Here is a 144,179-nt window from a genome sequence, read left to right on the forward strand (position 1 = left end):
TAGACTGGTTTTAAGGAGGGCCTGTGGCCATAGCGTGTGGCGAAGTACTGGCAAAAGGAGAGCTTAAAACCAACAAAAATGTTGTGGTGCTTGCAGCCATGGCACAATTCTCTTTAAACAAAACCACTAGATTTTTTTTTAATGAAAGTTGGCAGCTAAAGGGCCAGAAAACAGTACTAAAAGTGGCTGCTACAGCAAATGAGAGAGCCCAGGAGTAAGGCTGGGAGTCTATCACAGAAGTCATGGATTTCCTCTGGGACCTCATTGACTTCTGCAGCAGCTGGTGTGGCTGATCTCCGAGCAACCCAAGTAACTAGTCTCGGGGCTAGCTGTACCGGCTGCTGCTTGGGTGGCACCGGCGGCAGCTGCACTGGCTGCTGCTTTGGTGGCCATGGGGGCTGCCCAAGCAGCAGCCAGTGTGGCTGGCCCCAGGGGGTGGCCTTGGAGCAGCAGTGGCCCCGGGGGCAGTCTGAAGGTCATCAGAGCAGCACTTTCCCCAGGGGCCTTGGAGCAGGGGGTGGCCGGGGACGGTCAGCTCCTGCTGCTGGAGCAGGAGCCAGCTGTTGGCCCCCGGGAACTCCCAGTGAAGCAATACCCTGGGGCCCCAGGAGCAGCGAAGATTTAGTCACAGGTGCAGAATTCATGTCACCCACAGATTTCTTTGCTTTCCTGCAGAAAAATGACTTTCTGACAGGGAAGCAAAGGAAAGCTGCAAGATCTGTCACACACCACTCCCTAGCTGTGCAGGAACAACGTTTCAGGCACCCAGAGCAGCTGGCGGAGAGGTAAATTACCGCAGGGCTGGGGTTACCCCAGCCAGTGCCTCCTACCCTCAGCCAGGATCAGCTGCTAGCCCTGGCTGGGCTGGAGGCTGGAGAGGATGAGACTTCCTCTTCCCATGCAAGGAGTGACTGGGGCTGTGTCAGACCCACACCCAGAAACATGCCCCAGCTGCAGGAAGCTCAGCATCCTCTCCTGCTTCCTGCCCCCATTGCTCCTCAGCTGTGGGGGGAGCAGGGGTCACTGTATGGGGAGTTGCTCCCCCATTTGCCCAACCCCCATGCATCCAGACCTCCCATACTCAGACACCCCCGCCAAGCCTCACCCCACACACTGAGAACCCCCCTAGCCCTCCATATCCAAACCACACCCCATTGAATCTCAACCTCTGCATCTGGAGCCCCCTACATCCAGACCCCCACCCTGATGAGCCCTGCCCCCTATAGCACCCTGAGCCCCCACATCCAGACCCCCAACTAGCGGCACCCAGGCCCCCAATTAGTGGCACTTGCCCAGCACCCAGAACCCTTGCTGAGCCCCAACCACTTTCAACTGGAAGTCCCTGTAGAGTCCCATTGCCCTGCACCTGGAACCCCTAACGAGCCTCTGTGCATCCAGATCCTCCCCCAAACCTAGACCTCCCACTGAGCTGCCTGCACCCACATTGTCCCACATAGAATCCTCTCACCCCACATAGAACTACCACCAGTTAGAGGATTCTATCAACAGCATATTAATGGCTATAGAAAACTAATAATTTACTCTCAATTTGTTCAAAATAGTTGTATTCCTCCGGAAACAGAGGTACTGTAGGCACATCAGTTTACTGTATGTTACCTAATTAGGGAAGAAAAAGAGGCATAAATCAGATGCACACAATATGTATAAATACATTAGAGGGGAAAAGAGAGACTTACAGAACGAATGGCTGCTATGCAGTCAATAGCAGGCGTACAGAACTACAAAGAATGTTGCTGCATTCCTCTTCCATTTCTTCAGCATGATGCTTCATCTTTCTGTAGAGTACTGTAAAATAGAAACTTAAAGGAACACTGCAAGTTAAATCGCACTTCTAAATATTTACTTAAGTTTACTACAACTGAAAGAGCTTAGAGGAAAAATATTTTTCTCTATTATATTGTAGAACCAGTTCCACATTTTCCCCCTACGTAGTCAATTTCCTCTTAGTGTGGGTCTTTCACATAGCAAAGAGAACAAAAAACATGTAAAAAAAATCAAACAGGTCTTTGTAAAGTCTTAACTGGCAAGGGGTCTTGGAGGTAGGTGTGCTATCTGAAACTAATTTTAAATTTATTTTACAATAATTGAGATTTTAGGTAAAATTTTCAAAAGCACCTAAGTCCCATTTTCAAATGTAACATAGGTACTTAACTAGTATTGTCAATGGGGCTTAGGCTCCTAACTCACTTAAGTGCTTTTGAAAATTGTACCCTTTATGCTGATTGTCCCTTTGAACACATAACCTGATTTAAGAGGTTAGTGCATTAGAGTTGTATCTATTTGACATAGCTATTTCTTTATTAGGAATCAATAACTCTGCATTATATGTTGATTCATACCTTTGGATGCACTGTTTTTTTTTTGTACCATTGTTCCTTTCTGATGTATTCATTTAGAAGAGCTCTCGTATATTTCAGTGTGTGTAATATAACTAAGGGTATGGAAAATTTCTAAAGAGTTTTCACTGCTCCATACAGAGCTGGTCCAATACAAAAAGTGATTTGAGAATATTTTTATCTGCAAAGTTTGACAAATTCATTTGGCTACCGGTCTTTGAATCCGTCATGAGCATCCAGATAACAATCTCTTTTTCATGAAATTTTAGCTTGAATGATAACTCATCTATAAATGTGTTCCACAAGAATGTTGTTCCATATTCTCTGTTCACTGTTTGCTATTCTTCATTATAAAGTCTATCATTCACTCAGAGCAGAAATAGTATGTGACTCAGACAACCAATCACACACTACAAATGCTAAATAACCAATACTGAATGGTCAATTTGAAGAGTCTGAACAATCCATAGACTGAAAATTTTATTTGACCTTGACAAATAACCAATAGATCTACAGAATTCATGATGAATTTGCAAATATGTGAACAGAAAAAATGGGCTAAGTTCCTCAGATAACTTATTCACAATGAATAACTCAATTAGCTCCAGTATTGTGATAATCAGTATAAACTATCATACAGTGTGAAGGAACTTCTAATTGTTTTTATGGTATGGCTGAGGGAGTGAGAGAATATTCTCTACATAGTCCTAATTGTATTCAAGTTATGTATGAACACTTGAAAAGAATAGAGAGAAGAGATTAACTATGACTAATATGCTGAAACAGAGGAAAAGAAAATTGAGGATGAATATCTGGAAAGTATTCCTAACAGTGAGTTCTATTAAACTGCTGAAGATTTTCCCCATCACTTACAAGGGGTGGAAGTGTCGTCACTTACATGGCTTAACATTAGACTGGACTAATAGCTCTTCCATTGCAAGGAACAAAGCTGCACTGGTAGAAGGGATCTGTCCAGATAGGTCATTATCAGTCTTGAAATGTTGGAAAATCTGAAAATATAATCTCCCACCCTCTTGACCAAATATTGTGCATGTGTGTCCTTTCTGATTACTTTTTCTATACCAGCAGCAGTTTGTTTAGCTAACTGGCAATATTAGTGTTGTTGCATTCATAAAGATTAAAGGTTAGAAGTGCTGCAGTATTCCATGTGAAGATGAAGATTTTAAATGCTAGAGCTATTAAAAGAAACAGCTCCTTATAGCTTTGTGATACAAGATTAGTTGTTCATGTAGCTGTTACCCTGTATGTTTTATTAATAGCTGTTCACCACCATAACACTGTGTATAGATAAAAAGCTCCTCCTTCAACTAATATTTTACCAGAAGAAAGGGATGAGATCATATTGGGAAATTCTAAATACTGTAGCATGACAGAAGCATTTGGGATTATTCTACAGAGCAGTAACAAAATTATCATTGAAAACAACAATGTAACTCTTTGAAAAGAGTGTTTCATCAGAGGTTAACTGTATTGACAGCTTCTGTGATTCAACTAGCATTTTTCTATGAGATAAAGCCCTCTTAAAATTTTCAGATATTGCCTGATTGCCACTAGAAAAATGGTTGTCAATAAATAGGCTCATTTTCTAAGTCTGAGTGGCAATTTTCCCATTACTCTACCATATGGATAAAGTACTTGCTGTCTTGTATTGTGCTGGCTGTAAGAAAGCAGAATTTGGACCAAGATTAATGAAATCACCAAAATATTTGTCTTAGTGGACATTTTATTGACATCTCTAAATGAGCCTGCCAGAGCCTCTTTTCCAAAATCATGAGTTTTTGGCCATATTCATAACTCCAGGGTTGACAGTAGCTCTAAGGACTGGGTTGATCAGGCTGGGGCTCAAAGCAGAGATTAAGCCATAACTGGATGAGGCACTACCCACTCCTGAAAGAGTGGTGGTGACTTTGGAAATGAGCTGGGGCCTTCCTGTAGATCACACAAACTGTGGCGGGTGCCACTCACCTCTACTCTCCCTCCCCCCCCAAAGGGTAGGAACAGCATTCTGAATTGGCCAGTGTCTAAGGCTGATTTAAAACTGCATGGTCAAGGGGAATGTGACCATATCATTAAAATAAAGTATCACATACGTTTGAGATGGGTAATTGACACAGTTTAATTACTGCCCAGTGCTCTGAATGTCAAAGTGAAGAAATACAATGAATTTCAGGTAAACTCTGGGAATAACATTGATGTTCTTAAGGTTACTCTTTATATCTCTAAAGTCTGATTAGCTGTCTGGTCTGGATGATTGTGCAGACTCAAGCCCATTAACTAATGCCCAAGGGAGATAGAGGGGATAAGACCTGGTATGGTCTTTCAATTCCCCGATTGACCCTGACTGGCAGTGTTAAACTTATTAGGGGTTGTCACTGAGCCTAGAGAACCAGAAGATCGACCCTATGCCAAGTGGAAGAGTTTCTGAGCAGAGAGGGTGGCATATATGTGCGTGCATGTCTATGCGCGTGTGTGTGCATGCATATCTATGTATGTTTGTATATTTTGTTACTCATATATTCCATTAGTATGAATATGTAAAATATTTGAATATAGATTCTACACAAATGCAAGTGCAAAGAGGACTTGCATATTGCATCCAGCAGGAGCTGGTGATATGCATACAGAAACAATCTGATACAGTACACTGTGTATGGAATACAGCTCACATGGCTAAGTAACATTGTGAGGTCAATTCTGATCATATTCCAGTAGGGAAGAGAAATCCATATTGAAGTGGGAATGCTCACAAAGCATGACTGACCGAAATATTTGAAATAAGAGTCCTTAAAAAGAAACCCACTGTTTGACAGTTCATATTAGCCACATCTATGACTATAATGTTCTCATCTCTGTTTTGCATAAATATCTGTTTTGAAAGGATTTCATGCTTCTCTTGACATAATTTCACATGCAGATTGGTGACATGCAATATGGAACCTTTAATATGCCATTCCAAAGCAGACCATAATAAAAAATGGCAGGAGATTGTCAGAAAGGAAAACAAATGTTGTATAATAAGGTGTTTTATACCTCATAGAAATGGGTGTGTGGCATACAAAAAGTCAATCTAACGAGTTCTACCTTTTTTTTTTTTTTTTTTTAGTCTCTGTTTATATTGCCAGACCTGGCTCTTAGCAGCATAAAAGCACCTGTGTGGTGGTAGGCTGCTGAGGCACACTCAGGGCTGGCCCACAACATTTTGGCACCTGAGGCGGGGAGCTCAAATGACGCCCGCATGCCCCCTCGCTTGGGCCAAAACTTTGAAAGGTCTCAATTCTGCCTTCTTCCTGTTCTACTGCTCTCATGGTACTGCTCTGCTATCTACCTCAATAAAGGAGAACTAACAACTTAAAATGCCTTATTCAAAATTTTTAAGTAACACTTAACTTTCAAACGCCTGAACAGCAAATGTAACTTTTCTTGTCTGCATACTAAACACTGGCGTTTTTATCTGTTTGAATAATCAAAGTGGTGCTTTCCATGCCTTCTTGGTTGCAAAGATTTGAACTGCTTCCTGAAGGTTCACAGTCTGGGCCAGCTCATGCTCTATTGAGATGGTTGCAAGGCTGACCAGCCTCTCCTATGTCATTGTGGAGCATAGATGTGTTTTTATTAACTTCAGCTTGGAGAAGCTGCATTCTCCACTGGCAACTGTTACAGGAAGTGTTGGAAGTATGTGCAGAGCAACAAAAGCATTTGGAAAGAGGGTGGTCATCTTATTTGTGCACATATATTCCAGAACAGCCTTTGGAGTTGATCCTGCTGAAATGTATCTTAAAAGGCTTTTCAGTTCATCACCTAAATCACTCGCATCAATATTGCGTGTCATCATATGTCAACACTGTCTCTAGTGCTCAGCATTGCTGGTGTAGGTCGTCTTCAGGTATAGTGAGGAGTTCTGGAATATCATACAACATCCCAAATATACTGCTGTGTTCCTTGAGCTGCATGAAAGTTCAACTGACTGTATTACACAATCTAGCACCTAATTAAATAATTCAACTTTGAATTGTTGTTTGGGGTCTCTTATGGGATTATCCCATGCCTCGTAATCAAAATGTCGTCTTCTTCTTTGGTGACTCTTGTATTCTTGAATGGGTGGGAAAATAGCTTAAGTGAGAAGTTCCTCTGCCAACTTCTGTGCACTCTTCAGAATGTTTTGAAATCCTTCATCTGACCAGTAAGACTGTAGGCATGACTTTCCTTTGTCCAGTTGTTCCATTGCGCCAGATATATCAAGGTCAACACCTTGGAGTCTCTTACAACATTTATTTCAAACAGTATGTCATGCCACAGCACTAAGCCACACATATATTTGAAGTTATGGATGTTTCTGGTGATTCCATTTCCCTCTGCCACTGGTCTCCCACAAACAGTTCCTGTCATAGCATTGTCCTCCATAATGGCAACTGTGGCATCATCTATCTTCCCAATTTGGTGTTTGATAGGCTTTATCACCTCCACTCGACTTTCCCATCATGTGGCACTCAGTGGTTTCAGTGTCAGAGAGGATGTTCTCAGACATTGCTTCAAAATTTGCCATTGATGAGTTGATGCAGAGAAAAATATAGATGCTTTGAATTACATTAAAAAAATTTCAGCAGCCTCACTAGAAGCTGATGCTGCATCACTGACCACCAAATTTAATGAATGAGAACTACATGGGACAAAAAAAGCTCGAGAGTTTAACTCTCAGATCTGTGTCTTCACTCCTCTGTTCTTTCCTCTCATGTTGGCACTATTATCATAGCCCTGACCTCTGTCAGCTATCGCAATTCCCGTATCTTCCAGCTTTTTAAGAAGCACATTTGTCATACCAGCTCCTGTAGTATCATCAATGTCAATAAATTCTAGAAAATGCTCTCTGACAGTCACCATTGCAGGGACATTTTCACTAGGTTCTGTTTTAATGGTGCATTTTGTAACAAGTCATTTGTTCCATTTGGCTGATGTCAGGTGTGCAGTCCAGAATATCTTGCTGACTTCAGATCTGCCACAATCTTCTGTTTGACTTTTGTTGCCAGTAACTGTATGATCTCACTTTGAATTGTTTTTTCCAAGGTAGTGGTGTGTGTACGTTTCCTGGGTGATTCTTCTTAGATGTTCCTGGAGTACAGCATCAAACTCCGCCATCAGCTCCACAATTTTAAGGAAGTTTCCATTGTTTGGCACATACAGCTGATCTGAAGTGCCACACAGTGCTAGGTTTTGTGTAGCAAGCACTCTCACAATGGCAATGAGCCTTTTCAGAACATTTTGCCAGTAAAGAGACTCTGATGCAATCTTCTCTCGATGCTGATCATCTATGTGGCCTTTAACCTTAGTCTCATCTCAAGCTCTTTCCATCTATGGAATGCTCTCTGGTGATTTGCTGCCTTCTCATGGCATGCCAGATTTCTAGCCAGATTTTCAGTCCTTTATTCCTGTAGAACCCAATGTGGTTGGAACATTGGTCTGGAAGAGTTTGCAACAAAAACAGTATGCAGCATTCTGGGTTTTTGAGTACATAAACCATGGCCTCTCCATTTTGTCACCATTGGGGATTTCATGCCAGTAATGTGTTGGATGGAAACTTCTATTTTCATTGTCTTTGGGGAACATGAAGTTTTTCCACTTGCTGTGGCCCATGCAGTACAAGGAAGTCCCTCAGGCTACTATTCAAGTGGGTCCACATCCTGGATCATCTAGACTTAAGGAACTAAACTCAGCCGCAGCTGTTACTTGTGCCTCCACCACGCTCTTCTCTGAACTACACTTTTCTTCAGGAATATGCATGGTTACATCCATTTGAGATGGGGATATGGATGCTGCAGTAGCTGCCAGGTCACCTGCACTTTAACTGGAAGATCAGGCATCTCCTCACCACTTACAACCTCACTGGGGCCAGAAGACTCACCGTGAACATTTGTGTCTATGTATCTCAGGAGAGCTCCTTCCTGCTTAGATAGAAAAGCTTCCTTTGCTTGCTTGCTTTTTCTGAATGCTACCTTGGAGGGGTGTTTTTTTGTTTTTGTTCCCCCCCCCACTCATGACTGGTGTTCTGTGCCAGCTATAGTGGCTCTCAACACTCAATTGAAGGGGACAAATAAGCAGGCAGGTAGCAGGGCCTGAGTGAGGGAAGATATCAGAGTTTTAAGCGCCTAACTGGCTCCTACTACTTCAGTTGACTGCCTGTTCTTCTCAAGTATCAAGGGGTAGCAGAGTTAATCTGGATCTGTAAAAGCAGCAAAGCGTCCCGTGGCACCTTATAGACTAACAGACGTATTGGAGCATGAGCTTTCGTGAGTGGTTGCATCCGAAGAAGTGGGTATTCACCCATGAAAGCTCATTCTCCAATACGTCTATTAGTCTATAAGGTGCCACAGGACTCTTTGCTGTTTGTTCTCCTCAAGTGGGTTCAGGGAAGCAGCACGAAACAGGAAGCTCCCTGAGGAGCTGTTGTTAATCAGTCCGGACTCCTGGGGGGTGCTAGAGAGGTACATAAGAGGCTCCTCCTCCTCCTCTCTCTCCCTGCAGCTCCTGCTGCTTTCTGTTATTCCCTCTCACCTTTTCTCCTGCCTGCTTGTTATGTCTCTTGTGCCCTCCTTCCTCCAGCAGAGCACTCGGCTATCTCTGTGCATCTAGAGCAGAGAGAATACATATGCACCAGCAGCAAACACAATTTTCTACAGTCTGGGTCCTAGTGGCGCCCCCCCACACAGTCTGGTACCTGAGGCAGCCACCTCAGTTCGTCTCATGGTAAGGCCAGCCCTGGGCACACTTCTGATGTTTTGGAAAGACAGGAGACCAAAGGTCGTCTGTCTCTCACTAGATTAATAGATTCTGAGGCCTGAAGGGACCACCCCCTGTATAGCACAGGCTATAGAACTTCCCCAAAATAATTCTTAGAGCAGATGTTTTAGAAAAAAATCAAATTGTCAGTGATGGAGAATCCACCAGGACCCTTGGTTAATTGAACCTATTGTTAATTACTTTCATCGTTAAAAATGTAAGCCTTATTTCCAGTTTGTCTAGCTTCACTTCCATCTGATCATGTAATATCCTCTGCTAGATTGAAGAGCCCATAACACTGGTCTACAATTTTTGAGAAGTCGTCTGCTTCAGAGATAAAATGTGCTATGTATTTTGATGTGCTGAATTCAAATATGACAATTAAAACAACTGATTGGCTACTGTTTCTAAGATATTTAAGTTTTTACATTTTATGTCTATGTATATTGTGTAGATAGTAGAGTTTTAATCATAAATTGTAAACCTAGGTCTTTTCATGTGTTTATGGTTGCTTCACATGATAATATTTCACCTGTCCTGTTTATGTAACACTTTAAAAATCAGCAAAAGGGTTATAAATACAATTTATTATGAAACAAAAGGCAAAAAACTATTATGTACATAGTTTAGTCCTATTCAGCGTCTACTCGGCGCTTCTTGGCTTGTCTCTTGTATTCATTAAATGGAGCATCTCTTGTCACTGTCCAGCAATAGTCTGCAAGCAATTGATGGGCTCCATTTGCCCTGATAGCGTTTCTCCATTGTTGCAATGTCCTGGTGAAATCGCTCGCCGTGCTCGTTGCTCACTGCTCCGCAGTTCGGTGGAAAAAAATCTAGATGAGAGTGCAAAAAATGTATCTTTAGTGACATGTTGCAACCAAGGCTTCTGTATGCCTTGAAGAGGTTTTGTCTGCTTTGTTGTTTCCGAGAAAATTTATTGCCACTAACTGGACATGCCGTCTTTTCCTTGCCACGCAGTGGCATGGTCAAATGCATCATCTCGAAGTTCACGAATCTGAGGACCAACAAAGACACCTTCCTTTATCTTAGCTTCACTTAACCTTGGAAATTTTCCACTGAGGTACTTGAGAGCTGCTTGTGCTTTTTGTCAATTGCCTTGACAAAGTTCTTCATCAGACCCAGCTTGATGTGTAAGGGCGGTAACAAAATCTTCCTTGATTCAACAAGTGTTGGATGCTGAACACTTTTCCTCCCAGGCTCCAATGACTGTCAGAGTGGCCAGACTTTCTTGACGTAGTGGGAAGCTCTTGCACGACTATCCCATTAGCAGAGAAAACATCGGTACTTTGTGTATCCAGTTTGCAGACCAAGCAAGAAAGCAACAACCTTCAAATCGCCACGAAGCTGCCACTGATGTTGGTCATAGTTTATGCACCTCAAAAGTTGTTTCATGGTGTCATAGGTTTCCTTCACATGGACTGCATGACCGACTGGAATTGATGGCAAAACATTGCCATTATGCAGTAAAACAGCTTTAAGACTCGTCTTCGAGGAATCAATGAACAGTCTCCACTCATCTGGATCGTGAACGAGGTTGAGGGCTGCCATCACACCATCAATGTTGTTGCAGGCTACAGGTTCACCTTCCATGAAGAAGAATGGGACAAGATCCTTTTGACGGTCACGGAACATGGAAACCCTAACATCACCTGCCAGGAGATTCCACTGCTGTAGTCTGGAGCCCAACAGCTCTGCCTTACTCTTGGGTAGTTCCAAATCCCTGACAAGGTCATTCAGTTCACCTTGTGTTATGAGGTGTGGTTCACAGGAGGAGGATGGGAGAAAATGTGGGTCCTGTGACATTGATGGTTCAGGACCAGAAGTTTCATCCTCTTCCTCTTCTGACTCAAGTGAGAATGATTCTGGTGCATCAGGAACTGGCAGTCCTTCTCCGTGGGGTACTGGGCGTATAGCTGATGGAATGTTTGGATAATGCACAGTCCACTTTTTCTTCTTTGACACACCTTTCCCAACTGGAGGCACCATGCAGAAGTAACAATTGCTGGTATGATCTGTTGGCTCGCTCCAAAGCATTGGCACTGCAAAAGGCATAGATTTCCTTTTCCTGTTCAACCACTGGCGAAGATTTGTTGCACAAGTGTTGCAGCATATGTGTGGGGCCCACCTCTTGTCCTGATCTCCAATTTTGCAGCCAAAATAAAGGTGATAGGCTTTCTTAACCATAGTGGTTATACTGCGCTTTTGTGATGCAAAAGTCACTTCACCACAAACATAGCAGAAGTTATCTGCACTGTTCACACAAGTACGAGGCATCTCTGCTCACTTTGGCTAAACAGAAACGTGTCCCTTTGCAAAATCAAACACTGACAAATAAGAGGGCATGACACTGTATGATTTTTAGAGCTGATATAGGGCAATTTGTTCAGCAGAGTGATGTAAGCTTCGTTATGATTGCATCATCTGTGACTTCTAGGAATAACATGATGCAATTCATATCATGTATGACGCAATACCAGCTTCAGCTTGCATCATTCATTGTTTTGCCTAAAAAGCAAGTCCAAACCCAGTCATAGATTTATTCATAGATCCAGTCAAAGATGTATTTTAGTCATTTCTGGTTTAAATTGAGATCCCTTCCCTTTATAACTCACTTATCCTCCCCCATTCCCAAGTCAAGGGTCATATGCTATTGGATCAGAATATATCTTGAAAACTAGAGCCAATCAACAATTTTAAGCATCATTTCCATTCTCAGTGACCCAGAATTAGTAAAGTTTGACTACATTTATTTCAGAAGTATTTTGGCTGTAGAGCAGTGTTTATTATTTTAAGCAATAACAGGCTATGTCCAAACGAGTACAAATATATAGGGCTTTTTTCCAAAAAGCTCTATTTTAAGGCTGTTTTGATTTACCAGATTTCTGTGTCCTAGTTCCCAACCCACTTGGTTATTTCAAAGATAAGATTATTCCTACTTTACCCTATCAAAAGATAACACTGGGCTCAGTGACTCTATGTGCTGTACCATGAAAATAAAGTGGATATATTCTCCTGTCGCAATAGCAAAATCAACTTCACTTCTCTCTTCTCATGTTTTACTAGTAACCAGTAATCAGCTTCACTGCAAATCAAAATTTAGATCCGTATTTTACGCACACTTGATTAAAATCACGCAAATATAGTAGGGGAGAGGGAAAGCAAAAGTGATTGTGTAATTGGCAAAGGGATATCCATTCATCATGTTTTCAGGGTGGAGGGAGTTGTTTCCAAGGCAGTAAGGGCTCCTTTGCTAACTAACCACATTGCCTCATTTTGTTTTTTTACTTATAGGCTTTGCTGTGATGCTCATCACCGTAGTATCTGAACATCTCACAAACATTAATTAAATTTCCATCTGTCTTTCTAGGCAAGGACAACCATGATACAAAGATACAGAAAAGGGCAACAAAAATGCTTTGGGGTATGGAACAGCTTCCATATGAGGAGTGATTAATAAGACAGGGACTTTTCAGCTTGGAAAAAGAGATGGCTAAGGGAGGATATCATAGAGGTCTATAAAATCATGACTGGTGTGGAGAAAGTAAATAAGGAAGTGTTATTTATTCCTTCTCATAACACAAGAGCTAAGGGTGACCAAATGAAATGAATAGGCAGCAGGTTTAAAACAAACATAAGGAAGTATTTTTCACATAACATACAGGCCAAGACTATAACAGGGTTCATAAAAGAACTAGATAAGATAAGGCAGAGCAGGGGGGTGTCCCTAACCTCTGCTGGCCAGAACCTGGGAATATTGAACAGGGATGGCTCACTTGATTACCTGTTCTGTTCATTCCCTCTGCAGCATCTGGCATTGGCCACTGTTGGATGACAGAAAACTGAGCTAGATCGTCTGACCTAGTACGGCTGTTCTTAGGATTTCAATTATTTCTAACGATCAACTGCAAAAATTCAGCCCAGTACCGATAAAACAGTCTACTTTTCCTTTAACTTACTCTGAATCGTACATGTCATGTACAATATATAAATTGTTTGCTGAATTCCACTAATTAATGAACTTTGGAAATTAAAAAGAGTCCAACTTTATTGACTTGGTGAGCCAAAGTTTTTTCTGTTTCATGCAACTCAACTGAAGCCAAGGGGGCTGCACAAGTGTCAGTGGGGGGGAACATAGTGCAAGTGTGCACATAGGCCAACATAAGAGGATATAAGAGATTTTTCTCTCAAAAAGAAAATCAAGAGCCAGATCAGTAGCATCAATTGTATTCAAAATGGTAAGCTGGATAATAAGTATCCTAATAGCTTTTCAATTTACTAATCAGGCATCTAAGACATGTATGTTGCAATGCAATACTTCCATGGTAGTCAGATGTCATGTGACAGAGCAAGAGGGAGCTATTCTGCTCAGTTACTACATCTGCTCTTGGAATGCAGTTTTCCCCCTCTCCACATTGTTCTTTTGGACTAAGGGGTGTGGGGAGATGATCCCATCTATACACTTGCTCCACCAAACCACTGAATTAATTTCAGCATGCTGAAAGGCAGCTATGGCCTGGGTCAAAACAAGGCCAACCATATGTACAAAGGAGGAAAGGTGGGATTCAGCACCCCCTCCTCACAAGAGCTGTCTGCTCCCTTTCCCCACCCAGCTTATCAAACCATACAGTCTTCTATTTACATCATTTCTCACAAAGGCAGCTCCTGTCTCTGCTCAGCTGGGTGTGTAGGAAGAATTTTTTGTTAACCCAGTAACATGCCTAAACCACTGCCCACAGCTGGAATACCAATTGTTATGTTTATTGCTGAAAGCAACTAAAATGAGGCCTTCCGGAAGCCTTAGCACAAATAACTAACCAAGAGGGGAGGGGGAAGTGAATGACCACGAAGAGTAAACATGACCCTGTGCCCTCCTGACTTGAGCTTTTTCCAAAGCATGCAGTTTTGCAAGATGGAAAGTCTGGCAATAGTTAACCAGTTATATTTCACATAGCAATAGTTAACGGATGGGAAATTCCCTGCCTGACAGGCTGGAAAACTCAACAGCTGAGCAGAAGTTAAGTGTGAAGTTTTTTTGATGAACAAGCTATGTGATACTAACAAATTGGGTATAAAAAGAGGAAGAAATCTGTCTCGGTGGACACTTGAGCTCCTCTCAAGTTCTCCTGCAGACAGAAAGTTGGCCATTGGACATCTCCAGTTATCTTCTGGAGGCCTCCTCAAGATCCTAGGTAAATATGAATCTGGGGGTAATTTGAGATGACCTACTAATCTGTTACGGACATGTGCAAGTGCTGGAGACTAAATGTAGCAGCTTTGAGTGAAAACACTTTTGTTTGCCTGCTTGCGTCCACTATTTATTGGCCAGAAGGCCGTGTCCCCATTGATTTATTTCCTGCCATCACCTTGCAAAAAGTAAAGTTACCAAGAGCTTTGAGTTCGGCAAAATCCCAGGTAACAGGTGAAGCAATAGTAGAGTGGTGGGGTAAGAAGGGAGGCTTGGTGGTTAGACACTGCTTGGATAACAAAGCGATTTGGGACAGGATTTGATAAGTGAGCAAGACTGTCCGAGTATGCTAATAAGGAGCTCTATGCAGTTGCCTACTTAGCCCCAGCCTAACGCTGCACCTAATTCAAAACACTGGATGGGGGAAGCCCTTTTGCTTTGGACCTCAGAGCAATGGGAAATAGGTTGAGTTCCACTTCCAGAAAACTCAGAAATACCACAGGCTAGCATGAACCACTTATTCACCTTACTTACGTTAACTAGAGAACCCCTATGACCTTTACAACCCTCAACAAATTCAGATAGAATGGGCTATTCCCCTCAATACAATTTTTAATTCACAACCCATAGCTTATATTGGCAATCAAATCCCTAGAATCTGCAAGAGTAACAGCACATTGGTAGTTGACTGTGGATGTTGATTGCCCAAACCCAGATTCTGGTTAGCCAGCTGGAGCTTTTACTGTTATTTATATTATTCATATTACAATAGTGACCCAAGGCCCCACTGAGGATTACAGTCCCATAGTGCTAGGCACTATACAAATACATAGATAGACATGACCCCTGCCACAAAGAGCATATGAGTCAATGTACAGCAAGTGGATGCAGAAAACAGCAAAAGCAAAGTGAAAAGGGAGACCAAAGGTAATGAGGTACCAGCAGTGAGCTTTACTGTAGTAGCAACAAGCCACACCAGCGTGAGAGTTATTAGACTATGGTCAGACTTCTTAGGACAATGAAGACTGAGATCAAAGGTGCTCTCTGTCTCGCGTAATACATCAGAAGCTTGCTCCAAGTAGCCTACTAATGCACAGTTCCTTCTATGCTGCTGAGGGCCAGATCTGGCAATTTATTCTGTTTATAAGAGACAGATCTAACTAGATGAACTTTTTTTCTATGCCATACACCAGCTGCTCTAAGGTATAAACCACATAACAGGTTATTTTACCTCTATATTTGGCACTGGAGTGACCGCTGCTGGAATACTATGTCCATTTCTGGTGCTCACAATTCAAGGCTATTGATACATTGGAGAGAGTTCAGAGTTGAGCCACGAGAATGATTAAAGGATTAGAAAGCATGCCTTATAGTAATAAGCTAAATAGATGGAGCTCCTTGGGGTCTAACAAAGAAGGTTAAGGGGTTGCTTGATTACAATCTAAGTACCTACATGGGGAACAAATATTTAATAACACTGCTCTACAGCCAAAATGCTTCTGAAATAAATGTAGTCAAACTTTATTAATTCTGGGTCACTGAGAACGAAAATGATGCTTAAAATTGTTGATTGGCTCTAGTTTTCAAGATATGCTATTGGGTCAGTATATACGACCCTTGACTTGGGAATGGCGGAGGATAAGTGAGTTATAAAGGGAAGGGATCTCAATTTAAACCAGAAATGACTAAAATACATCTTTGACTGGGTCTATGAATAAATCTATGACTGGGTTTGGACAGTACTTGCTTTTTAGGCAAAACAATGAATGATGCAAGCTGAAGCTGGTATTGCGTCATACATGATATGAATTGCATCATGTTATTCCTAGAAGTCATGGATGATGCAATCATAACCAAGCTTATATCACTCTGCTGAACAAATTGCCCTATATCAGCTTTAGAAATCATACAGTGTCGTGCTCTCTTATGTCAGTGTTTGATTTTGCAAAGGGACACATTTCTGTTTAGTCAAAGTGAGCAGAGATGCCTCGTACTTGTGTGAACAGTGCAGATAACTTCTGCTATGTTTGTGGTGAAGTGACTTTTGCATCACAAAAGCGCAGTATAACCACTATGGTTAAGAAAGCCTATCACCTTTATTTTGGCTGTAAAATTGGAGATCAGGACAAGAGGTGGGCCCCACACATATGCTGCAACACTTGTGCAACAAATCTTCGCCAGTGGTTGAAAAGGAAAAGGAAATCTATGCCTTTTGCAGTGTCAATGCTTTGGAGCAAGCCAACAGATCATACCAGCAATTGTTACTTCTGCATGGTGCCTCCAGTTGGGAAAGGTGTGTCAAAGAAGAAAAAGTGGACTGTGCATTATCCAAACATTCCATCATCTATACGCCCAGTACCCCACAGAGAAGGACTGCCCGTTCCTGATGCACCAGAATCATTCTCACTTGAGTCAGACGAGGAAGAGGATGAAACTTCTGGTCCTGAACCATCAATGTCACAGGACCCACATTTTCTCCCATCCTCCTCCTGTGAACCACACCTCATAACACAAGGTGAACTGAATGACCTTGTCAGGGATTTGGAACTACCCAAGAGTAAGGCAGAGCTGTTGGGCTCCAGACTACAGCAGTGGAATCTCCTGGCAGGTGATGTTAGGGTTTCCACGTTCCATGACCGTCAAAAGGATCTTTTGGGGGGAGGGATAGCTCAGTGGTTTGAGCATTGGCCTGCTAAACCCAGGGTTGTGAGTTCAATCCTTGAGGGGGCCACTTGGGGATCTGGGGCAAAATCAGTACTTGGTCCTGCTAGTGAAGGCAGGGGGCTGGACTCGATGACCTTCAAGGTCCCTTCCAGTTCTAGGAGATGGGATATTTCCATTAATTAAAAATAAAAAATAAAAAATTAATTAAAAATTAATTAATCTTGTCCCATTCTTCTTCATGGAAGGTGATCTTGTAGCCTGCAACAACATCGATGGTGTGATGGCAGCCCTCAACCTCGTTCATGATCCAGATGAGTGGAGACTGTTCATTGATTCATCGAAGACGAGTCTTAAAGCTGTTTTACTGCATAATGGCAATGTTTTGCCATCAATTCCAGTTGGCCATGCAGTCCATATGAAGTAAACCTATGACAACATGAAACAACTTTTGAGGTGCATAAACTATGACCAACTACAGTGGCAACTTTGTGACGATTTGAAGGTTGTTGCTCTCTTGCATGGTCTGCAGACTGGATACACAAAGTACTGCTGTTTTCTCTGCGAATGGGATAGTTGTGCAAGAGATTCCCACTACATCAAGAAAGATTGGCCACTCCGACAGTCATTGGAGCCTGGGAGGAAAAGTGTTCAGCATCCACCACTTGTTGAATCAAGGAAGATTTTGTTACCACCCTTACACATCAAGCTGGGTCTGATGTAGAACTTTGTCAAGGCCATTGACAAAACACAAGCAGCTTTCAAGTACCTCCATGGAAAATTTCCAAAGTTAAGTGAAGCTAAGATAAAGGAAGGTGTCTTTGTTGGTCGTCAGATTCGTGAACTTCTTCGAGATGATGCATTTGACCATGCACTGCGTGGCAAGGAAAAGATGGCATGGAAAGCCTTCCAGTTAGTGGCAATAAATTTTCTCGGAAACAACAAGGCAGACAACTACAGGTTGTTGGTGGAAAACCTCCTCAAGGCATACAAAAGCCTTGGTTGCAACATTTCACTAAAGATACACCTTTTGCTGTCTCCTCTAGATTTTTTTTCCACCGAACTGCGGAGCAGTGAGCGACGAGCACGGCAAGCAATTTCACTAGGACATTGCAACAATGGAGAAACGCTATCAGGGCAAATGTAGCCCATCAATGCTTGCAGACTATTGTTGGACAGTGACAAGAGAAGCTCCATTTAATGAATACAAGAGACAAGCCAAGAAGTGCCGAGTGGACACCGAATAGGACTAAACTATGTACATAATAGTTTGCCTTTTGTTTCATAATAAATTTTATTTATATAACCCTTTTGCTGATTTTTGAAGAGTTACATAAACAGGACAGGTGAAATATTATCATGTAAAGCAACCATAAACACATAAAAAGACCTAGGTTTACAATTTATGATTAAAACTCTATCATCTACACCATATACATAGACATAAAATGTAAAAACTTAAATATCTTAGAAACAGTAGCCAATCAGTTGTTTGAATTGTCATATTTGAATTCAGCACATCAAAATACATAATAAATAGCACAATTTATCTCTGAAGCAGACGACTTCTCAAAAATTGTAGACCAGTGTAATTAAGTTGCTAGCGTGTCTTTAACAAGAGCATTTGTTAAAGCTGTGCTGTTACCTCAGACTTTAAACATCCCCATACATCATAGCAATGACTCTTTAAACTACTGTCTCTATTCACTGATGTGATAATTTAAAAGTTTAGCTATCCTTTCTGTATTTTAATTTTGGTCAAGGCACATCTCCCAAATATTTGGAGAAGGCAAATCCTTAATGTCAAACCTTCTTCTAGTTTAACAGAATAATTTAATGGCTCTCTTTGTGTATTTGTTGTTCCCTCCCTTAGCAATCTGCAAATGCTTATTCTGATTTAAAAATCAGCTTATCATGTTTCTAACAAACTTCTGTTGATCACAGAATTGAGTAATTTCTTCTACAGTGACAGACTAACGCTTATATTTATTTTGGCACATATTTTCAGTATTTACCCTCCCTGCTGCGCAAATATACAGAGAGCTACTGTGGAGGAAGATCCCATTTTTCATATGCATGTGTTTGAAAAAGTCACATCCCAACCAGTGGAAATACCATTAGGAAATGTTTGCTGAGGTAATTGATAAAGGCAGAATGGTCTCAGTAAGATATTAGTATGCAAGTCTGGTAGAACAGACAGGCAAAAATGGACTACACATTGCAATAGTGTTAGAAATCACCACTGTTAGGTTTCTTGCCCAGGGGCTAATAATTACTGTGGAAGGTGCTTAAGTGCAGTTTGTTGATACAAAGCATTTGTGGGTCCCCCTAATTTCCGAGTGAATGGAACAGCATTCAAAGAAACCCCTTTTTAGTGCATCAATGTGGCATATTGAGCAGGTCGGTGATCCAGAGCACAGTAGCTCTCCTGTCTTTCAAAATCTTAATTAACAGAATATTCAGAACACAAGTTGTGCAGCAGGGTCACTGGAAGTACAGAAAGCTGGACCTACTGGTGCAACAAAACCAAGGCAGCCTGAGGTTGTTTGGTTTTGTGTGGCACTGTGCTTGTTGAGAGCAAAGAATGGCTTAGTGGTTGAGGACCTGGGAGATGAGCCAGGAACTCCTGAATTTAATCCTGGCGCTGGCACACATTTTCTCTGTGGATTTGTGAAGGTCAACTTCAGTTTTTCTGTCTGTAGAATGGGAATAATGCCCACCTCATATGGTTGGGAGGATGAATTTGTCAATGCTTGTACAGATCTTGGAAGATGAAAAGGGCGATTTAATAGCTCTGTATTGTTAAGCTACCTTGCATCTTGCTCTGCACACCTGGATTCATGCTCCTAGATTTTTTTTTCAAGTGTTTACAAAGTGTAATGTGCCAATTTATACAAAGTAAATTAATGCATGCTGAAGAAGAAGAGGGAAACACATTGACATGGGTTTTCTGTCTATTCTGAGGGCATGTTCATTTACAATAATATACGTCAGAGAAAACAACTGGATTTTTTTTAAAAAGACTTTGTGTTCAAGTAAGCAAATAGGGCCTGACATTCTAGATTTTCATTCAAATCTTTTGTTGACTTTCCCCTGTTGTGGGGTTTTTTAATGGAATAATATGTGAAAATGAGTTTCTCAGATGTAGCCACATTGTTTCAGCTATTTTTTTTTTAAATGTACCAGCAAATACTGTCCAATTCTTCTCCATCCTCTTGGGCTCCCAGTCACCTCTCTCTGATCCCTCTGTCTTGATGTTGCCTGACTGCATGCTGGCTTTTTTCTGGCATTGTTGCCTCCCCCATTGCTTTTAATAAACAGCTTTCCTTACAATGTCCCTACCAATTCTAGCCTCACTGCTTCATTCCCACCATATATCTAGCCCTGACTTGTCTTTTATTGCTGTCCCACAATGGCTAGTTCTGAAACTCACTGTGATGCCAAACTTAAGAAAAAGGAGTGAGATGTTTTTCCTTTAGAAGAGGTGATTGACACACTTGCATTTTAATCATAAATAATGAGAAATGTAAAACCCTGTGTGGAATATTGACTTGATTTACTTATCCCTTCCCTCTCTCCCCCACACCTCCCCCCCCCTTGTTTTTTTGGGTAGTGCTCTGATTCTCTTTTTGCTTACATTTACAGTTTAAGGGCCCGAGCCAAAGCCCATTGAAGTCAGTGGTAGTCTTTTACTTCAATGATGGTTTTTTGTATTAGACCCTACATGAGGTACAAAAGGGATGAGTTACTATAAATTCAGCTTGGAATTCAGTTATTTTTGAGCTTTAATGGGAAGTGATGGATCTAGTGCGCAGTGCTTTTTAATGTCTCCAGGCCAGGATGTCTCATGACTGAATTTCCTATTCAGTGGTGGCATCCAGGAAGCTACTAGATTTGCTTTGCATCCTTTTGATCCATCCTCTTGAGAGCCAAGTAAGGAGGTCTGAGTGTAAGCAGCTTTTTTGAGGCCTTGTTTTGGTCAGAGGTTGCCAGATAGGGAACAAGTGAGTTTGGAGCCAAGTATTTTGGATTGAGAATGTCTTTGGAAGCAGAGTTTTGAATAGCCCGGTGTTTGTGATTGGTTTGTATCCACTCACCTGTTTCACAGTGACTGTGATCCTCTAACATGATTTTCCATGATAAGTAGTAAATATTTTCAAGCTTTATCTTGTTCTTTATTTGTAACCGTGGAAGGCAGGCTTCCCTATTTATTTTCTTGTTTGTACATATTAATTTGTAAATTATGGAGCAAAGATGACATGACTTATTGGAGATGATCACTACCAAAAATTCTCTGCTGCTGTCCAAAATACATGGAAGACTTTATCTTTTATGAGAAAGAGATGGGCTCGTGATTGAGAGCGGCTAAAAGGAGAGGCAGAGTTTACCTATTACAACTGGCTGATATAAGCTGACATGTGTGACATGCTCTGTTAGATTCAAATAGTTTTGAAAAATGCTGGTTAGATCTCCTTATCTTTTAACAGAATAATAATAATAGAATGTGGTGATGTGATAGCCCTGGGATAAATAGCAGTGGGCCAGATTCTGCAGCCTGTTACTTAGTCAATGGGAGCTTGCAATGAAAAAAGGACTGCATGTTTTTTTCAGTCCTGGTACTAGGAAGGGGTGAACCCATTTGGATAAAACATTTAACTTGAATCTTTTGAAAGTCAAACCAAACTGAACATACATTTTAAAGTTCAAAAAAAGATTTAAAAAAAATCAAAGCATTTATGTTTGGAATGACCAATGTTTCCCAAGAGAAACTTACAGTATTTGCCTCAGTATTTCTGACCTGATTGAAACCAGGAAATCTGTAAATCTCCCAAGATTTCACAAGCAAAATGATATAAGTAAACTTCAGTTTAGCATCTGCACTATTATTGGGTGTTTAAGTGAACTAACAGAAGCTCCACATTTGCAGAGCATCTCCCAAAGTAATGTAGAATTGAGTTTCCTAACATCACCCATAGAATATTGGGGGAATGGATGTAAGATTAGCAGCAAAATTGTCCTTTTTAGAGTTTGCTAACATGTTTAACAGTTCAAATTACAGAAACATAATGTACAGGAAACACTGGTATTCAGAAGAAGGAAATGCTTCAGAAGAAGAGAAAATTGTCTATTGTACACCTAGCTAGTTGTGTAATGCTTTACATTGGGGGTGTACAGCATTGCAAACTTCCTAACTACCACAGGCAATCAGATTATGCCTTGAAGCCTAAGGTTCAATTAATCTTATTTGTAGTTACATAAGCTAAAATGTTATTAGTTCTCATAAAATTGATCCACAGTGCTTGAATCTCTGCCCTCCAATTAATATTACTTTAAAAAAAAAGTATTTACATAAAAATGCTTAGGTAGCATGACCAGAACCCATTTTTTCCCTAAAACTTGGCACACAATCAACACCTAGAAATGAAGAAACTCAAAACACAGGTATATGTGTTTTCACAATTTACTAATCAAACAAATTTTGTGGTGTTTCTGCCATTCTAAATGACTGATACTATAGTTCCAACATGGCAGGTGCCACTTTTTCTTCTTTCGTCTGTGTGACAGCTTTTTGGGCCTGATCATTTAAGATGCTGAATTCCTCCAAGAGGCACTCAACATCCTGAATTTCATCCTTCATTCAAAATCATCTTCTCAACTCTCAACTTCTCTACTCCCCAGAGGTACTCAATACCTTGCCGGATGGGGCTCTTGTTGTATAACCCAATTTTGTGCTATTTTCAGACAAACTTTTCTATTAAGTATAATACTGTGGTGATCTTTCAGATTCATGGAAAGTAATAATCAGGGCTGCAGGCAAAAAGAAGAATTAGGAGTATCTTCTACCCATAAACAGTAGCTCTCCAGCCCTATCTCACTTTGTCTCTGCATCCATTTGATGTTTTTTCTTCTACCCTCATCTTTGTTCTTAGTGGTTTTGTTTTTCTCCCACCCTTTCTTCTGCAGTTTCTTTGGTTTGTCTCTCGAGTATGTCTACTCTGCAATTAAAAACCTGTGGCTGGCCCATACCAGCTGGCTCGGTCTCAGGGCTTGGACTGTGGGGCTGTTTCACTGCAACGTAGACTTCTGGGCTTAGGCTGCAGCCTGGGCTCTGGGACCGTCCCACTGCACAGGGTCCCAGAGTCCGGGCTCCAGCTCAAGCCCAGAAGTCTACACTGCAATGAAACAGCACCACAGCCTGAGCCAGCTGGCATGGACCAGCCACGGGTTTTTAATTGCAGTGTAGATATACCCTTTGTGTCTGTCTCTCCCCTCCCCATCCCATCCCCCCCCCCTTTTTTTTTTTTTTTTTTTTTTTACAGCTCCTTCCCAGTATAATTGTCCCCACTCGTAGGGGTTGCTGGAGCATTATAGAAGAACAGACTCTTTCAGATACTTGGTAGTGTGCCGGGTTCACCATGTCTCATAAGCAAACACTGAAGTGACTTCAATTGATAGGCTGTATTGTGTTCCCCATAAGCACTCTCAGACCCCTGGCTCAAACAAAAACATTATTTACTAGGATTGGCTAGAAGGAAAGGTTGCAAATTACAACAAAAGATAGGATTTACTACACCCTGTGCAGCTCCTCAGGCCTATCATTACTATTTATTTATTCATTCGTTATTATCATAGCATGTAGGAACCCCTGTCATGGCTCAGGACCTCATTATGCTAGGAACTGCACAAACACAGAACCAAAAGAGTTTATAACCTAGTGCCTGGGATACTAGAATTCTAGTCCATCCCCCTTTAGTAGGCAATTAGGGATCAGCCTGTAGGCCCCACTGGCCACTGTTTAGTCTGTCTAGTTGTGGGTCCCTCCACGTTGGCCATTTGTCATCAGATGTAATGGTTTTTCAAGTCTCCTGCTGGCAGACTGGTCCACATGTGGGCAATCAGACCCCACCCATAGTCCCCGTTCATGCTTTAGGCCTGACTTAATACATGGTCCAGTCTCCACATTGCTGAGCTAGAATTGATATGCAAACTAGACACAATCAACTCCGGTTTGAATAAGGACTGGGAATGGCTGAGCCATTACAAACATTGAATCTATCTCCCCTTGTAAGTATTCTCACACTTCTTATCAAACTGTCTGTACTGGGCTATCTTGATTATCACTTCAAAAGTTTTTTTTCTCTTAATTAATTGGCCTCTCAGAGTTGGTAAGACAACTCCCACCTGTTTATGCTCTCTGTATGTGTATATATATATCTCCTCAATATATGTTCCATTCTATATGCATCCGAAGAAGTGGGCTGTAGTCCATGAAAGCTTATGCTCTAATAAATTTGTTAGTCTCTAAGGTGCCACAAGTACTCCTGTTCTTCTTTTTGCAGATACAGACTAACACGGCTGCTACTCTGAAATCTTCTCTCACAGGCTGACTGCTGCTGCTGGGTCTCTATTAAGCAAGCACCCTTTGTGGAACAGACTGTTTTTACAGTGCATCTCTGCTGGCCTGGGGAGGGGACTGGGTCTGCTCCCTCTCTCCTGCTGACTGTGGTGGGGTGAGATGTGTTACAAATCTGTTCAGCAGATTCATCAGACCAGATTGCTATCCCGTTTCGCTAACTTCATTTCTGCCTCCTTCTCTTTGTCCTCCACACTGTTTTGCCCATCCGCCCCTGTTGTTTCCCTCCCTCCTGTTCCCCTGCCATTCTCATCAGGGTGCCAGGGTGGCTAGGGACTCCTCTGGGCTTCTCTGAGCTTCCTTATGCTCTATTTAGGAAAACACTAGATGAGTGCATCTCTTGGGATAAGACTTGCTGCTGGTGTTCTTAGGCTGAGAATCTCAGTAGCATTAACAAGTACTACTGCTGCATCTAGTCAGACTTGGTTTGGGGACCTTCTTCACTGAGCTTACACTAGCAAATAACTACCACCAGAGCCACAAGTGGAAACAGCCAGAGCAATGAGAGAACACGGTTGAACTGAAATTTCAGGAGACAAGCTCCTGCTTCTTGTTGCAATCATACCTGAGTCTTCGCTCTGGTTCAGCCTCGAACCTGAACCCTACTCAAAATCTAATTCAACCACAGCAGCAAACACCATCTCCTCAACACAATGTTAATGCTTTAAATCAGGGGTTGGCAACCTTTCAGAAGTGCTGTGCCGAGTCTTCATTTAATCACTCTAATTTAAGGTTTTGCGTGCCAGTAATACATTTTAAAGAGGTGTTTTTAGAAGGTGTCTTTCTATAAGTCTATAATATATAACTAAACTATTGTTGTATGTAAAGTAAATAAGGTTTTTAAAATGTTTAAGAAGCTTCATTTAAAATTAAATTAAAATGCAGAGCCTCCCGGACTGGTGGCCAGGACCCAGGCAATGGGAGTGCCACTGAAAATCAGCTTGCGTGCCGCCTTTGGCATGCGTGCCATAGGTTGCCTACCCCTGCTTTATAACTGTATACCATTCATTTAAGCAGAAGTAGAGCTACATCACAATATTACACATACTGATGTATACAGTTGACTTTTTGCATGAACACATTAATTCTAGATTATTTTAATAACCACTTGTTTTTAGGGGCACAACCTAGTATGTCCCTGGACAAAATAGAGCTGAGTGCTTCTCATGTTTCAGTACAAGTACTTTTCTTTGGTTTATTGGATATTCTCTATGCATAGGGCCAAGGTGCATCAGGAGAAGAAAAATACAGGATGTTATAGTAAAGGAAAGTTGGCTGTCAGTGACAGTTTCCTGCAGATTGCCAATCTAGCATAATTCATCCCGGAAGACCCCCCCAGTTTTGTCGTCTTATTACATCTGCTTATAGCTCTATATATTTATTTTTAAATTGAGGTTTACATTTTGGGAAATACTGTATAAGTCAAAGAAAAGTGCATAATGTTGAACCCTCTTAAGGAAGTTCTTTTTCTCAAAGCAACTTCACAATGGACCAAATTATACCTTTCAGTGATCATATCTGACTCCCATTTACTTCAGTAATAGGTGTATGCACGTCTGAGGATGGAATGTGGCTCTATTAGTGAACAATTTCTATACCTGAAAAGTTTGTACATTTATAATGCAGTGGTGGGCAAACTGTGGCCCATAAGCTGCATGTGGCCCGTCAGGGTAATCCACTGGTGGGCCACGAGACAGTTTGTTTACATTGACCATCCACAGGCATGGCCGCCCACAGCTCCCAGTGGCCGTGGTTCACCGTTCCTGGCCAATGGGAGCTGTGGGAAGTGGTGAGGATTATAATGCATTGAAACAGTGAGACTTTTGATCTACTTCTTTATAAATATACCTTAACATGTGGGTTCCACTATATCTACACTAGTATGAGGGAAAGGAATCATTTTAAAACACTATTAGGCTGAATGCAGATTGAGAATTGAAAGGTGGATAAGGAACTATTTAAAGGGGAGACTACAAGAAGTCACACTGAAAGGTGAACTGTCAGGCTAGAGGAGGTTACTAGTGGAGTTCCTCAGAGATCAGTCTTGGGACCAATTTTATTTAACATTTTTATTACTGATCTTGGCACAGAAAGTGGGAGTGTGCAAATAAAATTTGCACATGACACACAGTTGGACGGTATTGCCAATACAGAGGAGGACCGGAATATCATACAAGAAGATTTGGAGGACCTTGTAAACTAGAATAATAGAAATGGGATGAAATTTAATAGTGCAAAGTGAAAGGTCATGCACGTAGGGACTAACTAGAAGAATTTTTGCTATAAACTAGGGACTTATCAGTTGGAAGAGACAGAAGAGAAAAAAGGCCTGGGTGCATTGGTTGATCACAGGATGACTGAGCTGCCAATGCAATGGGGCTGTGCAAAAGGCTAATGCAGTCCTAGGATGCATCAGCCATGAGACAGGAAAGTTAGTACCATTATACATGGCACTGGTGAGACCTCATCTGGAATACTGTGTGCAATCCTGGTCTCCCATGTTTAAGAAAGATGAATTCAAACTGGAACTGGTGCAGAGAAAGGCTACTAGGATAATGCCAGGAATGGAAAACAAATTATGAGAGGAGAGGCAAAGAGCTTGGCTTGTTTAGCCTAACCAATAGAAGGCTGAGGGGAGATATGATTGCTCTCTATAAATACATCAGAGATAAATACCAGGGAGGGAGAAGAGTTATTTAAGCTAAGTACCAATGTGGACACAAGAACAAATGGATATAAACTGGCCATCAAGAAGTTTAGGCTTGAAAATAGATGAAGGTTTCTAACCATCAGAGGAGTGAAGTTCTGGAAGTATCTTCTAAGGGGAGCAGTGGGGGCAAAAAACCTAACTGGCTTTAAGACGGTGCTTGATAAGTTTATGGAGGGGATGGTATGATGGGACTGCGTATGCTGGCATGTGGCCCATTGGACATTGCCAGTAGCAAAAATCCCCAACTGCTGCAGATGGGACACTAGATGGGGAGGGCTCCAAGTTATTACAGATAATTCTTTCCCAGCTGTTGAGTCTTGCTGAAATGTTCAGGTTCAAACTGATTGCCATATTTGGGTCAGGAAGGAGTTTTCCACCAGGTCACATTGGCAGAGACCCTGGGGGATTTTTGCTGTCCTCTGCAGCATGGGGCATGGGTCACTCACAGGTTTAAACTAGTGTAAAAAGTGAATTTTCTATCACTTGAAGACTTTAAACCATGATTTGAGGACTTCAGTAACTCAGCCAGAGGTTAGGGGTCTATTTCAGGAGTGGGTGAGGTTCTGTGGCTTGCGATGTGCAGTAGGTCAGACTAGATGATCACGATGGTCCCTTCTGATCTTAAAGTCTGAGTCTGTGTGAAATCTCCTGTAAAAAAATTAACAGGGGTTTGGGCAGGGGAGACACATGTTGGAAATCCGTGATCATGCAATTAATCTACATATCCCTTTTTTATTGAAAGAATTTCTGTTAAACTCAGTTAAATTCATTGCAACTGCTTAGAATTGCTCATGTTCTGCACCAAATGAGGTAATCAGACCTAATACTTGACAAATTGCATGAGCTTGCAAACTCTGTTCCATGATTTGTCACTTTTTATCAAAATGCTGATTAGCACTATATAACGGGCATAGTTGTCCTCTAGGAACTTCTCCATAATCAATGCTGGCATGGCTGATCACATTAGAGCTCAGAGCTCATAGACCGCGGTGCACTCAATGGCTGGCTTCCAAATCACAGGCACAGTAATTTGCAATTAGTTTCTGAACATGCCAGGTGAAGAGGTTGGCCCTCTAGGGCTCTTTCACCTAGACAGTGAAAAGTTATTTAGCAAATTAGTCCAATACATTGATTTCCCCCCCCACCCCCACCCCCAAGAGATGTTAGACACAAAATAGATGTCTTTGATTTCACCTATGCAGGATGGCAGTTATGGCTGTAGATAAAAACAATCTTAATAAAAGAAGCCAGTTATTACTAGTATAACTATCAACAGCAAGCAGAGGTAATTATGATTCTGCTTATGTCACAATAGGGTACTTTCACAGGGGTGTCAGTACCCAAAAATAAATAAATCTACACTGAATTTCAACCTGGCTTTTTTGTCATTTTGTATATTGTGTGGTGTCTCCTCATTAATAACAGGTGATATGCGTGACTAGCATGCTATACCACTGAGTCCCAGGATTGCCACAAAGATTTCACACTGCTTGCAGTTGTAGGTCCATTTCCCCCCATCAAATTAATTCTTGTATTTCAGCATTTCTCCTGTTCAGGGAACTGATTCTCATTTAAACATACCAGCTGTGATTTTTAAAAGGAGCCTAGGAGAGTTGGATACATAGAATTTCAATGGAACTTGGGCACCAAAATTCTTTGAAAATCTCAGCTGTCAGGTCTGTTTTACATTATTCCCCACTTTCCTTCAATCTTCAAATGGCCCATGGAACAAATCTTGTTCACCAGTTCAGTAGAAACAATACATGTATGAGCTGGCAATGATGCCACACCCGTGTTTACATCTACCTCTGGCAGCTTTCTGAAAGGTTTGGCATTGGTAGAGCTCTCTCAGGAGACCAGATGGTTTGGGGGATTAATCATGGTGGAATACACAGCTTTTGACTTGAGGTTACCAGTTTGAGCTGGTTCATCTTAGTACTCATCATCATAAGGTATTAGCTGATGAATATCTGCCTATTTGAAAAGCAGTTGGTAGTTTTAGTCTGTTCTTAATAGGAAGGCGTCTCCATCGCAAAACCACCACCAAGGGAAACAGATGCTAGGATTCTGCACATGAATGAAGATGATTCACTCTGGGAGCTGGATCAGATGAGTCCTACAAGCTCCACTGTAAGTGTTTAAAACAATTCTGAGGCAGAGGAAGCTAGAGATGAGGACAGAGGTCCTTCAGAAGAATAAAACAGTAATGCTGAGCAGGGGGTTGGACTAGATGACCTCCTGAGGTCCCTTCCAACCCTGATATTCTGATTCTATGAGGGGGAAGCTCAGGCTAAGATCTGATTGTTGTGTAAGTTAACAATGTCAAACTTCAGGAAAGGGATGAGTTCAGATCCTATTTAGCATATGTGTACCGTTAGGAGTAGGGTAGGAATGCTGCCTTCTTCCAGCACCCTTTACTCTGCTTGCAGGAGGGGGAAGGAATGATTGGGCATGGAGAAAGAGCTACCTTTGTTATCCATATAGGTGGTTCCCCCAGATCAGGGTTGAAGTACTTTGGCAGGTCAGAGTTAAGAGCCAATATTGTTTTACCTGCACAATGAATAAATAGAGGACTTCATTCTTCCGGGCTGAACATCTGTTCTCCCGCCCCCGCCACTCTTTTTCATTCATTCATTCATTCATTCATTCATTCATTCATTCATTCATTCATTTATTTATTTTAAACTCCTGTGATGCTCAGCCTTTAATGAAACTACTGTTAAAATGGAGACCAGGCTGGATTGCTAGAACTTTTGTTCTTTGCTCAGAGATTTCTGCTCATTGTTTGGAAAATTGTCAGTGTCTCAGGATGCAGTTGAGGATATTCAAGCATTATCTGCGGACAGCCAGAAAGCAACACTAGTGGCTGCAGTTTAGTGAGAGGTTCTGTCTGCCTCAACCACCTCTGTGAGTTAGTTGAAGTAGTGTTTTTCTGAGCAGATGTCTTCAGGGAATACATGCAAAATCCCAGATGTTCTCAAGCAGTGAGATGTCTACCTCTGGACAGTTGTCAGGATGCTCATAGGATGACTTCGGAGACTTTCTTCAAAAGTTCAATTCAAGTCTTATCTACCAGCCTTGCAAAAATGTCATTTTTTTGCTAACATACACTCAGTTCTACTGGAGTCGTCTAGTATGAAGGGGTTGCTGTTTTTGTAAGCCCCACATGGATTAGATCAGCTGTGCGCAGGGTTAGATGCCAAAGTTTAGTGGTGGCAGCTCTCATTCCATCTGTACTATGGCTCCCCACATTGCTAGCACAAATGGAGCTGAATTGGTATGAGCAGCAGTGGGAGTTTTTGCAAAATTTTCCTAGTGTAGCCAAGACTACAATGAATGCAAAGAAATGGATGCTAATAAATAGACGTGTCCAATGACCTCTGAGTGTGCAGCCTGACTTTATGTATTTATTTTTTACAGAAGTGAGGCAGACATGCCAAACCCGCAAAACAAAACAAAACAACAAAAAAACAAAAACAAACAAACAAACAAAACCCAAATTGGGCTTGTTTTTGGCTTAATTGGCTTGTGAGTTGCATGTTGGCTAGTTTTTGGCTTGTTGCTTGTTTGGCTTGTAGCTTGTTCCATGTTTTTTTGTTTTGTTTTTTTATTTTTTATTGGCCCCTGGCAAGCTGGGACAAGCGGGGTGGGGTGGGGGGGTGGTGGAGGAGTCAGGAGTGCACAGCTGGCCCACCGCAGTCCCAGACTGCACGGCGGGGGGATCTACTCACATAGAATGTTGGGATTCTTAGGGGTTGGCTTGTTTTGGCCTTATTTTGAAATGGGATTAGCTTGATTTTTGGCTTATTGTGAAAGTCAGGATGCTTATTTACCCCGTGAAAGTTGGCAACTGTGAAGTGAGGCCTTCTGGAAAATTTGTTTGCTATGACAGTGCTTGTTGAGGCTGGGCTGGCACTGATGGAGATTAAAGAGGCAGTTAATCATGCTTGGATCGAGTGCAATCCATGTGGTGGTGTGATTGTTTCTCAGCTGTTGCTAATAATTTTGTACATGGATGTGTGTGGTATTCCTGGTAGGCTAGGGAGACCACACAGTGATGATTATGCTACAAATATCTAGTGTGGGCAAGGCCTTGAAGCTTCGTGCACTACCATTCACATTCCTTTTATTTCCTGTGGCCAAGAGAGGGATTAAGTTTGCGACATGAACTTGTATCATGTACATGACTATGCACTTTTTTGGCCTTTGGCTACCTGTCTGCCTTCTACATTTTATAATATTTGTGACAGCACAGGGATCAAAGGGGGAGAGTAAGATAGCATAACTAATACAGAAAAGATGTCTGCTGCTACTGGTATGAAGCAGATACTTACCATTGATTGAAAGTCAATACCCATCTTAGAACAGATTCTCCAGCTGGTAAAGTTTGAAATTGGAGAAACTGTTATAAATACCACTGAACAATGGGGTGCATTTTAGTCACCACTGTGGTTGACCGTCCCCTCATCACTTATGTATAGAATTGTTAAGAGAGGATAGAACTATTGCAACTAAGGAACCTGGCAGTCATGGAAACTGCCTTCCTGTCTGCTGTCAAGCAGAAATTATGCAGTATTGGAATGAATCTTTCCACATGGTTCACTGCATGGCTTTCAATACTGAATTACAAAATTAACAAGGCACACATTAAATGATCAAAAGCTGGGTAATTGATAGGTTTCAAAATGTAATTGTAAATAGGAAATCATCAGTGGGTGTGTTTCTAGTGGGGTTTCATAGGGATCAGTCCTTGGCCTTACACTAATTAACTTTTTTATCAATGCCCTGGAGGAAAACATAAAATCATCACTGATAAGTTTGCGGATGACCAGAAATTGGAGGAGTGGGACAGGTCACTGATATAGAGCAATCTGGATCACTTGGTAAGATGGGGGCACAAGCAAACATTCATCTAAATGTAAATCTGTACCTCTAGGAACAAAGAATGTAGGGTGGAGGCTCTATCCTGGGAAGCAGACTCTGAAAAACATTTGGGGGTTATAGTAGATAATCAGCTGAACACGAGCTCCCCGTGTGATACTGTGGCCCAAAGGGTTAATGACATCATTGGATGCATGGCAGGGGAATCTTGAGTAGAAGTAGAGAGGTTGTTTTACCTCTATATTTGGCACTGGTACGACTGCTGCTGAATCCAGTGCTGGTGCCCACAGTTCAAGAAGGATGTTGATAAATTAGAGTTCAGAGAAGAGCCATGAGAATGATTAAAGGATTAGAAAGCATGCCTTATAGTGACACGTGCCAGGACACCAGTCTACTTATCTTAACAAAGAGAAGGATAAGGGTGACTTGATTAATCTAGAAGTACATGGAGAGCAACATCTGACAGTGGGCTCTTCAGTCTAGCAGAGAGAGGTATTACTTGATCCAATGAGTGAAAGTTGAAACTAGATACATTCAGAGTGGAAATAGGGTGTACATTTTTTTTTTAACAGTGAGGGTAATTAACCATTGGAACAGTTTACCAAGAGGTTGTGGTGGATTTCCGTAGCTAGCAATTTTTAAAGAAAGATTGGCTGTCTTTCTAAAAGATTTGCGCTAGGAATTATTTTGGGGAAGTTCTGTGGCCTGTGTTACACAGGTCAGACTAGATGATCACAGTGGTACCATCTGGTCTTGGAGTATATGGATCTAAGATGTACACATGATACTGCCACTGCATTTTTCAGAGGATTATTACCGCTTAGTGAACTTGCAAGGCCTGGATAAGCATCTGAAAGATGGAATGCTTATCCAAAATGTATGCCTTATAGTGACACGTGCCAGGACACCAGTCTACTTATCTTAACAAAGAGAAGGATAAGGGTGACTTGATTAATCTAGAAGTACATGGAGAGCAACATCTGACAGTGGGCTCTTCAGTCTAGCAGAGAGAGGTATTACTTGATCCAATGAGTGAAAGTTGAAACTAGATACATTCAGAGTGGAAATAGGGTGTACATTTTTTTTTTAACAGTGAGGGTAATTAACCATTGGAACAGTTTACCAAGAGGTTGTGGTGGATTTCCGTAGCTAGCAATTTTTAAAGAAAGATTGGCTGTCTTTCTAAAAGATTTGCGCTAGGAATTATTTTGGGGAAGTTCTGTGGCCTGTGTTACACAGGTCAGACTAGATGATCACAGTGGTACCATCTGGTCTTGGAGTATATGGATCTAAGATGTACACATGATACTGCCACTGCATTTTTCAGAGGATTATTACCGCTTAGTGAACTTGCAAGGCCTGGATAAGCATCTGAAAGATGGAATGCTTATCCAAAATGTATCTGTACCATACTGGTTTGGAAATCTTGTAACTTTGATGTTTACATGGGATTTCTACTATTCCCTGATTTAGGTTATGTGGTTTTTTTTGGGTGCCGGAAGGATTGTCTTATTTAGAGTATAGGTCAGTTCTCACTTTATCTGAATTGTATTGCTGCCTGTTACACATTGATCATACGGATTTGAAGTCATGTACAGAGGAAACCCCAGGAGCAGGGAATTGCACTGCTACAGTGAACAAGAGATCTATTTATTCTTAGAAAAAGGTGGCAGGCTTTGAGCTGAAACTACCATGAAATGAGCTGGGAATAGTCTCCAAAATACTTGTCTGCAGCATAGATCAAGACATGTAATTGCATGTCATCAGAGGGATTGTAATGGGTGCTCCCACCTATTCTCATGCAGGAGCTAAAGTGTAGGTCACCAAATTTCTAGTAGTAAGGGACAGCAGGTTAAATATGGGTATGCTGAAGAGAAAGATACTGGTTTATTTTCTTTATTGTAGCTGTCAGGAAAGGGGAAAACACAAGATCATTGTTGCCCTAGAGGTTCTTCATGTGTTTGAATCTAGGATTTATTTACTACAGAATAGCAATCCTGCAGTACATATAACTCAAGTCCAGAAGTAGGGAGTTACCAGATAATGTGGCATTCTGTCTTGTCCAATTAAAAGTTAATTGATACTAAGACGACTTAGCTGGCTAAAAGCAAGCTTTAATGCTAGTATCACTTATAGATATGGTGTAATTTGTCTTAGACAGTTTGTCTAAGAAATCAAGCCAAACCACAAATTATGAAATCCTACTTTTGCTGTTAACCTTCCCTTTTATTATTATAATAAATCATTGGAAATGAAGGAAGAAGAAAATCATCTTATTGAAAGGTGATGGGGTGTGATCTCCTGGTGCACTCTCCACTGGGGCATTTATGTCTGGAGAGTCTGCCCTGCTTTTCTTCTTTGCTTTTATCTGTGCAGTTTGCAACCTACGCCAGGTACAGGCAATCTGCCTGAGATACTGTATGGCCTCAGGGGTGACTCATACTAAGCCACTTGTCTTGGAGTAAACTCTTAGGGTTGTGCAAGTTAGTCGAGCAAGAGAACAAAAGAAAGGGAATGATTGCTAATTATTCCCTCAACATCTCCCCCCAGTCCCAATTTTTTTTAATGGATACTTATATAGCAGTTGTGTGTACCTATCTAATAACTTATACCAGCTGGCACAATCAAAGCCCTTGGCCCCATGCAAATTTTTCTTGCTAATTATTTTTAACTATCCTTCCATCATTGCCCCTGGTGCTACTGTAATAATTTCCACATCAGTGGGCACAGACCTGACATACCCCCTTGAAAATGTATCACAGAGAAGTGCTGCCATCACTGTACAGACTCAAAAGGAGAAACAAAGGGTGTAATCCAAGTCAGTGGTACTCCCAGCAATCTTTAGTGGGTGATTCTCTTAATTTGCTTTAGTTAATTATCCCTTATTGGCACCTGTGAGCGCGCCCACAACCCTAATTAGTTCAGGTTTCTTGTTACCTAGTTAATAGCTAAGTATTTCCAGGATGTCTGACAGAGTATTAATCCGAACCATGTTCAAACAGATAGATAAATTGTATCTCACCCTAGTCCAAACAAGAAAGAGAGGATCCCTAGGGCATAAAAAAAGATGGTAGACTGCAATAATCCTGTAGTTGGCTTCTAGAGAGTAAAAAGGATGGGTTCATTCATGTGGTAGAAATGCAATGAAGAGTGTTAACTTTGTTCTGTATTATGCCTTTGAATTGTAGGATGAAAGAGGAAACCGACATTAAGAGAATACAATTCCTGTCCCCCTCAAATTATTCTGCTAGGAGGGTGAATATGAACCACAGCCCAAAACCTATATAAAAAGCGCAATTTAAGGAAAGAGGGAAATTTAAATCATTACATGTGTAATTCTCAGCATGTGCATCAAAAGTAAATCAAGGCACAAATAGCTGAACAAAGTATTTGCAGCAAACTATTTATTTGATGAATTTAATTCACTTTTTGTTAGTAAATTATCTGCAAACAGACCTTTTCTTTTACTTTTTGTTAGTTACTCAGAATTATTTGACAAATGACTTAGGCAAACACTTTCAGCATATGGATTGCTTGTAAACTATTCACCACAACTATTTCTGTAAGCATTTACTATTTGTACTGCAATTTGTAAGTTGCACTATGATTTGTTACTGAAGTCACATGATGGTATTTTTTCTTTGTTACTGGATATCTTCCACAAGGAGATTTTGTGACAGCTACATGATCGTGTCACATTTATATTTGTACAAGTATTAGCATACTAATGCAGACTTGTATGGATATATTTGACTATTTGACACTTTCCCTTTATGCAAACATTCCTGCAAACAAAATTTTGCCTGCAAAATATATATGCAAAGTGAATTAAAGGGGTTATGAATGTCAAAGAAATTAGGATTTTTAGTCAAATGAACGTTTGCAAATACTTTTTAGCAATATTTGCCGAGCTTTAGAAGCTGGTCCTTCCTCAAGGTGTGGGGTAGGAGGGACATAAAAATCTAAAGGGGAAATTTCAGCTTTCAATTTCCAAAAAAGTGAGGGAGGGATAGCTCAGTGGTTTGAGCATTGGCCTGCTAAACCCAGCGTTGTGAGTTCAATCCTTGAGGTGGCCACTTAGGGATCTGGGGCAAAATCAGTACTTGGTCCTGCTACTGAAGGCAGGGGGCTGGACTCAATGACCTTTCAAGGTCCCTTCCAGTTCTAGGAGATAGGTATATCTCCTTTAATTTTTTTTTAAAAAGTAATTCTTTAGTTCTTTACCTTGCAAAGCAGCCTCATAAATATATAAACCAAAGTAAACCATTGCTAGAGTTGAAATTTGGAAACTGAATTTTCATAAAGGTCACAGGTTATTTAGTCTTCCTGCAAATATCATTTTAGAGTCCATGAAAACCATGTTTGATTTTTGGAGCAATCCAGATCAAGCTTGTAATTGTAAAGGCAACTGCATTGACAGATGCTTGAAGACATCCCGGCTCCTTTCTAGCTAGCTGCCTATAGCTGAACCAGCATTGCTGATCAACCAGTGATCTCTGTCCACCAGGAGAGACAGCTTACTTGCCTGATGTAGTGTGGACTAGGTGCTCCTGGATTCTAATCCTGCCCTGACATTGACTCCTCCTTTAGATCTCAACAAGTCAAATGATCTTTTTGGCTTAGTTCCCAAATCTGTAAAATAGGGATAATATGCATCAACCTTACAGGATGGTTAAATAGCTAATGTTTGTTAGTGCATCAGAATGAACACACAACTCACCAGTGTCTGATGTCCTCAGATCTACAGCTTATTTGAACAAATGTCTCAAATTTTGGCAACTAGGCAAAATTCACGATTACTTGGACTTCTCTTCTGAATCAGGAAGCTGGAAGGAAAAGAGGAACTAAAGATACCCTCTTCCCAACCCGCAATGCAAATTTATTAATGAGTCTGTTAATTTGTGATGCATCACAAAGAATCTTCTGCAAATTCCTCAAGCCAGCCCTGTGCAGAGTAGTGTGAGCTCAGTGAAAAGGAGTTCATGATGTTTGTGGTTAGACATAGAAAATGTTTCGCAGGATGCAGAGTTTCACAGATACAGTTTCTGAGGATGGGGTAGGATCCAGAGTAGGAAAAGAAATGATACCTATGAAGAATAGACAAGGGGGAACAAAAGGATTTAGGGTTGTGAAGTGTCTGTGGCTTTGTATTACATGGAGAAAATAAATGGAAAAATAAGAAAATAAATTGCTTAATTCTAAAATTTCTGTAATAAGCTAGTGGGTAGTCAACCCCTATATAAGAGGCTTGACAAAGATGATAGGGATGCATATGATATAGGCTTCCAGGACAAAAGAGACAGGAGAGTGAAATATGTGGTGAGATGAGAAAGGCATGAAAGCACAACAAGATTATAGTTATGGGTCATTTCACACACACCTCATTATAAATTGTGCAACCTTTGAGTCAACTCCAAATGAGGGAGGGAGAAATCATGAATTTAGCTAACGTTTCCTTACTTTCTAGTGTACCAGAGATTCTACCCAGGCATGGTTCAAAACCAGCTTGGATTTAGATTCATGACCAGAATGTTTAAGCCCAATTAACGGGCTCCCAGATTCCAATGTAATTAATGTTGATATTTCCTGAAACTAACGAAAGTGTCCAAACCCAAAACGTATGCTTCCACATACAGGTGAACTCTCTGAACACAAATGAGAGAAGCTGAAATTACTGACTTAGTACATTTTCACAGCATTCGTAATGTGGGTTTAAGGAAATGTGCAGGAAAAGTTACTTATTCTGATTGTACACAGCTAAATTAACTCCTGGGATCACTCTACTGTAGTCAGCCTAGTTGCATCACGGGTGCATTTGGTCCCAAAACTTTATTTAAGCAAATAGTGTCTAATACAGATTAAACTGATTGTCATGAAAAGATCTTGCTAGAAAAATCATGCAATAAAATAAACCACACTAGAATTAATTAAGTGACATGCTGCAGGATAGGTATAGGTAGTAGTGTAATACAGACACAATCAGAGGTCACTTAACACTGCAAAATGTTTAGTGATTGTTTACTGTGTGGGTAATGGTATGCTGGGAGGAGAAGGGATTGTTCAATTTGGCTAGAGTTGCTACTGAGCATTAGTAACTTAATTACTTAGTTAGTATGTTACTTAAGACAAATGCTGAATTGCCACTTTTATTAAAAATTGAAAGATTATCCATCAGCCCCAGAAGATGAAGGATAGTGATGTGTACTGGGACTCAAACAACTTGTGGCAGATCTGGGAATTGAAGACATGACTTTGGGCAAGTCATACGAGGGCTTGATTTTTCAGAAGTACTAAGTGTGAGTCAGTAGTTAGGCTGATCCAAGTGAGATCCTATCCTCGTTTCCCAAGTGCACCGCCCCTTTCAAGTGGCAGAATTCTGCCTCCACTTCTTTCTTGGGGTGAGAAACTGACCCAACCACTTTAACTGGGTCTCTAGGTAACAGCCCCTGGCTACCAACCATGACTAATTCAGCAGGTCTAGATGGAGTTGGACCCAATCAGGGTTTCTCTTTGGAAGCTGTGACAGCACACATTTGCAGTGAAGCAGACAGCTTCTTTGAGACAAGGCATGATATATTTTGCCCCAAAGATGCACAGTGCTGAGAGAAGTGAATTTAAAATAAGAGACCTACATGCATGTTCCCTTACCTAATTGTAACCTCTCTACCCATAGCTCAGATGGTCTGGCTTATTTCTCCATCACTGAGTTGGGAGAACCAGCATATGCTGCTTGCAGTCTTCTCCCTCTGTGTCTTCTCCCTACAGTGTCTCCACACTGTAATCGGAGGTGTGATTGCAGCTCACGTTGGCATGCCCCTGCTATTTTTAATTTAACTAGCACAGCTAAAAATCACTGCATTGGACCCCACTGCATACTAGGAACATGAGTAGGTCCCCAGGGTGACTAGCATGCTTGTACAGCTTGTGCCACTGCATTTTCACTGCTATTTTTAGCTATCCTAGGTAGATAAAAGCTAGTGTGGGTATGCCTGTGATGGGTTGTCACCTCTGGCGTGCAGTCTGGAACTGAGGTACTACTGAGCCCTCTGACTCACCAGCTTGGGCTCCCTCTCAATACTGTGCTGCTGTGACAAGCTATAGACTGTTCCCAGTCCTACACTCCCACCAGCATTCACACACTCAGCTGTAGTTGCATGCAGCGGCTAGCCACTGCATGAACCAACAATAGAGAGGCTACAGCCAAAAGAATCCCCAGCCTAAGACCCCAGAGCTATACAATCCTGCCCTGGTGGAACTCTGACCGGTATGAATTTATTACCCAGTTCACCTCTTCCCTCAATGTGGATAGGAATATGCAACAAACTTGTGTTAACTAAGTTAAGATTTTCCCCAGACACTTCACTTAAAGGCACACTGATGTAGATAAAACAAGTTTATTAACTACAAAAGATAGATTTTTTTAAAGTGATTATAAGTGATAGCAAACAGATCAAGGCAGATTACCTAGTAAATAAACAAAACTGCAAACTAAGCCTAAAATACTAAAAAGATTGGATATGAATTAGCATTTTCTTACCCTGACTGATGATACAAGCAGTCAAGCAGGTTTCCGAACACAGGGTAGAAATTCCTTAAGCCTGGGACCAGCACTTCTGTCAGTTCAGTCTTTGTTCCTCAGGCGTTTCCAGGAATTCTCTTGTGTGGGAAGCAAGGCCCCTAGATGATGTCACACCCCACCTTATACAGCTTTAACATATGGTGGGAACCCTTGTTCCAAACTCGGTTCCCAGCCAGTTTGTGGAAAAATACAGGTAACAAAATGGAGTTCAGTGTCATGTGATCTGGTCACATGCCCTTGCTGAGTCATAGCAGCCATTACTTACAGGCTGTTTGGAGCATTCTCAGGAAGGCTCACCGGGTGTGGGATAAGATTCTCCTAAAGGCCTATTGTTTTTCCTAATGGCCCATTACCATAAATAGGCCCTTCACAACCAGCTGGCTAGATTAGAAGCCTTTTTGCCTAGTGGGTGTTACCCAGGTGTAAACACATTTGAAATACAGATACATAGTCAATATTCATAACTTCAGATACAAAAATGATACATGCACACAAATAGAATAATCATATTCATCAAATCATAACTTTTCCAATGATACCTTAAATTATCCATCTTATAATAAATTGACCATTACTCAGTGAAGGGGGAAAAACAATAACAGAAAATGTGGAAATGGCAGAGGTGCTTAATGACTTTTGTTTCGGTTTTCACCAAGAAGGTTGGCGGTGATTGGACATCTAACATAGTGAATACCAGTGAAAATGAGGTAGGATCAGAAGAGACTAAAATAGGGAAAGAAGAAATTAAAATTACTTGGATGTCTTCAAGTCACCAGGGCCTGATGAAATGCATCCTATAATACTCAAGGAGCTAACTGAGGAGATATCTGAGCTATTAACAATTATCTTTGAAAAGTCATGGAAGACTGGAAAAGTGCAAATATAATGCCCATCTATAAAAAAGAAAATAAGAATGACTCAGGGAAATACAGATCAGTCAGCTTCATTTCTGTACCTAGAAAGATAATGGAGCAAATAATTAAGCAATCAATTTGCAAACATCTAGAAGATAATAAGGTGGTAAGTAGAATCATAGAGTATCCGGGTTGAAAGGGACCTCAGGAGGTCATCTAGTCCAACCCCCTGCTCAAAGTAGGACCAATCCCCAAGTAAAATCATCCCAGCCAGGGCTTTGTCAAGCCCAACTTTAAAGACCTCTAAGGAAAGCGATTCCAGCACCTCCCTAGGTAACGCATTCCAGTGCTTCATCAGCCTCCTAGTGAAAAAGTTTTTCCTAATATCCAACCTAGACCTCCCCCACTGCAACTTGAGACCATTGCTCCTTGTTCTGTCATCTGCTACCACTGAGAACAGTCTAGATCCACCCTCTTTGGAACCCCCTTTCAGGTAGTTGAAAGCAGCTATCAAATCCCCCCTCATTCTTCTCTTCTGCAGACTAAATAACCCCAGTTTCCTCAGCCTCTCCTTATAAGTCATGTGTTCCATCCCCCTAATCATTTTAAAAAAGCAACAGAGGGTCCTGTGGCACCTTTGAGACTAACAGAAGTATTGGGAGCATAAGCTTTCGTGGGTAAGAACCTCACTTCTTCAGATGCAAGTAATGGAAATCTCCAGAGGCAAGTATAAATCAGTGTGGAGATTTTTGTTGCCCTCCGCTGGACTCTTTCCAATTTTTCCACATTCTCCTTGTAGTGTGGGGCCCTAAACTGGACACTGAACTCCAGATGAGACCTCACCAATGCCGAATATAGGGGAATGATCATGTCCCTCGATCTGCTGGAAATGCTCCTACTTATACAGCCGAAAATGCCGTTAGCCTTCTTGGCAACAAGGGCACACTGTTGACTTGTATCCAGCATCTCGTCCACTGTAACCCCTAGGTCCTTTTCTGCAGAACTGCTGCCTAGCCACTCGCTCCCTAGTCTGTAGCAGTGCATGGGATTCTTCCTTCCTAAGTGCAGGATTCTGCACTTGTCCTTGTTGAAACTCATCAGATTTCTTTTGGCCCAATCCTTTAATTTGTCTAGGTCCCTCTGTATCCTATCTCTACCCTCCAGCGTATCTACCACTCCTCCGAGTTTAGTGTCATCTGCAAACTTGTTGAGGGTGCAGTCCATGCCATTCTCCAGATCATTAATGAAGATATTGAACAAAACTGGCTCCAGGATCGACCCTTGTGGCACTCTGCTTGATACCAGCTGCCAACTATACATCGACCCATTGATCGCTACCCTTTGAGCCTGATGATCTAGCCAGCTTTCTATCCACCTTTATAATCCATTCATCCAGCCCATACTTTTTTAACTTGCTGGCAAGAATACTGTGGGAGACAGTATCAAAAGCTTTGCTAAAGACTAGGAATAACATGTCCACTGTTTTCCCCTCATCCACAGAGCCAGTTATCTCCTCATAGAAGGCAATTAGGTTAGTCAGGCACGACTTGCCCTTGTAGAATTCATGCTGACTGTTCTTGATCACTTTCCTCTCCTCTAAGTGCTTCAGAATTGATTCCTTGAGGACCTGCTCCATGATTTTTCCAGGGAATGAGGTGAGGCTGACTGGCCTATAGTTCCCCGGATCCTCCTCCTTCCCTTTTTTAAAGATGGGCACTATATTAGCCTTTTTCCAGTCATCCAGGACCACCTCGGATTTCCATGAGTTTTCAAAGATAATGGCCAATGGCTCTGCAATCACGTCCGCCAACTCCTTTAGCACCCTCGGATGCATTAGATTTGGCCCCATGGACTTGTGCTCGTCCAGCTTTTCTAAATAGTCCTGAACCACTTCTTTCTCCACAGAGGGCTGGTCACCTCGTCCCCATACTGTGCTGCCCAGTGCAATAGTCTGGGAGCTGACCTTGTTTGTGAAAACAGAGGCAAAAAAAGCATTGAGTACATTAGCTTTTTCCACATCCTCTGTCACTAGGTTGCCTCCCCCATTCAGTCAGGGGCCCACACTTTCCCTGACCATCTTCTTGTTGCTAACATATCTGTAGAAACCCTTCTGGTTACTCTTAACATCCCTTGCTAGCTGCAACTCCAATTGTGATTTGGCCTTCCTGATTTCACTCATGCATGCCTGAGCAATATTTTTATACTCCTCCCTGGTCATTTGTCCAAGCTTCCACTTCTTGTAAGCTTCTTTTTTGTGTTTAACATCAGCAAGGATTTCATTATTAAGCCAAGCTGGTCGCCTGCCATATTTACTATTCTTTCTATACATCGGGATGGTTTGTTCCTGCAACGCAATAAAGATTCTTTAAAATACAGCCAGTTCTCCTGGACTCCTTTCCCCCTCATGTTATTCTCCCAGGGAATCCTACCGATCAATTTCCTAAAGGAGTCAAAGTCTGCATTTCTGAAGTCTCATTTCTTCCTTTTGTCAGGATCCTGAACTCGACCATCTCATGTAACAGTCAGCATGAATTTGTCAAGAACAAATGGTGTCAAACCAAACTACTAGCTTTCTTTCACAGGGTAACAAGCCTTGTGGAAGGGTCGGGGGAAGTGGTATATCTTGACTTTAGTAAAGCTTTTGATATTGTCTCGCATGACCTTCTCATAAACAAAGTAGGGACATGCAACCTAGATGGAGCTACTATAAAATGGGTGAAAAACTGGTTGGAAAACCATTCCCAGAGAGTAGTTATCAGCGGTTCACAGTCATGCTGAAAGGACATAACGAGTGGGGTCCCGTAGGGATCAGTTCTGGGTCTGGTTCTGTTCAATATCTTCATCAGTTTGAAGAGGATACCAAGCTGGGAGGGGTTGCAAGTGCTTTGGAAGATAGGATTAAATTTCAAAATCATCTGGACAAACTGGAGAAATGGACTGAAGTAAGTAGGACAAAATTTAATAAGGACAAATGCAAAGTACTCCATTTAGGAAGGAACAATCAGTTGCGCACATACAAAATGGGAAATAACTGCCTAGCAAGGTGTACTGTGGAAAGGGATCTTGGGGTCATAGTGGACCACAAGCTAAATGAGTCAACAGTGTAACGCTGTTGCAAAAAAAGCGAATATCATTATGGGATGTATTAGCAGGAGTGTTGTAAGCAAGACATGAAAAATAATTCTTCCGCTCTACTCTGCACTGATTAGGTCTCAACTGGAGTATTGTGTCCAGTTCTGGGCATCACATTTCAGGAAGGATGTGGACAAACTGGAGAGAGTCCAGAGAAGAGCAACAAAAAATGATTAAAGGTCTAGAAAACATGACGTGTGAGGGAAGATTGTTTAGTCTGGAAAAGAGAAGACTGAGAGGGGACATAACAGTTTTCAAGTACGTAAAAGGTTGCTACAAGGAGGAGGGAGAAAAATTGGTCTTAACCTCTGAGAATAGGACAAGAAGCAATGGGCTTAAATTGCAGCAAGGGAGGTTTAGGTTGGATGTAGAAAAAACTTCCTAAATGTCAGGATAGTTAAGCACTGGAATAAATTGCCTAGGGAGGTTGTGGAATCTCCATCATTGGAGATTTTTAAGAGCAGGTTAGACAAACACCTGTCATGAATGATCTAGATAATACTTAGTCCTGCCCTGAGTGCAGGGGACTGGACTAGATGACCTCTCAAGGTCCCTTCCAGTCCTATGATTCTATTATCATAATTATGCCATAATCATATCACTATGATAAATATGGGGTGTAGTATCACAATGCCTACCTGAGCTGCAAACACACCTCTGATTGCAGTACAGACATACTCTGTGTCTCAGTCAGTCAGCTTCTTCACTGACACATCCTGATTAGCTTCTCTGGTCACTTTTCCCCTCCCTTCTGCCGGAGGCACTTCCTTAACTGGTCAGGGTCCTGTGATGTTTTAGGGTTTCCTTTGATCCCAGACTTAGCATTGGGAAGAAAAAAACATCACCGCCTGGATGTAGTCACTAGATAACTTCTCCCCCCAGTTGACGACCAAGCCACTGTTCTCTTAACTCCCTTGAAACTGGTACTTGAGAGGCTGTCTTATCTGTTACTGTTTTACCTTTCCTGCTTGGTTCTGTATCCATACCTTCACAGCCTCTATTGATTTAACTCTATGCATTTAGTCAGACAGCAATACACAACAGAATAGGGAGAGTCAAACAAGAGACTCACACACAATATTCGTAAGAAATAGACGTTTTCCCAGGTTGTCACACAAAGCCTCTGCAACTCTTCTGATGCCTCTGGGAATTGTGAAATCAGCCCTATTAATTTTTCTTTACCTCTCTAATGAGGCCCTACTGAGCTCAGTTGTTAAAATGGGACAATACTTAGCAACATCACATGGATCGTGACAATGAATTAATTAGTAAAGCACTATAGGAAATGCTAAATAGTATGATGATTGTTCTGTTTAACTACAGGAGTCTGCTATATTTTGGCTTTTTAAACTCCCTTCCAGTAGTTCTTGTGCTTTCTTTGCTGGTTTGGGGAGTAACACATTGTCATTGTTTTGCCATTCATCACTACTTGTACCCTACTGTGTGCCTCAGTGGACAGGTTTTCAATTCACTGATGCCCTCCTTTTTGCCTACAATATTGCTGCTGTTAATAATCCACGTTAAAGCCCTCTTTCAATACCCAGTTGTGCTGCAGGATCTCTTGGGAAAGTGCATGAGGTCTTCTGTAACCATCTGTAGCAAGGGGGCGTGGCCTCCCTCTGAGACTGAAGGGAAGGAACCACTCTCCACACCCTAGTGAGCCAGGCAAGCCATGCCCCCTGCTGGAAGCAGAGGGGTGGAGTGGGAAAGTGAAAAGGAGTGCCCTGTAGCTAAGTTGTGGGAAAGCCAGAGAGGAAGCAGGTATGTCTCATTTGCTGCTGAGCCCTGCGCCTGAGACAGAGCTCTGCCATGCTGAGGACTCAGAGGAGGTGCTGGTACTGCTGACTGACCAGTTCCTGGAGGAGCTACTGGAATTGCCACAGGCCATGTATCCCGGGGAGATGGAGGAATCCCAGGAGACAGAGGTACATTCCAAAAGAATAGTAAGAAGTAGCTCAGGGACACCAGACAATAGTGTAAGCGTGTTTCAGTGAGATCTTCACTAACCCAGGGGTGGAACCGTCTGCCATTGCTAGGCCCTGGAGTATGGTGGGCATGGGTCCCCCACCCCCTGTGGCCACCCCACCCCAGGTCAAGAGGCCTGTGTTTGTCTGCTGTCTGCCTGAAGGCCAGAACCCTTTAAACTGCTTGTGGTACCCTGGAACTGGGGTACCACTGAGCCCTCTGGCTTACCAACGTGGGCTCCCTCTCACATCGTGATGCTGTGACAAGCTGCAAACCTCTCCTGCACTCACACAAACATTCACAGTCAGGGACACATTCAGCTGAATTACATGAATGCTTCTCCTAGCCATTCATGAACTGACACTAGAGAGGCTCCACCCAGTTCCCCAACTTAGGACCCCAGAGCCTGTATGGTCTTACACTGGTCAGGCTTCTGATCAGGGCAAGTTCATTACTCAGTCTGCCACTTCTATAAAGGAAAATTGATGTGCACCAGCTTTTGTACACCAAGCACTTCCACCAAAACACAGTTTTAGGTAAAATATAAAACATCTTTATTAACTACAGAAAGATAGATAGATTTTAAGTGATTATAAGTAGTAAGCATACAGATCAAAGCTGATTACCTAAGATATGAAAGTAAAACTGCAATCCGAGTTCTATACATTAGCTAGGATTTGAATCAAGCAGTGTCTCACCTGATGGTATTGTTCCTTAATACACAGACTGGGATTCTTCTTCCCAGCCTGGAACCACCTCCCCAGTTGAGTCTTGTTTTCCAGACATGTTTCCAAGTGTTGAGTTGTGGGAGGAATGAGGCCAAGTGATGATGTCACTTCCCCCTTTTAAAGTTTCTTTCAGCTTGCTGGAAATATCCTTTGCTATGACGTGAATCAAGCTGTCTCCACTGTGTACGTGCCATCTCTGATTTGTTTCCATGGTAAACAGTTCCTGGGGTAGTCCTTTGTAGAGTGGATTCCTCTTAATGTGCCAGTCACACTGTCTGGCTGCTCCACTGTGGTCCCAGAAAGGTTGGTTGGTGGTGTTTCCACCTTCACATCATATTTCAATAATACACATAGCAAAACTTCATAATTTCCCATACAATGATAGCACATACAATCCAACAAGATATTGATGTTCAACAGATCGTCTTTTAAAATTATACCTCACAGGGCACACTTTGTACACAACATGTCATAATTATATGATAGTGGTGAATATGGGGGTGCCAGGGTGCTGCTTTGAGGCACAGTGTCACACTGCTGGTCACTCTGCCCTTCCCCGAAGGCCAGAGCCCTTCAAATGGCTTGTTCGTTGGCCCCGCCAGAGGGCCAGAGCCCTGAGATTCCTAATTCTCCATTGAGCATTGTCTTTATAGACACAGGATAGGCCGGGGGTGTGGCCTCCCTCTGAGATTGTTGGGGAGGGATGGCCATGGACCCCCTATACCATCTATGTTAGAGAATGAGACACAGCCACTGTAGATGGTGCTAGCTGGGACTTACACAGCCTTTTTCTTTCTTTGCTGACAGTTTCTCCCCAGTCTTTGTTTCTGTTGCGCAGACTCCTTTTCTTTAATGCCCATGTCCAGCCTAATCTAGTCAGTGGAAGCTGACAGGGATTTGATGTTGAACATTTTGCTGTACTGAGATTAAGAATCCATAGAAAATGACATTGGCATATTTTAAATTAAGAGGAATCAGATTTTGTGGATGAGTGGGATACTAGCATACTTTAGCACACATTGTTGTGAATGTCACTTCCACTTTGACAAGTTACTGTAGATATTTTTCCCTATATGGAAGGAATTTGATTAATATTTACTGGTTTGGGCCAAAAAATGAAGTACAGTCATAATCCTAACCTTAACTATATTCCGGTATGTGTATATGATGAACTGGGGAAAAAACATAACACATGGAGTATGTTTGTTTGTTTGGCAGAACTGCACACTGCCTACAGTATGAAAGAAAGTGGTTTTTGTGTTTTGGAAACCCACGCTAAAAGTTGGTTTTGGAATTGGATTTTGGTCCCCAGATGATGAAACACCCATAACGCTGGTCTTATTGGGGCATTCTATGGGATGTGAATACGCTTTGCTATAGGCTTCCCCCTTCCCCAAAGAAAACACAGGGTACTCTACATTACAATGCAAGCCCAGGGTTTGAACTCAGGCTCAAGCCTATCACCCTTTCCATCTACACACAAATCACACTAATCCAGGACTCAGAAACAGCGTCCCAGCATCCCAAAGAAGTGGAGCCTGAGTCAATCTGGGACCTAGGCTTCAAACCCTATTGCTTTTCAGTGCAGATGCAGCTCCACTGGACTCATGTTTTGTGAGTCTGCCAAAAGTAGCCCACAATCCCATAGGCCAAATTTCTTTGTCCTCTGGATAATCAAGTTTGGTGGACAGTCAAGTTTTCCCACAGTGCACCACAAACAAAGGGCTAGGGTGCTCACATTTCAGGAGGTTGCTACAAAGTCTGGGATACGGGTGGTTGGACTCAGGCCCACATAATGCAGGGTAGATACTGGAGCTCCAGGTTGGTACTCAGGGTTCAACAATTCTTAGCCTGGGGGTACAAAAGAGTGTAGACACTCAAACCCTAGGTGAACAAACCTAGGGTCTGCTAACTTGAGTTCTCTTAACCCTGGGCTTACATTCCAGTATAGACATACCCATAGTGACTAAACACCCCCAACTTACTGGATAAGAAAAGGGTCCACCAGTTAAAATCAGAGCAGACCCTTTACCAAGAAATTCCCTTTTCAAGTGTCTTGGAGAGGGATATTTTTCAGTGACTTCTGGCTTTTTAAAGCTGCTGTGTATATGTAATCCTATCTCTTTATTAGCATCTCTCCCAATATTTGTTGGGATTGACAATATCAGGTTAGTAACATATTGCTCTACAGATGGGTTATCATAACAATCTTCTCGTCCTATTCTGCCTAGAATTTGCACACTATCTAGAAAACGTAGCTCAAAATAGAAATCAGAAATCTCTTGATCATATTCTCTTGTGCACAGGATTTCAGGCACTTTCTGATTATCAGTGGGCCTGAAATACCACAACCCTCCTCCCACCCTAGAATGGTACTTTGGTACTGACAGGTAGAGCTGGGCAAAAAAAACCCATTTTTCCCATCCCATGAAAAACTTTGAGGTATCAACAGACAAAAATTTTAAATGTCAAAAATTTTTCCAAAACAAAAATCTGAAAAAAAGTGCGTTTGGATCAATCAGAATGTGTTTCCATTTTTTTTTACTGTAATTAGCTTAAATTTCTAAACAAAATGTCAGTTTGAACCAGAAAACCAGAATTTTTCCTTTCAAACATTTTAAAATGAAACATTTTGACAATTTCAACATTTAAAAAAAAAAAGTAGAGTAAAAAAAATTCATTGAAACAGACACTTTTCAATTAAAGATGTCATATTTGACAAACTGGAATTTTTGAAAACAAATTCCTAACCAGCTTTATGGATAAGGTCCCAGTAAAACTAGCAACTTTTAAAAAATATCTGAACCATTCTGGACCTGCCAAAAGTTTTATTTTAGGATCATTTCTAGTTTAGGGCAAATGGTGTGTGTGTGTGTGTGTGTGTGTGTGTGTGTGTGTGTGTGTGTGTGTGTGTGTGTGTGTGTGTGTGTGTGTGTGTGTGTGTGTGTGTGTGTGTGTTTGGTGTTTTTTAAACTTTATCTCAGCCACTTGATCCATACCTGGGAAAAGTGAGTGCTTCTATAGTCATGATGTTGTGGTGGTGGTAACTGAATATTTAAACAGCTTAAAGGTTGGTTTTCTCCTGGAATTGCTCTTATTTTAACTGACTCTTGGGTTACTCTCAAAGCCTGTGTATTGGGTTGAAACATTTCTAAGTTTTCAGAAAATACATGACACATGACTGAGATCCATTTTCTACTTTGCATTTGGGACATAGAGAGGACAGCTGCAGATTGCAATTTGAAATATTAGTGAAGAATAATATGTAATGTTACCCTAAGAAAGTGAATATGGTAAATTACAAATCTGTGTGCAAGGCTAATGTGTCTGACCTTTGGGACATATTGATGAGAGATTTTATTCCATAGTGTCTGATCTCTTGTGTAGGGTTACCATACGTCCGGATTTTCCCGGACATGTCCGGCTTTTGGGGGCTCAAATCCCCGTCCGGGGGGAAATCCCCAAAAGCCGGGCATGTCCGGGAAAATCGGGAGGTCAGCCGGGTCGGCGGGGAGCCGGGTCGGCCGGGTCGGCGGGGAGCCGGGGGAGCCGGGCCCGCGGGGAGCCGGTCAGCTGGGCCGGCGGGGAGCCGGGTCCGCGGGGCCGGGAGCCGGGGGGTGCGCCGGGCCGCCGGGGGCCGGCAGTGCTGGGCGGGGGTGGTCGGCCGGGGCCGGCACCCCAGGGCCCGAGCCGACCCAGGCTGGAAACGCCGGGGGGCCAGCCTGGGCCGCGCCTCCTCCCCCCACGCCCCCCTTACCTGCTTCAGGCTTCCCGCGAATCAAATATTCGCGGGAAGCAGGGGAGGGGGCGGAGACTTTGGGGAGGGAGAGGGGTTGGGCGGGGCTGGGGGCGGGGCCGGGGGCTGTGGAGTGTCCTCCATTTGGAGGCACAAAATATGGTAACCCTACTCTTGTGTTAATGTGTTGGCAGTAGAGTGCTATTTCTGCTGTATTCCATAATAGATCTTCATTTCCATTATGGCAATATCCTTAGGATACAGTGTATTTTTCATACTATTTAATTTGTTTGTCCATACTGTATGTTACTTGACCTTAAAAATCTGCCATTTTTGTCTTTGATAACTATAAAAAGGTTACTTCAGTATTCCCTATACTGACTATGGGGAATACTGAGGGAATGCTGCAATAATGAGGAGTACTATTTTGCTATTTAATAATTAGCATGCTTTTAAGGATGATGTCTATACTACATCTCAATGACAGTAGTCTCTTATGTACAAGGTGGATGAGGTAATATCTTTGGACCAACTATTGTTGATGAAAGACACAAGCTTTCAAGCTACAAGGCTCTTCAGGTCTGGGAGAGGTACTCAGAGTTTGACAGGTAAGAACAAAATGGAACAGATTGTTTAGCCTGTGTAGTTATCTATTGTAAGAGACCATTGAAGGTGAAGTGGCCAGTTAACACTTCTGCAGTGATAGGACAAAAATGGGGTTTTGTGGGTTACAGGTTGTTGTAATAAACCATAAATCTAGTGTCTTTAAGACCATGATTTTTAGTGTCTAGCAAAGATATGAATTTTAGGCTCCAAGGTTCCTCTTTTGAAGGTTTTGTGCAGGTTTCCTTTGAGGACAAGGACTTGAGGGGTCAGTTATGGAGTGATCATATTTGTGAAACATGTCACCCACTAGCTGATAAGGTGTTTGTCTTTATCATTTTTCTGTGAGTTCATTCAAGAGCATAGTGACAACATAGTCGTTATTGGGGGCATTTAGTGCACTGGATGAGGTACACCACATGTGATAAGCATGTGCAGGACTAATGGATCTTAAAGGTGTGTTTGGGGCAGGGGGGTATTGATAATTGTAGCAATGGAAATACGTTTATAGGTTTTGCAACTCTTATGGCGGGGTCTGGTGCTGCTTTGAGTTGGTGTGTTCTGGTCTGTGGGGAGCTTGCTTCTGATGATGAGCTTGGTGAAGTTGGGGAAATTGTTTGAAGGCCAGAAGAGGGATTTCAGTAAATGGTCCCCAATGAGTATGGGCATAATAGTTTAATGATACCCCATACGGGTTCCAATGTGGGGGTAGGTGGCCATTAGGGGTGTGCAGTTAGAGTTCTCCCCTCCCTTCCACTCCCCGTATTGAAGCAGGTTCTCTGAGTATTTGGGTGGTCTGATACATGTTACAATTCCATGATACAATCTACTTCTCAAGTGGAGTGTCCTTGTTTGATGAAGGCAGTTTTAAGAGTGTTAAGATATATCCCAGTCTTTCCTCCTCTGAGCATAGTCTGTGGTATTTGAGTGCCTGGCTGTAGATAACAGATTTCTTGGTGTGTTAGGGTGGCTACTGGATTTATAAAGATACGTGTGGTGATCCATGGGTTTCTTGTCTATTGGGTTTCATTGTTGAAGCTGACTGTGGTGTCCTGGAAGTTGATGGTAGTGTGGGAATGTTCTAGAGAGTTTGATGGATGGGTGGTGGTTGTTTAAGTTGTGGTGGAAATCTATGGACAACTCTTCACATCTGTCCTCACCTATCAAATCTTTTTTTAAAAAAACAAAGATTTAATTAAAAAAATATTTAATTTTTCAAGAAAAATCCAAAAAAAAAAAAAAAGGCAATGCAACCAGAAAAAAAAATTAAAGGAACACAACCATCATTATTGCCAATGCCAGGAAAAATGAGTGCAAACATACAAGCTAAATTCTGCTTTTTATTATCCAGGTATAACTCCATTAATTCAAACTGAGTGGACTTCCTATTATGCTGGAATAAAAGGTATAAAGCAGGATTTGACTTTATAACTTTAAGATTTTGTTCACTTTTTGAAATAACTTCAACATATGAGATTTAAACTTAAATTTCTCCATTGGTCACATCACTTTACCACCAGGTTTGCTAATTATCCAGTGTATTTGTATTTTAATAAGGGTCTCTTCTTCCCAGTGTTCATCTTCTCTGCTGCTGTTGACCTTTCAATGTAATCTTAATGATAAATTTGTAACATTAGGTTCATTTGCCAGGCATGGAGCTGTGCTGCCTAAGAAAAAAATTGTTTTCATTTCAGGATTAACAGAAAAAGAAGCTGGGCCATAAGGAAGGAAATCACTTATTCAAACACATCTTAAATATCAGTAAATAGGATGAAAAATTACTAGTGAGTAAATTACTGTTTTGGGGATAAATGTTCTATTTTGAAGCTCTGTTCATTCTCTATTATTTCAATATAATGCCATGAAGTCTCTGCAGACTTAATATATTGTCTTAAAAACTGAATTGTCAAGAGATGAACAATATTCTAGTCAGAATAAAATATACTCCCCAACCAATGTACTGTATAAAACAACAAAAAGGCACATTAAGACCCTGATTGAGCAATGAATTTAAGCATATGCCTAATTTTGAGCATGTGCTGAGAAGTCAGTGGAACTACTCGTGTGTTTAAATACCTTGGTGAATTGGGGCCTCACTGTAGAATATATATTCCCTCCAGCAATGTTGTGACAGATATGGCAATTGCCTGCAATATCCTGGACAAACCTTATTGAATTATGTCAAACCTTATTGAATTAAGTTTAAGTATTTTAGGAGCTTGTATTAAAAATTCAAATGTTTGTGGTGTTGTGGGATTATCTGTAATTTGTCTGGGAGATGTGACTAATGTAAACCCTGGAAAGTGTTATGAACATTAAAAGACTCTCTTTTTAAACAATGGGCTAAGACCAAGAATGAACTGTTAGTTGAGTAGGTTTCCTAGGAAATACTTGTGTGGAGGGATACAAATGCCCACTTCCACACCTGATCTTTTGAAGCTTTGCCTTGGGGAGGGGACTTTTTGTCTATGAATTATCTATTCCCAGGACCAAAAGACCCAAATGGCTTGAAGGAGTAACTCACTGATTCATTGGGGTACTTGTTCTGAGCTAACCGCTGTAACGAATTTCTGATCACAGGAAAAAGCCCTTGGTGTGGTTTGAGGGACTGTTCTCCAGTCAGAGCCCTTGTTGGAGTCACGGGGTGATCTCTGGCAAGCTTGTTAGTATGCATATAGGTTCTTATGTATTGATTTTTAATGTTTTCGCTTTTACCTGAAGAATAAATGAGTTGGCTTAGAAAAAGCTGGGTGGAAACAATTGAGGCAATTATATTGCTGACTGTCTCTGAAGAGAGAAGTAAAGCAGGCCTGGCTTTAGGCAGTCGGACTTTGCAGTGTAGGCAGGGAGTTGTGCAGCCTGAACAAGACCCTGGTTAGGAGTGAGAGACTCCGTCTCTCTACCCAAGAGAGGTAACAACTGTGGAGCCAGAAGCCTGAGAGTGGGTACTCTTGGTGGACCATAGAGGAGGAATACAGGTGCAGTTGCCCTGAACTGTGACAACATACTCATCCCTTTAAAATACACTTAAAGCTTGTTTATTGATGTCAGTTATATAGTGATACAAACAAAATAATAATCAATTCCATTGCACTTTCTATTCATTTCATGTTAATTAAGTATAGTTTCTTTTCTTCACATGTTAAAAGGTGGAAAATATCCCATGGTAGAAAATAATACTATGGGATGATAAACCTTCTCTACCTATACATTACAAGGCAGGTATCAGGTTTTCTTATAGGGACTTGAAACCAGTGGCTGAAGAATAGTTCTACATAAGAAAAGTATATCTGATAATCTCAGTATTTGCAGCATGTTGCTGGGCTGCCCTGTACTTGCTATAGGAAACGTCTTGAGTACTGCAAATACTTACAACTTGCCACCTGCCTTAAATAACTAAGGAAGTCAGAGGAACTGAATCATGGTTTGGGTTCCTTAGTGTCTCTCAAAGTGAGCACGCACTTCTGTCCCTTGCCTACATGAATCTGTTTTTAACTTCAGGGAAGCAGAATTTAATTTCTCTGTTCACTGTTCAACTAGCTCTAGTAAGTGTGTGCATATTATGAGTTGGTAATTTACCTTGGAACTGTACCTGTTTGATGTGTCGCCCATGGGACTAGCTTGCCTTTATTATATTCACTGCCTTGCCTTCATTATATTATGTTGTTCTATTCAGTAGTAATGCAAGGAACCTACAGGCCTGTATCCTGTAAGACATTAGCTTCAGCAGTTAGCATAAAGCTTGAGGCCTATGAACTTTGGCACAGATAAATGACCTAATGGTCACCCCCAAGTTTTGGGGAACTGAAAATAGAATGTGCAAGGGGGGATTTTGTCATAATTTACCATAATGAAACCTACCAACCACAGGAATATGAGTCAATATCCATAGATGACTGACCACAAGAATGCCATGGCAAGGAATTGAATTACGATAAGTTGAGATCATTGATATATTAACCTATAGGAGAAGGACTCTCCAACATTAGTAGGGTGAGGAAATACAAATAAGGACGAGGGGGAGAAACCCCTACTGAATATGCATTAGACATAGTGGTATCAGTGTAACATATTATAAAAGCTGCATCCCAGGCTAGGGGCAGTAGGAGAGAGAGGGGCAGTTGGGAGGTACCAGAATGATGACCACTGATGATGATGAGGAAGGTGATGGTGATGAGGAAGATAATGGCTAACATTTCGGGTTGTTCTGCAAGGGATGGTGTGATGTTCAGATGTACATTTTCTATTATCTCTATCTTCCATACTGAGTTTGAGTGTTTGTGACTACTACAAACTTAAGTCGACTTCATGTAAGTTGACATCGAGCCTCCGATTTAAGCATGTCAATCTTGCGTGTCCACACTACGCTCATTGTGTTGGCAGAGTGCATCCTCACGAGCAGGGCTTCCCTTGACACATGGAGCATTGCACTGTGGGTAGCTATCCCATACTGCACATAGCCAAGGGGAATTTTGGGTTGGGCTTGCAATGCCTTATGTGACCAAAACATTGGCATGGGTGGTTATGGGAACATGGCATTAGCCTCCCATGTTGCACTTCCCTCCCTCCCTTCTTCCCTCCCTCAAATCAACAGGAAACAAACCAAGCCTTTTTCTAAGCCTGGGTTACTTATGCGGACACCATAGCATGATAAGCATGGACTCCGCTCAGCTGTACACTGTTGTTGTGAGCATTACAAACACCTTGCACCTTATCCTGCAGTATTTGCACAACCAATACAGGAGCTGCCGCACAGAACAAAGTGAAACCACGCAAGCAGCCCTGCTGGAAGACACCGAACAGAGCAATTCACAGTTGCTGATGACAGTCACGCATCACCTTGACACAGTTGAATGCCATTTCTGAGCCTGGGAACAAGCAGTGACTAGTGGGACTGCATAGTTATGCAACTATGGGATGATGAGCAGTGGTTGCAGAACTTTCAAATGCATAAGGCCGCTTTCCAGGAACTGTGTGAAGAGCTTTCCCCAGTCCTGAAGTGCAGCAATACTAAAATGAGAACTACTCTGACAGTGGAGAAGTGAGTGGCGATAGCTCTGTGGGAGCTTGCAATGCCAGACTGCTACCAGTCAGTGGGGCATCAATTTGGAGTGTAAATCTATCGTGGGATCTGTTGTGATCCAAGTTTTCAGGGCTATCAACAGACTTCTGTTAAGAAGGGTAGTGACTCTGGACAAGGTGCAGGACATAGTGGATGGTTTTGCCACGATGGGGTTCTCTAACTGCAGTGGGGTAATAGATGGAACACATATCCCTATCTTGTCACCAAACCAGCTTGCCAAAGAGTACATAAACCAAAAGGGGTACTTCTTAATGGTGTTGCAAGCACTGGTGGATCACAGGGACCGTTTCACCAACATCAGTGTGTGATGGTCGGGAAAGGTGCATGATGCGCACATCTTTAGGAACACAGGTCTGTTCAGAAAGCTGCAAGCAGGGACTTTCTTTCCAGACTGCAAAATAACCATTGATGATGTTGAAATGCCACTAGTGATCCTGGGAGACTCAGCCCCTATCCCTAGCTCCCATGGCTCATGAAGCTGTGTACACAGGCAGCCTGGATCACAGTAAGGACCAGTTCAATCATAGGCTGAGCAGAATGGTGGTGGGATGTGCCTTTGGACATTTAAAAGGTCACTGGCGTTGTTTGCTTATTAGGGTAGACCTCAGTGAAAGCAGTATCACCATTGTTATTGCTGCCTGCTGTTTGCTTCATCATATCTGTGAAACAAAGGGAGAAAAGTTTCCGCCGGGGTGGAGGGTTGAGGCAGATTGCCTAGCAGCCAATTTTGAGCAGCCAGACACCAGGGTAATGAGAAGAGCACACTGAGGGGCTCTGCGTCTCTGCAGTGAGCCAAAGTAATGTGACCCTTATCTGTGGTGTTCCTTACCAAACTGTCCCCTCCATTACATTTTCTCCCCCTGTAAATTCCACCCCAACCAACCACCATGTGTTGAATGAATAAAGAGTCTTTTCTCCTCAATCCATTGTTTTATTGTGCACACAAACACACAGAGACAGCAAAGACAAGTAAGATAACCTGGGGCAAAGGGCTGATAACACCGTGAGTGGAGAAACACAGAACACTTGCTTACAGATGCGGTGCAATAAAAATCAAAGGTGTAGGAATGGGCGCCTTCTGGTCCTTGTACCCTCCCTTGGTGTTGAGTGCAAGGGATACTGAACTTTTCCCCCATCCTTATAGGACATTGGGGGAGGAGGATGTAGAACGGTGATTATGGCAGCAGGTTCAGCATAGGCTGCAGAGGGACTCTAGCATCCAGCTGCCTTTCTTGAACCTCAGCCAGATGCCTCAACATGTCTGAGTGCTCCTTCATAATCCGCAGCATTCCTTCCTGTGTGGCACAGTCTTGTTTCCTGCATGCTCTCCTGTCCTCCCTGTCAATGTCTGGGTTCTCGGACAGTGTAATCCTCCATGCTCTGACCTGCATCTTGTCACTCTCAGAGGTGCGCATTAACTCATTGAACATGTGCCCCTGAGTCTTTTTTCTGCCTTCTAATCTGGGAAAGTCTCTGTCCTGGTGTGGAGGATTTGCTGACGGACAAGGTTTCAGCTGCAAGGAATGCAGAGCACAAGGGAGTATTGACAGTGCATACATTGTTTCTGGTGCAAGCTTAATTTTTGTTTTATTAAAAAAAAACACCCCTTAATACACTTCACTGCAAGCTGCAATGTAATCACAACCACTGGCTATTGCAAGAGTTGGTCTGCTGCTCCAGCCATGGTGAGTAAGGCCATGAGGCATGGGCGAGAGGCCTTGTGCTGCTGCTTTTGTGAAGACATCCTTGGGATCACAGATTGGAACTTGAGAAAAGCCCCCTTTCCCCTAACAACCTGGATGGTACTTGAGGACAGGCACCAGTGTAAAGCCCCCCAAATAGTTTGTTTTTTACAAAAGTGGCGCCAGGTTGGGGGGCAAAGGAGACAAACAGGAAGCCACCCCCACCTTCACCCCCCCCCTTTTTTTCCCAATGCTGCTTGCAATACAGGGTGATCCTTTCCATGTTTGGGAAAGTGTGGTTGTGAGACCCATATTTCACCAAACGGGGGCGGATTACTTGTTGAACTTGTTTGTGGTTTAAGGGCTAGCATTGAAAACTTCCTCCATTTTCCCTAGGTGACCCTATGTGATATCACTCTCCTGAGGGTAACCGAGGTGGTAAGGGAGCAGATGCTGCAAGCATCTGGGTACAGACCTGGTCCTTATGCTGCAATGCTGTGTGCTGCAATGATGCCAGCAAAACTAATACTGGAGTGGCACGGGAAAGTGTCCTACTGTGGTGGACGAAATAAGGCAGCCCTTTCCAGAAACCTTCTGCATAGGATTGCAGAGTACCTCCATGAAAGCTTCCTAGAGATCTCCATGAAGGATTCCTGGGCCATCCCTGGGCACATAAACATTCTTTCTTGGAGAGCACCCTCTGCATAGCTGAACTGGCCACTGATAACCACTACACCTACTTTTTTGTTCATATTAAACATAAAAAATAATAGCATGTAACCCCGACAGTGTGATTGGAAATGTGTACTCATCAGAGGTGCTTTCCCTGGCATCACGCTCCACTGCCAAATGGTCCTGTAAAGGGATGGGCTCCAGGGTTAAAAACAATTCTTGGTTGTCGGGGAGAATGGATCCTCTGCTTGCCTGTCTCACATTGTCACCCCCCCCTCCTCTTTCTCATCAACAATGTCGCCCTTCTTGGTGCTCGAGGTTGCCCAGAGCTTCTGAGAGGTATCCACGGAGCGTTTTGGGGTAGTGGTGCGGTTGCCTCCAAGAATCGCATGCAGCTCCTCATAAAAGCAGCATGTCTCTGGGGCAGAACCAGAACGACCGTTCGCCTCCCTTGTCTTCTGCTACGCTTGATGAAGCTCCTTTATTTTCATGCAGCACTGCTGTGTGTCCCGGGTGTAGCCCTTTCCCCCATGCCCTGCATGATCTTGGCATAGCTGTCAGCATTTCTTCTGCTGGTTCGAAGCTCTGCCTGCACAGACTCTTCTTCCCACACAGCAATAAGAACCACTACCTCCTGTGTACTCCATGCTGGAGCGTGTTTGCGGCCTTGACTCTCCATGATCAACTGTTCTGGCAAGCTCTCCCTGCATATCAAACAGGGAATGAAAATTCAAAAGTTCCTAGGGCTTTAACAGGGGAGCAGCTGTTTCCTGTGTACCTGGCTGATGTGCAGTGGAGTTGAAAGTGCTTTCCAGAGTGCTGACAATGGAGCACGTGGGACACCTCCTGGAGGCCACTTCATTCGAATTGCACAATGCAGTGTCTACACTATCCCCATGTCAACCTGTGGAGGTCGAATCAAGCGCTACATCTCTTGTGGAAGTGGAGTACAGAAGTCGAGTTTACAGGCCATTTAGGTCGGCAGAAGGGACTCAGTAGTGTAGACACATTCATTATTAAATTGACCTAATGCTGCTTATGTTGACCTAACTTTCTGGTGTAGACTAGGCCTAAATGTATTAATAAATATAGAGGAGTTCCTATAGTGTGAGTGTTGCAACTGTGCACATTGGGGTTCCCAACTATATAGTAGTTTTAATAATACTGGCCCTGGCCTTGGGACAAGAACCTGTCAAACCTCAGAGTGATAATTAGGAATTGTTAGGTAACCAATATAAATAATACATAACCTGTAGATCATGCTACAGGTGTGACCCTTTGTATACACTACACTGTTTTAAAATTAGCAATGGCAAACTGGAAGCTTGTTTCCCCTGGAATGGCTTCTCCACTTCCACTGCTAAGAACAAGCAACATTAGCACCTGAAGACACTTCTACATCTTTCCTAATAAATGAAAAGTTTGAATCTGAAGTCAGGTAACACTTTGCCTTAAGGAGTTTTCATAAATGAGTTTTTTTTCTTCCTGCTTAAAAGACAAGTCAGTAAAGATATATTATAAGTGCTCTCATGAGATATCACACTTTTATAACTCTCCTCCTTTGAGAGAGTCACAGAAATAATGGCGGAGCTCCATGCTGGAGATTTGTGAAATGACAGCCATTTTCTGAATTTCTTTTGTGCATTGCATTGAAAGTGTCTTGATTAACCCCTTTACTGTCATATTATTTTTTGTCAGAGGCCACCTCTGACACTTTTGACAAGTGAATGTCCTACCTCAAATAAAATCGTTGGGGGTTTTAGAATTGTTTATAAAATTCAGCCGCTCATAGTGTTTTATTTATATAAGGCAGAGTTTGAGTGTGAGATGGTGTGGGACATGCTGGAGGGAGATGGTTTTGAGATTTGGAGCTATAGGATGGAATGGAGGGGAAGAAGAGTGTAGAAGGATAATGTTAGCTACAGTAGCCCAGATCATCCTAAGGAACTCTGCCAAAAAGGGGACGTTGGTGCCATCTCCCTAGTCGTTGGCATTTTCCCTCCAGCAGGGCTCTGTGATGTTGCCATTCTGCTTGTTACACAAACAGAAAGAGATTGGGAAAGACACTTTTGTTTGTTAATATGTTCATAGGCATGCGGGTGCCTTTGTTTTCAGAACATCTCCATCTTCCCTCTGTTAGCCACAGCCCTGCATTGGGAAGATGTGTAATTGCCTAGTCCAGTGGGAACAGCACATATGGTTCCTGGAGATCTCAGGTGTAGAGAGAGAGAGGGAAGGCACCTGATCTCCTATATGCCATTGGGGTAGCCCCATGTTCTCACCTGTGGAGCTGAGGCATAGGAAAGGGAAGGAACCACACCCCCTTTTTGGTATGGCTTACATTACAGGGTGTGCTACCAGAGAGCAATCACAGTGCTCAGGACAGTGCAGAGACTGCAATAGTGGTCAGCCCCTGTGTGAAAGGTGCAAGGGAGGGAAAGCATCTTGTGTCTCTTCCCTTCCCCTTCCTTGGGCCCACTTTGCATTCAGAGGCTTGCTACAGAATCTGGCACTTCACTTGTATGTTGGAAGTATCCACCAGATCATTTGAGAAGAGTGAAAGTTCTGTTCTCTTTACTGTAGTTTAAAACCAGCATAACAAGACATCTCTCACTCTGTTTATCTGTACTTGACTGACAGTTGCAGTCTAATTAGCAGAGGGAGAAATGTAGTGGTAAAATTCCTATGAAATCTTGCAGTTTTTCAAGTGTCTTACTGTTGTGAATTACAGTAACATGATAAAACTGCACCTTGCTGGTGGAATTAAAAGCTGCTTATAAAGCTCACTTCAGTTTCAAAACATTTTTCTCTTCCCAATCCCTACTTCATCTTATTCTTATGCTCCCAAATGCTTAACCCTCTCCTCTCTCCTCATGCCTTTCTTTATCCAGATTACAGATCAGAACCATGAGCAGCTGAAGGACATGCACTGGGGTGTGACTGACTCAACAAGAAGAGCTGCTGCTTGTTTCCTCCCATCTGTTCTCAAGCTCAGCAGGGGCAGGCAGAGATCATGCTCTGCTGAGCAGCTGAGAGGTGCTGGGCAGAGTGTAGAACACTGCTGTTGTGGACACATGCTCTAGGCTGACAGGGGTCCCATGGTTCAGCTTCATAAGAGGATAAAACAGTGGTCTCAGCAGAGCTGAGGTGGGGTGATGCTGGTAAACATGGATCAGTGGTTGCCTTAACCAGCCTACTAAACTCAAGGTGGAGTTCAGAGTTGTAGCTGGCCATTTTCTGGCTAGGAGAAGATCATTAAATGGATCAAGATACTATAATTCAGAGTGAATTACACTTACATAATGCTTTTTTCCCCTTGAAGGACCCCAAATACACACACAGGCTTGCTTTGCTTATTGGTGTATGTATTTTACATAACCCAATGGTGAAATGCAGCTCTTTCCCTTTGGGGTAGATCATGACAACTTCAGCATACAATGCTGCACAGCAGTTTACCAGCGTAGAAAAATGCTGTATTCAAACACTTGGGAAATCCTGTAAAATATTTACTTCAAACCTACTCAAAAGCAGATCCTGAACAAGCAAATCACACAATGGTATTGATTAATATAAGGCCACACCCTCATCCTACTCCACTAGGAGTATGAAGCCAGCCTACAGCACTCTGAGCAAACTGCTCTGTGCCCATGGAGCACTAGTAAGAGGTAAGGTCTTTTTGGGCACCAGCAGTGTTGCTGCTTTGTGACTGCTTAGTTCTGTTCCCTTCTGACTCTACCTCTTGCCCTTGCCCTTCTCCTCGTCTCCACCCCTGGCTTGCTGTGAAGTAGTGGCTCTACTGAAGCCTGAGCTGATTGAGAGGTGTGGAGCCACCGAGGAAGCCAAATGCCCCCCAGATCTCATAGACATCCTGTTAGAGCTGTCAGCTGAACATTAGGGGACTAATCAGGCCCTAAGGCATTCCCTTTCCCTGGCAATTGAGAAATGGACACCTCAGAGCACCACAACCATGGACCTCTTTCAAGGTTCTCACATTCAGGCTCTCTCCAAATCTTGCTGATTATTTCCGCATAACACATCTAAGTTACAGCTTTTCTTATTCTCTCCACCACCAAGTCTTCCCCAAGCTCTCATCATCTCGCGTGTCAATAGTTTCACTAGCCTTCTGTCTGGCCTTGACCAATGCAATCTTGCCCTACTCAAACCCATTCAGAATGCTACAGCAAAGATCAATTTCTTTGCCTGTCACTTTGATCATGTCACCCATCTTTTTGCATCCCTCCACTGCCTCCCACTTCTCTGTTGCATCAAACATAAATTGCTTGTCTTCACTTTCAAAGGTCTTTACAGTCAATCCCAACCATATCTATCGTCTCTCAGTCTCTGTTGATGCTCTCCTCTGGTCGGCCCATGATACCAGCCTCCATTGCCCACTTGCTGAATTTTCAAACAAGCACCTGTGTGCTTTCTCCTGTGCTGCCCCTCACATTAGAGAATCACTCACCCTAAACATCTGAAAAGGTACCTCATTATCCATCTTCAAATCCCTCCTTAAAACTCTCCTTGGCTGCGATGCCTACAAAAACAAAACAAAACTTAACAATGGTTAGGTAGTAGTCTCCACACCAGTCTATCATGCTGACAAATATTGTCTCACTGTTTGCTTGTATTTCCTAGCCTGTCTGTATCCTCCTTGTGTTTCTTGTCTTATGCTTAGATTGTAAGCGCCTTGGGGTAGAGATCATCTTTTTGTTCTGTTTTTACGGTGTTGAACACAATAGAGTCATGGCCCATGACTCAGGCTCTTAGGAGCTATGATATTAAAAATAATGAATAACCTATCAGGACTCACCCACACAATGTTCTCTGGGATTCCTGGATTCCTCTTAGTTTTCCCCGCAACACCACAGGCTGCTGGGGTGCTATCCCATGGAGCTGTGGTAGTGTTCATGGGTATGAATGGGAGGCAGTGGCCAGAAGATGACTAGTGGAGAAGAGAAGAAGCTAATTTATGTTGGATAATCCCTCTCCTCCCCCAATCTCTGTCTCTATGGTAATAGGGCCATGTAAGTACCATTGTATCTGAGCACCTGACAATCTTCAGTGTATTTATCCTCACAACACCCCTGTGAGATAAGGAAGTACGTTATCTCCATTTTACAGATGAGGAACGGAGGCACAGAGACTAAGGCCCAGATCCACAAAGGAATGTAGGTGCCTTTGGCTCAGATTTAGGCACCACAGCCATCCACAAAACTTGTGTAGGTGCCTAAACACAGTTGGTGCCTAAATGTATGCTGTAAAAGTTCTGTAGGCTCCCAAGTTTCTGCTTCTTGGCATGCTCATAGCTGCCTTATTCCAGGTGTCCGAGCACCTATCTTCTATCTAAGGACCAGGGTGATCCACGAACTGGGGGACGATTAGTGCTGCTTTGCCTAATTGAGCTGCGGGGCCCAATCCAGTAGGCATGCTCAGAGGCTGTCTATTGGATTGGGTTCCCTTCAACAGCCTAACCACCAGGCTATAGAGCCATTCTCTCTCTCTCTCTCTCTTTCTGGCCCACCGACTCTTTTTAATTTATCCACAGCAGAACTGCTGCAACAGGAGTGACTGAAGCAGTCCCACATTAGAATATCCTGTAGCTCAGTAGTTAAAGCAATCTCCTGAGAGGTGGGAGATTCCTTTCTCCCCCTGTGGCAGAGAGGGAAGTATTGAAGCTGGATCTCCCACATCCCATGTAAATGCTCAAAGCTATAGAGTGACCATCATTGCCACAACCTCCCCCAGCTGTTTTGAGTGGAGTGAGGCATTCTCTCAAGATACAGCTTAGGATGCCTAAGGCAACTGACTCCAGGAGAAGGGTTCTGGCAAGCACAGATAGGCACCTCCTTCTAGCCCAGTGCGTAACTCTGTGATGTGGAGGGGCTTAGGACACACCCCTTTTGTTGGCACCTCCCACTAGCTAGCTTGGCTTTTTGTGCTTTGCATTCCAGGGTGCCTGCCTCTCTCCATTTGTTATAGGGGAATCTAGGTATCTAACTTGGGCTTTGTGGATCACAGTGTTGAGTGATTTTCTAGGTATCTAAAAGTTAGGTATTGCAATGCCTAAGTCTTTGTGGATGTGGTGCTAAGTGACTTATCACAGGTCACACAGAGAGTCTGTGGTGGTGGAGGGAATTGAACCTGAATACCTTCAGTCCTTGGCTGGTGTCTAAACCACTGGACCAGTCTTTCTGAACATGGAACTACCTCATTCCCTTAATCTTTTAGTGTTTGTTTTGGATCGTGCCCACAAAATACTAGGCACTTTCCAAATCTACCAGTTGACCATTCTTGGAATCAGTTATGCTGCTGTGGAGCTCCCTTACGTAGGTGTCAGCAGACTCTGCATCCCTTTGAACTTGGATCAGTAATACAATCAGCATTGTTTGTGTGTTGTTTTTATTATTATAATGCACCCTAATCAACTATCATGCTGCTGCTTTTCTCTCTCACCTTACTGTGTTGAGCTGCTTTGCTGTCATTGTGATAGCTGGAGCAGTAGGAAAAGATCAGCTTTCTAAACCTTTCACTAAACTTATTTATTCATTTAGATAAATGAAACATTTATCTTTGGAACTGTTGATGTAAGACGGCAGTGCAAATAGCACTGGCAAAAACTACATCCAGTCAAGCAAATCACCTTTTAACCTTTCTAACCGTATGAAGATTCTATGATCCTTTATCATGCCTGCAACAACTGTTTTCCAGCCAACATATCCAAGGCTTGCTTTAGAGTCTTAGACAGTTTTTAAATTAAGAAAGTAGGCATGGAGTAATCTTGTGTTGATTTATGGATGTGTATGTGTGCTGTAATATACCTAGCAATGTGCACACTTACAGTACGACAAATAAAATACCCTGAGGTGAGGGACATAATTTATGATTAAAGTTAGTTGAGAGGTATGGATAGGAAATCTATGGAAGTCTTGCAAATTAACATATATTAAGACTGCGGCATAGCCTTGATTTAAAGAAAGGGGGGAATGGCATGATGTAACATAACATAAGCCTTGGAATCCAGGGTTATGGATTGGCTCCAAAAAAATTGACTCATTCTTTGAGCCACTGGCAGATTCATGCTGCTTGACTCTGTTCCATTGTTCACGAAAAATAACTTGGTCTCTGGACTGGTGAGTAAAATTTTACAATATTTGCAGTAACATGAAGCCCCGATGAATGAATCTCTAAGCAGGCATATATTGTACATCTTAGCAACTGAAGCTATCTACTATGATTATGAAACTAGGGCATTTATAGTGTTTCACAATCTGAGGATAAACAGAAGAAACTCCAGATAAATTCAGACATATTTATCCCCATATACCAAGCACTAAGAGAACAAATGGGTTTGAGAATCCATAAAATATTCTGTACTTTGAAACCAAGTAGGGACACTATCAAGTAATATTGTTTTCCCATTAAAGGCTATATTACTTAGAATGTAGTCAAAATGTAATCTACAAGATCACCTCAGTCTGAACTCTAGGCTTAGTCTGTACAGTTGAAATTAAATACATGTTACACCACAGGTTAAATATGTAACTACACATACTGCTTTTCCTTAAGAGCAACTTTCAACTGAATAGGTGCAGTATTTTCCAGGAACATGAACAATCTAAGACATGATTGCTAGCCAGTTAAGCAAAAACAGTCACTGCCTCTTCACATCCAAGGATCAACACTTCACAAAACAGCCTCTGTATTTGTGCCAGTAAATTTGCAAGCACAAGTCCTATCATTTGCACACAGGACCCGGTGCTTCTAGGACAGGGGTGGACAAACTTTTTGGCCTGAGGGCCACATCTGGATATGGAAACTGTGTGATGGGCCATGAATGCTCACGAAATTGGGGGTTGGGGTGCGGGAGGGGATGAGGGCTTTGGGGTTGGGCCAGAAATTAGGAGTTCAGGGAGTTGGGAGGGGCCTTTGGACTGGGGCAGGGGGTTGGGGTGCATGGAAGGGGTGAGGGCTCCAACTGGAGGTGCAGGCTTTGGGGTGGGGCTGGGAATGAGGGGTTGGGGGTGCAGGAGGGTGCTCTGGGCTGGGACTGAAGGGTTTAGCGGGCAGGAGGGGAATCAGGGCTAGGGCAGGGAGTCAGGGGTGCAGGCGCTTACCTCAAGCAGCTTCCAGAAGCAGCAACATGTCCCTCCTCCAGCTCCTACACAGAGGTGTGGCCAGGTGGCTCTGTGTGCTGCCCCGTCTACAGTGGCCACTTCTGCAGCTCCCATTGGTCACGGTTCCCGGCCAATGGGAGCTGCGGGGTGGTGCTTGAGGTGGGGGCCATGTATGGAACCCCCTGGCTGCCCCTATGCAATAAGAGCCAGAGGGGAGACATGCCGCTGCTTTTGGGAGCCGTGCAGAGCCACAGCGCGAGCGGGGCAAGCCCCAGACCTCGCTCCCTAGTGGGAGCTCGAGGGCCAGATTAAAATGTCTGAAGGGCCAGATGTGGCCCCTGGGCCATAGTTTGCCCACCCCTGTGCTAGAACGTGATTTTTTCCAAGGGGCTGAGTACCTACAAATTCTGTGAGAGTCCATAGAACTTGTGTTTGTGCTCAGCTGCACCTCTGAAAACTGGGACCTGTGAGAGGCTCCTAGCAGATGCTGAGCACAAATTCCTATTTTCTGCAGCATCCTGAGTGTGAGTAACTTCAAAGCCTATTTTTTTCTTCTTTTTGATTCTTGTTTGTATTACAGAAGTGCCTGGAGACCCTGTGACACTATGAGCACCTCAATGCCAATTGGCATTTACTGTCCTGTAACTGCAATGCCTCTCAGGCCTGACAAATTCATTGTACCAAGCACACTGTGGTCATAGTATTTATCTATAAAGAATGTGGTGTAAAGTATCAAATTGAAAGTTTGTATCATACTTTGGTCGCCATCAGCATTGCAAGATGTATGTACGGGTGTCATGCAAGAAGTATAGGTATGTACTCAAATATGTTTAAACTATGTAATCAGGCGTGGTTGATAAACATGTTTCTCCCACACACAGGAATGTTGATTGTCCTGTCTGCCTAGCCTTCTGGTATTGGAAAAGCCAACACAAAGACAGCCCTATTTTCATATTAAGTAAACAGGGAAACAGGTGGCTGAGGGTTTGTGAAATCAGTATGGGAGACCAAAGCCAAAGAAGGTAGTTTTGTCTCTGGGGTCAAAACAATGAGTGTGGGGAGATTATAAGGGGAAGCAAAAAAGATACGTTTTATCCTTTTATTGAGGAGATCTTTGATCAGGGCCGGCCCTAGACCAAATGGCATCACAGGCAAGGAGCATCTTCTGTGCACCCCCCTTTTTAATACTTAACTTTTAATGCATTTGTAGCCCATTTCATGACTTTACACAATTTGAATACATGATTTATCCCCGTCAGATAAAATGATAAATGTACATGCTAGGATCCATAAATCTATATTTATTCATGCCATATATAAGCAAATAAAAAAATTTGGTTTCCTCTAAGCTTATAGAAACTTTTTAATTTTAAGAATAACTGAAATGTACTAACATCAAGAAATTGAACTGTGCACCAACACTGGGTGGACCAATATTAAATAGCGTTACAGTAGGTGACAGCCTGAAAAGGTTAACCCTAGTCTTTTAGTTCAAAAGGTCACTTTACTCACCTTTGTCCTCGTGAACTGAAGCATGGCATCAGAGAGAACCAAAGACTGGCCAATGACATTTTCAAGTAATAGCAAGCGATGTCAGTCTCTTGTCAGCCCTGTTCGACTGAAGATCTGTTTTAATGAGCCTGAGCATTGAAAAGCTGCGCTCACCACTCGCGACTGTGACCAGCGACATGAGCAGAATCCTCAAAGCTAGTCACACATTAGGAAAAGTGTCCTTCAGCTCTACATCATGAATGAATTGGAGAACCTGGAGTGGAGAGTCCTTCCCACATTGCAAAATGTGACGGATGTCATCCAATTCGACATAGAGGTCTTTATCATTGACATCAGAACATTCCCCGTGTGTCAGCATCCGGTGAAGGTCCGTACAATTGTTCAAGAGTGTTTTATATACCCGCAAGGGCATGGCTGACAACATTCTAGGATGTTCAAGGAAAATGTAGTTCTCAAAGTCTGGAAGGTTCCATGAGATTCTACAAAGGTCCAGAACATTCTAGGAGGTTAGTGAAAAATGAATCCATGTACGGAATACCTGAAACATATTACTTAAAACATTCTGTTGTCCCTTTTGTCGCTACCAACAAAAACAACCCGAGCTTGACACCCTAGGCAGTGACCTGCCCCTAAATCCAGCCCTGCCCCGATAGGATGTGGGGGAATCATGAAAATCTGAATCCTAATTAGTTGAAAATCAGCAAGATCTACAGAAAAAGTTTTTAAAGCAGTTTTTGCACCTTCAGCCAAAGACGTGTATCTTGCTAAAGTTATGTTTAGTTTCTTAGAAGTGTCATATTTTTTTATTTGTAACTTCTTTGTTTTATCATAAGTAAATCCCAGTGCTGTAATATTAAGCAAAGTGTGAATTCTTAGTTGAATCAAATAAACTGGTGTGTACACTGTCTCTTTGGAGATAGCAAACTTGATAATTTCTGTGAGGGTCTACTGACAAGTAATACTCCGGGAATGCTCTTCCAGTGGGCTTAAGAACTGGGGTGCACCAAGTATTACCTACAAGGCAAAGTAAGGTTGGTGGGGTGGCTAGCAGACTGGGGTGATATGGAACTGTCATGCAGGTTAGCACTAGCGAATCTCTCTCTCGCTGAGGCAGGGGGATTACAAGGTGACCCATAGTTCTGGGCTCCCTGAGAGAGCGTCACAGAACCCACGAAGGTCAGGGCTGCATTGTGCTAGTAGCTGTATAAATCTATAGTAAGCAACAGTTTCTGTCCCCAGAAACTTACAGTATAAGTCCCTATTGAATTCTTTAGGAATTTTCCACAGGGAGGGCAGCTTATATTTTGTTTTTAGAGAGGCAGCTTTAAATACTGCCCACCCCGTCCCTCCAAATTTCGTTGAATGCAGCAATCAGCTTGTAATATAGTAAAATGCTGAGTCCAGTGGTGCAAAGGCTAGTTTCTCATGGTCAGATTATTTGCCCATTTTGCACAATCATTAATGATTACATGTATACATTATTAAATGTATACCAAAATATACAGTATATGCAATGTGGGCAAATTAATGTTACTATGAGAACTGTAAGATGACGTTTTTAGCCCTCAATCCTGTAAGCAATTACGCCACTAATGTTACATAACTGAGTGGCTCCATTAACTTTGCAGATGTGAGTAGTTCTAATTAGTTAAATGGAACCACTTATGTGCGTAAAGTTACTCGCGTGCATAAGTGTTTGCAGTGACAGGTGTTTATACTGCAAGGAGCTTGTCCTCCAATGTGCTTCTACAGTGCTGAGACCAATGGGGTCCAACTCTTATTGGGGCTTCTGGGTCCTACTCCAGTATAAATATTAAATAATTATTAATTTCTACTTTCCCTGGCTCTCTTACTTTTAAATATGTAATCTTGTCACTGGCTTCAGTGTACTCCCCTCCCCCTATTTGATACAAGGAGGGGGAAAACAAAATTGATTTTTATGGTTAAAAGGTCCTAAATCAAAAATTAATATAGCTTGGAAAAGTGACAGTCAAAATATTTAAAAGAAGTCAATACAAATTTAATTGGCTCAAAACACCCATCTGAGCTGCTCTTTCCAGTTCAGCACCGATGATGCAAATTAAGTATCAACAGATACAGAAAAGAATTTAGGAAACAAATTTTCATGCTGCGAATAATAAACGTATGAAATAACACACCAGGCACAGTTGTTCAAGCAGAAAACATTGGGATGATCCAAATGAACATTAGTTACCCTCCTGTGTACTGAGGCACTAAAAGAGGACAAGTCCTAATGGGCTGTGTAAACCTTCTTCATTTCCTTAGAAATATTTTACATTATTTTGCAGACTCCTTGTCTGTAATTTAATGGTTTCTTCAATTAGCAAAATTGTATGTATGATCTATAGGGATTTTTCTTCTTGAAGGATGGTTATGAAGTTTCATAATGATAGAGCTAATACACAAATGACAGGCAATTTTCACAAACAATAAAAATGTCTGTCCAAAAACTGAGTCTGAGAGTAATTGCAAAGTGACTAACGTGGGATCACTCAGCATCCATTTTTATGTACAATTAAGCACTAGGTTGAGATGAGAGATTTTTTTCATAAAACATCTTGAATTCCTCAAGGCAGAAATGTTTCTTAGGATTACTTGTACTTGAGTTTAAGAGAGAACAGCTACTTCAAAGGATATGGTTTCTTCATAACTTCAATGGTTGAACCTTTTCCATTTGTTTTAATTTGTCCTATACATGTGAGCAGGGTTCGACAGACTTGCAGGTACTGTGCATGCCGGGGTTGCTGATAGAGTATGTGGAGGTGGGGTTATGATTGAGAATTAGGTAGTCTGCTTAACATTAGACTTGCTTAAATGTGGATGATTTAAATCAGAAGGCTTAGTTTTCAAGGAGTTCCTTACAAAATGCTAGTCATTTTCATGTTGTGTTTTGCATCATGCCTGTTCATGCTCGCCACCATCGTCCCCCAATTAGGGGTTGAGCTGTACTGAACGAAAGAGAGCCAGTCAAAAGTAGTCCAGTGTGATTCCAAAAAGGCTCTTCCCTCTTCTTGTTTCACTATAACCCACTTGTTTATATTTTGCTGAGGCTTACTTACTAACTTATTGTTCTTGATGGACATATACTGTAACCTGATTATTCCAGTACAAAATGAGCTTTTACAAATGTGTGCCATTTGGATCTCAGAAGCATATAGCATCTCATCTCAGTAATGCATACATTTCTTAGAAATGGTTTTTCTCATCTCACTAACTTGCAAGTTCAAATTAAAAAGAAAAATTAGATCTAAACTGCCCAGGGTCAGCATTAAAGGTTTATAGAAAACTCCCCTGCTCTTCCCAAAGTGTATGGGCTTCTGACTTGTAATCTTGCAAAACCTTAGTCAGGCTCCAGCATTTATCCTGAATTACTAATCTGGTTTTACAGGGTACTGTGCCCTCTTGACTTCTGTGGGAGTTGAGTATGCATGATGCCTCTTAGGATCGGGCCCCATTTGAGTGAGGTCCCAGTAATCCAGTGCAGTTGGATTAATAGGAAAATAAAGCATCAGCTAAACGTCTACAGGCTAATTTTCTTAAAACTTGGCCAAAAATGAAGCAAGAACAGACCCTTTTTAAAAAAACTATTAAGTTCCTTTGAGTTTAAAACAAATTGTTATAAATAGCTTGCTATCAGCAGGAAAAACCTTAGATTGGTGACTTGGTACCCACATTGTTTCAGGTAAATGAAGAAGCAGAACTGCAAACAAATGGACGTTTTCAATCCCCCAGGCTGAGAAGTGGGTTGCTGCCTACTGTTTACAGTTTAGTACATCTGAGTTAATCCATTATATTAATTTTTCCTTCAACACTTCCTAAGAAAGAGTGCTAATAAAAAATGCCATTGCTGTTTGTATGTGCTTTGGCTTTTGAGACTTTGCTTGTTCAGACTTTTTTTTTTTTTTTGCTCATAGATCATACAATCATTACTTGTTCCATGGCATGGGAAAAAAGAATTACATTTCTCAAACTGTAAAAGAAAACTTTAAATAATGAATACTTATTGGAATAAACAGGAAACAAAACCCAGCAATTGCATAACAGCAACAAGTGGGATTGCCCCCCATTTGCATTCAGGGGAGAAGAGATGGTTATCATTTATAATTAAGACTCCGTGTTTGTCACAGAGGTCACGGATTCTGTGACTTTCCGTGACTTCTACAGTAGCCCGTTCAGTAGCTTCTGCAGTAGTCGCCTCAGCAGCTTGGGCAAACCCATGGCCAGTCACACTGGCTGCTGCTGGGGCAGTCTTAGGATCCCCTCCTGCAGCAACAGGAGTTAGGATGTGGAGGGGCTCAGAGCTGGGGATTGCGATGTGGGGTGGTGCTTACCTGGAGAGGGCTCCCCAGCAGGGGCGGCTCTAGGCACCAGCGCACCAAGCAGCCTGCTGGTCGCTGTGGGGGCGGCAGTCAGGGAGCCTTCGGCAGTGTGCCTGCCTGCGGGAGGTCCACCGGTCCTGCGGCTTCGGTGGCAATTCGGTGTCAGGTATGCTGAAGCCACGAGACTGGCAGACCTCCCACAGGCATGCCGCCGAATCCGCGTTACTAGCAGACCTCCCACAGGCGCACTGCCGAAAGCCGCCTCACTGCCGTGTTTGGGGTGGCAAAATACATAGAGCCGCCCCCGCTCCCCGGAAGGGTGACAGGAACTCCCCTCCCTCAGCTCCTAGCTACACGTGCTGCCTCCACCCACAGGCACCGCCCCCATAGCTCCCATTGGCCACAGTTCCCAGACAATGGGAGCTGCAGAACTGGAGCTTGGGGCAGAGTGGAGGCAGCATGTGGAGCTAGAAGGTGGAGGTTGCCACTTCCCAGGAGCTAGGTAGGAAACTGCCCCAGCCGCACCAACCCCCTCCCCATCACCCGCGCTGCCCCCCCGAGCACCCAGGCTGCCCCACCTACCAAGTACCCATGGCACCCCTTGGGCTGCCTCCCGCAAACCACCCACCCCCCAAGATTTAGTCAGGGGTATATAGTATAAGTCATGGAGAGGTCACGGGCCGCAAAATTTTGTTTATGCTCGTAATCTGTCCATGACTTTTACTAAAAATACCCATGACTAAAATGTAGCCTTGTTTAGAATTACTTCCTTAAAGAAATGCTTACTCGCCTGCTTATTCCCACATACTTGCAGTGGTGTCTATTAAGTTGATTACTTAATACTTGAATTACTTCAGGCTCTTTACTCAAATTTATTCTCAGCCACAAACTCATAGTGAAACCCTTTTTCATGATACATCATATTAGTGCTTTGGCCCCATATTCTATAACAGACTAGCCACATTCAGAACTTTCTGTAGAGCTGAAGCAGGAAAAAAGATTATGGTTGCCTTACAAGAAGTGGAAACTTGGACAGATGACTAGGGAGGAGCATAAAAATATTGTTTGAGCATGCAGGGGTGTAATCACGAAGGCCAAAGCAAAATTGGAGTTGCAGCTAGCAAGGGATGTGAAGGGTAACAAGGAGGATTTCTACAGGTATGTTAGCAACAAGAAGGTGGTCAGGGAAAGTGTGGGACCTTTACTGAATGGGGAAGGCACCCTAGTGACAGATGATGTGGAAAAAGCTGAAGTACTCAGTGCTTTTTTTTGCTTCTGTCTTCACAGACAAGGTCAGCTCCCCAGACTGCTGCACGGGGCAGCACAGTATGGGGAGGAGGTGAGCAGCCATCAGTGGTGAAAGTACAAGTTAAGGATTATTTAGAAAAGCTGAACATGCAAAACTCCATGGGGCCGGATGCAATGCATCCGAGAGTACTGAGGGAGTTGGCTGATGTGATTGCAGAGCCATTGGCCATTATCTTTGAAAACTCGTGGTGATCAGGGGAGGTCCCAGATTATTGGAAAAAGGCAAATACAGTTCCCATCTGGGGAACTACAGGCCAGTCAGCCTCACCTCACCTGGAAAAATCATGGAGCAGATCTTCAAGGAATCCATTTTGAAGCACTTGGAGGAGAAGAAGGTGATTAGGAACAGTCAACATGGATTCACTAAAGGCAAGTCATGCCTGACCATCCTGATTGCCTTCAATTATGACATAACTGGCTCTGTGGATATGGGAAAAGCGGTGGACGTGATATATCTTGACTTTAGCAAAACTTTTGATACAGTCTCCCACAGTATTCTCTTATAAAACTATGGATTGGATGAATGGACTTTTAGGTGGATAGAAAGCTGTTTAGATCATCTGGCTCAACAGGTAGTGATCAACGGCTCAACGTATAGTTGGCAGCTGGTATCAAGTGGAGTGCCCCAGGGGTCAGTCCTAGGCCCAGTTTTGTTCAACATCTTCATTACATTAATTATCTGGATTGCACCCTCAGCAAGTTTGCGGATGACACGTAGCAGTGGGGAGAGGTAGATATGCTGCAGGGTAGGGATAGGGTCCAGAGTGTCCTAGACATATTGGAGGATTGGGCCAAAAGAAATCTGATGAGGTTCAACAAGGACAAGTGCAGAGTCCTGCACTTAGGATGGAAGAATCCCATGCACTACTACAGACTGGGGACTGACTGGTTAAGGGGCAGTTCTGCAGAAAAAGACCTGGGGATTACAGTGGATGAGAAGCTGGATATGAGTCAACAGTGTGAACTTCTTGCCCTTGTTTCCAAGAAGGCTAATGGAATATTGGGCTGCATTAGTAGGAGCATTACCATCAGATTGAGGGAACTGATTATTCCCCTCTATTCAGCACTGGTGAGGCCACATCTTGAGTATTTCATCCAGTTTTGGACCTCCCACTACAGAAAGGATGTGGACAAATTGAGAGAGTCCAGCGGAGGGCAACAAAAATGATTAGGGGGCTGGGGCACATGACTTACAAGGAGAGGCTGAGGGAACTGGGCTTATTTAGTCGGCAGAAGAGAAGAGTGAGGGGAGATTTGATAGCAGCCTTCAACTACCTGAAGCAGGGTTCCAAAGAGGATGGAGCTAGGCTGTTCTCAGTGGTGGCAGATGACAGAACAAGGAGCAATGGTCTCAAGTTGCAGTGGGGGAGGTTTAGGTTGGATATTAGGAAAAACTATTTCACTAGGAGGATGGTGAAGCACTGGAATGGGTTACCCAGCGAGGTGGTGGAATCTCTATCCTTAGAGGTTTTTAAGGCCCAGCTTGGCAAAGCCTTGGCTGCGATGATTTAGTTTGTGTTGATCCTGCTTTGAGCAAAGGGTTGGACTAGATGACCTCCTGAGGTCTCTTAAACCCTAATCTTCTATAATATTATGATAACTTTGTAGAATTACGGTGTTCAGACTAATGCACTTTTAAGCAGCTGCAGGGATTTCTATAGTACGAACATCTCCAGCATGAGAGTAGCTTATTTCATGTGGCTATCCATTAGTCATTTTATGCCTGGACAGGCTAGCAGTTGTTACGGAGCTGCTATTACAGTGCTGATGAATTCCTAATGGCTACAGCAAAAAGTGAGGGTATGTGATTCAAGGGACTAGGGGACTAGATTTTCATGTACTCAACACCCACTCTTAGGGACAGATTTTCAAAAGCGCTCAACACTTGACATGCTGAAATTTTGTGAAAGTATGGCCCTCATTTTGCATGCTGAGACCTTTTGAAAATTCTGGCTTAAATGCCCTTGTGGAAGTTCTGGTGACAGATTGGCTGTATTGTTTAGCAGTAATACAGTACATCTACCATCTGACGGTTAGGAGTTCACTTCTTAGTTTGCATTCAGCACATGATGCTGTGAGTAGAGTTGGTCAACATAAGGATTTTTTTTTTCCTGTGGAAAATTTTGACCAAGAAAAATATTATTTTTTCCCCCCAACAACTTTCCATAGGAAACTTCAGCTTTTCATCAAAAACACACCAACTCTTGGCTGAAAACCAAAAGTTTTTGTTGGGGAAAATGAAATAATTTGTCTGGTTAATTCAAATCTAAGTAATTGGTTTGCTGAAACAAAAAGAAACATTACATTGAGTGAGTTTTGCATTAAACCACCTGAGATGCCGTAGTGCAGTGGTTCTCAAACTTTTTTATTCACGGACCACTTGAAAATTGCTGAGGGACTCGGCGGACCACTTAATGTTCTTTCCAAATGTTGTTTGTACCGTTAGCTGACTATTGTAAAGTGCTTTGGATAAATGTGCTATATAAAAAACCCTAAATAATTAACTTTTTTGTTCTACAAATAAAAGCACGCAACTCATTTTAATATCAGTAGTCTTACCTTTCTAATGCAATAGATGTGCCCTCTCTCCCCTGCCGCAGCAGCCCTCAAGCTGGGGCTGGGAAGGAGTGGGGGCAGGGGCGTCTCTCCCCTGCCACAGCAGCCACAGAGCTGAGCCTGGGAAAGTGGGCCATCTCTCCCTGGCAGCCACAGCCCTGGAGCTGGGGAAAGTCGCCTCTTTCTCTGGCCGTGCACATCCCAAATTCCCCCCACACCCTCTTCTCACCCCACTGCCCCCTACCACCTACCCCCTATTCCCCCCAAGGCCACCACTTCACCTTACATGTGTGTTTTCTCCAGGGTCCAGGCACCTAATTAGTGGAGCCATGCCTGCACAGCTCCACTAATTAGGTGGGTGGCCACGCAGGTGCGCACCTTAGAGGGAACTATCTGCAGACCACTGGTGGTCCATGGACCACAGTTTGAGAACCTCTGCTGTAGTGCTTTTTCTGTTGAAAACTGATTTGATGGAAAATTTTTGGCCAGCCTTAGAAGAGAGACCAGGTGTTCTGTATTAACCTCCCTGGAGAGTTCAGAAATACCACCGATGGGCTCAAGAGGAAGCTGTGTTCTGCTCTACCTGACCAGAGGGAAGGTTGTCATGAAACTTGTCAGAATAGTTCCAATAGAGGGAAAAATTGTTGCTTCATCAAAATTCGGAGGACTCCCTATTGGTGTCTGAGACGATGCACCTCACTGCAGTGTGGCTGTACAAAAATGTTTGTTAAAGTGCAAAGTGTTTTAAGGGAAGTTGTTGCCTTGAATTAGTCATTAAGGTTGCATAGCCCAACAGTTGTAATCACTGTATGAGGGAACGTTTTTTTTTTTTTAGATAACACAAAGGTTGGAGGATGCCTATGACAGGTATTTAGCTTGTATTATATCATATTCATTCAGAGCATCTCCTATTTTCCTTAATACCTTTCCTGGTGATTTATAATCAAATAGAAAATAGTGTTCGTGGGGTTTAGATCTCTGTGATCCAATCTAGAGGCTTTATTCAATAAATGAAAGACAAAGATGTAAAAAGAATTGTTAAACTTCTTTTAGTGAAAGATCATCTCCCTATAACCATTATTCGATAGGAGAATTTGAGGAATGAGTTTAAGAAGATATTGCAATACCTAATGTTACTTGTACAGCTTGGAGAGCAATACCTTGGAATTTTTAACCTTAATGGAATCAATTGGATCCTGAGTAATATTGCCATATTGAAAGTTGTCTATTAAGGCCTCTGCACTCTGGTACACCTGAAGGTTGAAACAATGGACCTCAAAACACAAATTGCAACACGTGCAGCCCAAAAGATCAACAGTTCTCAAATATATACTGTTGTTTAGTCAATAACCACATGGTTTGCTTGTTGTTGGTCAAGATACTGTGAGTAAGCCCTGTTCATAGTAGGTTGTCCTAACACAGCCTCCTTGACACAGTAATCAGAGTTGCAAAAAGACAGAATTAAGCAGAAAATGGCCTCTTGAAGATATTCATGTTCCCTTAAGGGCATCCAGAGTGCAAGGGAAGGTCAGGTTTTGTTATACTTTTAGAAACTTTACTGAAAAGTGCTGGAGAGTAGCTTCAGATAATGTCATGTTAAATTAGTAGCAGTAGAAGTGTAGAAAAATAGCACTGTACTCTCTTTGCAAGCTGTAGGGAATGATGACACACTGTAGCTACTTTCTGTGATTCATTAATCTAGCTGCTTACACAGGCCCATCATAAATAAGGAGTAAGAAACATAAGAGACTTAGACTACAGAAGCACAAAACATGATCAGACTGTCAGACCCATCAAAAATCCTTAAAAGTTTAAAAAGCTTTTAAGTAAATGTTTCAAAAAGATAATTTGAAAGATCAACCAAGAAAAAGCAGCAAACATTACAAATCAATAATACATTCCAGCTCTCCTGCCCCAGTGATACTCTGTGTCATCTGGATTATTGTTACCAGACACAGTGAAATTTAGAGTGAAGTCGTCTCCATATTAAAAAGGGAAACTTCAGGTTCTTCAAGATGTGGCCAAATTCAACTTGAGAGCTCTCTTGATGGGTTGAAAAGGCAAACCTGAAGAGACCTAATACAGGGAAGCATAACTTTAGGAAAGCAAAGCAAAGCAGGTTTCACTAAGTCTTTTTTTTTGGAATAAACTCAGTGGAGTTACCAACCCCGAAATAATGTAAAGTATTTGCCACAGATAGGATTCTGTTAGACAGCCTTAATTAGCTGGCCATGTCACAGGTCTTTGATTTTTTGCTTTCCGATGCACATACCCCGGAGAGTTATGGCTCATACTCTGAATATCTGCTCTTCTAGAGCATCTGGCCTTTTATTGTGGCGGCACTGATAACAGCTCTGTAGTCAACCTTGCATCAGGATTTTCCTTTTAATGGGATCTTTAACATTGTATTTTCTCTCTCAAGTTAATTATTTAGCACCAGCATTTATTTTCCAGGATACTTATGTTTTCCATATGCTTTAGAAACTCTGAGTGTAAGGGATTTTACTTTCTATTTTTTTACACACTTGCACACACACTCCTATTTAAAGATGTCAGATATAATTAGTAGTTGACAGCCTGAGCATAACACAATGCGGTGGCCACCATGTAATACAGAAATTGTCTATTTGAGCAAGGAGTACACCAACCTCAGCTCTTTGTCTAACTAGTTCTGCACTATGAACTATTCCTGGCTAGGGCTGGCCCAGTTTCTCTGCAGTGTCAAACTTCAGCTACGCCAGCAACACAGCATACTTTCCAGAATCAGAGGGGTAGCCGTGTTAGTCTGAATCTGTAAAAAGCAACAGAGGGTCCTGTGGCACCTTTGAGACTAACAGAAGTATTGGGAGCATAAGCTTTCGTGGGTAAGAACCTCACTTCTTCAGATGCAAGCCATCTTGCATCTGAAGAAGTGAGGTTCTTACCCACGAAAGCTTATGCTCCCAATACTTCTGTTAGTCTCAAAGGTGCCACAGGACCCTCTGTTGCTTTATACTTTCCAGAGTTACCCATCATCTTTATGCAAAGCTCCACGTTACATGACTGTTCCTCAACTGAATGGAGGGTTCTTGTTTCTACAAGGTCCAGTATCAGCACTGGACACAGAGGCCAAATTTTCTTCTTTGCCCGGAGTCTTGATCCTTTCCCCACAAAATAGTTAATAGTCTAAAACCAGAAGGGACCACTGTGATCATCTACCCTGATCTCTTATGTAACTCAGGCCATAGATCTTCCCAGAAATCATTCTTGTTTGAACTAGAGCATATCTTTTAGGGGGGAAAATTGTGTCTTGATTTAAAAATTGCCAGTGATAGACAATCCACCACAACCCTTGGTAAATTATTCCAATGACTCATTCCCCTCACTGATAAAAATTTACACCTTATTTCTAGTCTGAATTTGTCTAGCTTCAACTTCCAGCCATTGGATCTTGCTATACCTTTGTCCGATGAGGGCTGCAGCCAGGTGGAGACTGGGACAATCAGAGGGGGAGCGAAACAGTGAATGAAGTGATTTGGAATATGGGTGAGAAATAGAAATTTGGTCCTTCCAAAACATATTGTCCCTCTTACCAAACCTGCATTTTCAAACTCTGCTTTTCTTATTTATGATATGTACCTCAGTAGCACCCAGAGGCCCTGAGGAGGATGGGAAACCAATGGTGCTAGGTGCGGTACAAACACATATAGAAAGACTGTCTCTGCATTGAAGAGCCTAATGCTGAGTGTTCTTTTATACCAAATTTGAACTTCCCAGTCAAATAACGAGCTAGGTACATTGACATAACAGAGTTCTGCAGTTATAAATTGGAGTCATCCCCATGGCCAAAGGGGTGGGGTCAGTGTAAGTTGTACCTCCTGTGCCTACAGAGGTAACCCCAGTGGAATAGAGATTCATCCTACTGGGAGGGCAGCTTTAAAACCCGGGTAGGGCTCCATGTGAGACCTGCGGGCACAGGAGGCTCTGTTTTCATCTGTACTGGCCTTACTCATTTTTGGACTTGCTCCTGCCAGTTTGAGGCTCCCTGGCAGAACTTGGATTGCAAGCAAGTTGTGCAGTGTTTCCCCGTTCTGGCAGACTTTCTATGGCCGAAGGCCTATTATTCTGGTTGAGTCAAGAGTGACTCTGGCTGCATGTATTAGATTGGCTTGAGGAGCAGAATACTGCTATGCTGGCTGTTTACCTACAAAGCTTCACTCAAGCGGAGAAAGAAAGCAGCTTGCTCTCTGCAGCATCAGACTGGCTGCTAATGAGAAGTGTGTGTGAGGCATCCTGAGGCCCTTTAATACTCCAAGGATTGTTGCTGGTGAGGCCACTGATATTAGCCAGCTCATTCCATTCAGCTACCTGTTTGGTGGGGGAAGGGAAGCTATATGGCTGGGCAGTATAGTGAGGGAAATAACAATGGACATACCTCTGGCTGGCACAAAAAATGCCCTGTGCACTGAGAGGTGATTGCCACCCAGAGAAATATGCGAGAGCATTCTATTGTGGCCACCGTGTGGAACCAGATTTTAAAGTAGCGATTATTCCTTCCTTCTGCCTGAGGACATAAACCACTGGAAGCAAAGACTGATTGACAGTGGCTTGAGTGCTTTTGGCAGGGTTCTGATCCATATTTGTGGCAGCAGCATCTCCCTTTGTGAGAGCCTGGAGGACTTTGGCCTTGCCAAAATTGCCCCAGAGCTCCACAAGGGTTTAGCTGAAGATAGGGCTTCATGGAATGTTGATGGATGTCATTGTTGTCTGCCCATACCTCAGCCCTGTGCTGTACTGGCATTTGGAGGGATATGTTAATGGGCACATTTCATATAGATGAACAACATCTAGGCTGTTCTTCCTCAAATGTTTACTCTGAATGGCTTTTTAGCAATGGCTAGTGCTACAGTCGCGGACAGGCCTATTTGCCAGTCCTCAGGCAAATGTGTAGAGGCTGGCATTCATTAAAATAAATAAATGCCTGCTTCCACAACATACTGTATTTAGAGTGGTAGCTGTGTTAGTCTGTATCAGCAAAAACAACGAGGAGTATTTGTGGGACCTTATAGACTAACACATTTATTTGAGCATAAGCTTTCATGGGCTAAACCCACTTCATCAGATGCACATACTGTATGTGAGAGCACATGGCTCCTAGTAGCAGAAGGACATAACAGGATACAGAGGAGCTTGAGTGCTAATAATATGTGCTCCATAATGTACTGCATGTAAAAAAAACAAACCAACCTGCCAACAATTGCCTTATTTACAAACAGAGCTTATGCTAACTTTTATTCCACAGACCATTTCAATTAAATGAATAAATTGGAGCCATGCACACGCACACAGAGAATGAGCACGAGACCAGGACTCCCTGATCTCAGCATTTGGGAACTGGCAGTTGTCAAATGGCACAAAAGACACCCTTGCAGTGATGTCAGTCAAAAAGGTTTTGTTTTTCTCTTCCTCCCCTCCTTTTAGTTTTTGTTGAGTTGGATTTGAGTATGCAACAGTTGTAACTAACTGTTTCTTTATGCAAATGGATGGGCAGGAATGGTCCTGATTTACAATCTATTTCTCATTATCTCCAGTTTCTCTTATATATTTTTTTCAGCATATCTGTTCTGTGCTGTAAAATAGGTCCGGATGTTTGCCTGTCTTAAAAGGCTAAACCATATTGCCTCTGGTATGGAAGAAACACTTCTGAAAAATACGGGGGGGCTGCATACAGCTACAGATGCAGATTAGATGACCTCCTGAGGTCTCTTCCAACCCTAGTCTTCTATGATTCTATGATACAGATCACTATATTGTAATTTATTAGCTCTATATTATAGAATGGTATTTCTCCTATAGTGCCTGCTCATTATGATTGTCAGATGGTGCTTGGGTAACTCGCATACTGTAGGTGTGAGGAGGAGAAAGAGCAAGTTTATGGGCATATGAGTTTATGGACCCTAGTTTATATATCAATAGGATTGCCAGGTGTCCAATTTTTGACCGGAATGCTTGGTCGAAAAGGGACTCTGGCGTCTCCAGTCAGCATAGCTGAGTGGGCCGCTAAAAGTCTGGTTGGCCACAGCATCTTACTCCACGTGGCTCCCAGAAGCAGCTAGCATGTCCCTCCGGCTTCTAGGCATAGGGGCAGCCAAGGGGGCTGTGTGCTGTCCCTGTCCATGGTGCAGGCACTGCCCCAAGTGCCGGCTCTGCAGCTCCCATTGGCCAGGAACTGCGGCCAATAGGATCTGGGGGGGGCGGCACATGAGGACAGGGGCAGCTCACGGAGCCACTGGGTTGCCCCTGCGCCTAGGAACCATAGGGAAATGACGGCCACTTCCAGGAGCCACCTGAGGCAAGCACCACCCGGAGCACTCACCTCCAACCCCTTACTGTGCCCCTGTCCCAGCCCTCCTGCACTCAAACTCCCTCCCAGAGCCCTCACCCCCTGCTCCAGCCCAGAGCCCCCACCTGCATCCCCAGCCAGAACCTTCACTCACCTCACACCCGTGCCCCTGTCCAGAGCCCCCTCCTGTACCCCAAACCTCTTACCCCTCACCCCTGCCACACTCCAACCCCCTGTCCCAACCCAGAACCCCCTCCTATACTCCGAACCTCTCGGCCCCAGCCTGGAGCCCCCTCCTACAGCCCAAACCCCTCATCCCTGGCACCACCCCCTGCCAGATCCCTCATCCCCTCCTGCACTCTAGCCCTGGCCACAGCCTGGTGGGAGAGAGCGAGCAACAGAGGAAGGGGGGATTGAGGGAGCGGGGGAGACAACCTTGGGGAAGGGAGGGAGTCTTGGAGGAGGGAGGGGCTAGGGTGTCCAGTTTTCTGTAGTCAGAAAGTTGGCAACCCTGTTTATCAGTGATATATCTCCATTTAACTCCGGTATGTTAGAGGCTCAATCCTGCTCCCACTGAAATCACTTGCAAAGCTCCTACTGACTTCAATGGGAGCAGGATTGGGCCTGAAGTTTGTGAGGTGCCTTCTGTATGACATCTTGTACAGTGATGGTCAAGGAGGATGACACTGCTACTCATGGTGGTAAAGAACTAATGTAATTTGTGAGCTTTTGTTAGTATAAATTCCTCCAGTTCCAACACATTCTTGGCATGATGCTGGCTGCTTGAAACATCTGTCCCTGTGATGTCTGAAAAGAATGATAATACTGTTTGCATTGCAGCTGCTAGCAGAGGTCTAGAACAGGCCTGCACAACTCGTAAAGCGGTGAGGGCCATATTACTCCAAAGAAAACAGCTGAGGACCGAAACCCCCCGAGATCCCCCACCCCCCCCCAGCGCTGCCCAGCCCCCCCACGAAACACAACCCCCCCCCAGCGCTGCCCGCCCCATGGAAACAACACCCACCCCCAGCGCTGCTGAAACACCCCTCTCCCCCCCCGCGCCACCTGCCCCACAGAAACAAACCCTTCTTCCCCGGCGCCACCCCACCGAAACAGCAGTATTGAACCTCGGTAATATGTTATAGCGGGCCCCTAAGGTAGTATAATTAAGGTAAAAGAAAGATGTCTTTTTGCTAGAAGTAGAAGATCTTCCCCCCACTTTGTAATCAATTGCCCTGCCGAATGAATGAGGTGTGAATGGAAGGCGTGGAAGACAGGCACCTCCTGACAGCCTTGGAGAGGGCAGGGCCGGCTCTAGGATTTTTGCTGCTCTAAGCAAAAAATTTTTTGACTGCCTCCCCTTTCTTTTTCGTGCCCCTCTGCCCCCGGCCCCACCCCAACTCCACCCCTTCCGAACCCATTCCCCAAATCCCCATCACCGCCTCCTCCCCCAGTTGCTTCCGGTGGGCCCCCCGTGACCTCCCGCCCTAGCTCACCTCCACTCCACCTGCTCCCCCGGACGTGCCGCCGCTCCGCTTCTCCCCCCTCCCTCTCAGGCGAGGGAGGGCGGAGAAGCGGAGCAGCGGCACGTTCAGGGGAGCAGGCAGAGCGGAGGTGAGCTAGGGTGGGGGGGCGCAGGAAGTACCGGGGGGGTAGAGGAACCACTTCCCGATCCAGCTCACCTCCGCTCCACGACCACCGCCTCCCTCGAGCGCCTGCCGCTTGGCTTCTCCTCCCTCCCAGCCTTGCTGCATGAAATAGCGGTTTCGCACGTGGCAAGCCTGGGAGGGAGGAGGGGAGAAGTGGAGCGGCAGCGCGTTCAGGGGAGCAGGTGGAGCGGAGGTGAGCTAGGGTGGGGGGGCGCAGGAAGTAACGGGGGGTAGAGGAACCACTACCCGCTCCAGCTCACCTCCTCCGGCTCCCCCGAGCGCCTCGCCACTTAGCGTCTCCTCCCTTCCAGCCTTGCTGCGTGAAACAACTGTTTCACGCGCGGCAAGCCTGGGAGGGAGGGGGGAGAAGCGGAGCGGTGGTGGCACGCTCAGGGGAGCAGGCGTAGGCGAGCTGGGGCGGCGAGGGCACTTTTTCCCCATGCCCCGGAGTCGGCACCTATAATGGCTGGAGCCAGAATGCCACCCCTAGAAATGTGCCGCCCCAAGCACCTGCTTGTTTTGCTGGTGCCTGGAGCTGGCCCTGGGAGCGGGGATGGGAGCCAGACCAGATCAGTAGAACAGGTCAGCCACCGACTCACCACTCGCCTCCTCAGTCCCCCTCCCCCGGCTCGCCTCCTCATCCCCCGCCACTGCCTGCTCGCTTGCCTCCTCAGCCCCCCACCGCCCCTGGCTCACCTACTTACCCCCCACCACTGCCCAACCACTCGCCTCCTCAGCCCCCCCTCCTGCCACTGCCTGCCCGCTCGCCTACTCAGCCCCCCTCCCTCCCTCACTGCTTGCCTACTCACCCCCCCGCGGGCTGCACAGTGAGCCCATCTACTCAACCCCCACGGGCCGCACAGTGAGCCCACGCGGGCCGCATGCGGCCCCTGGGCCTCATGTTGTGCAGGCCTGGCCTAGAATGTAATTCCAGGTCTCTGTGCTTGGACATGCTGTAGACACCTTGTACTGCATAGGATGGAACATGAGCCAAGTGTCTCCAGGCACAAGGGATTTGTCTTTTTGTGCTGCTTAGTTCATCCTTCCATTGTCTCCCTTCCATCTCACATGCTATTTAGCCACATTTAATTTTTGTTTTTAACTCTCCCCATTTTTTCACTCATCTCTTCCTCCCCAAAGCCCCTCAAACCAGTGTATATATTGGGTAGGCACATGATTAGTTCCGGCAAGAATCTGCATAATCATGGGTGAATAATATGCAGAGAGAGGCTCCTCACCAAACATCAGTGCAAATGCACTGTGTTCACGTGAACGTTGACATGGTAGTGAAAGAAAAAGCTTTGTGACAGTGGTTGAATTGCTATGCAATGCAAAGGTAGTAAAAATGACCGTGGATGACTTCCCCCAGTCTTTACACTTCTCTGATCTTAATACAAGTGTGCACACCCCTTTATGACTTTTACAGTACTGACCGTTCAGCTTTAATAAATCAATGATAGTTCTTTCCTGCTCCCTCTCTGTGAGAAAAGGCTACCAAGTTACATTGTCACTGATCTGACACAGATAATGTCAGTTGAAGAGTGCTCATCAGATTCTTTCATTTACCAATTTGTTGGAAAATATTTTAAATATGTTCCGATGGGTTTATTCCGCCCCCTTTTCTTACTAAATAAGGGAGAAATGAGACGCAGCTTTTCTTTTCATTCTCTAACTCTTTTTCTCCTCAGACTTGGTGCTCCAAAAGAAGCTGGTTTCCTGTCATCCCCAGAAGAGGCTTCTTTGTACTTGTCTAACCCAGACAATTTCTAACGTGACTTTTTGTTATGGCCTGGCACCCTGGTGACTCATCTGACGTTGATATGAATGTTTCCCTTTACAGTCTTCCCCTTGTAACTGTGCCTGATGTGCTGACGCCTGTCAACTCTCCCATGCTCTGCTGCTGGAACACCTCCTGGTTCACTGGTTATCCTTGTCATCTAGTGAGGACTCAGCAGGAACTGGAAAGTGTTCACAGATTTCCTGGGTCTTGATTTGAAATTAATTGACATACTTGAGTCTTTGAAGATGTCATAGAAAAGAGGAAAAAGCCCTGTATGCGACAGTTAAGAGTGATTAATTCTGTAAATCTTGAAAACTGAAGGGTTTGATTTTGGTTGCATACCAGTTGCTGTGTTATCAAGTGATATGAACTCCTATTAGGTGGCTTCTGTGACTCACTGCTGTCAAGAGCATATGAATTTCTTTAGCAGCCAGAAGTTCATCAGTTATCCGAAGTGCAGTGACAGACTCTTGGGAGAAACAGTGGCGGGATGGAGTTAGCAGCAAGGTGGAAAGGTCAAGAGGGGGGAACTGGTGGAAAAGAGACCAAAAAACAAGGAGCAATCTTTTTCTGAAGAGTGTTGTCTTGGTTGCAATCACTAGGGTAAGGAGAGTTTTGGAGTTGGGAGAAGTATTGCACCATATGAGGGAATAATTGTGGTTAAGAACTAATACAGCTTTTATCCCTAAAATATACACTGTGCTCCACAGATCACAAGAATTCATTCTTCCATCTTTTTGTCCACATGCAATATATGCTCTGAAAAGCTCTGGCATATTCTGCATGTAAGGAGAACTTTTTAAAATGCTACACTGAACACCCTAAACAATTCAGAAAATCTCTAGTTCTTTTTGTTCTATACCATCATCAAAAGATGCCCCCCCCCCTTCACTCACACACCAAAAAACAAACCAAAACATAAAAACACAATACACCCCAGTTAGGGCTTCAGTTAATAGATAGCTAAAATGGTGCATTTCTGAGACATACAAAAGAAGCAGCCTTACATTCCCCTTGAATGTTCATTCTCATTCACTCAGAGCCATGCCAGCCCCCTGGTCTGAAGAGTCCTGTGCAACCTACAGAGATCGTATAAGGTAGCCACCTGGTCATCTGTCCCCGTCTTCATTGTTTTACAAATTAAACCATGCAAACTTCATTGGTTCCTGCGTTTGGAAGAAGGGTTCTGCACTCTGTGCTTTCCTAATACCATTTTAAATAAAGTCTGTCTGTCTTTACATCATGTATAGTTTATTAATCCCTTGATTCCCTCACTGGCTATACACTGCTATTGGAAGTTGTATTATTTGTTTTGTATCTGACTTTTTTCCTGCAAAGAACGGGAAAATATCTTAACCAAAATTTTCCTTTCTCTTGGTAGGAAAGTCTGTGGATTCATCCTATGCAGCACATTTATCAGAGTATCTGAGGGAAAGTTTACGCCATCGCACCTCTCTTCCTTTTTCTCTCTTTGTCTGCCAGTAGGTAGGCGGAACTTTGAAGGAAACTGTTTATATGAATTTCTTGCTCTGTTCATTAAGGGTTAAAGGAATTATTTCCTCATCTGCTCCACAGAGCTATTTCTTAAACTGACTGTCTTAAGAGGTGCGGCCACTGCCTTGCCTTCCCTGATATGTCTGATTCTGCTTCCAATATGCTGCAAGGAGGAGTAGGACCCATTGTCGTGGATCTGTGGACTTTCCTTCTAGGAAAAGGAAATTTTTGGGTGAAGCGAGATACATTTTCCTATTCATCATTTTTCTAATGTCAAACCAAAATCTTGCTACACCAGAGCAGTTTCAGAAAAAGCAATAGTAACTTCCAATATTATGGTTATTCTCCAATGTTGTTGCAGATGTAAGCTTAGGTTAGATTCTTCCTTCTAATGTGTGCACGTAGGTCCCACTAAAGTCAATTTGAAAGGGGATTGTGGCACCGAGATACTATTTTGTGTTGTATTGCTGATGTAAAAATATTTTTACATCTCCATTTAGGAGGATGTGAAGGGGCATGTTCTGCTTCCCTAATTAAGTACAGTGGAAGAAGATGTGGGGAGAAGGGTGACCTTTAGGCATTTAGACATTCTCCTTTGGGCTGTGTACTACCACACTCTTGGAAGGCTTGGATGCTTTTTTTTTTGTAGGGTTCCTGTGAAGGAAAACTCATAGAATAAGGTAGGCAGGAGCTCCCTCCTCTTTCCTGTAACATTCCCTGAGGGGTAAAAGTGTGGGATGTGGGGAGAAGGGTTAAGGTAGTCCAAAATGAAACTGAAGAGGGGTATGTGGAACACTATACTTGTATAGGTTTTTGAGGGGTGGGTTTTGTAAGGGGTAAGAGAAATGCAAGAGGATTCAATATTTGTGAATATCTTCTTTCTTTTCTCTATTGGATAGCTAGCTCTTGCAGCCCATCCCATCCCCCTTTTCTTCTGTATGGTGGATAGAGAAGCCACCTGGAAGCCTTGGTGTGAGGATTTTATGATCGCATGGACTTGTTCAGAACCTCTTCCCTCCGTGAAAAAGTCTTAATAGTTTAGGAATGGGGAGAGAGTCACAACTTTACTTTCCTGTCATGTCCACCTCCCACTGTGAGGGTGGGGCAGTGGCAGAAGATTGGCTACACACTGCCTGACCCCAATTGTAGGCTTCTCATTCCTGAACCATAATAAGGAATTGGTGGCCACCCACCTGATCAGTTACAGGAAAGGAAGGACATTCCAGGACACACACAGATTGCTTATTGGTCACCTGATTGGCTTTGGGTGGATAGTGGGTAACAGTGGTGTTAGCTGCTCTATTTCAAGGTGTGGTCATCCATGCACATGCAAGCCTTCACTCCAACTGACTCCAGTTGGTAGCACCCAATAAGGGCCCCTGGTTACAGTAACAAGCAAAGGCCAACTACAGACTTAGTGGGCGAGGGCAAAGTTTTCCAGTGGTGGTGAAGATGACTGTGGGTGTGTGGAAGAGGAGCTAGATCTTTGAAATGGTCATATATGGCCTCAGGAACTAACATCAATTGGTGGACGAGTTCCAGGAAAAGGGGATTTAAAAAAAAAAAGTCCTCTACAATACATCTCCCCAGTCTCATGGAGGCTGAGTGAAATGAAGGAGCAACCAGCCATGACAGACAGATAAAAGCACCAGAATTGAATCATAGAATCATAGAATCATAGAATATCAGAGTTGGAAGGGACCTCAAGAGGTCATCTAGTCCAACCCCCTGCTCAAAGCAGGACCAATTCCCAGCTAAATCATCCCAGCCAGGGCTTTGTCAAGCCGGGCCTTAAAAACCTCCAAGGAAGGAGACTCCACCACCTCCCTAGGTAACGCATTCCAGTGTTTCACCACCCTCCTAGTGAAATAGTTTTTCCTGATATCCAACCTGGACCTCCCCCACCGCAACTTGAGACCATTGCTCCTTGTTCTGTCATCTGCCACCACTGAGAACAGCCGAGCTCCATCCTCTTTGGAACCCCCCTTCAGGTAGTTGAAGGCTGCTATCAAATCCCCCCTCATTCTTCTCTTCTGGAGACTAAACAATCCCAGTTCTCTCAGCCTCTCCTCATAAGTCATGTGCTCCAGACCCCTAATCATTTTTGTTGCCCTCCGCTGGACTCTTTCCAATTTTTCCACATCCTTCTTGTAGTGTGGGGCCCAAAACTGAAGCCCCTGTTATTACTAGCTCAAGAGGAGGGATGTGTTTAGCATGCATATGATGGGCATGACCCAAACCCCACTCTGTGAAGGTGCAGGCATGATGGCTCCAACTCCCCTGAAATTCAAACTAGACCTCAGAAGGGCATTCCAATTAGTGGCATGCTCAGTGGTATTGGGTACAAGACAGCCCTTGTCAAAGAACTCACCTACTACTAGTCATAATTGCCAACATCACAGAGGCTCACCCATCACAAAGCTATCAAGTCACTGTGGAGAGAGCAACATTCCTCCGCTCCAGTGGTCCACATTGTATTCAAGGTGTGGCTCTTGTTGTTAGATGACCTCTAGCACAGACCATAACCACGTGTAACCCCATCTTCTCATGCTTATTTTATGCTCAGCTTCAATACCACCATGGACACTTACCTATCATTGTGGTCTGTGCCAAAAGAAGACCTGCCACCTGCAGAAAAAGATGGGTTCTGTCACCGCTGACAGCACAGTCTAGTCAAGTCTGCCACATGACACACTGCTGGCGCTTGAAAATTTCAATACTGTGGCTGGCTGTAATCAAACTGGGCAAAAACCATGACAGGTCCCTTTGGGTTTGGATTCCTAAAATGACACCACCACTCAGCTTCTGTTGAAAAAAAAAAAAAAAGGCAGTCATCATTCTGGGATGTATTAGCAGGAGTGTTGTAAGCAAGACACAAGAAGTAATTCTTCCTCTGTACTCAGCATGGATAAAACCTCAGCTGGAGAATTTGTCCAGTTCTTGGCATCACACTTTGGGAAAGATGTGGCCAAATTGGAGAAAGTCCAGAGGAGAGCACCAAAGATGATTTAAAGGTTTAGAAAACATGACCTATGAGGAAAGATTGAAAAAAATTAGGTTTGTTTAGTCTGGAGAAGAGAAGACTAATGGGGGACATAAGTCTTCAAGTACAAGTAAGAAGTAGTTATAAAAAAGAGGGTGATACATTTTTCTCCTTACCCACTGAGGACAGGAGAAGAAGTAATGGGCTTAAATTGCAGCGAAGGAGATTTAGGATAGATGTTAAGAAAAACTTCATAACTGTAAGGGTAGTTAAGCACTGGAACAAATTACCTAGGGAGGTTGTGGGATCTCCATCACTGGAGGTTTTTAAGAACAGGTTAGACAAACACTTGTCCTGGCAGGGTCTAGATAATACTTAGCTCTGCCTCATTGCAGGAGACTGGACTAAATGAGCTATTGAGGTCCCTTCCAGTCTTAAGTTTCTGTGTTTTGCTAATTCTGGAACGCTACCCTCACACTAGTATTGGTGTCAAGAAGGCATGTTGGTTCATGGCTTTCACTATGTTTCAATGAAACCTCAGGTGAGCGGCAGGGATGTATTCTTGCCCTGGCACTATTCTGTTGAGCTATCAGTGGATATTAGGAGTTGTTGCTCCATATCTTTAATCAAGATTGGTTAAGAAGTGTTCACCAACCAAGACTATGCCAACAAAGCTTCCTTGCTTTTGGAGAACCAGAGAATTCCAGTCCTGCCCTTCAAGGTTTCCAAGGTGCCAGCCACACTATGGGGCTGAATATCTTATGGCAGAAGACAAATCCAGAACCCTGGAGGTGGGTTACCCGAACCCCTGGTGCAGGTAGAGTCGAGCACTATGGAGAGCGCTGACAAGTTCATCTACCTAGATTTCAAACAGAGTTCAAGCGCTCGCAGCAAACCAGATGTCCTCGAACAATTATGTCTTGCTGCCTCTAGCATGAAGTTCATATCTCCTATGGATGCAAAAATATCTCTGTGCTGAGATAAAGTTCAAACCGGTGTACTGCTTGTCCTGCTATACAGGGCAGAAACCTGGACACTCTTACAGGAAAACTTGGAGCAGTTACAGGCATCCCATAAAGAGGTTTGAATTTGTGCAAAATACCATACTCTCACAGAGATCTGGCTTCCCACCCCTTTCTGTGTTCAAAAGTGGCATTGCATGCTCTTTGGCTATGATGCCAGGATGGACAAAAATACCGCAGCACACCATGCCTTCAAACTCTTCATTGACCCATGAATGGAATGCATACCCTGATCCTACCTGGCATCGCCTGTGGACCCATCCCAGAGAGTCACAGATTCGAAGGACAGAACCAGCTCTGGGAATTTCACTCTACAATGCCTGGTACGATGCCGTCAATTGTAGTCATGCTGGATGGTACAACAGTCCTCAGACTATGCTTGTTGGAAGATGATGATGGCGGCTCTGGGCCAATGAGCTGGCACAATGGAGAGCTGGAAAGGCACCACTATGGAGGCAGGCAATTTTTGATTTGGGGCTGTGAGTGACGAGGGCGGAGAGCAACACAGGAGGCAGCCAAGGTTGAGGTGATGATCCAAGCTTAGACCCAAGGGGGAAGTCTGGACTAGCTCAGCATCCATGGAGTATGGAGCTGATCCATGTAGCAGGAGCAAGGATTCAATACCCCCAAGCTTACATCACACTCCAGCATCAGAAATCAAAACAAGGGGGATGGAAGGTATATTTGTCTGGGACTGAGATGCTGAGGCTTGTTTGGATTCTTCATCAGGTTAGAAGACATTAACCTATATATTTAGGCAGTAGGGATACGGTATATTGTACTATTGCTGTCGAGAGTGTGTGTGACTCATTAAAGGGGCTCCTTTCCTTTGAAATGTCTCTGAAACTCACTGAGGGCTTGTCCATGCTGAAATAAAGGTGTTGCTTTATTAAGTGTAATATCCATTCATAGGAGTTAACTTCTGTTTCATCAAGGGAGGTTGGTGCTTAGTCAGGGGCTGGGTGGGGGTTTGCCCAGCTACGTAGTCTGTTGTGAGAATTGCTCTACCAACTCTAGGGTTACCCCCACTTTACAAGTGATACCACAAACAAGATTTGGGGAGTGTAGGCAGGGAGATCTGGGACCATGTTGAGTTAATATTCTTAACAGGTAGCCCACCCAATCTCCATGACTATGGGCTATTGGAAGGTGGATATTCTACATCCTGACCTTCATGAATCTCTACATTAATTTCCTGGTTGCCATATCTCTTGTGGAGATCATAGCCAGAAAGATCGTAGATGCCTTTTGGTGCTACTTTGTCTAACCCTAGGGTTACCCCATCAAGGTACTAGCCAGTCAAGGTACACGTTTTAAGTGGTAGACGTCTAAGGATTGTGTTCTCTATATGGTAGCCACAAATTTAGGACAGGCAGCAGCTAACAATTGAGATGGGGAGCCTAGCTCAGCAGTATTGACAGCAGAGGAAAATCTGTTTTTCTTCTGGAACTGGAAATGTGCTTTTCACCTGTGTATCTTTTATTTTTACTTTGCATTCATAAGAATACCAACTTTGTTTTGTGTGTTTTGCTGAATCATTATTTGGACTTTCCAGCTGCTCAGGGAGTTTGTGATGTATTGAAGTATAATACATCACTGTAGTTTCTGGGAATATTTGTTGTTTCATATCTTTTCCTGTAGTAACTTGCATTTTTATAGTGCTGGTTGTATATCTACCTTATTTGTGGGAAGCCTTCTGCCTTTGTATTTGCTGGATATATTCTTCTGTGGGGGACAGTTTTTGTAACATCTTGTTCCATTCATAATGTGTTTGCAAGTATTTTTCTCAGTAGGAATTCAGTATCTTCGATTTATATATTCCCTCTCATCCTGAAGGATCCCATGTTATACAAACAGTGGGCCCCAAGCCCACTTCTGCAAGTAGAAACCATGTTCTCAGTGAGGCAGGTATAGAAAAGGAGAGCAGACTCCAGAGGCAACTCTGCCCTTCCTCACTGAGGGGATTCGTATCCCTAGGTGAATGGAAGTTGGTCTCGGTTACCTATCCCCAATAGCCCCTCATGCCAATGGGACAAATCTGAGTTTGCAGTAACTTGCACAGGTTCCTCCTCTGTATTGTGGATGACTGTTTCCACATCAGAAATTTTAAGGAAAGCTGCAGTACATGGTGCACCTGTCAACATGGCTGTTGCAAGAGCCCCCTGGAGGAAGGATGTGAAGCAGAGAGGGCAGTGGAGAGATAAAGTGCTTTCATATAGATGGTCAGTGCCTCCAACAGCTAATGGCAGATCTGCAGGACGGTGTGGCTGCAGCCTTTTCTGCTGCAAATACAACTCCTGCCATCCAATGGAAGGATGAAGAGGAAACTGACTTGAAATATCCCATGTAAGACTAAGCAGCTGTAGGTGAGTGAGGCCCTCTATATGTACATAGGTTGAATCTCTTCATCCATGACTGATGTGCAGTCAGCTTGGGGGTAAAATGTAACAGCCAATGGCTCAATTGATAAAAGGACACCTCTGAAAGGGGAAATAATGATACTTAGCACTCACAGTGTATATTGTTTTTCATTCCAGGATTTAAAAGTGGGTAAGCATTGTTATCCCCATTTTACAGATGGTTAAAGAGGGGTTAAGTGATCCACCAAAAGCAAATCAGTAGCAGAGCTGGAAACAGAACCCAGGTCTCCTGACTCCTAGGCTTCTCAAAGACTCTGTAAGTTGCTCAGATACAACTTAGAGCTGATAAAATTGAGATCTGCAGTTGGTTGTCATCCACATAGTGAAGGCATAAAAAGTCCACTCTGCCTAACTTTCAAACACTTTTTGTACATGGTGAATAACACGGGTAGAACCTGGTAGGACCTCCGTGTATGAGGCTGACAAGCAATTACCCAAAACAGCTGACTTGAACAGTTTTTTTTTAAACCCTCTGGGGTCCAGAGACAAGTCAACAAACTCCATTTGAAGTTCAGAATTCTCAAGTGACTAACCAATGGCGAAATCAATCTACAATAGGTACAAAATACATCTCTTCCTTTGCTGTTTCTGACATGGTGGCTACTTACTTGCCATCGGCTAGAGACTATTTTTGTTTCCAATATATTACTCGTAGCATCTGTTAGACTAGATGCAACAATTTCTTTAAGTTTATAAAATGTCATATACCCATCTGTGCCCAGGGCTTTTATAGTTCTGGAGCATCTTTACAACAAATCTTACCTCTCTCAATGAAATAGGGACTATTAAGGATTCCACTTGATCTTTTCTTACCATGCAATTTTATGTAAATTATTGAAAAAACTGTCATTTTTTTTGTTCATCATTTTCTGAGTATAAAGGCTATTAAAATGTGGCAAATGCATCTGCTATCTAACATCCTCTTTCTTTTCTAAATTTTTAGGGTATTATATATTTTTCAGGGCTCTGGAAAATTCTTGTGTCTTTAATTGATTGTTAAACAGTCTATTTGACTTGCTTCTAAATTTAAGCTAAGAATGGCCATACTGGGTCAAACCAATGGTTCATCTAGCCCAATATCCTGTCTTCTGACAGTGGCCAGTGCCAGATGATTCAGTGGGAATGAACAGATTAGGGCAATTATCGAGTGGTCCATCCCCTGTGGTTCAATTCCAGCTTCTGGCAGTCAGAGATTTCACGACACTCTGAGTATGGGCTTGTGTCCCTGACCCTCTTGACTAATGGTCCATCAGTGGCTAACTTCCATGAAATTATCTAGTTTTTTTTAAACTCTGTTATGCTTTTGGCTTTAACAGGATCCCATGACAATGAATTCCACAGGCTGCCTCTGAGTTGTGTGAAAAAGTTCTTCCTTGTGTTTTGTTTTTTAAACCTGCTGCCTATTAATTTAATTGGGTGATCCCTGGTTCTTGTGTGATGTGAAGGGGTAAATAATACTTCCTTATTCACTTTATACCATTTGTGATTTTTTAGATTTCTGTCATATGCCTCCTCAGTTTTCTCTTTTCTAAACTGAAAAGTCTGTTTTTTTAATCTCTCCTCATAAGGAAGCTATTCCATACCCATAATCATTTTTGTTGCCCTTCTCTGTTCTTTCTTCATCTCTAATATATCTTTCTTGAGATGGGGCAACCAGAACTGCACAAAGTATTCAAGGTGTGGGTGTATCATGGATTTATATAGTGGCATTATGATATTTTCAATCTTATCTATCCCTTTCCTAATGATTCCTAACATTCTGTTGGCCTATTTTGATTGCTGCTGCACATGGAGCAGATGTTTTCAGAGAACTATTCACAATGACTCCAAAATCTCTTAAGTGGCAACAGCAAATGTAGAGCCCATCATTTTGTATTTATAGTGGGGATTATATTTTCTAATTTGCATTACTTTGCATTTATCAATACTGAATTTCATCTGCCATTTTGCTGCCCAGTCACCCAGTTTTGTGAGATCTCTTTTTAACTCATGGCACTCAGCTTTGGACTTAACTCTCTTGAGTAAGCTTGTAATGTTGCTGCCTCACTGTTTATCCCTTTTTCCAGATCATTTATAAATATGGTGAACAGCACTGTTCCAATACAGATCCTTAGGGGACCCTGCTATTAACCTATCTCCACTGTGAAAACTGTTTATTCCTAACCTTTGTTTCCCATCCTTTAACCAGTTATTGACCCATGGGAGGATCTTCCCTCTTATCCCATGACTGCCCACTTTGCTTAAGAGCCTTTGGTGTGGTTATCTTTGTTTGTCATACCTAAATGGCAGTTGACTGTTGTTAGCTGGGTGCTGGATTGACATTCTTTAATCAGACAAAATTCCTATGGACTTGAGAGTTAGTTCAGTTTGTAGAAAAAGCAAACGTTCTTTGCATCCTTTAAGTAATCTGTATACTTTTTATTTTTATTCAGATGTTGAAGAAAATTTTTCTCTTTGAGCCAATCTGTGGATCTCAAACTGAAGCATTTATTTATTTTGGACTTGTTATTTTGTTCATGAAAAACTTCCATTGATATGGGTAGAACAGGGGTAGGCAACCTTTCAGAAGTGGTGTGCCAAGTTCACTGTAATTTAAGGTTTCGCGTCCCGGTAATACATTTAAATGTTTTTAGAAGGTCTCGCTCTATAAATGTATATTATATAAATTATTGTTGAATTTAAAGTAAATAAGGTTTTTAAAATATTTAAGAAGCTTCATTTAAAATAAAATTAAAATGCAGATCTGATCAGTTTAGTGTGATCCTTGCCCTTGCTTTTCCTTGCTGAGTTTTCCAATGTGGGCTACAGCAGGGAGTGAGTGAAGAGCGCTGGGTCAAGACCAGGAGCAGAGCCCTGGACTGGCTGCCAGTACCCCAGGCTGGCAGAGGGCTGAGCAGGGCCAGCGGCCGGAACCCAGACCAGCAGCGGGATGAGTCGCTCAGCCCACCGCCGGCCCCGCTCAGTCCGCTGCTGGTGTGGGGTTCCACCAGGGGTGAAAGTAACTTAAATTTCTTTCAGGTACTGTCATATTGCAACCCCCCTCGGGGGCAGGAGCTCAGGGGCTGGGGATATGTGGGTGTGGGGGGGGAGCACTCAGGGCAAGGGGTTGGAGTGCGGGGCGCTCAGGGCAGGGAGTGAGGATGTGGATGATGCAGGAGTCAGGGCTGGGAGCATGGGGGGTGCAGGAGTCAGGGTTGGGTGGCATGAGGGGCTCAGGGCAGGGGGTTGGGGTCTGTGTGTAAGGGGGAAGTCCTGTGGGGATGGGGGGTTTGGGGCTGGCCTGGGATAGTCCCTGTTGCAGCCAGGTTACCTGCATGGCGGATGGGTCCCTGCCCCACGCTGTTCCTGTTCTTGCCAAGGGAGCTGTGGGCCAGCTGTGTGGGGGCACTGCATCTGCAGGCAAATGGGGGGCGATGGCAGAAGACCCCCTGGCCTGCCGCTCCCTTCCCCTTCCCCCCCAGGGGCCACAGCTGTGCACACTGCAGGGACTGCACGTGCCTGCACTGCCCTGGTATCCAGCCACAGTGGCGAGAGAGGGGCAGCAGGACAGGCTGGGATGCGGACATGTCCACTGCGCCTCCTGCTAGCCCCTTTCACTTGCCTGACTGCCTGCTGCTTAGTCCGGTGCACAGGGCTGCCAGTGCCAGCTTGCAGGAGAGTTCCAGCAGCCAGCAGGACCTCAGCTAGGAGCACCCCAGCATCAGCCAACCCCGCTCAGCCCCATGCATGCTCCATCTTACTTTCACTTCTAGGTTCCAGCTGCCGGCCCCTTGCCAGCTGGGGTCCCGGCGGCAGGACCTTGGCTGGCAAGGGGCCGGCAGCTGGGACCCCAGAGCAGCAGCGGGCTGAGCAGCTCAGCCCGCTGCTGGTCTGGAATTCCATCTGCCGGCTCCTGCCAGCTGTGGTTCCAGCCTCTGGCCCCACTCAGCCCACTGCCAGCCTGGAGTTCCGTCCATTCAGGCCAGCAGCGAGCTGAGTGGGACCAGCGGACGGTACCCTGGGGTTCCGGCTGCCGGCCCCTTGCCAGCCGGGGTTCTCGCCGCCGGGATCCCGGCTGGCAAGGGGCCGGCAGCCGGAACCTAGAAGTGAAAGTAAGGTGGAGCGTGCACAGGGCTGAGCGGGGCCGGCGTGCCATTAAAAATTGGCTTGCATGCCACCTTTGGCACGTGTGCCGTAGGTTGCCAACCCCTGGGGTAGAATTTCTGCACATGGAAAAAATGCAGAACACATGGTACTAGTATACTTCAGCATAGCTTAAATGGTGTAATTTTGCTATTGGGATCTCATATTCAGTCGTTTTTATTTGATGATCTTAACTTTTTGTGTGTGATGCAGTGTAGTGAGTTCTACCCCGAGTGACGTTTTAGGTTGTTCACAGTATATACTTTCTTTATCATTACTGTACCAATAATTTTATCACCTCCTTTGCAAATTGTTGACTTTCTTTTTGCCCTGCTAAAGAATAATTTTTGTATTGTTTTTTTATTAATTTTTAATATTATTTAAAATTTATTAATTTATTATGCTTAAAGATACAGGAATGAGATAAGAAATTTCAGATATTTGCATTCTTTTTATTCTTCAGCTTTCAACTTTGAAGTATTACAAAATGATGTATTCCAGTGAGAATTATGAGCTATTGAATAGTATGCATAATCTTTTCTTGAGGATTTTTAAATGTTCAAGTGTCTCATAATATCATTCCCCTGATTGTTATTAGGTTTGGTAGAATGTAGTTGCTGTGATTATTTGTCTTCAGTAATATTGGTTGTTCATCTTTTGTCTTTAAATTTGTCTTTTTACTTGATCAAAGACTCCTCCCCAAATAAAATAGATGTTATCTGTTATGCAGTTTCTTGAAAAAAATATATTTTGAATTCACAATGGGTGCATACTTCCTAAGAGTTGTGAAACTTCTTCATTATCTGGTTCTGTAGAAGAAATGAGGATAATTTTATGTATTGTATTTTTATTCTTTGTGTAAGGAAAAAAATCTTGACCAGTCCATCTTTCTTTAATTTATAATGTTCTGCATTAGGCAAATAAGGTTTCTCCAGTAATAGTACTTTGGAGCTTACATAAATTATTTAGTACCATTTTACTTTTTTCTAGGTGGGTTGACGTTCAGACCCACTGTATTATGTTGAGGAAAGCTATCTCGTTTGTACATTTGTATTGTATATCTGTGTAAGACAATATTTCCCAAATGGTGGGTCCCAACCCACCAATTGATTGCAGGAAGGTTCTAGATGGGTTGTCACATCCAGGGCGGGCTCTGGCCTAGGCAAATATATAGTTCTCCTGATCCAGTGTGGGGGTGTTGGAGAATGAGCCTGCCCCACTCTCATCAAGCAGTAGCAGCTCCTGGCATGTGGGGCTATGTCCAGTTCCCCACACTAGGTGTTGTGACCTGGCACAAAGCATTGCAGGGCCACTCAGGTTTGGCCCAACTGCTCCTCGAGGGTTGGCCGGGCCAAATCTGAGTAGTAGTCATGTTTCATAGATTCCAAATCCAGGAAGGACCATTATGAGCATCTAGACTGACCTCCTGTATAACACAGGCCATAGAACTTCTCCAAAACAATTCCTAGAGCAGATCTTTTAGAAAAAACATTGAATCTTGATTTAAAAAGTGTCAGTAATAGAGAATCCACCACCACTCTTGGTAAATTGTTCAGATAGTTAATTATCCTCACTGTTTAAAAATTTGCCTTTATTTCCATTCTGAATTTGTCTAGCTTCACCTTCCAGCCATTGGATCATGTTATACCATTCTCTGCTAGACTGAAGAGCCCATGATTAAATATTTGTTCCTCACATAGATCCTACAGATACCCTTTGCTCCAGGTCACAGTTCTTCCCCCTCATATTTGACCTAGCTGTGTCTCTGTTATAATGGAGGGGCAGCCAGGTCAAACCAGTAATATAAGATTCATCTATGGCCCCCATTGTGCCTCGCTACACCCTTGTGAGGTAGAAAAGTGCTATTATCACCATTGTACAGATGAACAGGAGGACTTGTGGCACCTTAGAGACTAACAAATTTATTAGAGCATAAGCTTTCGTGGACTACAGCCCACTTCTTCGGATGCATATAGAATGGAACATATATTGAGGAGATATATATACACACAGACAGAGAGCATAAACAGGTGGGAGTTGTCTTACCACCTCTGAGAGGCCAATTAATTAAGAGAAAACAAACTTTTGAAGTGATAATCAAGCTAGCTCAGTACAGACAGTTAACACTTCAAAAGTTTGTTTTCTCTTAATTAATTGGCCTCTCAGAGGTGGTAAGACAACTCCCACCTGTTTATGCTCTCTGTCTGTGTGTATATATATCTCCTCAATATATGTTCCATTCTATATGCATCCGAAGAAGTGGGCTGTAGTCCACGAAAGCTTATGCTCTAATAAATTTGTTAGTCTCTAAGGTGCCACAAGTCCTCCTGTTCTTCTTTTTGCGGATACAGACTAACACGGCTGCTACTCTGAAAAATTGTACAGATGGAGAACTGAGACAGAAGGCTTGTCTACACTGCCCTGCAATTCAGGACTATAGGGATATGACTAGCAGTGCATACCAAAGTGCTGCACAGTAACTCCCCCCTGTGGACACTGTGGGTGTGAACCAAAAATGCTCTTCAAACAGGATTACATTAATGAGAACTAGGAACCTTTTAGTTCAGACCTGCAATGCCAAAGTGGAGAGATACATACAGTGCAGCACTTTGAGCACTGCTCTTCACACCCCCACAGTCCAAACTGCAGGGCAGAGTAGACCTAGCTTAAGTGATTTACCCAAAGTCACACAGGAAGTCTGTGGTAGAAATAGAAATTGAACCTGGGTCTTCTGAGCACCAAGCTACAACCCTAACCATTGGACCATCCACTTTCACGTACGTACGTGTGTGTGTGTGTGTGTGTGTGTGTGTGCTCTCAAAACTTTATCTATTTTGTTTTTCTTTATTTCTCTGCATTTTAAGTATCCTAAATCTCTGAATTTTCTTTTCCAGTTTCTTTATTTTCCTACAGTATAGGTATGAGGATTGATTAAAGAGTAAAATACATCCCTCCCTCCACCCCCCCCCCGTGTGATCGTGTTGTTAAATATCAATAATGATTGCGGATGATAAAATTGAATGTAATAAATCTACATGAGCATTGGTGTAATTAGTATCTTCATTTTTTAGGAAAATAAGGATCATGGGGTGGAATCCTGGCCACACTGAAGTCAATGGGAGTCTTTCCATTGACTTCAGTGAAATCAGGATTTCACCAATGGTGAGTAAATGATTAATCTTGGTCAGGTGTGAGGTTTTTGCTAGCTTTTTAAGAGAAGCAAAGTGGCTTAAATATATTTTATGCAAAGCTCCACCCCATTAGAAAACTTAGTGGAAGACTGGTAGAGAGATGGTCCAAAGGCTAAGTGCAAGAACTTTCTCTAACCTGTTATGACAGATTGGAATCAATCTGATTGGCTGGGGAATAGCTCAGTCCATCCTTTCCTTGTGTAAAAAGTATTTCTGCAGAGAGGGTGGAATCTTAGGTTTCCTCCTTACTGGGACCTTGCTTTGCCTTAAGTCTACATTTCCATTGTCTGGATAATTAATTAATAAATACATAAATAAATAAGAATAAGGGATCCTGCCTTTAGATGGTTTCACTTTCACCATGCCTGTTAGTCATAATATATAGTTTTATCTTTTCAGCTACGGCAGTTGTCTGAGCAGTTGGAGATGCACGCAGTACTCTCAACAGCATCCCCTATTGGTACAACATGGAGATGCTGGAAGTAAGAAGGGGTGGGAGAAAGAAGAAAGGCGGGGAAGCCTTTGTGCTAGGAAGAATTCAGTTATAATAAGTCACAGATGCTGACTTCAGAGAAGGCAAAATTAAGGTACCAAAGTAAATTTCAGCTCTTTGTTGGTTTTATACTAATCTAAATTGGAATAAACTGTAATTTAATCTCAAATTATGATCAATAGAAAACAGGAGGTTATAATGGAAACATTTTACAACCTTAACTACAGCATCTGTGAACAAAAAACATTGTATTCCTATAGGTATTAATCAGTCTGTGATCTAGTGGGTAAAGGGCCAACTAGATAAAGAAGCTGCCTGGAACAGGAGAGATGCAAGTAAGCCTGCCACTGATTGTTGTTCTCTCCTTTCCCTAAGGCATGTCTTTTGGACATGGTGTGGTGTATTTCAGCCTTTTGATCCATGAACTACTCTCTGGGCCTGGTTTCTTTTTTCATACAGTTTTTTTTTTTAAGAACTTATGGTGAGGGCATATTTTGCCCTGCTGCTTCAGACCATATGAACTTTGTGTGTTATGCATGGTGAAACTTTTTTTTTTTCTCCTTCTGTCATTTTTAACTCTAAGCTTTGGGAAGCCATGCCTAACAGCTCTTCAGCCTTATCTAAAGAAACATCTTAAGCCCCTTTCTACTGCTATCACCCAGTGCACATTCACATCCTACTGCATATGAACTGAGCATGGATAAGGAAACAGACTTCAAAGAAATGATTGCTAGAAATCTGGAGCTGTTCCACAGAAGATTAGATACATTGCACGATTTCCCTTCTTGTTTCAGAGGTAAAGATTGAGCCAACAATGCAAGAGGAAAATAATGAATGATAAAGAACCAGCAGGCCCAATTCTGCCCTCAGTTAGACTGGTACAACCTAACTAAAAGACTTTGGCCCAATGACTTCTTAGCAAAAAGCTCCTATAAAGAGAAGAGAGACAGAAAACAAAACCATGCAATACAGAAATGAGAAATTAAGAAAGCCAAAACTTGAAGTCTTAAGTCTTTAGATGACACTGAGAAATCAGGGCAGGTAATTTTTGCTTTCACCTCTCTCTCCTCTTCCCTCCCCCCCTTATTTTTTAAATAGGTTGGTCAATAAAACTTCTGGGTCTTCAACCTGTTAATTTCTACCTTCATCTGTTTCTTCTACATGGACAATGCTTAGTAACTCTGAGGCCTTGGCTACACTTACCCGGTAGTTCGGCGGCGAGCGATCGAACTTCTGGGTTCGACTTATCGCGTCTAGTCTGGACGCGATAAGTCGAACCCGGAAGTGCTCGCCGTCGACTGCGGTACTCCAGCTCGGCGAGAGGAGTACCGCGGAGTCGACGGGGGAGCCTGCCTGCCGAGTGTGGACCAAGGTAAGTTCGAACTAAGGTACTTGGAACTTCAGCTACGTTATTCACGTAGCTGAAGTTCCGTACCTTAGTTCGAATTAGGGGGTTAGTGTAGACCAAGCCTAAGGCTGTTGCTTTGGTATGTTCATAATTAAGGCTTGTGAGAGACAAATGGCACATATGGACTTGCAGGGTTGTGAGTTTAATCCTTGGGTTTGGCAAATCTGCAGCTGGTGCTGACTTTAGGGTGCATGGAAAAAGAGTCTATTACCTTCATGCTTCCCCAATCCACAGGGCTGCTGAGGGCTTATTCACATACCAACACAAATTAGAATAGTCACAGGGCGTTATGTAAGTGAGGAGTAGCTGGAGCACAGAAGCATTCCTGCTGTGTCTCTGAAATACTGCCTATGATGCAGTCTGCCAGGCAGGGTGATGAGGGCATGGCTATGACAACTCTGTACTGCCTAGGGGTTCCCCAAACCAGGGGACACCTCAGTTGCCGGGTTAGATCAAGTCTTTTGGATCATGTGGTAACTTTGCACCACTGGAGCAGTGCAAAAGGCTGTGTCCTTGGTCAGGATTTAGCTCCATCAGTTTTGAATCTGCCTAGAGGGCACTGATGCACTGGTTAAGAACAGGAAAGAGGGCCTTCTGGTGTTTTTTAATGTGAAAGATGGTCATTTGGGAAAAGAGTTCTGTCCCTTTCTGAAATTATCTCAGTCCTATATAACTGATTGCAATGGTGAATTTTACCCAGCAAAGCTTTAAAGTTCCTTTAAGGATGGGTTGTCATCTAGACTTGGAGGAAAGCTAAGATTTGAATATGATTAAGAAAACACCACCACTAATGGACATACTGTTACTGCCAGTTAGTGCCGAGACAGAGCACCTGAAAAATGCCAGAGAGGGCGCACAGTGGTCCACACCACCAAGCTGTCACCTCCATTTAGCTGAGAAATTAAGACAAGAGACAGCCTCATCATTTGCTAATCTTGAGAATTCAATCTCTGAAATAAAACAAAGCTTAATAAAAACAGATGAGGGGGCAGACTAACTGGAACAGCAAATGTGGGGAAAAGAGTGGAAAAAGTATTGATTCTTTTTATTGAAGCAAAAGACAATTGTGCACAAAATGTGATAATTTACAAAACAAAATAAGAATGAATAATATAAGATTTTATGGGTGATCAGAAGAAGAAAATTATTAAATGTTAGAATTACTGCCTTTATTTTTAAATTAAGTGCTAGAATTAAATGGGATTTTTTATTGGATTTTAGTATAAAGCCATGGAACACTGACCCAAAGGAGACAGAGTATATTTTGGGATTATGTGGGGGTGGTAAAATTTGTGATTGGAGGCTAGAATGGATCATAATGTTGATTTAACTGGTGATTACTTGGATTTATACTGATTGCATTGCCAAGAAATGCATTTGGACCACATTATTATTGCAATAGCACCTGCAGGACTCAACGAGAATCAGGCCCCATAAATTAATGAATTTTGATGGATTGTTTTGGAATATGTAGTGAAATACACTTGCAATAAGTATTTTGGCAGACTTTTAAGATAAAGATTATTAAACTGGAAGCTGCCCTTGTATTGTAATTGGACATGCTGCTGCACTTTCCTGAAACTGCTGTTACATAACAATGAGCACATTTATTTAATTTATGTCCCAGGATCTTGAATATAGTCATCTGGGATATTTTGAAGGTGATCAGTTCTTAACATTCCTTCTCCTAATACATATGGGCATTGTATTTGCAGCTACATTTTGCTACTCTAACCAGAAATATTAAATATGTTGCTAAAAGAAATAATACAAAGAAAAAGCTGCTCACTCTAACTCACTTTAAATATAACTTCATGACTTTGTTGTTTTGTTTTCTTTTGATGGGCTTGAGTTATAAGAGTTTTAAGACCTTTCCAAATTTACATGGAGTACTGCAGAAATATAAATTTTGCAGCTTGTTTTTCCCTTTATTATTGAACATATGCCTTGTAAAAGAGAGATAATATTGTGGTGCAAACTTTATAAGGAAGTTATCCCAGAAATAAGAGAAGGGGACTATTGGATTGCTTTGTTGATAATGCAAATGATGTTAAGAACAGCACTACTGTCCCACATAGGGAAGCACTAGAATACAAATGGACATGCAGTGCTGAGGAAATAAGAATGCAGGATGTATTATTGCAACAGAACACATAATAAAAAGACACCAAAGGAGCATGATTTCTTCCTATACTAAAGTCCTTAGACCCTCCTGGGAGGAACATCCTAATCAAAGATTAAAATATTCCATACTTCTCTCAAGAACAGACAACATCTCAAGTGATCTAGCTGGGAAGAAGTAACTCATCCTTATCATGCAAAACATCTAAGAAATTGGTTTGAATTGCTTTATGCGCATTTTGAAAAACTTAAATTGCTGTTGTGGGATTTTGTCCCGCCTCATTTTTCACTCTCTCTCTCTTTTTAAACAGCTCATAACTTGAGGAATCTAGACACATTTTAAATCTATGAAAGATGTTGATGATGACCATGACACTAATGAAGGTGAGGCATTTAACTTTCTTTTCCTTAGAGACATACAGGCCATACAATGTCACTGGAAGTCCTCTGTGATAGGGTTAGAAACATTTAATGTAGTCAATGCTTTTTTTGCCTTTGTCTTCACGAACAAGGTCAGCTCCCAGACTACTGCACTGGGCAGCACAACATGGGGAGGAAGTGACCAGTCCTCTGTGGAGAAAGAAGTGGTTCAGAACTATTTAGAAAAGTCCATGGGGCTGGATGCGCTGCATCCGAGGGTGCTAACGGAGTTGGCGGATGTGATTGCAGAGCCATTGGCCATTATCTTTGAAAACTCATGGTGATTGGGGGAGGTCCCGGATGACTGGAAAAAAGCTAAGGTAGTGCCCATCTTTAAAAAAGGGAAGGAGAAGGATCTGGGGAACTACAGGCCAGTCAGCCTCACCTCAGTCCCTGGAAAAATCATGGAGCAAGTCCTCAAGGAATCAGTTCTATGATTCTATAATTCTAGATGGTATAATTGTCAGGGAGGGGCAGGGCTTTCATTTGTTTCTTCCTGTAAGCAACAGTGATCTGTCTCTTTAGATGCTAATCTTTTATAGTCTTATCTCAGCATTACAGGCCTTTACAAAGTAGGGATCTGTGTCTGTTTGTCTATCTCAATCTTTTCCTTCCAGTATGAAACCATAGGAAGCTGTAAATGGAGGAGGGTTCCCCCACATATCTGGAGAAGAGGTATCCTTCCCCCACCCACTATCCCAGCAAATATTTTCTCTCTCCTGAATCTGTTCTATTTTTATCATATCATATATAAAATGTTCCCTGTGCAAGCACAATGGCCGTGGTGGTCTGTGCTGCCATGCAGAGGCTAGAACTAAGTTCTTAAACTTGTTCTCTTTCTCCTTGGGTTGGCAAGGCTGGGGTGAGAAAGTTAAGCCCTATTAAAGGGAAAGGACCATTGTTTTATTGCTCTGATAATATGCCCTGCTGGGCAAAAATAGAATAATGTGAACACAACTTGACAGCCTTTTCAAAGTGAAGTGATCGGATTTTAAAATCTAATTTGCCAGGAGAAAAGTTGAGCCTAAAGGGGTAAAAAAAAATTGAAGCGTTTTCCTCTTAGTTCATAGTCCGGTAAACATAATCAACGGCTTTGCTTCTTTTCTTTTCTTGCCACTTTGCAGCTCCCCTCTTGCACAGAAGAACAAAAGCAAAAGGATCAAAGTGGTGGAACAACTATAGAGTGTCTCATTGCTAGAGACCCTTCAGAAATGGAGAAGCAGGCTGCCATGGTAATTCTTGTGAAATCAGTCAATGCTTGAAAGGAGACAGTCATCCTGAAGTTCAATATTAGCCGTGCACAACTGTGCATCTACTCTGTGTGAAACTACTGTGATGGTGCATCAGATCGAGTAATTATGCATACAAATGTTCAGGCAAGTGTCTATATTTATAGTGAGTTACCTGACCTGCATGTGTAAGTATGGAAATTGAACAGGAGTACTTGTGGCAGCTTAGAGACTAACAAATTTATTAGCGCATAAGCTTTCGTGGGCTACAGCCCACTTCTTCGGATAAATATCATATTATGCATCCAAAGAAGTAGGCTGTAGCCCACGAAAGCTTATGCTCTAATAAATTTGTTAGTCTCTAAGGTGCCACAAGTACTCCTGTTCTTTTTGCGGCTACAGACTAACACGGCTGCTACTCTGAAACCTATGGAAATTGCACACTCCTAATTTTGAAAATAGGCCCAGAATCTATAGATTGTTTTTTTTTTTTCTTGGTGAATTCTTGAGCTTTGTCATATATTTGGGGATTGTTCAGATAATTAATCAAAACAGCTTATGCTGCTTGTGTAATTTTATATTATCCAATAGGAGGTAAATGACTAATGCCATAAATTGTGATCTCCATGGACCTTTTTATTAGAACTTGGCCCCGCATGTCTCTCTCTTCGCTCCTCCTAACTGTTTCTAACCCTGGTCATTTTCTAGAAGCATGAGTCTGTTTCAGAAGTTTCCTTTTAACTTCTGGGTCATTTGGTGGGACTCACTCTGAAAATGAATTGGAACAAAAGCATATATCAGTTTCAAAACTGACTAAAAATAATAATTTGTGGTTCCAGGAAAAAAAATCTTTCTTAAAGGGAATTGCCAAAGAATAACTTCAGAATAGAATTGCTGCTGTCTGAAATGTGCGGGTATGCAGTGAGTAAGAGATTAAAAATTACCTCATATAATGTGGCTAAGGGACACAATAAGTGGAAGGTGTTCAAATTTTGCTTGGCTATCCTGCTTATCATTTAAGAATAATATAATTATTAGTGCTTTTAAATAATTAGAAACAGCAAAATTTATGATTTCTGGTCTGGAAAATAGATTTTTTAAAATATTTTAATCAAATATTAAGGACTGATTTTAACAGATTTCTTTGTATGCAACACTTAAAAAAAGGACACAAATTCTGCATCAGTCCTTTATCACTAAAAGGGGGGTAGTGCAAAATATGAGGTTATCAGGATACAGTGGGAAAACAGCTGGTGCACATCTGATTGATATTGGATTTCTAACACTATATTAGAAAAACCAAATATGGTAAGAAAATGCTGGTGAAGACTTTGTTTCCATAAAAAGATTCACAAATGAGGTTTGATATAAAGTGTCCATGTTTCTCTGTGTGAGTGGAGACTGTACCTGGAGGGTCTGGCTGGTGGTGTGGGCAGTTTAACTTCTTCAGCAAGTTCAGGTGGGCATATGCCATACAAGGGAGCAGGTACTGGTCGATTTAGGTTGTTCCTATCTTCTATTTTTATGACTCAATGTAATTGTCTATGATAGATCTTGTGTTGCTGTGTCAAACAGATTCCAAGCTTAATAGGTTTTATTAAATGTTTGTTGTTGAATTTTATGCTCATGAAAGAGGATGACTGATAAGACTAGCAACAGGAAGGCATAGTGTGAGAAGATGATTGCAAGCTCTCCCCATGCAGCTGTGCACAGAAGTAGCCATTAAAAAGAGAATATTTGTTTGTAGATACCACAGAGTTGTTACTGCTATTTCCTAGTTTTACACTTGCATAGAAAAACACTGGTATCTCAGTTCATGTGGCAGTTGTTGCCAAGTACTAACTTTTAAATGGCAACTACTGTACAAAATTCTTTACCCTCTTTGTAGTTTTCTCCAGTTCAGAGCATGGTTAACTGTTGTGTGTCGGAATGTTTATGTGATGGGTAAAGATGTGGGGGTGGTTCTTATTTTAATTTATAGCATAGACTAAAGTTTGAACTTAGCTCTGCAGGTATGAAAGGCTAGTGAACTAATCTATTGTGCCACCTAATTGAACTGTTTCCCAATGGTTTAGCCTGTTTTATGTTCCCTGTTTTAATGTTATTTACAACTAAAAAGAAAGTCTAATTTTCCCTCCATTTTCTTTGTACATGTTAAACATCATGTTGCTTTCTAAGCCCATAATAATAATTCAGGTTGTAGAGGGATATGTTTTGACAAGAACATTATACATAATTTTTAAATTAACAGTTAGAGAACCTATGACTTACACGGTTTGACAGTTTTAGGCCTTGTCATTTCTAAAAGGCTGGGTACTCTGAAAAAGAGATTTTCTTTAATTAGGTTTATTTACTGCTCCATAAAATGAAACAGCCAAAGGACCTTTAGTCTGCAATTTTGCATGGCGTGAAGGAAGGTACTTTATTGTGTTGCTTTAGGATAGTACTTTTCCTGCAGAATGATGCATTCTTACACCAGGGCCACATCAGAAAGTGGTAGTGTCATTGTTTCCATATTCTGATTTGTCTACTTGTTAATTTTTGTGAAAATAAATGTTACTATGCAGAAAGATAAAATCTGCCTAGAGATAATGGAGCAGTGAGTAGTAATGAAAAACTTCCCTAGTCATTTTGTGCTAATAGCTATGTGAAGATTTTAATGGCATACACTGATTGATCTGAGTTTACATAATCTAATAACAGTCAGATATGCACATTCCCCAACACTAAACCTTCATAAATGTTTATAGAGCACCACAAAACTGGAGCAAGGAGAATAAAGATAAAAGAAAATTAATAAATGAAATAAACTGAAAAGGTGAAAGGAAGGGAGAATACTATATTTACAGAATGAAGCATACAAAAACAATCTACTCTGTGTAGGAATGAATCCTATATATTAGTGTCCATCTTGGGGCAGAAAATATGAAAACCTCCTACAGGAAGATGAGGACAAATGGAGTTATGAAAAATAGGTTTGAGCTGATGATAAATAGTGTTTTCTAGGGTTTTTAATTCTCTCATGAGAACTTGGCACATAAGAAGAGATTTGTGTAAAATCAATTTTATTTGTAAACTTCCAGAATAATCTGCTTGAGTTCGTTACTTTCCCTTGCTTTTCTCTCTTTCTGCCCTGGAGCCTCGTGTTCCAACCACCATTACATATGGCTGAGGTGGACCAGGAGGACTTCCCTCTTCTGAGCCCATTGGTACTGGATATAGACAAGACCAGATCTTACCTTTCCCTGTCCTCATCACCATAGTATCCATATGCACCTTCAAGTAGTGCATTAAATGACATTTCTAACATCTGACACGTGGTTTGTTCTGTCTCATCTCCTCAGAGATCTTCTATGTAGTGTTATGTTTGGTAGAACTTTTTTTTTTTTAAATATACCTACTGCGGTGTGTGAGTTAGAGAAGGTCAGGGTCAAAGAAATGCCTCTTGCACTTCAAGGTTTGTGAGGTCTTCAGTTCTTGTGGGAATTCATTCCACAATCTTGGGCTGGCCCATGAAAAAGCTTTGTCCCCTACACAGACAAGCTTTACCCTGTTGATTGAAAGTTCTGTTCTGGCTGAAGAGCAGAATCGTTGACCACGGTCTTCATCCTAGAGTTTTAGATCTTTTCGGTATGGTGGGCCCAGGCAATTGTTGTCTTGGCCCTTCCATCACAACAGAGCTCATTTCTTTAATTTTCTTTTTAATAAAATTTATAAACACATAACTAGAAAGTCACAATAGGAACCTCTCACCATGGGAAATGGGCACACCCATGATCAACACTTTGTTTCTTTTGTCTTCCTCTCTCCTCTTAATTCTGACTTTAGGTTACAACCTCCTCAGGGAAGAGGCCTTGTCTTTTTTTATGTTTGTCTTGTTCCCTTTTGATGTGAAGTACTTGTTAAGATTGCCACGTGTCTTGCATTTTGAGGAACCATTCCAAAAACTAATTTCAGGGTGGTGCGATGTTTTCCTGTTACATCATTACAGCCCATGTTTACATTGTGTTAATAGTGTTGCCATGTTGTGGTGCCAAGCGCCTCTGCAATTAAAAATGTTTTCTTCATGTTTCATTGTAACATCACACTGTTGGGAAGTTACCACGTCATTTTCTGACTAGAGCAGTTCCATCATTTATAATTATATGAAAGTGAATATAGGTGAGGTTCGTATGGATCTGGTCTAGGCTCAGATACCTCTCTACGAGCCCCTTCCCCCCAAATAGGTTTGGGCCTTTCCCCCTTCTATAGTGCTATCTTTTTGGAGAAGGAAGCCTGGTGACCTGCTAAGAACTTCTTAATGTCTTAGGAGCAGCCAACTGGTTCCTTCCCTTCTTCAAGATCTTCAGTGAGTGGCCAGTCAGTCCGCTCCTCTGACCTGAGTCTCTGAATAATGGAATGGCGATTGTATATATTGTGCATCAGTATCTATGATAGATACTGCTGAGTAGTTCAATTCATTATGGCAGTCTTAACTGTATTTACTTCTATCATGTTGGAACCCAAATAGTGTCAGTGAAGCTCATGAAGACATTCACCATTATCCAGAAAGGGTTGTCACATTGAAAAGAGATGTGCATGTGGACAGAATAGTTTTTATCCTACTCACATGTCTTCCAATGCTGGAATTTATTAACATTCCTGTTTGGCTCGGCTTCAGTTTCTGTGATATACACTATTCTCTTCTCTTCGTGAAACAAATTATAGTTATAATGTTTCAAATGGTGTGTGTGTGTGTGTGTGTGTGTGTGTGTGTGTGTGTGTGTGTGTGTAAAATCTTCAGGGTATGTTTGCAAGAAAACATGCAGGTGTTGAGGGTGTTCTAAGCAGAAAGATTGCTATTAAAAAGCACAGGCTGAGATCTATTCCTTGGAAAGCGTTTCTATAACTGGTGTTCTTTTTGTGGGCATTCTCTTAGGTGAGGTCATTGATATTACTTTAACATAGTTTTTGTTTATGCTAATTTATAACAGAGCTACACTTTGAGATGTGCAATTATATGAAGTCTGGATAGTGATTTTTGTATAAGCTTGCGACAGAAGAAATTTTATGGTGTGCAGTAAAACTCTAAATTAGATATATTTTAATTAGGTAATAATAATAATAATGCAAAGCTTTGATTATCTAGTTAGAAGGTTCTAATAAGCTTTGAATTTCTGAGGGTTCTTTGGCAGGGAAACAGAAAAGTGTTAGTATAGTTCAAAACTGATTTTAGACTAGATGTAATTTAATGACTGCTATGCAAAAGTTCAAAATAAAATAAAGCCTGGAGAATCTGTAGATGTTTACAGTTCAAAAGTAAACCTGTTTTAAAGAAACGTACACTTTTTTAAAAACAGGAAAATGTTCTTGGGATTCAATAAAATGGGGGTGGGGTTAAAATTATTCATTCCTAGATAACCGATCAGTGGAGTTACATAAGGGATTTATTTGACCCTCAAATATATGACCATGTAGATTGGATGAATCAATGAGTATTGAATGATATGATGATCTTTGCTTTTCACTGTTCTTGTGACCTCCCTAGTGTTATATTTGCAAGTCAAATAGATTCTCAAATAAGTCACACCAACTGCAGGTAAACAACAAACTTTACTAAGAATTTCTCTATAGGGAGAGACTTATTTAGGAGGACTATTACTACTCTAAATTTTTAAGGGGATTCTCACGGTGGACTAAAAATACCAATATTTAACATCTGTCTCTCTTCCTCCGTTATTCTGTCCATGCCTCAGGGCATTCATAACCTGTTTTTCCTCTCATTTACACTGCTTTAAATCAGGTATAACACTGAAGCAGATGGAATTAAAATGGTGAAAAGCCAGCATCAATGAGCAGGCAGGGTCTCTGTCTGTCTAAGCTCTGCTACTGGAATTTGGGGCCGTATTTTCTAAATAGCCTCTAATGCTTCAGATGTAAATTTTGCAGCCACATTTTTATGTATGCAAACTGCATTAGCAAATCCAAGTGAGGTCATTAGATCCCTATTGCAACTGTGAATTTTGCATGCAGAAGGTTGAGGTTTTGTATATACAAAAATGGGCTGCAGAATGGTGTGTTCTAAAATGTCCTGGAAAGAAAATGATCAAATTACACTCAAATGGATGGAAAAAATACAAGATCCACCAGAAAAGTTGCCCCTCCCTCCTCAGGCTTCAGTCTTGAGTAAAAGGGTCTCGTAAATGATGCACAGAAATCTTTGTGACAGGGTAACTTGTAGCATCCTGGACACTGAAGCTGTTGCAGCACAAGGAAGACTATGAGTTTAATTGAAGTCAATTAACCAGTTTCTGATGGGGATTACTGACAGTTGGGGGGCAATTGCTGGGATAATAAGGCAATTGGCTCAGTAAATGGGAGGGTGTATCTTTGACAGGAACAGGAAGTACAAAGTTCCAGGGTAGCAGCCGTGTTAGTCTGTATCCTCAAAAAAACCAGGAGTACTTGTGGCACCTTAGAGACTAACAAATTTATTAGAGCATAAGCTTTCGTGGGCTACAACCCACTTCTTCGGATGCATATAGAGTGAAACACATGTTGAGGAGAAATATATGTATGTGTATATATTTCATAATATATACACATCCATATATCTGTATGTGTGTATATATTTCTCCTCAACATATGTTTCACTCTATATGCATCCGAAGAAGTGGGTTGTAGCCCACGAAAGCTTATGCTCTAATAAATTTGTTAGTCTCTAAGGTGCCACAAGTACTCCTGGTTTTTTTGAGGAAGTACAAAGAGATCAGAAGGTGAGTTTGAGATAGGAGAGAAAGCTGCTGTATACCTGTGGTACATTCTGTTATACTTTGAAACTGAAGATTAAGTACACATGTAGTGAAAGGGAAACAGTCTGTGTGTGTTTGTGGCTTGGAGATCATTAGAACAGGTAGGCCGAGATACTCACAGGATAAGTGGAGGGATGCCCTGTGGCAGTCTTTCTGTGAGAAATACAAATATGGCTTGCGGAAAGAAAGGAATGATGGGGATCAATCTTGTGCACCATATCTTTCCTTCCAGAAAGGAACAACAACAAAGTGAATATAGGAGTGAGGAATGCAAGCTGTCCAATAAAGCTTTGATGTGTTCTGTATCTCCTCTGTATTTGAGAATATGCTAATTTGTGCTGGCTTTATGGGTCACTGCTCCTGGGAGGACAGAGCAATTTCATGTCAACAATGTGCATTTACTGACCCTCATTTGGTATGGAATTCTTGCTGAACTTAGACAAATATTACCCACCTCATTTGGACCTTTCCTTTTGAGCTAACCCGCACCCATCACTGGTTGCTACTTACAATAGGACTATTTGTGTGAGTAACTGCTCCCAAATGTGAATCAGGGATTCACAATCTGGTCCATAATTTGACCCTAGATTTGCTGGGACAATAAGCTACCTTCATGCTTTCCTCTGGAGTATTTCTTTTTATCCTATAATCTTTTTTAATTGAAAGATAATGTAGCCAAAAAGTTGTCTGTCTTCTGTCAGTCTCTCTCTGTCCCTGTACCACTGTGTGTGTGATTTTCTTTCCAACTCCTTCTCTTTTTCCTGTCATGCATCCTTTTTCTATTGCCAAAACTTTGTTTCTGTTCAGTCTCCTTTCCTCACAGGCAGCTGGTCATCTTTCCCTGTTGCAGGCTCTCCTCTTCCCACACTTGTCTCTCATTTCATGTACATGTCTAATTGTAACCCACAGTGCTGCTCAACTACCTATCCTGTCGCTTATCCTTCTTCCCTTTCCTTCTTCCAACACTGCCTGATTAGGGAAAGAAAATGTGATTTATCATTTAAGCTGCCTCCCCTTGCTCCTGCATTTCTAAAAGAAATTTAATATCCCCGCTTTTTCCCCCCAGATGACTTCAATACTTTTTTCTTAATGTTTTCCTGCCATCCCTAGATTAAACTATTCACTAAATACCAATAAAACTGCATGAAGCTGCAGATTGAATAAACATAAGTGTTCCTTTGAAGCTAGTCCCATCTGGCAAATAAAAGAATAGATGTGTCAGCATGGCAGGCTTAAGTTAGAGTTCAACCAAAAAAAAGTGTATTGCCACCACAACAAAATCTCAACTGTGCTTTATCTAAGGACTGGGAATGGTAAAGGAAGGCGGGAGAGAATGTCATCACACCTTTGATGTATTTGAGGTATTTTCTGTCATTGTAGCTGTGTGATTCTCTCTGAAGTAGCCTGGGAGTGCTTTATTTCATCCCTTTCTACAAAGTCACATGTCAAAAAAGGGTATAAGGCTTTGACTCAGAAGAGGAAAATAGTCTGAATTAGATGCACTCAGAGTATTCTTTCTAGGGAAGAAAAGAACAACATAATTCTCTTTTCACATATGTACCTGATCTTATTGATCTTGCTGTTCGTCTGCCCATTTTTGGGAGCTGCACTCTCCATTGTGCCTTGCTCTTTCCTCCCAACTGTCTCGTTGTCCTAGGTAGCTGCTTTACAAATCCTGATTTTTCTTATCCTCTAAAATGACATCTTCTGCTATTTTGTTTTCCAGGCCTGCTTTACATTCTCGCTCTTTGTCTCTTTGCACTGCTAAGTTCTATGGAACCTCTATGTTTTAGTAGCTGTGATTTGTGTCAATTATCCCCTGCAGCCAACTCAGTTTAATCTGCAGGCTGCATAGTTAGAAAGAGAGGAGAAATCATAGTTACATATGAAAGTATGATGCTTATTAGATAATGTCTCTCATATAGCCAGCTTCTCTGGTTGCATTGTAATAAATCATGTTTTCTTAATAAGCAGTGAGTAACACTGTTTCAGATACAATCCTTCTCCCATTGTCAAGATTAAGACAATTATGAAATCTGTACAGAGCTCTAAATTGAATATTTACTCCAGTTATGATTTTTTATTACATTTGAAATTCTAATCTGAGTTTAGTCATAAACCCAGGTACTTTATGCTAAACAGTTTCAGCAAAGAGTAAATGCATATACTTTGTTTTACAGAAAGTATTAAGTCAAAAAAAGAGAGATTTCTTCCCCTTCCAATACTGCATATGTATTGAGTTATGCTGCTTTCTTTGAACTAAATCTTGTTATATTTTGTATAGGTAAAACATTTTTCAAATATGGCCTAAAACCAGTCATCCATAAATGTGGCTTTCTTGTTGTTTTCCTTCCAGTTAATAGGACATTTAGATTACACTTCACATACAGCGTGAACTGTAACTAATAAATGGGAAGAAAAATACTGGTTGCCCCAGATATTATAAATGCTCTGACCCCTTTTCCCCCTTAAACACAACTTCCCATATTGCTGCCTGTGTATCTACATCGTTGAAATTCAGCTATAGCAGTATGCATGCTGCCAAATCTAGACTCTTAACCCACTGGGGACTTCATTAGTAGATGTCTGTCTTGGTTCAAAGATGGCATTTGAGAGTTTTAAAACTCTCAGGTTTACTAATTAGCTTACCTCCAAGGACTGTGTTTAACATTGTACAAACCATTTTTTATTGATGTGGGCATTTGCACACAACTGCATTCAACTTAAAGTACCCCAGTCCCCAGCTGTATTCAAGGACAAATGCGTTAAACCTTGAGTGTTGTAGAAAGGGTTCTCTTATCTATTAGCTCTGCTTTATCAAAACTCTTTTTCTCCTTGTTTATTTGAGGATAAATAATCTAACACCATGTAATGAGTTTATTAGGGAATGGATGTTGCTGTGGCATATAAGAAACTTTCTGCATGGTTTCAGATTTAAAAATCCATGTATAAGTAAGTTCCTCTCATAAGTGGAATTATCAACTCAGTCCCTACTTGGAAACTAATCATATACCTTTGACGCAAGACTCTATTCATTAGATATTATTGAGGGGATTATGCAGCTTCCTGAAGTGTACATATGCTGATCAGGTCTGCATATCCAAATGTGCTGTTTGTCAAAAAAATTGTCCAGCTAGCAGAAATTCTTATTCTAAATATCCTTGTTTCCATTGCCACACAATGCTGATAGGCCGTAAGAAGAGGAGGCCTTGTTTTAATAAGGTCCCAGGTCTTCCCCCTGTGGATTATTACATAGTTATTCAATTTTGAAATACCTTGTCCACAGAAGAAGCATTAGTGATTCCTTTCCGTGGCATGTTACCCTGGCCCAGTTTAGCTGACTCCTGTGTAGCAGGATTGATTCAAAAACACCAGGCATTAGGCAATCAGCCCTTGTGACCATCTTGAAAAAATATGTTTTGTTCTGGTCGGTGTTGTGACAATCTGACTTTCTCTCATGAAGCAACTTCCCTCTTTACTGTTGAAGAGTTCTATGCAGGTACTACTTCATTGTTATTTTGGACAGTTGGGCCCTGTTTTTCTTCATGGTGCTTCAAATGAGGGACAAAGCACAGGGAAGACTTTGGCTGTGGGGCTGAGTCCTGAGGTCTATAGCAGCAAGTTTTACTTAATCTATGTAGAGCAGCATTCAGCATGCTGGTGCAATCTGTAGGTATCATAGAAGTTAATATCAAGTCATTCAGTGTAGCCCCCCATCCCTGCAGCACCAGCCAATATAGAATTGTTCTTAAGGTACCCTTCTAGTATTTTCTTCTGTCCAGTTCTAGCTGACCTAAACAATGGAGCTTCTGCTACTTCCCTTTGGATGCTATTCCACAGCCTAATAAAACTTGCACTAAGGAAGTTCTTCCCAAATAATTCATCTCATTGTAGGCTTTTCTGTTTCTCTTCTAGTATATTTAGATGGAGCCTGTTGCGAATATTAATGGAAGTGTGATTCTAAAACAGCAGTTGGACATCATCTGCTTTGTCTTTGAAGGAATAAGTGGAGGTGATGGTTCTTTCATTTTAGATCGGGCAGGCACTATTGATCCTATCTCAGAACAATGACCTATTATAGTATAGTGATCAAATACTTTTATTACATATTACATCTGGTAGAGCTAGAGTCTTTAAAATGCTTGACAGATTGGATCCAGAGCAGTGGCTAAAATATTTTGATTAGACAGCAGTTTTAAAGGTAGACTTACTACAAATCTTCTATTCTCTGCTCCTTATCATTACATTTAATTCTTTATATGTAGATAGATATGAGATGTGCATAAAATCCTTTCACAGGTGCAGTGCCAGCTGGCTGTGCATTCTGAGCTTTCGGAATGCTGACATACTTTGAAGCGGAAACTGCACTCTACTGAAAGATCAATGTGTCACCACACTTATTTTAGAGAACCTCCTTTTTAGTCAAACTACACATGCTCTGAGCTAGACTTTTCCTCCCTCATGCTTTCTTTGGTACTGTGAAATGGCACTTATTGACAATGAAAATGCTGCAAAGGTTGATAAGGTTCATTGTTTGATGAAGTTGTTTCACGTGGTCTAAACATGCATTTGATAGTGCATGATTTTTTTTCTGCAATATGTGTACTGAATGCTTTTTTACTTCTCTGATGCTCAGTTTCTATATGATTGGGACAGGCCCTCGCTATTCCCCTGAGAATGCAGGACAAACAGATAATCCAGTGTAGCCTGGAGCAGAGATGTGGAGTCAAGAAGTGCTGTAGACGTGGGCCCTGATTTGGCACTCTCTTATGCCGATTTTATGCCAGTGTGACTGCACTTAAGTCAGTATAGTCACTCTATTGGAAAATTAGTATAGCAGAGAATGAAGCCCACTATATTTAAGCCTGTAATGTTTTGAGCAACTTGATTTTTTTATTCACTTTTGTTTGCTGTTGTTTCATGTGCAATGCTCTTTGCTCATGGTCCCTCACATGTGGATGGCAGGAGAAACCTAGACACATGAGAAAATATCTAGCCAAAGAAAAAATCCATCTCTAGATCATGCAGAGAATATGGGGACCAGCAGTTTCTGTATGGGCCAGATTTCTTTGGTTACCTGCAGTTTGGGCTCTCTTGTACTGGGATTTCAGTGTCGTCAGGGTTTATGGCAGAATTGTGTCAACTTTGGGGCTAGAGCCAACTTACTTGGGATTGTCCTCCCTTCTAAACACACCCCACAAATGCCCACAGCAAAACAATTGCTCCTTTTGTGGCTATTACCCTGTGACAGTGTTGAGATCTGATAGGTGAGTTAGCACTCTGATTACTGTAGCCTCATTTAGTTCCCCCAAGTAATGGTTGATTGAGTAACCAGCGAGTTAGAAGGGTAGTTAAGGAGTTAATTAGCCCTCAGCTGACCTGCCTGATACAAAGTCAGGAAGGAAGTGTTACAGAAGAGAAGGACAGGGTTAGCTGAGCTGGGAATGAAGGTGCTCCCTAGAGAGGAGAGGCCTCCTTTCCGCCTAGGGCCCTAGTAAAGAAGGGCTGAAAGAAGTAGAAGTTAAAACTGTGATGTTGCACTGTACTGCTGCTGGTAGATGTGTTTAGAATAAAATACAGCCTGAATGCAAGAAGAAAGTGGGTCAGAGTAGTTTCTGGGGCATCAGAGGACAGGGACAAAGCATGGCCCTGTCACACTCCCGTATTCATCTTCATGCTTTTTTCCATGTGGTTCCTATTCTGGGAACACACCCTTCTTACTGTATACTTAATGGACAACCCTGTCTTCACGGAAATCTCTCAGACAAACTTCTTTTCTTCAGCAAAGCCTTTGAAGAATAATTCTGCTTTGAAACAAACAAAATCCCTCCACTTTCCAGTATCTGTTCTTCAGGTACAGTAGTTGTCTTTAAAAAGTCACATTTAATTGCAGGTGATCAAATATTACAGTGACGGACACAATACAAGACTCTAAATAGAACAGAAGATTATGGTTGTCAGAGTTACCAGCTAACTGCACTTCTAACCCCTCCTTAGTCCCTTTCCGGTCAGGCTTCAAGCTGTCACCTCTTTTTCGTGTGGAATCACATGATTCTCCCACTCTCAGGCTACGCCTTGGGCTGTAGTTCCCTGGTGTAGTTCCCAGCCTGACCTAAGTTCAGTACCCACAATTCTCTTCCCTCCAGGAGCTGTGACCAATGGTATCCACTCACCAGCCTCCTTAAAACAAAGGATTGTTTACTAAGAGCCAAAACCTTTTAGAGAAAAAGATTTTTAAAACAATCAACAAACTGTAAGCATGTCTAGCTTACAATCTTCCCCATGGGGATCCTGGCAGGTCTTAGGGATTGTCTACACTGGGGGTAATGAGCTCTGTGGGGGTGTGCTTTCTAAAGCCTACTAACTTTGTGTATGTATTATTCCATGGAGACTCTACTGATGCACTTTAATGTAATGCTGTTTGAAACGATACTAAGTTAAGTGTACTAGGGAACCATTAGAGCACACCAGAAGGACCTGCACGGACCAATTAATTCACAACATGTTCATGTGCTTTAGAAATCATGCCCTGAAAAGCACATTATCCTACTATGTTGACAAGCCCTTCCTACAGACACTTCAAAGCCTCCAGGGTCTACGTGGTCTTCTTTCCCCTTAACTCATAAACTAGTTCACACACACTACTTCAGGGAGTGTGTCTTTAAATCCTGCTCAGTCTTTTGATCAGACCCATCAAAGGGACCAAGTAGGGTGACCAGATGCATCCCGATATTAGGGACTTTGTATTATATACACAACTATATCCATTTTCTCCCCCCCCCCCCCCACCAGCCCCAATTTTTTCACACTTGCTATCTGGTTACTCTAGGACCAAGCCACTTAACTGTTTATAGGCTTTTGATCTGTTAGCTTTCAGCACTGGGAAAACAAGTCTTGCACCTTTGTTGGAAATAAGATATAGAAACCTCAGAGCTGAGTGCTTTATGAATGTTTTTCAGGTGTGTGCTGGCATGTTCTTATTGTTTCTTTCTGGCAACAGCTCCTACTGAATTAAAACAACACAGGTATATAACAAACATTCTACTAACACAATATAGTTAGACAGTGTATCTCAATAATGAGGTTACATATACTGTTCATAACATTATTACATAGCAGCTCCACATCTGCCATGATGCAGTTAATTTGCATTTTTAAACATAGGGAAAAACCTATGGTGTTTCAAATATTGCTATCTGGAGTGTAGGTACATGCTGACATCTTAATGTTGCAAACTGTATCTTGACAGGTTTCAGAGTGGTAGCCGTGTTAGTCTGTATCAGCAAAAACAACGAGGAGTCCTTGTGGCACCTTAGAGACTAACACATTTATTTGGGCATAAGCTTTCGTGGGGGTTCTAGCCCACAAAAGCTTATGCCCAAATACATTTGTTAGTCTCTAAAGTGCCACCAAAACTGTATCTTGTGTGTCTGCAATGAACTGTTTGCCCAATTTAGAAAGTCAGTTCTTTGCAGCAGGGACAATATTTCTGGTTTATAGTACTGAGCACACTGTACTTAGTAAATAAGTAATATTACATGCAAGATACTTTTTCTTTTCTCAGGCAGAAACCTCCTGTCTCTTATTTTCTATCATTATGTGCTGTTCCTTTCATCTTAGGCTTGCAAAGAAGGCCCATCTCCATCTTTCTCAGTGACACTTCAGAACACAATGAAATAATAATGTAATGAGGTTATATATACTGCTTCTCAGTAGATCTCAAATATTAGCTCAAGTTCTCTTTTGGATAGGAACTAGTTACTCTGGATGGGTTTATTGCTTCTAAATTGTAACAAGTCATTGTAGGGTATTTATCTTTAAAGTAACTTACAATCTATATAATTGGAATTCGGGATTCACTCTGTGTCTCTCTGAAGCCTAGAATGTCTTGAGTCAGTGTGAAGAAGTGGAAGCAGCTACAAGCATTGCTGAGGGCTCTTTTTGTTGAAACATCACTGGGTTTCATGGTCTGTTACTATCCAATTTTCAAGTTCTCACCCATTTTGACTTTATGAACTACACCTGAGTGGTGTAGAGCTACAGTAAGGTGTGAATCTACCCCATGCCAACAGTCATAGATCATTGTGATGTCAGAGGTAACTCAGCCAATCACCACCCTTACTCGAATGCTAATATACATGTAACAATTTCATTTGGTTGTCTGAGGGATTACTTGATTTATTTATCACACCCATGAAACAGTGTGGGCTTTCAACTACTAGTAAGTCTATAATTACCTACATGGAGAACAGAAATTTGACAGATGCCTCTTCACTCTAGCAGATGAAGAAGGGATGGTCCAGTGATTACAGTGCTAGCCTAGAAGCTGGGAGACCTGGGTCAAGTCCCTGCTCCCCCAAAGACTTCCTGTGTGATCTTGGACAGTTAATTCTATGTGCCTCAGCTCCCACACCTATAAAATGGGTGTAGTAGTGGTGCCTACCCAGTCTGGCTTTGGGCCAACTGCTACTTGAGTTTCTCCTCAGTTCCAGAACCATTTGCATGCCTGTACTCTCCACCCTGTGTGGGCTGCTGGCCTGTTTCCTCAGTCCAGGAAGGGCTCACTGCCATGCCCAAGTCTCTTTTAGGGAACAGTGTTATTCCTCAACATAAATAACTTAGACAAAATGTAAAAAGCAGTTCCTCTTCCCACAGTGGAAGACAGCTCAGAGGTTTTTCCCCTTGCCTCTCTCAGTACTGAAAGGAGGAAACACCCCTGCTTCAGGAGCTACAGCAGGAGCCCATCTCCCACCTGCAGCTCCCTTCCAACTGAGCTCTTAACCCTTCATAGGACACATCTGACTCCTCCCCAGCTGGCCTTCAGTGGGGAAGACCTCCCTGTTACAGTGCGGATAATGTTTCCCTACCTCACAGGGGTATTGTGAGGATAAATACATTAAAGATTGTGAAGTGCTCAGATACTGTGGTAATGGGTGCCATATAAGTACCTAAGATAGGTAGATGGAGGTGTAACACGATCTAATGGAGGTTGAAGCTAGACAAATTCATACTAGAAATGAGATGCAGATTTTTAACAGTGAAGGTAATTAACCATTGGATCAACAAAGCAGAGGTTGTGGTGGTTTCTTTATCATTGTTGTATGCAGGGTTGTTGTAGCTGTGTCGGTCCCAGGATATTAGAGAGACAAGGGATATGTCAAGTTTTTGAGCCACAAAGCTCTTCTTCAGGTCTGGGAAAGGTACAAAGGTACTGAGAGTGTCACAGCTAAATACAAGATCAAACAAGCTTTAGGTGAGAAGCTGCTTTAGACAAGGATTTGAGCCCCTTAAAGTTTAGACTCTAAAAAGTGTGTTATACTTTTGTTTTATATGTGATTTTTTCCCATTATCCTTACCCAGCATCTCTTACATCTTAATCTTTGATAATAAAGTTATGATTGTTTTTCTGTGCTGTGGTGTTATTAAGGACCTGATCCTGAGTTGTACCAATCAAGGTAGGTGTGTGTGTGTGTGTGTACTGTTCCTTTGGGAATAGCAAACCTGGTAGTTACTATGAGTGTCCAGAGACAAGGGACACTGCAGATGGACGGTTCAGAGGAGCTCAGGATCTGGGGTATGCCAACTGTTAACCTGCAAGGTGTGGGGGTGGCTAACATACTGGGGGAATCAAGGAGCTTAACACCCAGTTTAGCACTAGCTGAGGCAGGGGGGTAACTCTCTTGCTGAGGCAGGGGGGTAACACTGAGACTGTGACTCACAGTTCTGCACACCCTGAGAAAGTGTTGCAAACATACAGCTAATGACTGCATTCTGTATGGAAGCAAGGAAACACGTTTTCTGTTTGAAATTAGATTTTTCTACCGTAGTTTTCAGAAGAATCTCATTATTATCCGTCTTTCCCAAATCAAGCATTTTTTCCCTATTATGTTATGTATTAAAGAAAATTCAGTGTCTTGGATACTTACTGATATATAGACACTTAATCACATCACTCATGTCCAAAGAGTTTATTTTAGGGTCAAGAGAAGGAAGGTTAAACTTTACTGTTTACAAATCCATAAAAGCATCTTGTTTAAAGATTTCTGTTTCAATTATCTGTCTTTTAGATCAATCTACAGTCTTTGTTACTGGTTTTCATCTGTGTGAAAGTAGGCAAGCATAAGTATCAAATATGAAGGTTATTTTAACCCAGCAGGAAAAAAGCATAGTGAAAACCAAATAGGTAAATGTGGTCCTCAATCTTCAATGCCCAAAGTGCTGCTTCATCTAATGGAGTCTCTGACAGTCTGCAGAATACCAAATGCATGTTTTTTTCAATAAAGTAATGCAGTCAATATATTTACCATTTACATGTGACTATTATGTGTTCATAGACAATCTAGCATTCTAAGTCTGTCACTAGTTTGGAGAAGTCTGGTTTTATTGATGTCATTACCACCCACACATGGCAGTGCATTTTTGATGTAAATTACTTTTCCACCCTGAACAGCTCCTGCATCATCAGTCCACTGCATGATGCCTCACGAAAACTTGGAAAGAGCTTTAGCATCCTCTTGGTTATTAAGAGTCATATGTAGTTGGGAATAGGTGAGTTGAGAATCACTATACTAGACCTTGGATCCAATTTATATTTAAAAAGCTAAGATTTGTTTTTTCCAGGATATCAATCCATCTTAAAATAAATGAGATCTGTCATTGCTTAACAAATTCCTAAGTTCCTAAACACAATGTTAGTGCTTGGACAGGTTATTTGAATATATTTATAATACTTTTTGTTTCCTTTTGAATGGGAAAAGAAATGCTTTAAGATTAGAAAGGAGAAGCAAAATGAAATGAACACTATTTGACTGTAACAGTCTCCTTACAGGTTAGCTGAGAGAGGCAGTAGAGTCTAATATGCTATTCTCCCACTGGCAAATTACAGGTTTGCCAAAGCCAAGAGTTTGATATTCAGAAAAGAAACTAAAATAAATCCACAATATTTATTTCCAACCCAAAATACATACAAAATGATATCTTGCCTCAGTTTGTCACATGAACTATGGTATTGTTGATTGTAGCTTGGTTTGCTCAAAAGAGCAGAAAGTATACAGAAAAATGCCTCAGAATAGGGAAAGACATGGAAAATTCTGAGTATATTGCAATTCCTTAAATCTGTTCATATTTTTTTTACTTATTTGACATAGTTTTTCAGGTTTTTTTTTTTACCCTATAGATTGACTGATTACAAAATCAGAACAAAAATTTAACTATGCTGCTTAGTTGTGATTGGCCAGATAAATAGGATGACCGGGTGCTGGGTTTTCGACCAGAACACCTGGTTGAAAAGGGACCCTGGCGGCTCCGGTCAGCACTGCCGACTGGGTTAACAGTCCAATCAGCGGTGCTTCGACGCTAAGGCAGTCTAGATCCTATCTGTCTTGGCTGGCACCACGCTGTGCCCCAGAAGCAGCCAGCAGGTCCAGCTCCTAGGCGGGGCAGGGCGACAAGGCTCCACATGCTGCCCCTGCCCCGAGCACCGGCTCCTCTGGGGCGGTGGTGCCTGCTGGCAAGAGCAGTGCGTGGAGCCTCCTGACCTCTCCCCCCTCCCCCCCCCCCGAATAGGATCCGGACCTGCTGGCTGCTTCCAGAGCCTGTGCAGTGTGGTGCTATGACAGGCAGGTAGCCTGCCTTAGTCCTCCTGCTGCGCCGCTGACCGGGAGCTGCCTGAGGTAAGCCTGAGCCCCAGCCCTGAGTTCCCCCAAACCCAGAGCACCCTCCTGCACCCCAACCCCCTCATCTCCAGCCCCACCCAGAGCCCACACCCCCTCCTGCACCCAACCTCCTGCCTCAACCCACAGCCCCCTCCTGCACTCCAAATCCCTCATCCCCATCCCCCAGCCTGGATCCCCCTCCTGCACCCCAAACCCCTCATCCCCAGAACCCGCATCCCCAGCCCAGAGCCCCCTCCTGCACTGGGAACCCCTCATTTCTGGCCCCACCCCATAGCCCACACCCCAACACCCTGCCTCAGCCCAGTGAAAGTGAGTGAGGGTGGGGGAAAGTGAGCCACCGAGGGAGGGGGAATGTAGTGAGCAGGAGAGGGGTGGGGCTAGTGTGTTCAGTTTTGTGCAACTAGAAAGTTGGCAACCCTACAGATAAATCATAGCATTGTTTCCATTCTCTGATTGAATGTTCTTTCAAACTCTTCTGTAATAGGGGCATACCAATCCCACACTAATCTGGAAAGGATTAATGAACTGTAATGATACAATCTGCTCTGTCTGCTACACCTGTAGTGGGTGTCCGGCCTGTAGGAAGGGCTGAAAAGGGGAGAGCTGGCTCAGCTAAGGCTGGCCAGGAAGGAGGGCAAACTAGCAGCTGTTATTTGGGGAGACATGCCTTGTTGGAGCCAGCAAATGAGTAGAATTGTGACCAGTTGGACCCTCTCTGGATAGAAGGCAGGCCCAACACTGGACTATTTGGGTTTATTGGAGACCGGCTACTGCTTAAGCCAGGCCATGGCAGGGTGTCTCCCACACCTGAGTGGAAGGGTAGAGTGAGTGCTGAATCTAGAGGGCAGGTGGGCAAATAACCTCTGAGGGACTGAGAGCTTAGCCTAGCTGGGATAAAGACTTATTTATTTTGTGTCCAAGTACTTGTGAACAATGAATAATATGATCTGGGGGTGCGTGTGGGGTGGTCTGTATCTGTGAAGGTAAGTATGGTGATAAGTGAGTTTCTTGTATATAGTTATCTGAAGGGTTCCATTGCTAAAGATGATCATGTCCAGAAAGCCGATGCTGGTGTGAGAGTGTTCTAGAGAGTCTGATTGATGGATGGTGATGGATGAAGTTGTGTTGGAAATCTCTGAGGTAGTTTAGGTTGTCTTTCCAGAGGATAAAAATATCATTGATGTATCTCAGGTATACCACTTATTTCATGGTGCATTTGTCCAGAAATTCTTCCTCAAGGTGGGCTATGAAGAGATTGGCATATTGGGGAGCTATCCTAGTGCCCACGCTGTTCCCACGGTTTGGACAATGTGTTTGCTGTTGAATGTAAAATTGTTATGGGTGAGGATGAAATGGATCAGTTTGGCATTGTGTTTGGGGTGTATATTTGAGTGTTGTCTAATGTCTTGTAGATATTTGAGGCATATAGTAATTCTGTCATTGTGAGGGATGTTGGCATATAGGGAGGTGACTTCTGTGGTGGCAAGGATGGTGTTCTGAGGGAGATTGTTAATGCTGCAGAATTTCTGGAAGAAGTCTTGGATACAGACTTTAACCCGCCTTTCCCAGGTATGGATGCTCCACCAGAGAAGTAGATTGCATCATGGAATGGGCCACACGAATACCCTAAGGGAACTTGCTTCAATATAGCGGGAGAAAACCCTCTGAGCACACACTTGTCAGCTATCACCCCATGCTGGAACCCATATGTGGAATATCATTAAACAATTACAACCCATACTTGAGGGGGACCACATCATGAAAGAAAGAAATCTTTCACGAACCCCTCTTTGGGTCTTCAAACACCCCAACATGGTTAAGCTCATCAGCACAAGCAAGCTCCCCACAGACTAGGATGCACCATTTCAAAGTGACACCAGCTCTTGTCTTAACAGGTTAAAAACCTGTAGACCTGTCTCCACTGTTACAATGATCAATACCCCCTACAATACATCTTTCAAGATCCATGGGTCCTACACATGATTATTACACCATGTGGTGAACCTCATCCAGTGCACTAAACAACAACTATGTGAGTGAAACCAGACAAATCACTAAGCTCTTGAATGAACTCTCACAGAAAAATGATAAAAGACAAAAATACCATATCACCTGTGGGTGAACAATTTTCACAAAATGATCACTGCATATCTGACCTCTCAGTCCTCTGACTGAGAGGAAACCTGCACAACACCTTCAAAAGATGAGCCTGGGAGCTTAAATTCATAATTTTGATAAACAGCAAAAATCATGGCTTTAGTAAAGATACTGGATTTATGGATCATTATAACAAGCTGTAACCCACTAATCCTCCTTTGTCCTATGACTGTACAGCTTTTCATGGCCCACTTCACCTTAAATTGTCTCCCTTGCAACATACGCTATCTTCTTATTTTTTCCACCTTTATTTAGCTGTGGCACTGAGTACTTTTTCCAGGCCTGAAAAAGAGCTTTGTGTAAGAAGTTGGTCCAATAAAAGATATTACCTCACCCACCTTGTCGTTCTATTGTCCTGGGACCAACATTGCTACAAACACCCTGCAAACATGAACTACTTAAAGCAGTGGTCCCCAAACTTTTTACTTTATGTATCTCCCTTACCCTCTGTGCACCCCCTCCACCCCCAGCAATGGTTGGGAGCAGGGGCACAGTTAGGGATGGGGCCAAGGCTTTTCCTATCTGTCGGCCAAAGCATCTGATCCTACTTAGGAGAAATAAACCAGGGGTGGGCAAACTATGGCCCAGGGGCCGCATCTGGCCCTCCAGATGTTTTAATCCAGCCCTCGAGCTCCCGCTGGGGAGAGGGCTCTGTGGCTTGCCCCACTCCAGCTGGGGAGGAGGGTCGGGGGCTTGCCCCACTCTGCACAGCTCCTGGAAGCAGTGGCATGTTCCTCCTCTGGCTCCTACATGTAGGGCAGCCAAGGGGCTCTGCACACTGTCCCCATCCCAAGCGCTGCCCCCGCAGTTCCCATTGGCTTGGAACCGCGGCCAATAGGAGCTGCAGGGGCGGTGCCTGCGGACAGGGCAGCATGCAGAGCTGCCTGGCCGTGCCTCTGTGTAGGAGCAGGAAGGGGGACATGCCGCTGCTTCTGGGACTGCTTGAGGTAAGTGCCATCTGGAGCCTGCATCCCTGACCCCCTCCTGCACCCCAGAGCCCACACCTCCAGCCGGAGCCCTCCCCCCCCCCAACACACACCTCAACCCCCCAATTTTGTGAGCATTCATGGCCAGCCATATAATTTCCATACCCAGATGTGGCCCTCGGGCCAAAAAGTTTGCCTACCTCTGCAATAAACCCTTTTTTCAGCATGACACTATTATGGGGATGTTGAAATCTGACCTTATCCAACTATGCATACAATACATTGGAGGACATGAGTCTCTTTTTTTAGACACTATAAATTATCTGAGCTAACCTCACTATGTGACCCTGTCATTCAGCTAATATGCCTGAGGGGTGCTTCCAGGGAGCAACTCTTGTGGATAGCTCATCCTGTTTTATGAACTGAACAGTGTTAAAAAACATTCAAATATCTAAACTCTGAACGTTGCACTGCACTGCTGTGTTGCTCTACCTCTGTCCAGGGACTGACTGTAGCTATAAGAAAGATGATCTCTCTTCTGAGCTATTACTGTCATTTAGCATATGTCTATGCTGCAATCTGAGGTCTGATTGCAGCTTGGGTAGATATACATGCGTGATCTTTACCAATGCTAGCATGGCTAAAAATAGCAATGTGGGAATGTGGTGGTGGCGGCCTGGGACGTCCACATGGCTGTACAAGCATGATGGAGACCCTGGGTACCTACTTACATTGCTGAAGCCTACACTATTGCATCTACAATGCTATTTTTAGACATTCTAGCATAGGTACCATTATTGCATGTATGTCTACCAGAATTGCAAACCTCAGATTGCAGTGTGGATATACTCTTAGACTCCACTCCATGCAACTTCTTAGCTACAGTGAACAGAGGTAAAAATCTGTTTCCTTTAGCCCATATAAAAGGGCAGTGCCTTCCATTGTATTGAATTCTTAACTCGATCTTTCTAGGTATTACAGTGTTTGGGCCATGAGCTTTGTTAAATTAACTGAGTTATGGTTCTGAACCTTCCTTTGTATCACTTTGTACCTTTGAGATTTACCCAGGCAGCCAAGGAATAGATATTTTCTGGAACTGACATTCTCTGTGTTTTGTCAAACTCTTCTCCATTTCTCAGTATCCCCCCTTTCCTCCCATCTTCAAGAGGAGGCATCTAATGTTTTTCTTATTTTTTATGGCACATACATGCAGACAGCTTCTATCGAGAATAAGGAGGCTTGTGGTGCTAATGCTTCGGTGCTGGTACAGATGGAAGGCTTCCTGCAGCAAATAAGGCACTTGCGGGCTGCTCATCTAAACCTAGCATTGCATGCCACACATACTCTAACACAGAGTTTCTCAGCCTTTTTGATACCAGGGACCAGCTAGCTGCCTTCCTAAACTGTGTCAGGGAGCTCTCAGGTACTGGTGCCGGTCCATGGACAGATCATTGAGAAATACTGCCCTAGAGCACCAACTTGTGAGCAGACTTCATGCTATCTGAACAGATGGGCCTGGGTGCAAGGTGCCAAGGGAGCACACATGTTTCTAAATCGTGAATATTAAAGACAGGATTCTCGGCCAAGAATGTGCAAATGATTCTGTCCAAGTCTGACATGCCTGTGAAGATTAAATGGTGGAAAAAATGCCAATGCACAATTAAGGATGTTTGATGGTATGTTGTCCCCTTGCAGAATACTGAGCTGAGCAAAATTCAAATGCCTTAAAACCAGGAGAAACACAGTTAAGGTTTCGTATTTCAGCATCTTTGGGATGGCACCATAAAGGGATGCATCAGGGCATGTCTGAAAGAAGGCAGAGTTAATGTTGCATGGACAACCTTAACTGCATTTCCTGGTTTTCAGAAATATAAATTTTGCTCAACTCAGCATTTTGCCAGGGGATGACATACCACCATGCAACTTCAACTCTGTGTTAACAGTTATTTTTTGACCTGTATCACATGAATAGTTTAATCTCTATCTCTGAGAAAAAAACAAAAAACACCTAGAAACTTTTTGCAAAATAGATATTTTTTCAGGGCTTATATCTCCACAACCGCAGCTCAAATGGCCCCAATTTGGGTCACTAATCCTGTCCTGTACTATCCTGCGGCACACCAAATTTCAAAGCAATTTAATTAAGCATTTTGATTTTAGAGGATTTAGAAGGGTTGACTTTTAAGCACAAGTCATGATGCAACCTTAACTATAGTGATGCTTCTCCAATATAATATGCCATTGTCAAGTACAATTTGAATTTGAATTAATGTTTAAAACAGTGAAATTGCAGCAGTATAACCTGAATTGCTGGCTTGATCTGGATATTATAGAGTATTGTTCTGAAGCTGAGATTATAGTGCATTATGCTGTGCTGAACATTAGCGGTTTAAGTTTAGTAGCCTCCACAAATCTTTGTCTACTGCAGATTTTCTGAAATAATAATGTTCCTTTAATCTAGCTGAGATTGTGGTGAATAGGTCAACGAAGTGTAAACATCTGTTGGTCAGCTTCCCATGGGCTTCCAGAGGTGGAAGAAAGAATACAATCAGAAGTCAGAGAGAGAAATATAATGGATTGTCTCCTGTGGTATAATTTCCAATGGTTTTTGCTGTCCAGTTTTAGGAGGAATGGCCTCCATTGGGGGAGAAGTTACTCAGATATGTAAAATGTCTGTGGAATTATAGGGGCATGGTGATGAAGTCGAAATATTTACAATTTTTTAGCATTTTGGGGGGAAGAAAAAAATACTATACTTTAAAATGTGTATGGTATAATATGCTTTCTTAAAATAAATAACAATTGCATGAACTGCAACAAATTTATTCTCTTATAAAGAATACTGTTTGTTTAATGTCACATAATTTTGCATGCTACCATAGAAACCCATGACACTGATCTAAAAATACGTGAAAGTAGATGTGTATTTTGTTAGTTACAGCATTTTCATTCAACTAAACAATGGTGATGTCCCTACCACTCAATGTTTCTATCAGTCAGTTATTGGGGGCGGGGAAGGATGTCTAATACAGGAGCAATATAAAAAAGATTTATTATAGACTATAGAACTAGTAAGTGACAGAAGTGTACAAATATGGTATGTGACAGCAAAGCTGTTGCAGTTTTATACCACCATGTGATAGTTTAGAATCTGTTTCTCCCAATATATTTAAAACTTATTAAAAAGACTCTTCACCTGTTAGACATGTTCCTTGGGAGAAAACAGGTAAGTGGGGAACATGGAGACCTGGGAGATGGGTCGGAAACAAGAGGGATTGTGGGCTATAATGGCAGAGAGAAAGGAGGGTCAAGACAAAACTGGGAGGCAAGATCGAACCAGTATCTTACATGCCTATATACAAATGCGAGAAGTATGGGTAATAAGAACTGGAAGTGCTAATAAATAAATACAACTATGACATTGTTGGCATCACTGAAACTTGGTGGGATAATACACATGATTGGAATGTTGGTGTGGATGGGTACAGCTTGCTCAGGAAGGATAGAAAGGGGAAAAAGGGAGGAGGTGTTGCCTTATATATTAAAAATGTACACATTTGGACTGAGGTGGAGATGGACATAGGAGACGGAAGTGTTGAGAGTCTCTGGGTTAGGCTAAAAGGGGTAAAAAACAAGGGTGATGTCATGCTAGGAGTCTACTACAGGCCACCTAACCAGGTGGAAGAGGTGGATGAGGCTTTTTTTAAAACAACTAACAAAATCATTCAAAGCCCAAGATTTGGTAGTGATGGGGGATTTCAACTATCCAAATATATGTTGGGAAAATAACACAGCAGGGAGCAGACTATCCAACAAATTCTTGGACTGCATTGCAGACAACTTTTTATTTCAGAAGGTTGAAAAAGCTACTAGGGGGGAAGCTGCTCTAGACTTGATTTTAACAAATAGGGAGGAACTCATTGAGAATTTGAAAGTAGAAGGCAGCTTGGGTGAAAGTGATCATGAAATCATAGAGTTTGAAATTCTAAGGAAGGGTGGAAGGGAGAACAGCAAAATAGAGACAATGGATTTCAGGAAGGCAGATTCTGAAAAGCTCAGAGAGCTGATAGGTAAGGTCCCATGGGAATCAAGACTGAGGGGAAAAACAACTGAGGAGAGTTGGCAGTTTTTCAAAGGGACACTATTAAGGGCCCAAAAGCAAGCTGTTCCACTGGTTAGGAAAGATAGAAAATGTGGCAAAAGACCACCTTGGCTTAACCACGAGATCTTGCATGATCTAAAAAATAAAAAGGAGTCATATAAAAAATGGAAACTAGGACAGATTACAAAGGATGAATATAGGCAAACAACACAGGAATGCAGGGGCAAGATTAGAAAAGCAAAGGCACAAAATGAGCTCAAACTAGCTATGGGAATAAAGGGAAACAAGAAGACATTTTATCAATACATTAGAAGCAAGAGGAAGACCAAAGACAGGGTAGGCCCATTGCTCAGTGAAGAGGGAGAAACAGTAACAGGAAACTTGGAAATGGCAGAGATGCTTAATGACTTCTTTGTTTCTGTCTTCACCGAGAAGTCTGAAGGAATGCCTAATCTAGTGAATGCTAATGGGAAGGGAGTAGGTTTAGCAGATAAAATAAAAAATGAACAAGTTAAAAATCACTTAGAAAAGTTAGATGCCTGCAAGTCACCAGGGCCTGATGAAATGCATCCTAGAATACTCAAGGAGCTAATAGAGGAGGTATCTGAGCCTCTAGCTATTATCTTTGGAAAATCATGGGAGACTGGAGAGATTCCAGAAGACTGGAAAAGGGCAAATATAGTGCCCATCTATAAAAAGGGAAGTAAAAACAACCCAAGAAACTACAAACCAGTTAGTTTAACTTCTGTGCCAGGGAAGATAATGGAGCAAGTAATTAAGGAAATAATCTGCAAACACTTGGAAGTTGGTAAGGTGATAAGGAATAGCCAGCATGGATTTGTAAAGAACAAATCGTGTCCAACCAATCTGATAGCTTTCTTTGATAGGATAATGAGCCTTGTGGATAAGGGAGAAGCTGTGGATGTGGTATACCTAGACTTTAGTAAGGCATTTGATATGGTCTCACATGATATTCTTATCGATAAACTAGGCAAATACAATTTAGATGGGGTTTAGATTATAAATACAATTTAGATTATAAATACAATTTATAAGGTGGATGCATAACTGGCTGGATAACCATACTCAGAGAGTTGTTATTAATGGTTCCCAATCCTGCTGGAAAGGCATAACGAGTGGGGTTCTGCAGGGGTCTGTTTTGGGACTGGCTCTGTTCAATATCTTCATTAACGACTTAGATATTGGCATAGAAAGTACGCTTATTAAGTTTGCAGATGGATACCAAACTGGGAGGGATTGCAACTGCTTTGAAGAACAGGGTCATAATTCAAAATGATCTGGACAAATTGGAGAAATGATCTGAGGTAAACAGGATGAAGTTTAACAAAGACAAATGCAAAGTGCTCCACTTAGGAAGGAACAATCAGTTTCACACATACAGAATGGGAAGAGACTGTCTAGGAAGGAGTATGGCAGAAAGAGATCTAGGGGTTATAGTTGACCACAAGCTAAATATGAGTCAACAGTGTGATGCTGTTGCAAAAAAAGCAAACATGATTCTGGGATATATTAACAGGTGTGTTGTGAGCAAGACACGAGAAGTCATTCTTCCGCTCTACTCTGCGCTGGTTAGGCCTCAGCTGGAGTATTGTGTCCAATTCTGGGCACCGCATTTCAAGAAAGATGTGGAGAAATTGGAGAGGGTCCAGAGAAGAGCAACAAGAATGATTAAAGGTCTTGAGAACGTGACCTATGAAGGAAGGCTGAAAGAATTGGGTTTGTTTAGTTTGGAAAAGAGAAGACTGAGAGGGGACATGATAGCAGTTTTCAGGTATCTAAAAGGGTGTCATAAGGAGGAGGGAGAAAACTTGTTCACCTTAGCCTCTAAGGATAGAACAAGAACCAATGGGTTTAAACTGAAGCAAGGGAGGTTTAGGTTGGACATTAGGAAAAAGTTCCTAACTGTCAGGGTGGTTAAACACTGGAATAAACTGCCTAGGGAGGTTGTGGAATCTCCATCTCTGGAGATATTTAAGAGTAGGTTAGATAAATGTCTATCAGGGATGGTCTAGACAGTATTTGGTCCTGCCATGCGGGCAGGGGACTGGACTCGATGACCTTTCGAGGTCCCTTCCAGTCCTAGAATCTATGAATCTATGAATAAGGGTCTGACCTATATTTGCATAAAAGTAATATTTATGAGCACTGGTACAGTGCACAATATTTTCTTGTTCTTTTCTCAAAACCACATTTTGCTTCAGTATTGGCCAAGTGTACCATATGGTGTCTCAGAGATGCTAGCGGGATCCCAGCTAAATCAACACATCCCCAAGTTCCTTGACTGGGGCTATAGTAAAATGAACGGAAATATCCCACAATATGTAATATTTAGGAGAATGAATCACATACATTTGAAAAACCAATGAAGACCTTGATTTCTAAAAAAAGAAGAACAGGAGGACTTGTGGCACCTTAGAGACTAACAAATTTATTAGAGCATAAGCTTTCGTGGACTACAGCCCACTTCTTCGGATGCATATATGCCACAAGTCCTCCTGTTCTTCTTTTTGCGGATACAGACTAACACGGCTGCTACTCTGAAACCTTGATTTCTAGTTTGTCATTAGTGCCTTGCACCAGGAATTTAAACTGGAGTTCTGAAGCTTTCACAAAAATGTCTGTGCTCACTCAGCTCTAACAATGACGTGAAAAATTACTAGTTAACAGCATGAACATTTCCAGACTCTGCTGATACTGTGAGGGCAAGCACTGACTACTTTCACACCCAGAATAACCTGTAATGAAATGCAAAGTAGTCTGCTAAGATTATAATAAAAAAGCAACCCTTTGAAAAGATACCTTGGTAAATCTTCACTCAGTGCTGCTGCTGCTTCCTTATTTTAACTTAAGAAGGGGTGGTTATGTCCAAGAGGGAGAGCTGCTAAAATAAACATGGATATATCTACAAATGGACTTTTGGTGATGCTATTTCGGTGAATACTTTTATATGCCAAGGGGCTGAAGGACTTGATTTTTGTCTGCCCTTATAGCCTTAGCAGAAATATAGTACCTTTGCATTTGTTTTAGTAATGTGGTAAATGTAATATAGTGGATAATAGATTTTAGATCCGGCATTCTTCATTTGTTAATAGGGCACCGTAGGTGAAAGGAGGGGGAAATACTTTTCTGAAAGGGATTCACATTCTGTCTGTCTGATACAAGATTTACTTGTTCTGATTTTGTTGACCAAGGTGACTTCATCTGTCCAGTTATATTTGCCTGGTGCTGCATGCACTGCTGCTTAGCAAAAATATCCCAGGTATCTTTCTTTTCCTTAATATTAAAATGTTATGGAGAATCTAACTGAATTTCCTTGGGAGGCCACTCCTAGATCACTCAGTCACTGTGGGGTAATGCTCTTTCCGCTAGGAGAAAAGCAGTGCATTTCCACAGAACTCACAGTGACTGTTGGCCTGGGAATTCAGAAAGAAATAGCTCTTTAGTCTTCTAGTTTGTCTTTTATCCATTTTGTCCACAAATATCCTTCTTATTGTCTGGATTTTAGACAAGATTTCTATTTCTTGGCTTGGAATGTATGGACTTTTAAAAAAAAGCAATATGAAGCTTGTATGCGTAACTCATTTGCAACACGAAGTCACTTGTATTTCTGTCTAACTAAGCATTTTTAGCACATGCATTACTGTGGTATCTAGGTACTCTAGAAAATATCTCAATAAGAGATCAAATTGCATCTCCCATCCCTCATTTTAGCCTCCTTCCTGAAGTAAATAAGCCTGTTTGAATGTCTTCCAAGAGAAATGACATTGGACTACTTTCAGATTTCATAATTGAAGGAAGCTCTGTGAAAAGAAATGGGTCTTACAACACCAGACGCACATAGGGCTAATGTTTGTCAGTGATGTATCAGAGGGGTAGCCGTGTTAGTCTGAATCTGTAAAAAGCAACAGAAGGTCTGTGGCACCTTTGAGACTAACAGAAGTATAGGGAGCACAAGCTTTCGTGGGTAAGAACCTCACTTCTTCAGATGCAAGTAATGGAAATCTCCAGAGGCAGGTATAAATCAGTGTGCAGATAACGAGGTTAGTTCAATCAGGGAGGGTGAGGTGCTCTGCTAGCAGTTGAGGTGTGAACACCAAGGGAGGAGAAACTGCTTCTGTAGTTGGATAGCCATTCACAGTCTTTGTTTAATCCTGATCTGATGGTGTCAAATTTGCAAATGAACTGGAGCTCAGCAGTTTCTCTTTGGAGTCTGGTCCTGAAGTTTTTTTGCTGTAAGATGGCTACCCTTACATCTGCTATTGTGTGGCCAGGGAGGTTGAAGTGTTCTCCTACAGGTTTTTGTATATTGCCATTCCTGATATCTGACTTGTGTCCATTTATCCTCTTGCGTAGTGACTGTCCAGTTTGGCCAATGTACATAGCAGAGGGGCATTGATGGCATATGATGGCATATATAACATTGGTGGACGTACAGGTGAATGAGCCGGTGATGTTGTAGCTGATCTGGTTAGGTCCTGTGATGGTGTTGCTGGTGTAGATATGTGGGCAGAGTTGGCATCGAGGTTTGTTGCATGGGTTGGTTCCTGAGTTAGAGTTGTTATGGTGCGTTGCGTGGTTGCTGGTGAGAATATGCTTAAGGTTGGCAGGTTGTCTGTGGGCGAGAACTGGCCTGCCTCCCAAGGTCTGTGAAAGTGAGGGATCATTGTCCAGGATGGGTTGTAGATCACTGATGATGCGTTGGAGAGGTTTAAGCTGAGGACTGTAGGTGATGGCCAGTGGAGTTCTGTTGGTTTCTCTTCTGGGCCTGTCTTGTAGCAGGAGGCTTCTGGGTACACGTCTGGCTCTGTTGATTTGTTTCTTTATTTCCTTGTGTGGGTATCGTAGTTTTGAGAATGCTTGGTGAAGATCTTGTAGGTGTTGGTCTCTGTCTGAGGGGTTGGAGCAGATGCGATTGTACCTCAGTGCTTGGCTGTAGACGATGGATCGTGTGGTGTGACCGGGGTGGAAGCTGGAGGCATGAAGGTAGGCGTAGCGGTCGGTGGGTTTTCGTAGCGGTCGGTGGGTTGTCAGTGATGTTATCACTCTGTAGTTCGGCTGATGTATGTTGAGATTCCCTCCAAGACCTTCTCCACTCAGTTTATCCAGAACCCTTGGTCCAGCTCTGGGAGAACACCGTATCCACTTCTCTGGAATCCAAAAACTCGGTTTGAATCTGGTCTCATCAGTGAGGTTTCTTTATTGGCATTTCATAAAGCTATAGCTGGGGTGATCTGGTGTAGGAGGCATGGGTTAGAGTGTACTACAGCTTCAAAGTACATAATTATAAATCAGATTATATACATATTGTAAAGCAGACTAACGCATATGCATTACATTGTAAATTTTATCACTCACTTTGATTGGCTTACTAATTTTGTGAATCAATCTCTGCATCGATCAAGAGCTAACCATGCACTACAAATTGTGCTAGTATGTGAAGCTGCAGCTGCACACTTATCACACATTACTCTTTTTCTTACTATTTCTTTATCTATTAGCTACATATTTACAAGGTCACTTGTCAATTCATGCTTTGTCCATTGTTAACCTCTGTTCCCTTCTGATTTCTCTCATTGTTCATGCAAGGCCAATAATGTACTGCAGGGTGCAATAACTGGATGATTACAATAAAGACACATTAGTGTTTGTGGTCCCAAATTATATTAAACGGATTTTTTAAAAGAAGCAGCAGTGATGGTTTTAACATTTTTCTCTCATGGTGTCACTGTGAGGCAGAGTTAAGGTTTTTTTGAGTGCCAATTAACTCTACATTTCCATATCTTAATATATTTGGGTTTCTTTTAAGTTTAACCTTACCTCTGTATTTCTAGGTTTGTAATGCATATTTTGGGGATAAATTCAAGATTCTTGTAATGTTGGATACTGATATGTACTCTGAGCCTTAACTCCAGTTTAACATAAGTTAGGTTTTTTTGGTTTGGGGATTTTTAATGAAGTTTCAGCTCAAACAAACAAACAAACCTCTATAGGTGATATGTGAGCCAGAAAGAAATAAAGCTTGACTTGCTGATCCCAAGATGAGTTTGCAGGGCTGGCAGTTACGGGGGTTGGGGGGGAATCTATACTTAAACTGGGCAGATTTGATATGGAGTCTCATAAAAGATAATAAATATGGGATTTCACGAAGCCATTTTTGTAGCCAGTGAGTCAGTTTTCAGCATGCAGTATAATTATACTTCACGTTTTATAGATATGTTTATACAGAAGAGGAGAAAACTATTATGAAAACTGGCTACAGTATGTAGAATATTATTATTTAATAGAGAATTAACTTCTTATTTGGAAATTTTCTTTTTTTGTTCCAGCAATTCTAACCAGAAATGTTTATATCACGACTCATCAAAGCTCACACTTACTGATTCACAAGAGCACTGGTTCCTGTGAGCCTCACTGGTGCAAGATGTCTGATATTACAATGCTGGCTAGAGAACTGAAACAGTCGGTAGTAGCTCTTGAAAGAGAAAGGGAAAAACCACCCCAAACTTCATTACTATCTGTTGTACCCATAATTGCATGGTGCAGTTGATGATTATGTGGGGAGGGATCTGCAGAGGAGCTATTTGTGGCTTCCTGACCTCGAGGATGGCTAGGGGCCATTTCAGTGTAGTTTAGGCTCATCCTGCTTCCTTTGGTCCCAAGGGGCCAGCTGGGGATAGTTAGAGTGAAGTCTGCTTTGATCCTTTCTTGCTCAGGCATGTTCTGAGAGAGTGGTGTGGAGCCAGTTAAACTGCCCAGTGAATCCTATTATGCAAGGGGAATCCAAAGCTAGGAGTTGTCAGCTTTCTGCCCTCTTTGTCCATCAGAGGAAAGGGGCCAGTCCAGGGCTGAGGACTGAGTTACTTGCCCCTTATTTTTAGAGTTCAATTGACAGATAACTGTGGATAGCACTGTGTAATGGGACTCTGTTGAAGGGTATAGAGAAGCAGTGCTGGGGATAGTTACAGTCCAATATCACTATTATAATGATAATGGCCTGGCTTTACATGGTACTTCTTCAGTCTCATGATATAATGTGTGTGTAATTTTTGTCCCATTTCCTATGGCTTGTTTCTCTTCTTAGCTCAGGTTGCTTATCTGTGTTTTCTTGATATATAAAGTATATACACAATGTGCACATTTATTTTTTATAAATATGGCTTTGTCCTTTGTTTACTTTGTAATTTGTTTTGATTTAATAACAATTGTTAGTGCTTCCCCGCTTCATACAATAAAAACATTTAATGAAGAAAGAAAGGTACTTAGGTAAATACAGAATTTTAGTCTGAATATGTGATTGTTGTATCACTAAAGACACGGATTGGCTGGTCTAGATTCTTAAGGCCAATTATTTTAAAATCAAATATATTTCATGGTCAGTGTTTTCAGAAAGGCTATGAGCCATTACATAATATGTTTTTCTGGATTTCTTTTATTACAGTCACTTTTCATGTTAATTTCCAGTCCAAACAGTCTGGGATTGGTGGAGCAGGGGTCAGGGGCTAAGGTAGGCTCCCTGCCTGCCCTGGCTCTGCGCAGCTCCTGGAAGTGGAGGCCAGGTCCTTGTGGCCCCTAGGTGCATGGGTGGCCAGGGAGGCTCTGCACACTGCCCTCGCCCCGAGTGCTGGCTCCACAGCTCCCATTCCTGTGGGGTCAGTGCCTGCAGGTGCGAAGGCAGCAGGTGGAGCCTCCCTGGATGCATATGCGCTTATGGGCTGCAGAGACCTGACAGTCACTTCCTGGGAGCCACAGTAAGCGACATTGGTATCCCTGCACCCCGAACCCTCTCCTGCACCCCAATCCTGTGCCCCAGCTTGGGGTCCCCTCCCCCATCCAAACTCCCTCCCAAAGCCTGCACCCCACACCTACCCCAATCCCCTGCCCAGCCCTGAGCCCCCTCCTACACCCCAAACTCTTCATACCTGGCCCCAGCCAGAGCCCACCCTACACTATGTCCCAGCCCAGAGCCCTCTTCCGCACCCCAAACCCATCATCCACAGCCCCCCCCAGAGCCTGCACCCCCGGTGGAGCCCTCACCCCTCTCCTGCCCCAGCCCGGTGAAAGTGAGTGAAGGTGGGGGAGAGCGAGCGATGGAGGGAACGGGGATGAAGCGTGCGGGGGCAAGGCCTTGTCGAAGGGGTAGGGGCAGGGTCTTGGGAAAGGGGCGGGGCAGGGGTGGTTGGTTTGTGCCATTAGAAAGTTAGCAACCCTATCCCCTGGTCTTGTTTTAGTCCCCTCTGCATTCAAATCAGACAGCTTCCTCCTCCACACTGCTTGAATGCCAGAAGTGGGGTAATTGAGAGCACAGTAAAGACAGGCTCCCTGCTCTCATTTCCAGTGCCCAACCTCACTCTTTCATGGAGCAGCAATTACAGTGAAAATTCAGGTCAGCTGCTCTGTGCGGAGGGCACATGCACAGTCTGGTCAGCACAAGGAGTTGAGAAGCCTGACCATGCTCAGTGAGGGCAGAATCTTCAGAGATTTTAGCTGTAAAGCTCTATCAAGTCTTTTGAGCATGTGCAAACTGCAGTTTTTCAGAAATTTACACTTGGCCAGATTTGAGTGGATTTTCATTGGCCACCCCCTACTATATTTCAAGTCCCTGCTCCAAAGCATGGGGGTACCCAATAACAATAGGCAAAACAATGTATTTTTCCCTAGCCTGGTTCTTGGAAATGGCTGAAGTGCTTTGTCTGAAATTCACTGGTGGTCAGGGAATTTGGCTGTCAGACAATATATAAAGTAAAAAAGGTTATATATGGCAAGTTGAAGCAGTCTGTGGAGTACAGCAGGAGAAAATACCGCTTTGCAGGGGTAGTTTGAACAAATTCAGGAGACCTCCACCAGCCCAGTCTGGAGTTAAAACCCTGAGTAGTGCTAGGTTCTTTCAATTTGGGAGTAAATGGCTACCTCTAGCTCTGGTCAATCTGAGGTCATTGGACATTGTCCAGAGGGGTACTCTGTGAAGAAGTGCAAGAAACACAGGAAGGAGCTTTGTCCTTTCCCAGTCTCTAGTAATCCATGGAAATGCCAGGACATGAATTCAATCATCCATAATTTCACTTCAGATAGGAGCAATACCAGCTGCTCCTCATCCAACATCTAGCCTCTGAGATTTGGAAACAAACAGAGCAGGGGTCTGTCAGAAACATTTAGTTCCTAAAGGAGGCTTATCTTCACATCCCCATTTACCACCCCATAGACAATTCTTCTGTCTTTCTGTGGGTGGCAACTTTTTTCTTTTCTAAACTTTGTTCATTGCCATTTGATCTGACCATTATTACCAGGGTCTTTTCCGGGATCATGGTAGTATTAATTCTGACTTTATCTTGTTTATTCACTTTTATCTCTTCCTCAACAAATTTTCTGATTGAGGTCTGTTCAAAGAGAAAGTTGAAAGAGTTCCTGGAGTATCTTGGATTAATGATCAACACAGACACACGGTGCCAAGAAAGTTCATCATAGATCTGGGGTGAGGATAAGAATACTATCAAGTGCAAGGTCTCATCTGAGAAGAATGTTAACAGAAGGTGAATATGGATATGAAGGAAAACAAGTGGTGTCCCAGAAACAAAAATCCAATTCTTGTTGATTGGGAATGCTGATCTCCTACACAAACTTGCTCCAAACAACTAGAGTTCATATGAGACCTACCAAATAGTTCATGTTATCCTCTCTGAATTTCATTCTGTCACATCTGTTGACAAAGATTACGGTCTCATAATATATTCTCCACTTCTTCAAAAGGTGAGTGCAGAGAATTTGATTGTAAGGGATCCCTTCCTATTAGTGAACTAGTGCTGCAAACTAGGGGGCATATGAACAGAATCATCACATAGAGAAAATCAAATTGTGTCCTGGGCAGAGCAGTTTCCTATCTCTATGTGCACTGCCTATCAAGAGGAAGATGAGCTCCAAGATTTACATAGAAGAAGTCGGAATAAGCAGAATGGAGCCTGCACACAGAAAAAGCTTTATTCATTGTAAGTCAATTGGGTGGACTGGCAAATGACTTTGTTGTATCTGGAAACACCAATAAAGTGACTTGTGGTCATTGTGTGGTGACAGGATATGATATGTGAGCTGTTCTTGCAATACTGAACAGTGTCTCTGCTTTATGCTTTCTCACCCCTTTCACTGCTCCTTAAGACTGTACTCAATAAGGAGAAGACAGCAGTGATACTGATTATGCCTTTCTGGCTTAAAAACCTTAAAAGCCTAGCATTAGGACCTACTGATGCTGCACAGAGAGGTCTGCTATTGCAAATCAAATCAAAGCAAAACAAAACTAAGCCCCCCCCACCAAACCTTCATCCAGGGTTATACAGATTCAAAATGGATACTTGGATGCAGTGTCATGGACCCTAGAAAGAAGTTAACAAGTAGAACTATGGCTGGTGCAAAATCATCTTTAGACAAGTGAACCAGAACTTTGAGTTTTTCCAGGAGGGCCTTAATGTTGCTGTATAAGATAACATCCCTTATTTCAGCCCAACAAAGTCATACAGCATGACCTTGGAACCTCCATTCTACTCCATACAGAACTATGAAGGTAGAATCCCAGAAAGAAGTATCATTTTACTATTAAAGTAGATCTTCCAATAGCTACTATCTCCATTGAGACAAGTTTTTGAAGTTGGGAGCTTTCTTTGAGACCCAGTGTAGAACTTTTACTTCAGACAAATAGTCCTCACAACAGCACTGACTATCATAGGCTAGATAAATCATGTCTTCTGTATTGAAATCAGCTCAGAGGTTCCAAGGCCATCGGTACATGTTAACTTCATTCTGTATTAAGCTTATTTAATGTTTAGTCAAACCTTCCCCCCCGGCCGAAATATTCTCCATGCCTTAGCGCCCAGGGGAAGATGGAAGATATACAATATGCTTCATTTTGGATTACCATATTTAAATGGTTATTCTGCTTTTCACCTTGGAGAGAGAGAGCCATGAAAATCCCACTGAAATGGATCCGTGGACCTTAGCACAATGAAAAATAGGAAAATTATCTGTGCTTACCTGAAACTTTCCTTCTTTGTGTAATAAGGTTCACAGATTCAGGTTCACAACAATACAGATGGAAATTGACATCCAAAAAATTGGGTTTGTTTTCTTTAGGGAGAACTTCACATCCTCTAAGGTTTGAGAAATTGTTGTGGTTTTGCCTCAAAATATATTAACACAATCCTGTAATTTAAGAAAGTAGAATTGAATGATCTTAGCTGTGGAAGTTGTATTGACTGGAGATAATTGCAGGAGATATGGCATTCCTCTGCTGCCAATGACTGACAGGTTTGATTCTGCCCTCAAGCTGAAAGCAGGCTGAAGAACCCATTGTAATGGATCTGTGGACTTCATTACTTGAAGAAAATAACTCTTCAGGTAATTACAGACAAGTTTCTGTTTATACAGGTTGAGGATCTGGCTGCTGGAACGTTATGAAAAAAGCAAAGGAGATACCTGTTGTCTTGGCCAGTGTTCCTTCTTTCAACCCGGAGTCAGAGCCTATACAAGGAGCAATGGTCTCAAGTTGCAGTGGGGGAGGTCCAGGTTGGATATTAGGAAAAACTATTTCACTAGGAGGGTGGTGAAACACTGGAATGCGTTACCTAGGGAGGTGTGGTGGAGTCTCCTTCCTTGGAGGTTTTTAAGGCCCGGCTTGACAAAGCCCTGGCTGGGATGATTTAGTTGGGAATTGGTCCTGCTTTGAGCAGGGGGTTGGACTAGATGACCTCTTGAGGTCCCTTCCAACCCTGATATTCTATGATTCTATGAATAAGACAGGGCTGCTTGTGTGCCATTTTGATGAATATAAGAGCTACGATCTTGGCATACATAGCCATTGAATTTGATAATTTAGAAAGTGCTGTGAGATGTATGAAAAAGAAGATATAAAATCATTGGTTTCTAATCTACTAGATATCTAATTTCTTAAATTGTCTTGAGTCACTTGCCTCTCTGAGCCAGTGAT

The 144,179-nt window shown here is 42.5% G+C and overlaps 1 long non-coding RNA gene across 1 annotated transcript; it reads left to right on the top strand.

Moving 5' to 3' along the window:
• The first annotated feature begins 14,144 nt into the window (after positions 1-14,144).
• On the top strand, positions 14,145-106,757 carry LOC135982331 (uncharacterized). Its single transcript, XR_010599614.1, has 4 exons — positions 14,145-14,359; positions 105,202-105,274; positions 105,928-105,985; positions 106,435-106,757. It is a non-coding gene; the product is annotated as an uncharacterized LOC135982331 (long non-coding RNA).
• The last annotated feature ends 37,422 nt before the right edge of the window (positions 106,758-144,179 follow it).

The sequence above is a fragment of the Chrysemys picta genome, chromosome 3, assembly GCF_011386835.1.
Source record: "Chrysemys picta bellii isolate R12L10 chromosome 3, ASM1138683v2, whole genome shotgun sequence".
In the NCBI taxonomy this organism is placed as follows: domain Eukaryota; kingdom Metazoa; phylum Chordata; order Testudines; family Emydidae; genus Chrysemys; species Chrysemys picta.